Consider the following 144179-nt stretch of genomic DNA (forward strand, 5'->3'; position numbering starts at 1 on the left):
AGGGGCCCTTACATTTAGGTCCCCTCCTAACTTTTCGACTACCAGTCCGCCCCTGATACAAATTATAGGATGTATTGTAAAAAGATAGATCAGGAACTTATGCGTAAAGAGAAAAAACGTGAATAAATGTAAATTAAAACAAAAAGTTTTAAGAAAATACCTTCATTGAAAATAAACGAGAAAATATAAATGATAGTTGGATAGAATACACAACATACATAAAAATGTAGAAACGAAGGATGAACTGGGCGCGCTCTTCAACACTTCGATGTTGAAACATCTTGTTCTCCTTTGGTTTGCACCTCGGTTATCTTGTCGAAAAAGTTGACCTTATCCACTTTCTATATTTCGCCTTATGCCTACCACACACACTAGAAAAAAAAAAACACATTGGATCTAGAGTCCAGACTCTTAAAAACATCGACAAGAAAAAATACTCTTGATTCAATCAGATTTAAGCTTAAATCAAGAACCAAGCCTCTTAATTTGAGCGGATTTCCTTTTGATTCAAGCTTAAACCTGATTGAATCAAGAGTCCTTTTTCTTGTCAATGTTTTCAAGAGTCTGGACTCTAGATCCAATGTGTTTTTTTTTAAATTTGAGCGGATTTCCTTTTGATTTGAGCTTAAATCTGATTGAATCAAGAGTCCTTTTTCTTGTCAATGTTTTCAAGAGTCTGGACTCTAGATCCAATGTGTGTGTTTTTTTTTTTTTTTTTTTTTTTTTTTTTTTTTTTTTTCCAGTGCATATGCACAGACTTGACGTGAATGCAATAAAAACCATGATAAAGCGACAACATGCAAAAATTGATACTCTGATCTTTCTTATGAGCAGTTGCGTTGTGTACATGAGGGTTCCACTAAGTTTAGCTTTTTCCATAAACCATATTTGCTCAGAATCTACTGCACGCTGGGGGTGAATGGGAGGGGCCTCGCAGCAGGGGTAGGGGTTCTGGGTTCGCCGTACGGCCGCTTTAATGGCAAACCCCCAACGGCGATGTACAAGCTAAATTATTCACGTTCTCAAGAACCAGGAGAAAAACATGTCCAGGCCGCGCAGTGTTATACAGAGCGTGAATATTCGCGTGCTGAAATTTTGCATTTTGCATCGGTGCTTAGTGCGGAGGTTGCAGCACTCGGCGATGACAAACTATGTGACCTTTTCTCAAAACGTGGCAAACTTTACAACATTCGAATATCGGATGAGACAAAACAATTATATTAGTGCTCTTAGATACTGATTGAAAGTACTTCTCGGTTAATTGTGTTGGGAAATCTCGTTTAACATATTAGCTTTCTGGATTTGATTCATAGGCGAGAGAAATAAGATGCTGGTTGAATGTTTAATTAGCAGTTTTAACACATAAGTGTTGAGAAACTTGCTTATATCAAGGAGTATATGAACTGAGGGTACATTGATTTTTGGCATGAACAGAAACTAAATCCACACACCTTGATTTCAAGTTTAAATACTCTTGGAGAAGCCAGAACAGCATTTCAGGCCACTTTCGCTTTCTTGAATTTTGGAATTTTGAAAATTTTGACGAAAAAATTGATTACTCTGTTAATCAATACCCCCTGATAAATGAGGGGTGCGCCCACACACTATACAATTTTCAAGAACAGGTTTTCCTGCGACAAGTAAGATTTTTTCGTTGGCCCCGATAATAATGATAGTTCTTCCTGTTTGAAGCAATAGAGGCTTAAATATTTATCACTGCAATAATGGGCATAAATTATGCAAGGTAACTTAAAATATAGCAAATAGCTGCTTGGCATGCCTTCTTTGGTAGAGCATATTACTTAAGTTAGGTTCCAACCTAAGGATACAAATATTTCGACTCTGGTGTGTCGCACAGTATCACACGCAATTGAAGGCGTTTTATATTGCTCTGACCGCGACCTTTGGAGAATCGAGTCTTGGTGCGTTGACTTAGATTGCTGTTTGTGCTACATACGTTGAATGCAAAACAATGACTAATTTTCAAATATTAGTGTTAAGAGAAGTTTTAAAACGACATTTCAGGTTAAAATAAAGTATTCGATTTAGAGTAAATGTTTAAAATCTTAATTTAATTTAAGTTTATCAATATAATTGTTTCTTTTTCAATATTCCTCTGATGTATGCGCTTAGCTTGTACCAGAGATGTACGTTAAATTGAATTGAATTGAATTAATTCCTCTTAGCAGTTGCAGAGACTAACACTAAGTACCACAAAAGGTTGCGATCCAAGCCTCAAAGATTCGAGTATTTAACAATTTTGGATGTAGTGGCAACAAAGCAGGTGCTTAAGGCAGCTTAATTTATCATTTATTTCGTGAGTCAAGTCTCACTGTCCTCTACAGTATCTCTGACGGATTGGTCTCTTGAGTCTCCTTCATTATTGCATTTGTAATTAATTTATTATTCTCGACAAGGCAGTGCAGGTCGGAACTATCGTTGTCATCAGACCCGGACCGTAAAATTGGAGAGTTTTGAAGAAATGAGTTGAGCGGACACGAAATGCTTTGAGATAATCTCACATCCTTCATTTGTTCAATCATTTAAGTTGCTCTCTGGTTGGGTAAGGTCTTTCCTTTTTTAGTTATTTTTCTATGACACTGTGTTTAAACTGCAGTAGGTATAAGATTTTAAAGAGAAAGTACGGCCGTATTCAAGAATTTATTTCTGATTAATTTAGCCATATTAGATTTCATAGAGATTTCAAAAACAAAAGCAATTTGGCTGAATGACAAAAAATGAGGTTTTATTATCTTTCACCATTTTGAGTGTTAATCAAATTACACTATTAAGCATGAAAATTTCAGAGAATTTTCTGCATGTTGCAAGGCAGATCTCCTAAAATTTTCAAAAAAATTCGCACAAATGTTCTCTTGTAGAAAATTAAATACCTCAGTTAGATGCCGATGTTAAACAGCCGATGTGGCTTGGTTCCTTTCTGTTAAACGCGGTCTAATTAATAATGTTACGATGACCATAAAAGTGATAGGTTGGGTCGATTGTTGGCAAAACTCCTATCCTGACATTGCTATATATCGATCTAGGTCATTCGATATTGATTCAACAATCAAGCCACTAGAATCCACGGTAGGTATTGTAAGACAAGTGGCAGTTTCTCCGTAACTCAAAAGGCAGTCTCCTCTCTTTCAGTAAATAAATAAAAAGAAATCCAATTTGATGATTGCAGCGCCGCGCCGCTCTGCAACACCGTATGCTCGGCGAGACAAATTCTCCCGCCGAAAACGTGAACATCCAAGGAGACTGCATGAAGACCCCACATATTTCACGAATAAACAATGGTGTGTAAATAAACGAAGTTTATGGGTCTTAATAAATTACTCGTAACGAGACAAACTCGAGGCGAGCGGCGGGCGAAAACGAGTTGATCAAGAGGTGCTCCAGGTAGATTAAGAGATTTATGCGATCCGAAGAAAAATTTATCGACAAGGCACGGGATTGCTCCAACGTGTGCACGGCAAAAGTAATTTACTTTAATTTTTAGCCCCTTAAAATCTCTATTTCCTTTCCCTCTCTGGAAATTTGGAAGTCGTGGTGGTTTTTTGCTCAAGCCTCGATCAGATAAAGCAACCGCTCTGATATCTCGTCGGACTTTCATTAAAAGAAAAAGGTAGCTCTCAACGGAGAACGTCCCATTCTCTAGAGCAACTTCTAAATATATAGTTAAAATACAGTATTTAAACTACATTTCTTTGAAAAAGATGCATGATACAGATCAGACATTTTCTTTCATTCTTTCTTCTTCATTGTCTTTTACTTCTTTCCTTTCTTTTCTTTCTCCCTTTTCTTCTTCCAAAAGAGATACGTCTGTTGGTTTTTTTTCAATTTTATAATAATCGATATTTCATTAAATTATGCCGTGGTTTTTCCTAAACTTCTAGCGACAAATACGTGCACCTCGCCAAAATTGTGATTCCTTGTGATTACATTTCAACCGCATCGAGCTATAATAGCCTTTGCTGCATTTGGATCCGATGCACGAAACGCCAACAATGATTGAGGAGGGGGTGGGAGCCGGCTGACTTAGGAAGGAAGAGGCGATGGATAAAGATAAGAGGATCAAATTAGATACATTCGCCGGGTGACATACTGTGATAGCTTGCGACGTGCGACTTGGTTCCGCGCTCAAACAAATTTATTCGCCGATTCGAAAATGTTGCCGATGTGTCATTGGAAATTGCAAAGCTGCAAAAGAGCACTCACAAAAAAATTTAAACTCCCCCCCCCCCCTTAAAAAAAGTACTCTACTAGTCCAACGAACGTCAATGGTGAGGAATAAGGTGGAGTTATAAGTTAAATGGAACCAGAACGTTGTCACTGGTAAAAAAAACCTCTTGGTTCAAGAGTGCAGTTTCTTGTCGCCGAATTTAAGAGTCTGGACTCTTGTTTCAATGCAAAATCCGCTTGAATCAATGCAAAATCCGTTCAAGACTCTTAAATCCGGCGACAAGAAACTGCACTCTTAAGTCAATGCAATGCGGCATTGGTCCAAGAGGTTTTTTTTACCAGTGATTACATAAAAAAAATTAAATTCTTGCAAAAATGTTTAGGAACAATACAAATCGTAACCACTGAAAAAAATAATATGCTGTTTTGGCACCAAGGATGTCAAAAATGTATCTGGTGATCCAAAGATGCTCCCTTTACTGCCCTCGTAGTTGACTTTACATTCTATGAATCCAAAGTCAACAACATGGGCAAACAAGGTAGCATTTTAGGATCACCAGACACATTTTTGACATCCTAGGTGCTGAAACTGCATACAATTTTTTTAGTGGAGACTAGGGCTGAAACAAAGCGCACCAAAGCAATATTGCACTGTTGAGACGAAATCTCTATGAAAGATATCGGGTTTTACACTTTGGGATCGGCAGACTAGCTAGTCCATCAGGAATGCTTGTAGCGTGCAAGATGCTGGCAAGTGGACCAACGTGAGGAGAAGGATGCAGTCGGAGCACGTTGACCGAATGGATGAAGAGAGGCTACACGGAAAAGAAGAAGAGGAAGACGAAAAGGAGGGAAAAGAAGAATAAGAAAAAGAAGAATGAGAAGAAAAATAATGAGAAGAAAGATAATGAGAAGGAGAAGAAGAAAAAGAAGAATGAGGAGGAGGAGGAGAAGAAGAAGAAAAAGAAGAAGAAGAATGAGGAGGAGGAGAAGAAGAAGAAGAAAAAGAAGAAGAAGAATGAGGAGAAGAAGAAGAAAAAGAATAATAGAGGAAGAAGAAAAAGAAGAAGAGGAAGAAGAAGTAGAAGAAGAAGTAGAAGAGGAGGATACATTGTAACCATTGCATGGATTGGCTACTTTCGCAGAATTACTGAGCGTGTATGTAAAATCAGGAGAATTTGAATCGATCTGGCAAACGGGGTGGTTCCTCAGTTCAATGTCTAGAAGCGGGCGGAGCGCTCTTTGAGTTCTGCTGGGGAAAATCTCATTGAAACGGGGCCGTCGGGACGAGGAATCAGGGCGGATTTGGAGCCCGGAAACTTTAGTGTTGATAAATGCGTCAGTATTGAAATTGCTACGTTTCCGAAAAGCATGTGTGTCTGTCTCTACGCAAAAACTAAGACGCAAGTCTGTCCCTTCCTCGATCCTGCTCCGGAAACTCGCTTTGCATCACCCCATTCAATCCAATTTCCAAACTGTGCCAAAGTATAGAATCTACAACTTGATTTGCGACGAAACTCCGCGCCTGAAAATCAGAGTGAAATTTTCTTCGGTTTCTGACAACTGTTTTATTTCCATTGCCTGATTCCCCTTCATTTGCTGAGCAATACAATCTGCAATACGCCGAAATTAGGTCCTTCTATCTAGACTCATCCTCCGATGCTTAGTAAGTGCAACTTTCAGCACATGTTGCCTCTCCATGCCGTTTTATAAGTAACGTGGAATTCAAGCTATCCATACTATGTTACTTAGTTAGTACACAGTTAAAAACGTTTCGTGTTTGGTATTACTCTGTGTTACTTAGTATTAATTTTTTTGCGTGTCAGATCAACCGAAAGGACCTGGTTGCTCCACGAATTTTTGTGTGAAATTGACCCAAATCGGAGGTTACTCTGAAACAGCGGATCATGAAAAAGGCGTCTTGCCGAACATACGTGGTCTGTCCGGAAAGTATCAGGACTTTTTGATTATCTCGGAATGTAATGCATGTAATGAGCTGAAACTTGGGTTAGACTTTGCCCATGTCCTCTCCAATGCAGCCACACAATCGGGCATTCACACTTTTAATCAGTCGATTGCAATCAACTGATCAAAGTGTGTGTGTCAAGTGCTATCGTCGCGTTTTTTTTTCTTTCGTGAAATGACCGAGCGTGAAGATCAGAGAATTTGTATTAAATTTTACTTTAATCTAGAAAAAACTGCCAAGGAGACCATGAAAATGATTCGGAAAGCTTTTGGCACTGATTCTATGAGCAAGAGCAATATTTATGAGTGGTATAATCGCTTTAAATCGGGTCGTGAAACAGTCGCTAGTGATTCGCGGTCCGGGAGACCTTCATCGACGAATTCTCCCGATAATGTGGAAAAAGTTCGGGAAGCCATTGCCCAAGACAGTCGGTTAACCATGCGGGAACTGGAAAAGCAGCTAAATATCCCGAAGACCGTCGTTGCGGAAATTTTAACTGAAAAACTCGGGCTCCGTAGAGTGGCAGCGAAATTTGTGCCAACGCTCCGGCTCATTCCTCCTGTCTTGTGCAACAGTTTTTGGCAAAGCACGGTATTCCTCTGGTTCCACATCCTTCATACAGTCCAGACTTAGCTCCTTGCGATTTCTGGCTGTTCCCAAAGCTGAAATCTCCAATGAAAGGGACTCGATTTGACTCCATCAATGACACAAAAGAGAATACGACGAGAGCGCTGAAGGACATCCCAAAGGAGTGCTTTTTGGACTGATTTGAACAGCTCAAAAATCGCTGGAACAAGTGCATTGTGTCTTACGGAGAGTACTTCGAAGGAGATTAAAGCCACAATGTCATGGGTAAGCTCGATTTCTCAAAATCTAAAAAGTCCTGATACTTTCCGGACAGACCACGTATGTTAGCGTACCTTCATAGGGAGAGTATGGACACGTCGATTTATGTACCTCTTAGGGTGCAAAAGGGCGATAACGTGTAAACCAAAAATCACTAGAGAAATGCCGCTACCAACCTATACATTTGGAAGATTAATAAATGGCCAACATAGCGCTTGTAAATAAGCGTCTCTAAGGATTAAAACTTTGAAACTGAGAAAATGTATGCGAAATCAGAGTTTTATACGTGAGAGTCGCAGAGTAAGAATTGTGAAAATTAGTTCTTGAAAATTGATGAAAACCAATATCCAATACTCTCGTAAAAGTCACGTCTTAATTTCTATTTTTAAGAAAGTAACATGATCAGGAGCTGACTTCAGCGCGTTGGCTCCATCTGGAACTCTATGATTCTCAAAAACGCATTTTTTGACGTCTAATTCTGGAACACTTTGGCAAAGTCAATTTTTAGAGGTCTCTCTCCGGCAAATAGTAGGGATTAACCCCTCGGAGCGATGCACAGTGGATTGAGTCAATGGAGAGGTCGGACAAAATATGGAAACTTTAAACGCTTATAACTCCATGTATACACAACTTTAAGATTCTAAAAGTGTATCCATTGGTTTTCTCGTAAAATTCTCCACCGAAAGCACCCCCTTAAATGTAAAATATGACGAATTTAATGCCAAAATTTGCAGTTTCAGTAAAAAAATTTCATGTGCGACCTCTCTAATTGACTCGATCCACTGTGCGCCGGTAGGTGCGAGACGCATATCAGCGCCTACAAGACTACCGGAATACTTCACGCATTGCGCCAAACACAGTGCGGCCGCCGGTCGGCGCGAGGTGCATATTAGCGCCTACAAGACTGCCGGAATACTTCACGCATTGCGCCAAACACAGTGCGGTCGCCGGTCGGTGCGAAAACCATATTATACACCGGGAGGTAGCCGTCATTTAAGTGTCCCATTTGAAAAATGCACGAATTTTTCTGGATTGTTAGAGAAAAGAGAAATTGGTTTAATAAGACGAGAAAAACTATCCAAAACGATTCTGAAAATTCGCATCACGAAAGTAAGGCGGCGCGTTGTGAAATAATGTTTAATCTCATCTTTACATCTTGCGTTTACACGAAACTTTGATATTCTAACAGTGGATCCACTGGTTTTCTCGTAAAATTCTCCACTTAGAGCACCCCTCGAAATGTAAAATGCAACTATTAAACACCAATATTTGCAGTTTTGGTAAAAAATTTCACGTCCGACCTCTCTAATTGACTCGATCTACTGTGCGGCGGTCTGCGTACACTGGGAAAAAAAACATTGGATCTAGAGTCCAGACTCTTGAAAACATTGACAAGAAAAAATACTCTTTGATTCAATCAGATTTAAGCTTAAATCAAAAGGAAATCCGTTCAAATTAAGAGGCTGGGTTCTTGATTTAAGCTTAAATTCGATTGAATCAAGAGAATTTTTTCTTGTTGATGTTTTTAAGAGTCTCGACTCTAGATCCGAAGTGGTTTTTTTTTCCAGTGTACCTAAAATTTTACACATTTCACTTTCAGACCCTTTTTCCCATGCTCGGTCATAAACATTGTCTTTGCCGCTGAACCAAACAGTTTTCCCGCTTGTATTTAACGTGAAAACGAGGGGGCGACTTTTCCCGAAGAAAAATCGCCCCCTCTCCTCTCGAGCGCTTCGTGTTCGCAATCCGAGTAGTTTCATGACCTGTAAATCCGGTGGGGCAGAAAATCCGATCCGTGCTAAAAGCTCGCGTTTATCAAGGGTGCTTTGAATTAAAATTCTCAATCGGTTCGCGCGGGTGTAAGATGTAATCGCGGCCGCGGTGCGGATATGACACGAAGCCGAGTTGCCAAATCGTGCTGAAATCAGCACTTTTACCCCATTCGAACCCATGCTAATTATCCACATCTTATTTATTTATTTACTTTCATTTTAATACATGAGAGCCGCAAGGCTATGGTATACGTCAAGCTACGGAAAGGACAAAAAAGAAAACTTTACATTTCAGCTAAGCACTAAATATCACAGGTGAACACTAAATATTATAATTGCATGATCTGGCAACCTCGAGGCCGAAGCCGGCGCGGTTCATGATGCACGCATGAATGGGTGGACGGACAAGGAGGGGGCGCAGCGAGCCGGTGTCAATCGGATCAGCTCGGCGCCCGACAGCCGACGAATGAAATTGCAATCCTCGCCCGCGTTGCGGGTTGCGTTGCGGTCGCGACCAGGAGCCGATTCCATTGTCACCGTTGTCAGTTTTGAGCCTAAAACTCTCGAATATAAAAGTTTGAAAAATGAAATCCTAGAGGGCTTATTCACATTTCTGCTGCACTGAGGAAAAGCTATGGCTTATAAACCAATTAGTGGTTTATATGGAACACCACTAATAGTGGTAAAGGCAGCATATAATAATAGCATTTATACCTCAGTGATGGTATATACCTTAGTTTGGTACGAGATACCTCAATATGGTACAATATACCTTAGTATGGTTCACAGACCGAGAATCATTAGTTCATTTACGATTGACTATCGGTGGTGTTCTATATGAACCACTAACTGGGTTTATAAAGCCATAGGTTTTTTCCGTGTGTGCTAAGCAAAATAACGCCGTACGGCTATTAATTCGAATTGTACCAAATTTCCTCTATCAATATTTGTCCGTGGAATTTTCAGACTTCTTGGATTAAATCACGAACAAAATCCTCTAAAAAATTGAAAACGATTTAAATATTCACGAATTTTCATGAAAATTCGTGATTTTTTTAAGAGAAGTTGGCAACGCCTGGTGGCTCATTAGGCTTTCTTCATTATCACGGCAGATTTTTACGTAGGGTGGATCTCCAGCACTTTGTGGATTTGATGGTCAATCGATCAATTGAAAATAGGGCAGTGGCAAGGAACTTTTGCGGGGTGAAGGAATGGATATGCTCATATTTAGAATTTTTTTTGAAAACCCGGAGTTTCATTAAAAATGCCAGGAATCATTCTGAAATAACTCCGAAAGCACACCCCGATTGAATTTGTATATGTTTCTGCCTTCCGATTTGCAACGTTCACTTGAAAAGTGTTTCGGAAGTTATTTCAAAAGGTTTTTATCAAGTGTTTTGTGTACAAATATCTGACAGTCTACAGTGAAATTTAATGCCCAAAAATTCTGGAAAAATGCCATAAAACCTGGAAATTATCAATTGATCGATCGACAATGGAATCGCTCTCTGAAGATGTGAAGGCGGAACATTTTTTGTGAATCTTCAGCAACACGTGGTTAAACATTTTCCTTCACATGGATAATGTGTCACAATATTTGTGATACATAAATACAGTTCGCACAGCTTACCAAAAATTCTCGAGTTAGTGCGGAAATTAGGGGGCTTTCTCTCAAAATTTAAGGACCACATATAGAACACAGGTCTACAAGGGTCTTGCAGGTTGTTAGTGTCAATGCACTCAGTGGCGTTTTACAGCATTTTGGAGTAAAAAAATACCTACGGATGTCAAACTGAAGCAATTTTATGGCAGTTGCAAATTGTACAGCTCGTGAAAACGAGGATTAGGGAAATACGAGGTGAATATGTAAAGTTAATCGTAATTTTAATTAGCTGAGATCGTGACCCCAAACTGCCCGATTGAGAAGAAACTTAACAGTTTTTTTTGTATAACTATGATCTTGACCACTCGCAACTTATTCTTTGAACCGCTGGAAAGTGTCGCCCGTCGAAAACTCAACTTCTGATTTTTTTTAGGTGTCCTGACAAAAATGTTTTTAACCACAATGTTTGCCGTTGTGCGCTGTAATCTCTACCCGCGAGGACAGTTGAACATTCAAATGAGAAATTCACGCGACCCATACCATTATTAGGGAACTGCATTATGGAACGGACCTGACTGAAGGATGCGAATACCAAGAGGAATAGAGTACCTAACACGCGCTCGGGTGCTGACAAGGTCCACCCGAGCGCAATTTTGGCGAATTAGTTCCACGCACTGGAGGTTCTAGGAAAAAGTTATATCTATGAAATAATACATTCCTGGAACAAGTTATTACAATCATCCTTGCTACCTTTTTTAAAGGTGGCCTTGATCCATGTCTCGTTCCACTCCCCTGGTAACTCGTCACCCTTGATGTATTAGCTGCATCAGTTTCGTAAGGAAGGTACTCAAAAAGCTCGACAGTATCGCTCTTGACCAACTTGACAGGATTGTAAAATTCCTTGTCAAAATAAAAAAAATAGATTGAATTGTAAAGCATTGTAAAATTCCTTGCCAAAAAAACAAAATTATCAAATATAAGCGGAAATTAGAGAACGTGAACACATTTCGGATTTATATGAATTCGTCCCATTATAAAACCGCTTTTGTGTAGGTACCAGTAAAATTTTCCCCTATCCTCTCCTCCTCTCCGATTATTTCGGGATTTTTTAGAGAGTAAGAGAAAACCTGTAGCTTGCTAAAGCTATCTTCTGTACTAACGGCATGATTAGTATCCAGTTTTCAATTTTCAATTACTGCTCATTTCGAGGTTGTTGAAAAAGTTAAAAAGTTGGGAGCTTTAAATTTTTTGCCGCATACGCCCGACCTCAAAGCTCGAGAATTCTCAGAAAATCCGCCCTTTACGGGCAATCCCCCTTTTAATTAAACAGCAGAGGCTGTTAAAATTCAAATTCCGAGCCCAAATATCAGTGGAATAATCCCGCCAGGCAGAAAGGGCCACTTTGTTTCCCGATTATTGCAGTGAAGGGCTGTGTTGCATTTTCACTTTAAAAATGGAATTCTAACAAGGCTGGAATTTTCTCCTCTTGAAAGAATTTTGAACTTTATTTCGACATACCATATTAAGGCACATTTCTAAAAAAAGGCAGAGGGTGATTATGATTAACTCTGGGAGAATTTATGATCAGCATAAATATAATTCAAATTGAATCTGCTCCAATGGATGAATGAAAGAAGTTTTGCCGGGTCAATCAAAATTAAGGTCGGTCCATTCTGAGGGCCATTTGAGTTAACTAAAAATTTGCCTCGGGTAAAATGTCCACGTGATCATTTTTTCAAAACCTATGTGAACTTTTTCTAAAATAGTTTTTTTAAGTTCTTATAAAATTACCCGGGAAGTAGCTCTTCAAGAGCTGGAGGCGTCTTGTGGAGTTAGGGCTGCGGAGCATACAATGAGACGCACCTCTTGGTTATAATATAAAGTCTAAATCACGTCCCGCTAAAAGTCAAAATTACAGTTCCCTCTCCCTTTCTCGGCTCGCATAGTTCGTGCGTTGATTGGCACTGATCACATTTTTATTGAAGAGAGTAAAATTTTTAGCTTTTATTTTGACGAAAATTATCAAAACATCTCCAAAAACCTGGAATTTGTATCAAATCTTTGCTTGAAATAAAACAAAGCCAAACTTCATTCCTTCCCGTCACGAAACTCTTGTGTGGGACTCTCTTACCTTATTCCCTAGGCTTAAAGTCTATGAATAGACCCTCATTATTATTGACGGCTGATCATGCATAAAAAATGAAATATCGATTGACCAATAGAATGAAGAGTTGAATCAGTGAGAACTAAAACACATGAACTCGAAAGAATGAAAATAATCAAGATGCACACAAAACTGCACAGTTGGTGAAGAGGTTAGTCTAAGAAAAATATTTTTGGTGCCTAAAGGTAAGTGCTTAAGGACACTCCAAATGTCAGAGTTGGGACAGATGCGGTAACTTCAATGCCCTCCATGAAAATTGACTAATTATAGTGAAAAGTGAGCATTTTCGAGTTACCGAGTTGGTGTGTTTTCGTCCTCACTGATTGAGTTCTGCTTCAACCACCATGTGTTTTTTCAGTCTCACACAATGAAAATTTTTGATCGGCCTCTGTTTGACAACACTGCGATGCGAAGCTTCCTAACTCCAAGAGCTGTTAATGAAGAAGAAGAAACGTTAATACACTACAAACAATTACCGTTACAGCCACCGTCCTCAAAGCGCCGTATTTATGCGTGTAGTTGCGTGGCCGTAGTGTCAGGTTTCAAAGCGTTTCTTTTGGAGTTCATTAATGTACGAGGGAAATTCGGAGAGATCTGACAACGATCGCGGGGAAAGTAATTACGCGTGGCAGTGCGTACAGTTGGAAGGGGTGGAATGATTAAAGCCCCCCCCCTCCCACATCCCCTTCTCGTAGGCCTTGGTAGTGTTGTTTCTGTGAGTATAGATAAAGCTCGTCTCGCGGGCGATATTTGGGCGGTTTTAAACTTTTCAACTTTCTAACTCGCCGAAACTGTTCCAGGGTCAGTCTCTGATTATGTACATTGTTTGACAAAAATTATGTGTGTCTTATCAGAAAAAGGGTGATGAGGAAGATGGGAGGGATAAAGTGAGAGGGGGAGGGAGGGAGAGAGGGAGAGAGAGGGGGGAGAGGGTGAGAGGGGGGGAGGGAGAGGGAGAGAGAGAGAGACCCTACGAACTACAGGAAATTTCTATGGATACGCTGAGGTTTATGATTCCTGATTGCGACATGCGAATGTAGATCTTTTCCACGTACACATATCGTCGCTCCTCCCGTAAGGGCGTAGCTGCATGAGCCCCAAAAAGCATTAAGTTAACATGTACAATAAAGCTCACTTGGAAATCGAGATACGCCCATATGTCAGCGAAGCGACGATATACCACATTAAGGGAGTTGAAAATTATTGCCAACGTATCAAACTGAAAGTAGAAATTTGAACCCTGGTGTGTGCCAACAGGTGTCGCTAAGATTTTGCAATCGAATCTTCCTTTTAACAGGAACATAGTGGTCAAAGAACATCGAAACCTAACATAAATATTAGACAAAACTTTAGAGAAAAAATATCAAAATTAAAAGTCCATTTAAGGTTTAGGATCTTTTACAGTGAGTATAACACCAGTTACAATTTTAGTACATGATGGCGCTCACCAGGTTTTGAATTTGCACCCCACAAATAGTGACGCAGCAGGGCAAAATGTGCCTTGAAGCTGGACATTCAAGTCGTCCAGTACGGCGAGAAAACCGGTATACGTGAAAAAAACTCCGGCTTTCAGTTATCAATGCTGATGCTTTCGATGTATTGAAATACTCCCAGGAACATTGAGTCAAATTTTCAAGCCAAAATTTGCATCATTAAAGAAAAATATTCAAATAAATTAATCAGTGTTAATTAATTTTGTAACTGCCAAAAGAATGACCCAATAAACTACACATTTTATTACAAAATCTCAAGATATGTGCTAAGGGGCGTGATACCACTATTCGACCTCATGGGAGCTCGGTGTGCCTATCCAATTCGTTGAAGGCGTTTTTATTTTTGGACGCGCTTCAAGCTAAATTTCTGTGAACTACCATGGCAATGAGCAGATTCTCCCTTGAAACTGTTTCATCTTCTATTACCTTTCCGCATAAAATGTCTAAAATGATGACACTCCGTGTGCGTAGAACTGTCTCTACTTCTACACGTTGCCAATTTTCTAGGAGAAATTACGCATTTCTTGGAAACCGTATGTATTTGTAAGGTCAGCTAATAGCTCAACTTTTGTTTTAGTAAAAATTCAATATATTGTACCACGCAACACCGTGTTCTGCATTAAAACTGAAACTGCTTGCCAAGCGTAGCTGGCCCGTACTTCATCCCGTTGTACTCGTTTTAATTACAGCATCCGAGATATTAATTCGAATTATTTTCTCGCTGCAATGACTCGTTGTCGATGTTTTGTTCCCGGAAGGAAAGGCATCTGAAAGAAACCTGCAAAACTTGAAAAGTAATAAACAGGGTGCTCTGCTATACTCGTTCAAATAAATTAGGGATGAAAGACTGAGCAGGGACGCTCCAATGACGGCGCGGCGGCCTTCATAAGGGGAAGGGGGCGTGAAATGCGAAAGAAATAATTATTTACGGAGGAACAGCCTTAAAAGGTACGAAAGAAGTAAACCATTTTCTTCAATTTAAATATGGACAAATGCATTTCTCAAAGGCGTAATAATAAAGGAAGGTAGAGAACCGGAACTTTAAGGGGTGGAGAGAAGGGCTAAACAGAAAACTAACTGGAATAGCCTGCAATGTTGCGTGACTTACGCATTTTTATCACGACTTTTTATTACATGGAAGGTTTTAGACTTCTGCGGTACAGAAATGTGTGTAATCTGCCTACCCAATCAAGCGGGCCAGTGAACGGAATAGACTGATTTAGTGGCTACGTCATAGTTCAATAATTGTAAACAAACACATGACCTTGTCTCTGATTAACGTCCTTTGCGACATGGTGGTAAAATGCGCCCAAGTGTTTCTTTCAATCGCAACTTGTGTTGAATGTGTCCTTAATCGTTTTAAGACCTGCCAATGACTAAATTGTAATGAATTAACTCACAAATAATTTGTCCATGAGGTTATATTAGGTTATAGTATTTGTTTTAGTTTGAACTAAGAGTTCGATATTATATCGAATTAAGTAGTCGCCTAAATCAATCTAAATCGCATGTTGGTGAAGCTTTTTGTTTATTCTAAAATGGAAGGCAATTTCTGACCTTCGTTCTTGTGGTTTTCTATTGTTGTTGATCGTTGCCTTATCGAAACTTATCACCGCATTTTAATTTGTTTCCATGTTTACTTAACCTCATCTTTCACAAGACCATACAATATTTGCCATATTATGTTTGTGGAATTTTGATGGGATTGAAGATTGGAGTCTCCTTGCACGTATCGAGAAACAAACATGGGCTATTTAATTCGAATAGTTCATTAGACGCTCTCGGTTCGAGTCCACAGTCAAGTGAATCGGCCGCTTCAGTTGAGAAAACTGCACTCTAGTTTCGTTAACACAAATGGTTCAGTTCTACGATGCAAAGATTCAATTTTACGACGGAACCAAAAAAATTGGTATCACATAGTACATACTCTATATCTACCGCAATTTTTCAGTTCTCTAAACTGAAGTTCAGTGCTGTCATCTGGGGTGGTCCGTTTATTTGATCGAAAAGTACAAATCGACGGTGTAAGTCGGCAATCACGTAACTCGGTTTGCGACGTCGCAGACTTCCTGTCATACTTTATTCGTGTAAGATACAGTAGCGGCTCCCATTCTCTTTGTTGGAGATCTCTATAGGCTTGACGGGGTCGCTACCGCTGCCAGTAATCTTTTAAACGGAAAACTACTCAACGGCAATTCTACAAAACTATCGTGATTTTCTTCTCTGTGCGAAGAAAATTCTGCAAAAATTTCAAGGAATTGATATCAATTTTTTCTCCTTTAAAAAATAACATAGAGGCGGAGATTTTCAGACACTGCAAACGAGATACAGTAGACTCTGGATTATCCGGCTTCGTATTATCCGGACTCTGGATTATCCGGATCGATTTTGCAACCATGTAACTACGTACGCATTCCGATAAGTGAGCGGATCCGCGGAGAAGCGGTCGCAAGGCATATTGGCGCCTGCAAGGCTGAAGGAATACTTCACGCATTGCGCCAAACAGTGAGGTCGGCGTGGAACGCATTAGCGCCTACTAGATTGCATAAATACTTCTCGCATTACGCCAAACGCAGTGCAGTCGGTTAGTTAGCCTAAAACGCACATTAGCGGCTACAAGACTGCATGAATACTTCACGCATTGCGCGCTTTAATCGTTGTATTGTAATTTATCGTTGTCGGCTACCATTCACAATCACCATTGAGTCGTTCATTTGGCGTTAACCTTTTAAATTCGTGTTGGTATGTACATGATGTATACATAATAAGAATACTGTGGTGTTGGTTGGTGGTGTTTGTGTTTACTATTATTATCCGGATTTCTTTTTCATCCGGATCGGGCCCGGCACCAATTAATCCGGATAATCCAGAGTCTACTGTATGTGATTGCAGACTTACGCCGTCGATATGAAGAATTCGGTGTGTAGAACCGGAATTTCTCCGCATTGAAGAACAACGATTCAGAACCGTCTACCTTTTATGGCCAAGATTCTAGAAATTACTATTCCCTCCTTCTTTTGCCTTGCACAGCTTCTTAGAACAAACGCCGCTCTGTGTCTTTCATACAGCAGAATCGCAACTTTAAAAATAAGAATCTGAGACTTCCCCCGACGCCAATACATGATATTCGGGCATTCCGTTGTGTTCGAAGTTTCGACTCCAGTATTGCCAAAATCCGGCGGAAATCTCTACGCCCTCGCATGCCGCAACGAGACGAAAAAGTCGGTAAAATCTGGCAAAGACACCGCGCCGAACTTTCTCTATCGAAACCGGAGCAAATGATCGGGAAAGCCTCCCGCGGCAACTTCGGGGTCCCGGAAACTTTAGGGTCCAACTTTTTGACAACTTGGCCGAAGTGGACATACGGGACCCGGGACCCTTTATCAACCCCGCTTCCTTTGTCGGGGGGTGGGGGTGTGGGCGCCGAGGGGGGTTCTTGTCGCGGCCGCTAATCCTTTTTATCTGATTCAGTGAAGTTTTGTGGCCGAGTTAATAGAATCCGGAGTCGCCTCCCGGGAAACTCGGCAGTGTGAATCCGACTTGTGGAGCCCGTTTATTGTCCGACGGTTAAACTTCTAATGCGCTTATAATGACGTAATCACTTTTAATTTGACTCGGATTCCACTCCGTCCCGGGACGTGACCGTCAATTACTTCCGCCGACTCGTCAAAATTCATTTCGTCCTAATTGGCGCTGTGCAACCGCCCGAGTGGATTTCGCCTCGTACCGTCGATTGAGTCTCTCGGTTCGGAAACGACGCATCGCGGGGAAATGGAATTTTTAAGGAGACGATAAGACTGCGTGACAGATAGAAAAGGAGTGTTTTTACGCAAACAAATGAATATCGTAAAATCAGAGACAAGAGACCCTGCACTGGCCTCGTGGCGATAGGTAGAAGCTTTTACTTTCGGGGATTCAACAATTCCTTATGGACAATGGAGATGTTGCATGTGTGAGTTTGCGATTTGACCGTTGATTCTTTTGTAAAAGTTCGCGAGAAACACGGTGGTGCCACTAGTTTTCTCTGAAATCAACCTCCAAGCTCTAAAAAAGCTCTCAAGTTGAGGCCAAAATGGAAGGGTATCCCACGTTATCCTGAGAGTCCACATCCACATCAAGACAAACTCTCCATGCAAAGATAGGGAGCAAATACATTGACAGGGCTGCCACTTTATTTGGGACTCTAAAACTGAAAACATGGCATCACTGCTAATTTATTTGCTCCCTATCTTTGCATGGAGAGTTTGTCTTGATAGAGAGGTGGACTCTCAGGATAGCGTGGGATATCCCCTCCATTTCTGCTTTAACTCGAGAGCTTTTTTTGAGCTTGGGAGTTGATTTCAGAGAAAACCAGTGGCACCATCGTGTTTCTCGGGAACTTTTACGTAAGAATCAATAGTCAAATCGCAAATTCCTCACACATGCAACATCTCCATTATAAGGGAGCAACAGTCATCATCTTTATTTCGGCTGTTATCCTACCTACATGGTGGCTGATGAGCTTCGGGTGACGTCCTGAGCCAAACAAGTTTCCCAAACTTCGCCCATTTTAGGCTTGCTTGCAAAACAGAACAGCCAACACGTTGTTGAACATCAACCATGTAGGTAAGTCAATAGTAGAATGCTGAAGTCCCGAAAGTAAAAGCTCCCACCATGGCCAAAATACTAGTGGAAGGTCTCTTGTCTCTGCGTAAAACACCCGATTTGGGTATTTTTGAACTGAGAGATTGAATTCCTGTGAGCAAGCTTTTTGGACGCTTCTTAGTTGAGACAGACTTATTTAGGCAGTATCAAGTAAACTTTTCCCATGTAGTGCTCGATCCAAAACTTGTTTGAGCAACCTCTCTTCCCACGAAGGAATGATGGAAGGGCAATGACGAAGAGATGGTGCGTTGTCAGTTGTCTTATATCCTCTGGGATGATAGGCGCATGTGACGTTTGGATCACAGAAGGCCAGAGTGCATTGTTGGAGTAAATTTTATGTATGTATTTCGCTAACACGTGCGCAATTCAATGTTTATATTTGTTGGCTATAACATGTGTTGGTACTAAGTCAGCGCTAAAATGGTAACATGGAGTCATTGAAGTTCCTTTATACTCATAATAGCGCGATTCACTCACACGGGCAGTAAGATTACACTTCTACCGGTTGCAAAGATTATAAACTGTAATGGACCATGAAACTAAGGGCACTAGAGGGAACGAACGGAACGACAGAAGGAATATAACAAAGGAATTTAGGAATTACTATTGTGTAAAAAGTACACAAAACCTTACGAATAGTAAGATCTTCCTACTCGCTTAAGCCACCTACGATCCGAGGTGGCGACGGCGCAACTCTAGATTTTGAGGGACTTATGGATTTACTTGCGCTATTTAACAATATTTATTCAACATTTTTTCAGTGTATATGAATGTTTTGCCAGTTGTGTAATGGAATGTCTTGCGGCAATATTGATTTTGATTGATTTTTAACATGTTTCGTGGATTATGCTTTTAATATGTTTTACTTTAACTTTCATTAAAGATGGAACTAAACAGGTTTTTCAAGTATTGATCTTTAAATACTGACTTTTGAATATTCACCCAATAGTCAACAGAAAATACTTCCATAGCTTTCATAAAAGCGTTCATAAAATACACGTTTTCGAAATGTTATTCTTGAAAAGTTTGACAATATTGTGACATTATTAGCTCAATTCCCATTATTATCTAATTATCTGGATTATCAAAGACTAATCAAAACTAAAATGTGTTATAATCATGGGTTCAACCTGAAATTCGTCCTTCATTTGCGGTTATCGAAGGGCAAAACAACTCTAGTCACGAAGAGACTGCATCACGCGGACACTAAAATCAACATTTTGCATCGGTAAAATCTGATCTAGATTATAATGATTACATACCAACGGCTGGCAGTCCGCTCGTGAAAAAGTTCTCATCGAAGCTCGAGGTAGAAAAAATGTTTATGTTGCCTCTCCAATACGTAGGCGTGCTTAAAAGGAAAGTATAAACTTTTTAAGTTGAACTTTTTCGGGACAATGAGCACTTAGCGGGTGTAAAATCGTTGTTACTGCCGCGTAACAGACAACGTTTTCATAAACAACATTACTCATTAAACGCTGAGTGTTTCCAAAATATAATGGCGTATAATGGTAATATAACGTATAATGGTTATGTGCGCATCACCTTCCGCTTCACGCCCTGCAACTGCTACTTCATAATGTATCCTCCCACCGGAAGCAAAAATGCAATACCTAAGTTTTTAAATGCCATAAAACTCCTCTCGCACTTGTGGTGCCACTGTCTCCATGTTGTGAATTTTCGTCATAAATGTCCCTTTTTCAAGGATTTTGACATGGATTAAATTTCTGATATTATATATTGACGGTAAAACCATCAGACCACTTATTTCGGTTGCGGTGTTTAAGAATCTCCGCTCCTATTTTATTTTTATTTTTTGAAGGAGAAAGAATCGATTTGAAATTTGCGCAGAGGGGAAAACCGGGAAGTTTTCGAAAATTAATTTTGAGTGGTTTTTTATTTAAAAAATAAAAAAAAAACAGGAAGTGTGCAGCGTCGCATACCGAATCACGTGCTCTGGTACTTTCACCATCAATATGTATCATCAATAAATATAATTTTCCTTCTAAACTGAAATCATCGCTGTATGAGAGTCCTCTTGCTAATGCACAAGTGTTATTTTCAAAAAATTTAGAATTTTTTTTTAGGATCTTGTCTTAATATTTTTAAAGCTAGTAAATTGCTTTCTCCATGTATCTTTTTAACAATTTGACTGCGAATATCTAAGGTTAAATAAAAAAAAAAATCTGCGTCTTTTCACTGCACTATTTCAAACGTTCCGATAATCCTCTGTTCTTTCAAAGAAACTAACGCAAATGTATCATCGAGATATTCCGCGAATATCTCGGACGGGAGAGAAAATTTCACAGAAAATCTGATTTTTTATTCATATCGAATATGAATATAGATCATAAGCGGAGATTATCGATGCCACAACCGAGGAAATATATTTTTCAAAATTAGCCATCGATATATTTTTACAGAATTTTTACAATTATTTATGCATTTTATTTCAACAAAAAAAATTAAAATATACTTCAAAATAATTTTTGTAATACAATAGTAGAACAATATTTTGTAAAAAATGAAAGAATTTTTAAATAAATTACATTATTCTGCTAATATTTCAACGTTTGGGGGGGGGGGGTGGAGATACTTCAAAGATATTAACGCCTATCGTGGTTCTTATATTCTAAATCTTGACCTCTATTTTCAGGGCATGATGTGTAGCAAATAAATGTACAAACAGAATTGCATGCTTATTTATCGATTATTTTTTTTTCTTCTGCGCGTCTCTCCCACGTTACGGAGAAACCCGTATTTTCTTCCGAGAGTTTCAACCCCCCCCCCCTCCCTCCCTCAACCTCCCGATAAGGGCACGACGCACAGTGGATCGAGTCAATTAGAGAGGTCGGCCATGAACTTTTTGACTTTTGGTGTAATGCGTGAAGTATTCCGGCAGTATTGTAGGCGCTAATATGCAACTTCGCGCCAACTGGCGCACAGTGGATCGATTCAATTAGAAAGGTCGGACATGAACTTTTTGACTAAAACTACAAATTCTTATGTTCATTCCGGTCATATTTTAAACTTTTAGGGTTTCTTGAAAGAAATTTCACGAGAAAACCAATGATACCACTTTTGGAACTTCAAAGTCTTGTATGGACGGAGTTATGAGCGTTTAAAGTCTCCAAAGTTTGTCCGACCTCTCCTAAGAACTCGATCCAATGTGCGACGTCGTCTCAGGGACAGCTCGACGGCGGCGGCGGGAAAATTAGCCGGGCGAGAAGAAAAGGCAGCGCGGGGGAAAAACCAGCAACCCATTTATGTCAAAACACTTAAGGGAATGATTGATAACGCGAGGAATAAATCAAGTCTCCTTATCGTTCCGGCAATAAACGTCTTCTCATATTAATTTTCGGGGCCGGCTCGCTCGCTCAAAACTATCGTTTACATTATACACACGTTTTTCTCGCCGAGCCCCCCCCCCCCCTCCCCCCCGGAAGGGCGATGTGAAAATCGCTCCCGCGCACTCCTGCGCCTGGCGAAAACCGCGTATCCAACGCGGGGTTTTCATTGGAGCTGCGTTGTTCTTGTTTAGCGGAGCCGCCCAGCCGCCCGAATCGCCGTCACGGATGCCAGAGATCGGCAATAAGTTGCCTAATGCCCCGGGAAAAACAAAATGAACTAAGCTGCCATGCTGGAAAAAACGTCCCGAGGAAATTTGGATGTTGCCAGATGAGCCTGTTGCAAACTTCAGCTGAAGCGAAAAGAAGAGTTCTTTTTTATGTAAAATGGCTCAAAAATCTCGATGCGCACATCGAGACCATATAAAATACGCTCTAAACTTCCCAATCTGCGTAAGAAATATGCGTTATTTTAAGCTTCCCGCTTCAACCACCGAAACATAATGACGTACTAATGGGTCAGTTGCGCTGGTCACAGAATCGTGTTTTGATGCTCGATACTTGCAGATTAGTTAAAAATAATGAGATCCGTCCAAACCGCAACTTTCTACTTTGAATAACCGAGAAATCGCCCATTGAAAAGTTGGGGTTTTGATGTCATCCATCGCAGTAGGTCACTACGTGCGGGGACATCAGTGGTTTCTTCCAACTTGCTTTCATAGGTCAGTAACGATCTGGTTATTCAAGGAGAAACTAGAATGAAAACAGGGTGGAGGAAACCAAGGGTGTTACTACCGCGGTGGATGACGTCAAAAACCCGACTTTTCAATGAGTTCGGAACTTCCGATTCGATGACTAAAACGAATGGCAACGTTGGTGCGTGATTTTCGTACAACCTCGAGAAGTGGTTCTAAAAAAGGTGCACCCGCCGAAAACCTACAGATCTAATTGGTCTAAACTGATAGCAACGGTGTCCACTAGTATTGGTGATAGATAAGACAAACCGGGACGGAACTTCCGAAGGAGGTTCGGAGCTTTAAAGAAAATTTGCTCATTAGGTAGCTTCAAGATCGTTGTAGCGAAGATTAAGAGTATTTCTGCGTGTTTCACCTATGAGTTTAGCAAAACGCACTTCGAGTTTTTTCAATTAGCCAATCAAGCTTTATTTTCCAAAAAGTTCGAGGGTTATATGTTTTGAAAGATAATCTATTTATTAATGAGTTGATGAAATGTAATTTTTGAGTCGTATTAAGTGACTTGTTTAGAGACAGGTATCTAATTTCATGGCTTGGTACGTTCCAACTGTTTTGATTATGTATACTCCCTGGTAAAAATTGGCGATAGGAGCTGCGTTTCAAAATACCATAGGATTTCTTATAGCCGACTGAAGAGGGCGATAGAAAATCCTATAGCTGGTTGTAGAAAGTGGAAAAAATCGTACGGCCGGGCTACACGAAGCGATAAAAAATTAAACAGCCGGGTTATAGTTCCTGTCGCCGGGCTTTACACATCGCCTGGCTGTTGCTTTTTCGCCATCGGCTATAAAAGACTATAAGAAATTGTGTAGAAATTCGTGTGCTTTGTAAATCCTTAAGTTTGTACGGAATCACCATAATATTTACAAAACGCACATTATATTTTCCTTTACTACATAATTATTTGTTTTCATCAATTAAAATGAGAATAATCCATACTGAGTGTGCAAACATTTCAAAGTCATGAGTTGAAAAACGTTGACTCCGCGAGATTGAATATTAGAGCCTAACACAAAGCGGAGCGACTGCGCACTGGCGCCTACAAACCTAACAGGGATACTTCACGCATTGCGCAACGCGTGAAGTATCCCTGTTAGGTTTGTAGGCGCCAATGCGCGTTCAGCGCTGGCTGCCCGCCCGCCGCGCCGCGCCGCAGCGTACCGCGGCCCTTGAAGCAACTATTTCACACCATAGGTATTGCACAGTATCATACGAAATTGAAAGCGCTCCAATATATTAGGAATGACAGGCATCCTTCAAAAGTACGGAGCTTTCCTCGCAAATTAAATCAAGATACTGCGGCCCAAAAAGAGAGCGGTAGTCCAAAAACTCACTAAGTCCTAGCATCCATAATTAGTAACGTTTAGCATAAGCTTTATTCCCAGGCTGTTGCTTAATCGCCATCGGCTATAAAAGGTTATTAGAAATTGTGTTGCCGGCTATAGAAGCTATTGGAAATCTTACAGCCGGCTGCGGGTCTATGGTATTTTGGAACACAGATTCTACTGCCAATTTTTACCACGGCTATCTTGATGACCGATGATTCCATGTCGTTTCGAGATGACCATATAGTTTTGAGGCCATTTTTAGACCGACTTGGTTCGTTTAGTTTATTGTGTGCACTATTTGCGTATCCACATAAGGATTTATATAAATTATGATTAATTAATGGTTGTCACAGAGTGGAGTACTAAGATATGTTTAGAGTACTAGAGGGTTCCCACCCAGACTGCTTCGCGGTCCAATCACAACGTCTCGCGTCTGAGACATAGTATGGACGTATTTATGCTAAAAGGAACTATGTCCCACGCAAACCCTATACACATAGTTCCTTTTAGCATAAATACGTCCATATGCGTTATTACGCGTTACCTTCAAGATGTTTCACTAAAGAGTATTATAGGGGGGAAAAAATAAATTGCCACGACACTAAGTCAAGAGATCTATAGATGAGATACTGAGACACGAAAAAGTATGGACAATAAACACAAATTTTTCATGACTTACAAAAATACCATCATGTGTAAAAAAATATGTCGTCCAATATTGGCAGTGAAAATTTTCATCGAAAAAATGACTTAAAAAACACTTAGCAACATAAATTCTGAAATCACTGATAAAGTTTCCGATTCTAAGTGTCTGCCCATCCAATACTTTGAGACAAAAAAGTGTCGCTGCGCATTACACGTAGAAGCTGAGATTGCGCTGTTTTCGGCTGGAGGACAAGACTTATTATTGATGTTAACGCCTTGACGCAACTATTCGCACCTCTCGGATGTTAGTGTTGCATGCAAAGAAAATTGAAGGCGCTCGTGCCTCCTTGCTCTCTCCGAGATTGACAATTTTCTGCGAACGTCTTTCGATCAATTCGTCGTTTCTTACATAGAAAAACGTGAAAGCATTCCCAAGTTCGAAAGGTAATTTTTACAGGAATATGACTGTGCAATGTCTGTCTAAACTTTGCTGATTTTTATGCATATAGCCAGAGGAAAAATCGGTAGCACTTTTAGTTAGTTATCCTCAGAGGCAAGATAAGTGAAGCTAGTGTACGGGGTACGCTCTCTCTCTTTAAACCACACAAAATCTAAGAAATTCTCAGTGGCGTTGGCGCCGTTTCAGTCTGGACGGAAAGTTGGAAACAAGTTGCCAATCTTGTCATAGTTAATTCTTATTGGTCCACTCATCTCTTTGGGCATGAGCTGTTAGTCAATTTTAGATCCTTGAGTTAGTTGATGCTAGAGCATACGTTCGTTTTCTACACTTCAGGAGCAGAGCGACATGAAAAAAAAATAAGTAGGGGTTGTTGGAAGATATGGACATTTCCAAATATTTGTGGTTGTACCCCTAATAGATCAGGCAGCTGGCCCAAATATTGCGGTACTACCGCCATAACTTGAGTTACGATACTAACCTAATTCATTTGAGATGCCCATATAATCCAACAAATTGAGGCAGTACCACAATTTTAGGGGATATTCCCGAGAGTCCCTTCATACTTAGAGTAAAAACAATGCAAATTCATTTCTGATTGGTTCCCGTATTATAGGCCTTCACACTGTCACAAACGGGAATAAGGATTACAGTTTCACCAATTGCAAAGCTTATAAACTGTAATGGACCGAAGAATAGGGGTTACGACAAGGGACAAAGGAATGAGAGAGGGAACAGAGACAGAAAATTCAGGAAAAACAGAGAAAACAGAGAATTCGGGAATGGGCTGATCAAAGATTACAGTAAACGTCTGATTTGTGTAATCTTTATTCCCGTTTGTGACATCCACAAGCCGCACTATCTCAGCTCTCAGTATGAAGGAACTCTAATAACCCCTAACACTTTTTTTCTTCTCCTTGGAGGTTACCGTCCGAAATCTAATGCTCTGAAAAAGAAAGATTGGTAGAATTTACCATTCCTACACGCTGTATTTCACACGGCGTTAATTCAGAGTCAATTCGGCCAGAGGACAGGTAAGCGTTACTATATACTGGTACAGGTAACCGTTCCTCTTGCAGAATTGACTTGAGGATTGGTACAATTTACCATTCCTTCACGTTGCGTGAAATACCGCGTGAAGGAATGGTAAATTCTACCAATCTTTTTTTAGTGTGCTTATCAGGAAGGGGCACACTTTCTGCAGTGGAATGATTAAAAGGGCAGTAGTCTCACTGTGTAAGCACCTCAGTGAATTTTTGTTGCCCCCGCCTGATGACCGCACAAACTGGCAACGCAGCACAGCGCGGACAGTGGGCCGATGCGCGGGGAAAAAAAGGAAGAGCATGTGATTTATCTCTTTCCATGGGTGAAATGAGCGTGAAAAATGTTCCGCTCAACGATTCCGTTTGAAGCTTCCAGCCTCGGCCGCGCCCGCGCTAGTGAGGCCATAAACCGATTGACAAGTGTTGTGCAGTTTAAGCTCTTTGCCGAGCGCCCCCTCCCTCTATCCGTCCCCCGCCCCGCCCCTTATTCCCTCGTGCGACCACTCCAAGATCAATTAATCAACTACTCGTGACTGTCAATTTACTGTTAACTGACAAAAATTACTGGCTTCTTTGCGCTGATGTTATCGATTAATTAAGTCGCGCTGATATAGCGGCCGGCTCTCCGCCGCTCTCCTGCCGTTTCCCCTAGTTATTCGTGATTCCAGTTTGCCTCACTCTGGGCCTCATCTGGTCCGGTGAAATTTAGTCCGAGCAGCGTTGACGATCGCCAGAAATAGCATCCTTCCCACACACCAAAAAAAAGGTGAGATTGCGAACAATCACCGTTCCTGACTCTGCGGTTTCATTTTTCCTACTCGATACACATGAAAACACCTCATCCGTAAAATGGACGTATTTTTACCAAACAAACCTATGTGCAGGTGAGAAATATGGGGTGTGCTCTAGAAAGCTGCACAGGAAGCAATGTAAAAGTGTGCGTGATTCCTTTTGAAGAATTGGAAAAGCGGGATATTACATTCTATCAAACAGACCTATGTGCCAACTGAATGCGGGATTCATGAGCCGCCAGGATGGGACGAGAGCGTTGTGGACAGGGCTCATCAGTTAAAGCCGACCACGAGCCGCAACGGCGTCGGTTTCTTGTCGATGACGTCACTGGCGCTTCATTATTCTCATTCACTCTTACGGCTAGAGAACTAACGAGCATACCCCATATTTCTCACTTGCACATAGGTCTGTTTGATAGAAATACGTCCCTATCACCTTGAGTTTCCTCTTGTTCGGATCTCCATCGCTAAAAAAAAGGTTACGGGCTATATAGACATACCGTCCATTCCAGGCTCAAAGGCCAAAAGTTCCGGGTGCTGGAGCCGTAGCTTCGACTACTCTGGATGCTACGCCCGGAACTTTCGGCATCTGAGCCTGGAACGCGGACGTTACGTCTATATAGCCCGTTAGTACGGCTTCCATAGGCGGAGTTGTTTTCAGTGTTTGCTGATGTTCATCATCATTTAGTTCTTAAACGAAAAACAAAACCCAAGAAAATTGGTTAACAAGGCAGAAATACACTAAAAATGCCTGAGAAGCAGGCCCGCCACATCTCATCTCGGGCCCTGGTACCAGTTTTCTGGCCCGGACCCCTAGCACAGAGGGGGGTCCGGGGGGCCTTCCCCGGGAAATTTTTGAAATTTTAAATCAAACAATTACGCTTTTTTTTACTTTCAGCACCAAATACTTTCGAATTGTTGCATTCAAAACATCTATAAATTTTTTTTTTGAGGGGGGCAGATGAGACTTTTCAATTCTAGAGGGAACCAGGCCCCCCTGGACTCCCCTTTTGTACGTCTATGGCAAGGGAGTTAAGCCATTGAAGTCGAGGATGCCCAGACAGGAGGCTCCTAGCATCCGACAACGGAAGAAAATGAAACGCAGTTACTAAAAATATCATTCTACTTATACCTACTCAAAATCTTGAAAATAGATAAAAATCCCTAAAAAAGTAAGAAAAATTTTATAGTGCCCTAGTGTGTTTTTGAAACTTTATTCACCTTTTGCGGAATTTTTAGGGTAATTTTTTCACTTTTCCCTACGAGACAAGGGTTACACATGAATTCGTATTGGTTTGTCACCTGCGTCACGGGCCCCGGTACCAAGGACCCAGTATCCCCCCCCCCCCTTGTGGCGGGCCTGCCACAAATAGAATATAATTTGCCAGCGCCTCATCAAAAGTTCACATGGAAAACCTTCTATCAGTTAAAAAATATCCTGGCTCAAAATTTCTTCACTTTACTTGTGAGTGTGAATTAAGAAGCTATCTATGAAGAAGCGGGTTACTTTGTTCCTGCCAAAAATAGTTTTCCATTACCCGCCATACAATGCTCTGGTTTCTAGCCATCATCATTTTCAAATTTTGAAGATTTGACTGGAATGATTTCCCCTTTTTCTAAGTTTCACAATAACCGACAGGAGCCGAGATAGCATTTTAGGCCACGGCCGCCATCTTGGGTTTACGAATTTTGGAAATTTGACTAGAAATTTGAGTTTTCCGTCGAAAAATACCCCGTGATACCGAGTTTCACCGAACTCGAACTAACAGAAACTGAGATAGCATATTAGGCCACTTCCGCCATCTTGGAATTGAATATTTTCAAAAATTGACTAAAAATTCGAGTTTCCCGTCAAAAAATACCCTTAGACACCGAGTTTCAGAAAAATCCATCGAACAGGAGCCGAGCCGACATGGCATTTTAGGCTACGTCCGCCATCTTGGATTTGAGAATTTTAAAAAATTGACTAAAAATTCGAGTTTCCCGTCGAAAAGTACCTTCTGACACCGAATTTCAGAAAAATCCATCGGACAGGAGCCGAGATAGCATTTTAAGCCACTTTAGTCATTTCGGATTTTCGAATTTTGAATTTTTTGAATTTTGATTTAAAACGCGTGATACCCAAAATCGAAGCTCAGATTCGGATTTCTCGTAAAAAATCGATGCGATTTCATTTATCATACCCTGACACCGAATTTCAGAAAAATCCATCGAACAGGAGCCGCAATGGCATTTTAGGCTACGTCCGTCATTTCTGATTTTTGAATTTAAAAAATTTGACTTAAAAGGCGTGACACCAAAAATCGAAGCTCAGATTCGGATTCCTCGTTAAAAATTGATGCAATTTCATGTATCATACCCGAGCATAGCGTGAAGGAAAGAGACGTAACGTAGACATACTGATTCGAGCATATGAATGCAACGTGGCAACATGGGTAGTGCTCAGTGGGTCAGCGGAGGAGGAAGAATAAGAATTTATCGTGAGGACGAAACGGAATGCTTAGCGCCACTAGGCGCCGCGCCGCGCCGCCCCGTTCGGTTGCATCTCGGGCGACCGGCGCAGCGCGGCGGCGTAGTTCAAACGGGCGGTATGACAGAATTCATACGCGTTGTTTAACCTCTTTCCTCAACGCTATGATAACATATGATGCATGAAATCTCATCAATTTTTCACGAGGAATCCGAATCTGAGCTTAGATTTTGGATATTTTGCGTTTTAATTTATTTAAAATCGTAGGAAAAATTACAGAATTGTCCTTGAAAATTGATCACACATTAGTGTTTTTTTACGTCATTAAACCTCTTTCCTTCACGCTATTCTAACATATGATACATGAAATCGCATCAGTTTTTCACGGGAAATCCGAATCTGAGCTTAGATTTTGGATATTACGCGTTTTAATCTATTTAAAATCGTAGAAGAAATTACAGAATTGTCCTTGAAAATTGATCACACATTAGTGTTTTTTTACCCCGTTTTTCTTCTGCGTTCAATGCGTGTTGTATATCTACCCAGATGAAGGTGAGCACGCCCTGATCGTGCTCCAGATTTCCTTGAAGACATACAAAATGCAGCAATTCAGAACGGAACCTTTTATTGATTGGTTTGAACAAAATAGCTTACCATTGGTGTGGATTTTTTTTAATGATTGTAATTCTCCATCTCCATGCATGGTATCAAAAGAAAAAAAGTAATGCTACAATAATAATTTACGGAGCCGCAAATTGCGTGGTTTTTTGACAGAATTACGAAAAGGTTTTAAACCCAGGACCACGGAATATTGTTCATGTGGAATATGATTTTTTGCGGATGCATTTTGAACGCTGATGAAAAAGTGAAAGCTCCGAAATACATCCGAAAATTAGTATTCCAGACTGAGAAGTTTCGGGGTGATCTGAAACCCTTCATCTACTAGGAAACAAAAATATAAAACTTATAAAATCAAAATCGTCGGACCCCAATCTACTTACAAGTAATAAAAAATAAAAGGAGAGGTTCGAGCTATTTTTGTGTATTTTTTTTATCTTCCACGCAGGGTTACTCGTGTCTTTTATTATATGCACATGCAAAACACATGCACAACACATGCAAAACACATGACAAAACACGCATAATGTCAAAAGAGAGAAAAACAGGTAGAACACTCGGAAATGTTCCTTGCCGGGACTGAGCAAAAGTGGCAAAACCTCTGCACGCAACTGTTCGTACTCCAAAGCTGCTCATGTTGTCATCCCGTTTTTGAAAGCGAAATCGATAGAATGAGAAGTGTGTAAAAAAGAGAGACTTTATACGTAAGTTTCCTGCCGGAACTGCAGTGCTATCCTTTCATGTCCGTCAAAAGTTCCGAGATTCGGAACTTTTTTGTTCCAAATTCTCCCATTCTATGACCGTCAAAAATTTCGGGATTTTTTTTTTATTTTTTCAAAAGTTCCGGGAGAGTTTCGGAAAATGCAAAAGCTCCGGTACATTTCGGGAATTTCAAAAGTTCCGGGGAAAATTCAGGAAAATCTCAAAAGTTCTGGAATTCGGAACTAGTTCCGGGAAATGGGAACTCTGCGGGACTGATCGTGAGCAAAAGATGCAAAACCACTGCGCGCAACTATTTCAAAGGCGTAATTCATGGTCGATTATCGATATCTCGCCATTTGAAGCTATGGTAAAGAATCGATTATTAGGGTGTTCGCTGCGAACACCCTAATAATCGATCTTTTTTCATAGGTTTGAGTGGCGTATCAATCGATACATCGCAAAGCACGCCACGCCACTGAACTATTTGTGGTCCTCGGCTACTCATCCACGCCTTCAAGCTATAACTAGAGTCCCTTATCCAGAGTTAAGACATCTCGATTATCAGCTGTCCTGGGCTGGCCATGGCGTCACAAAAGTGTGCACCCAAACGAACGATATTGAGGGATAACGATAAGAAATATTGCGATGTCTGTCATCCAAAAGCAACAACATCAACAAAACTGATCGAAACCTAACCAAAGAAATTGCAATAAAATAAAATGAGATCGATTTGTGAATAATTTTTCAATCTAGTTTCATTTCGGTACGATGAAAATAACAATTTACTCTTAAAAAATCAAAAATAGGCTATTTTTCTATTATTTTATTTGTTTACATTTGAGTCATCATCTTGGTGGACTCTTTTGTGACTGAATGAGTGAGAGCCAATCAGAAACGGATTTTTTTAGGCCTCACTGAAAAAAAAAAGTTAATTTAAAATTCTGGATGTAAAAGTAGTGTGCGAGAACTTACTAAATGCTAAATTAACCGCTAAAGCAGTTACTTTAGCAATGTCAAGATGTAAAACTAACTGCCATAGCGGGTAATTTAGCATTTTGTGAGTTCTCGCACACTTTTTTTACATCCAGAATGTTAAATCAACCTCACTATTTTTTCGGTGCACTTTCAGCCCAACCAAGCCTTGACCAAGCCCGACCGAATTGAGATGTCGTAACTCTGGGTATAAAGGAACTCTAGTTATGGCGAACTACACTCGCTTACCTTTCTCCCCGAAAATAATAAGGAGAAAAAAACAAATAAAACAAGAGACCCCGCACTCAGATCCTCATCCTTGCTCCGAGGTGGCACCAGGGGAGCAGTGCTCGCGAACCCGGGCGAAGTGAGAAGAAGTTGTTTGCAGCGGAATTTGGACTCGGCGCGATCGTCGACACTCTTTGAGTGAACTATCGCCTCCCCAGTCGCGACGTAATCAAACAGTTGACGCCGAAAACGAGCTCCCGGCGAGCGGGGGCGGCCGGGAGGGTGGTTCCGGAATGCGGAATCAAAGACTCCCGTTTGTCGTTTGAGCAATCGAAAACGCCATCCGCGCGGAACGAGCCGAATTCAAAGCTACCGGGCTTCCGATCGCTAACCGGCTCCGATACCCACCCACCCCCCTCCTCCCCCTTCGACACCTGCCGAAGGTGGAAATTTGACGTTCGCGTGTGTTTGTGGCTCTCGGGAGCGGACCGATTTGGCCGTCAGCGAAAACGAGAGGGTGGTTCTTTAAACATAGATCGAACTCGATGGACTACGACCTATACTTACAGTTTTGAGAAGAAAATCAATGCTAAAATCAACTTTGGATCGCCTGACCCCAAGGCAGATCAGCAATGCAAAGACTGAAGTCCCTTCATACTGTCATTATAGGCAATACGAATCCATATCGACGGCGTAAGTCCGCAGTCACATATCTCGTTTGCGGTGTCTGAAAATCTCCGCATCTATGTTATTTTTCTAAAGGAGAACACATTGACATCATTCCATGAAGTTTTTGCAGAATTTTCTCCGCACGGAGAAGAAAAATCACGACAGTTTTAAAGAATCCCCGTCGAGTAGTTTGCCGTTAAAAAAATAAAGTATGACAGGAAGTCTGCACACCGAGTTATGTGATTGCCGACTTACATCGTCGATATCTGATTGGTTCCTGTATTGTGCTGCCGTGCTAAGGAAGAACGTCGTACGTGCCTTCAGATGTTGCCAAGTTTCCTCCGATAAAAACGGAATCGATCGGGAAAATTGCGAATATTATTTTCCAAAATTTTCAGACAATTTTGTACGCAACTTAATCTAAAATATCTGAGAATGTCAAGGAAAAATATGCAGGAATGTAGTCAACAATAATTGTTTTATCAAGGGAATTTTGGCAACTCCCGAATATTCATACGGCGTTCTTCCTTAGCACGGCAGTATGGACCTCCACAGCGTCACAAACGGGAACTTAACGGACTTAACTAGAATCAACCTAACTAACTGCGACACCTAATTTTCTCCCGCGTTTTTGCATTTATTTTTATTTATTTATTTTCCCCCTTTTTTCAATTTACCAAGAAACTACGTGACATTCTAACTTGAAATTGCATGAGTCTATCCTTGAAAATAGAGGAAATGTTCACATTTTAAGCTCAAGGCGTTATGGTTTTCAGCTTTCTGTTAACGAAATGAAATATGAAAGAGGATTATTCAACTTGAAATGTAGATGGCCTAATAACTGTTATATCTAACCAGAGCGCATTGGTGATTCTTGAAAGTTAGCAACACTGTTTTTTCTCCACTTGAATGTATGTAACACAATCGATTCTGAGGTCGTATCGTAATGAGGCGACTCGTCTCACCTGAAATCGATTTTTTTAATGGATTTAAATTGAGGAAAAACGGTGATGCCAAATTTCCAGAATCACCACTGCGCACTGGATAGATATGACAGTAGTTAGGCTGACTACATTTCAAGTTGCATAATTCCTCTTCATAGTTTAATTTTGTCGAAAGAAGTTTGAATACCATAACGCCTTAAACTAGAAATATGAATTTGCGTCTTGCAAGTGTTCAAAAATATACGTGAAAAAATCCCAGTTACCATTTTCAATTCCAGCCCTTCTTTCCTCTAGGACCAGAATTCATACTCGCAACACTCGACGAGTCTGAGTACAACAAGTCGCCCGACCGGGGATCAGTTTGAGTCTACTGCGGACAAGACAAACTTGGGACCGGGAAAGTTGTTTCGCCTCGGGCAAGGGAGGAGAGATTTCGAGGTGGACCGTTTGCACAGTGAAACTAGCGCTCCCTCGGGGATGCCCGGTAATTTCTTCTCTCCTCGATGTAAGTGGTCCTCTTTATCAGTAGCGCTCGAATAGTCCTTACTCTTCTCCCTCGTATGCATGATCATTCCAGGCAGTGTTGCCAGCGCTCGGAAATGACCTCTTCATTTCCTCATGAAACTTTATGTGTGCGGCCGCCGGTCGACGCGAGAGGCGTATTAGCGCCTACGAGACTACATGAATACTACACTCATTGCGCCGAAGATATTGCGGCCGCCGCACAATGGATCGAGACAGTAGGAGAGGTCGGACACAATTTGGAAACTGTCAACGCTGTTAACTCCGTCTATATAAAACTTTGAGATTCCAAAAGTGGTTTCATTAGTTTCCTCGTTAAATTTTCTTCCTTAAGCACTCCTTGAAATGTAAAATGTGACGAAATAAACACCAACATTTAAAGTTTTGGTTAACAATTTCACGTCCGACCTCTCTAATTGACTCGGCCCACTGTGCGTTGGTTGGCGCGAGACGCATATTAGCGCCTACAAGACTGCCGGAATACTTCACGCATTGCGCCAAACATAGTGCGGCCGCCGATCGGCGCGAGACGCATGCATATTGACACCTACAAGATTGCCGGAATACTTCATAATACACCATAATACACCATAGTAACTGTCATTTTAGTGTCTCACTTGGAAATGCACGAGTTTTTGTGGATTGTTAGAGAAAAGAGAAATTGGTTTAATAAGACGAGAAAAACTCTCCAAAAAGATGTTGAAAATTCGCATCGCAAAAGTAAGGCGGTGCGTTGTGAAATAATGTTTTATCTATCTTTACTTCTTGCGTTTCTTTGCATTCTAAGAAATGCGAAAATACTACCTGATTCTTTGGATGATGATTTCGTCAGTTTTTCCTCAAGAGACTTTCATCCTTTCGAGTCGGAAAAATAGGCCAAGTGCAAACCTCAGCTAGAGCCAAGAGAAGTGTTGTTTCGTAAATGAAATGGCTCAAAAATCACGATGAAGGCATCGGGAGAGTCTGAAATAACCCACTCCTAACTTCACAATTTGCGTAAGAGATATGCGTTGTTTTAAGCTTCCCATTTCAAAAACGATAAGATGGACAGGTGAACATTTCGCAAGAGGAGTTGTTCCATCTTGCGTACTAGAATGCGTTATAGCGTAACTGTAGAAGGAAATATGTGACATATTTTTGCAATGAAATGTGTTCTGCCATACCTTGCACGACGTCTGACCATCTTTTGGTCACATATTTTTGATAATAAGTGTGTATATGCAGCAGCTTAAATGCTATTGGCGCTGTAAGAGGTGGTTTCAAAAATTCTACTTTTTCTGGGTTTTACTGGACCAAATTCCAAGTTTTATTACACTTTAAACAGGTATAAGTAGTGGTTGTACGATTTTTTTTTACGGATTGTCACTGTCAATATTAAATTCGGCTAACTTTCCATCTGCACGACTCTGGTACAATATCAGATGTGTATCAGTATGTGTAGAATTTGAAATTTGTTTACATGAAAGTTGTGAGCAAAATATGAAAGTAAGGCAAAATGTGATCACTCATATACGATTTTACAGTAGTAGGAGAATTTTCCAGTGCCATCAGAGTGAATAGGAGTTCCAACGGGTCCAAGGTAAAAGTCGAGCCGCCAATATTTTCCCGGTATTAATGGAGGTAAGTATTTATCCTCGATGATCCAATTCCGAAGTGAGTAGTTTCCCTAAACAGATGTAAAGTGTAATCAGTGTCGTTTAATTTTTGGAGGTACGGCGCAATAGCACAGACTAAAGAGCCGGTAAACCAGGATTGTGCGAAAGGTCTAAGAAAATATATGAGGATTGCGAAGATAGAAACCTTAACATCTGCTAAAGGAATATGCAAATTCAAAATGAAGTTAATTTTCGTTTGGAAAAACAGGAAACAGTTGGAAAATAAATGCATTTTTATGATGACGCTGGTTTAAGTTCGTTTGTTGACAAGTCATCGATGTTTTACCCTCTGATGATAAATGAAGTGAAACAATCGAATAATGGTCGTGCGTATAAAGAACTTTCCCAACTTTTCTCGGGAGAAATATTTAATCGGAAAAAAGGAGGCATCGTTGGAATGCTCATACGGCGTCGAAACACAGCATGGGCCTTTTAGGCTCCATTATTCGATACCGCGATTATTCTAGCGCGAGTTCGAGTAATCGCGCCAAACGGTGCGGCCAGCGGTAAACGTACCTATAGTAGCGCCTGCAAGTCACCCGTTGCGCCAAACAGTGCCGTCGGCGGCCAGCCCATATTAGCGCCTACAAGACTGCATGAATACTTCTCGCATTGCGCCAAACGCAGTGCAGTCGATCAGTTGGCGAAGACTACAGGACTGTCAGAATGCTGTGGGACTGCCTGTCACTATTTTGACTTTCAGCTCTAGTTTCTACCATAATTAAAGGGAAAATATGTATCCCCATCGTAACGATTCCGAAACTCGGATGATATTTAATTGTTTTCTTGGTTACAGTAAAATAAAATAAAACGAACAAAACTATCGTTTTTTTCGATATTTTTATTTGAGATAATTTAGGCAAATTCGTCGAATCTTTTTAAAAAAAACTGTGTGTAGCTTTTTAAAACATTATTAAAAATGAAACATAAAAGTTGTGCATATCGTTGCAGTCAGGACGATGCAAAATATACTTTTCTTGTTCTCTTGGGAAAATGTATTGTTTTCAATCAAATTTCCTCCACAAATGAGGAGAATGGTTGGAGACTGATCTTACCGGTTTGAAAGGACACGAAGTTGGGAGTGTGCCGAAATCTTTAAAACCTCGGTTGAAAATAAATTTTCCCGCGAGAAAATCGCAGAAAGGGAAGGCCAAGCTAACCGCACTTTTGGTGTAGACATGATCCATACCTAGCCGCTCAAATCCCTCTACCCACATCTGAAATCAAAACGACGGAAAGATCCATTTTGAAATGTTCTGAGAACATACGCAAAAGGTTAGAGATTATACAAATATTTAACATTTTATTTCTAAAAATAATCGTTTTTATTCATTTTAAATCAAGGGGTTGCTTCCTCTAGCTTTCAAAGCAGAGGTTTGGAACGAGGTTTGCATTTTCCAAATAAAATTATTCGCGAAATTTTCCGGGTTTTTGTTACCGCACCAGTTTTGAGATGCGTGCTTTTCTAATGTCCATTTCAGACCTCGACAATAAGATCTAATGAGGTATCTTATACTTGTAGAATTCAACTTCGGCTCTCAGTGGCGAGACGTGTATGATCGAATTTCAATAATTCCATATTCGAAGCTATTGTAAAGAATCGATTATTAAGGTGCTCGTTTCCGACACCCTGTTTATCGATCCTTTTCCATAGGTTTTAATGGCACACTGAAAGAAAATCTCGGTGTATTTACTATGAAAAGGGTAAAATTACCAAGAATTCAGGGTTCTACTTGATCCCAGTTTTTTCTTGGTAAAATTATCATTTATGGAATTTGTAATTTTACCGTGAAATCTCGGTAAAATTATTGACTTTCTCGGTTATTTTACTTGCCCCCGGTAAAAACGCCGATATTTTTTATCGACTGTGGTAGAATTGCCGAGATAAAATGGCAAGGTTACCGGGAATTGATAACCAATAAGAGTGGTATCTTTACCCGAGAAAAACAGTAAAAATACCGGTTTTTAGGTAAGTTTACCAGTCTGTCTTGGTAAAATTACCAATAGTTGGTAAAAAAGTGAGATGGTAAAGGTACCAACGGAACTTGGTAAAAACGCCGAGAATTTTTTTTCAGTGCAGATCAATCGATGCATCGCAAAGCACGCCACGCCACTGTTTGCTCTGTGTAACATCGGAGCTGAAACAAAAAAGGAAATTGTTCCTTCAGTTCCATTTAATAAATTCGCAAGAAGTCATTTGACTCGGCATGCTAAATTGAGAAAAACGTTTGAAGCTTCTGAAGTAAGATCGTGATTAGGATCAAAATCCATTATTCACCTGATAGCTGTTGACTTTAGGAGAGAGGATCCAAAAATCCGCGTCCATGACAGGCATCGTTTTGTTGAACTTCCGAATAGCCATCCGGTAAGGAAACTCCGGCCGATTCCTGATAACCTCCACAGCCTCGTGGACCACATGATACTTTTTCACCTATCAGACCGATCAAATTAAATAACGTCTTATTTATGACGCGAGGAAAAGGAAAAGGTACACTGAAAAAAAAGTTCGGTAAATCCGAATTAGTTAGGATCATATGGAACCAGGTTTTGTTCGGTAGCTGTTGCACAACCGAATTGTTCGGTTTGTGCGACCAAACCATAATAAATTCTTACAGTTTGGTTCATTGGACCGAACAGTTCGGCTGAGCAGACCGAATAATTCGGTCGTGTGTACCGAACAAAATCGTGGTTCTATATGATTCTAACTAGTTCGGATGTACCGAACTTCTTTTTCAGTGTAAGAATGTCTCTGGCAAGGCCGCTGTCAGAGGCGGTTGGGTGTCGCAGAGCGCACAGAAGCGCTATAAGAGCGACTTAATAGTAGTAGTATAAGAATAAAGAAGAAATTACTCCCTAAATAAGAATGCTCATAACGCGAAGACTAAGAAAACTAAAGACAACCAACTGCGCAACCTTAATTTTTCTGACAAAGATGCCTGGCCTCACATTACCATTCTTCTTGTGAGGGTCAAGTTTGGATAACATGCCACAAAAAGTTACTGAGTTTGATGTATCAGTATGAGTTTGGTTACATCAACAATGGACTGTAATGCACAGTGTAGGAGGGCATTTTTTTTCAAATAAGAAACTATTTTGTCTTTAGCTAAGTTATCTTTTTAAACTTACTTCTTGTCTTTTCCAAGTATAAAAAATTAAGAAAACAAAAGCTAGTTAAAAAATATCTTTTTATTGAAGATACTGTAAGGTAAGTGAAGTATGCAACGAGGTTATCTTCACTCAGCGGTATCAATGTGTCATAAAATAGACTTATGGTAGAAAACGCTACACTTTTTTCAGCGTATTGTAGCTTCTCTTGAAAACACATAGCATTTCGTTTTCGAGTAGTAAAATTCCAATATCGTGCAGTTTGAAAAACTTACTGTCTTACTCGTACTTGTCGAGGCAGCTACGGTACAGCACACGAGAGAGATAAAAACGGCGCAATGCAGCATGGCCGACGGGTCCTGTGGATTAAAATGAGGTATAAACATCGATCCTCTGGGATCAGCGGATTTCCAAAGATAACAAGAGGAGGATATACAACGTTGTAGTCAAAAGTATATTATCATACGGATGTGAAGTTTGGCAGCTGAAGAAACGGACACAGGATATGCTAAGAGCAACGGAGATGGATTTCTGGAGAAGGTCAGCAGGAATTTCTAGGAGAGATCGGGTCCGTAATGATCGAGTGCGTCAGATAATGGAAGTCGAAAATGACATCGTGTTCGACGTCATGACCAAACAACTTGTTTGGTATGGTCATGTCAATAGGATGACGGAAGAGAGGCTGCCAAAAAAGATGCTTGATTGGGTTCCTCCTGGGAGGAGACGTAGGGGACGCCCAGTGAGAGGTTGGCGACAGGGGGTGTTAAATGAGATAAGAGATTGTCAACTCCCTGATGACCTGTGGGAAGACCGAGCTTTGTGGCGATTAGGCGTCGCACAGCGCCAAAGAGCGCTATAAAAGCGACTCATATATATATAAACATCGAACTCATCATTGTGACATGCGATGGATAGAGACTCAACTCATAATCGACCTATAAAATTGCATTGCTAGTTCATACTTTAAGCTCCGCTGATCTGATGCAAAACCGCATGTGGGTCAGTACAAATTTCCTCATTATTTCACCGCATGTCGGCAGCTTCGGCCAGCTCTTTGATGCTCATTATCGGATAACTGGGATGCAATGGGATGAGCGCATACGCGTAAAACAGTGATTACTTCTAATTTCCGGCGAATCGCATTGCAGATTGCAGTTTATCAGTGGCCATGCATTGGATATTAAATCACTATTAAACCCGACAACTTACTCAATAAATGTGTTTGTCGCGGGAAGGTGCGGTTTACACTGGGGGCGCGATACGATGATGTCTGGACCTAAGGTTTTTCTAGCACAAGCTGACACTAGAGCAACCCTTTCTCGGCCGATGCCGGTCTCCTTAAACACTTACAAAATACTTAAAACACACACTCTACGGCATCAATGGATCTCAATTCGTCACCCTTCCTTCTGCCCCACTGCTGCAAAAAAATGTGATGACATTTTTATGATGTGCTTCAATTCATTAGCTTATGCTGAAAAAAAAGAGAAACGAATTAATTCTTTATGATATGCTGATATACAACGGAGATGGCTTTCAGCAAGTTGGAAATTCAGCAGTAGGAGTGTTGATCTTCCTACACAGCAGAATCGTGTTTTTTCCTTAGTTTGACCACCAATTTGCTTGAAATTTCATCGTGAATCTAAGTAAATATTTAAGCTGGAAAAACTTATTTTTAAAAAATAAACTAAAAATCCACTCTAAATGCCTAGTCCTAGGTTGAAATTTGAAAGGTCAGATTGAGGTAGGCGCGGAACAATCAGGCAGCAATTTCGAGAGTGCCATGCCGAGGCGCAGTTTCGAGGGTTGCTGTGTTGCCATTTACGAGATTATGGTGTGTATCCGTCTGATTGTCTGAAGGCTCATACGGCGTTTTTTTCGTGTAAGGGTGTGTAGCCTTGTGTATAGATTACGACCCCTATCCTGGGGACCCCCTCAATTTTAAGTACTATTGTAAATACTATCATAATGTGTTAGATTTCAATTATTTATGAAATAAGTATGATAAATGTGAATTTAAAATGTTTCGGAATCGGTTACTTGCCAACTCGGCATTGAGGTTTTTTTTTATTATTATTAAGAAACTATATACCGGCAAGGAGAAAAATGTGTTACGGTGGTAATATTACGACGTTACAATTGGAATAATCGCGGTGATCAGGAAACAGAGCCTGCGTCAGTAAATGAGTCTCACCCGGGTGTCATCTGCACTTCCTGGTCCACAAGAAGCAGCGGGACACTAATGGGTTCCTTTCAGATTACTTTTGTGAAGTTTGATAACACCCGAACAGGATGCCGAGCGTTAATTTCCTCAATCCAGAAACTTTTTTGGCAACACTCGACAATACCCTGAATGAGCCCTCTGCCTTTCTTCATAGGTGAAACAATATCGAGGAAGGGTGGTTCAGTAAGGCCAGATTTCTTTGATGTTTATGGTTGATCTTAACCCCCGCAGAAATGGAAAAACCATTTTATAACGGCTCGAAGAATTCTGTTGAATTTTAAAATTGTCATTTTCACTAGCACATTGTCACCAAATTGACACGGGTGCATTAGATAAGATAGATAGATAAGATAAAACTTTATTATGCTCCTTTTTACAGTATAACAAGATTATTTAAATAAGTGCGAACAAAAGAAAAGTAACATAATAAAACCACCCACTAAGGTTGGACCTTGTGTCGGGTGGTCATTCAGTCCGCATACCAATTTCTCCCGATTAAGTTTCTACATAATTTCCGGTTATGTTTGTTCCGGAAACTTTTGCCATTATTTTTTCCAAATATTTCTTAATTTGCTCATAGTGATCAAGCCCTGTGAAATTAACATACATCATACAATGACGAACGATCGATCTCTGGAGGGAAAGTAAAATTGCCGATAGAATTCCAGCAGTCACAGGCAATTAGCGATTGCCGGTAACTTGCAACTGAGTTTTCACGGATTTTCAACTTATTTAAGTTTTAGCATGCGTCGAATTCATAAGCACCCGTGACCTCCTCCCGTTGTGCTTCGACTCCTTCTGATACACCCCCATACTTCTAACCCCATAACCATAATGACTTCCTAATTTTTTTACTTTTTTTATGCACTGCCGCGAAAATAACGACTCTGGTGTGTAATTAATTATGCTCTCTCCCGTCGCGTTCGCCGTTTACGCGTTAAGCTTCGTTTATGCTTAACCCTTAGATGCCCAAGACTTCTTTTACACGCAAAGCTTCGAGTCGGGTCAAATTGACCCGTGCTTAAATACACCGGTTTTGATTGTTTTCGAAGTGTTACCTATATTGCTTTCTATGTTTTTGAAGGTAAGAAATATTTGTATTACATTTTCAACTTTTTCATAACATACTGGCACTTTCTTACCCTCTCTTCCACATTTTCCATATCGACAATGAAACTACCAGACCACGTATCTCGGTTTGCGATGTCGCTAACTTCCTGTCATACTTGATTTTTTGGCTGGAAAACTACGCAACGTCACTTCTTGAGAACTTCCACGATTTTTCTTCTTTGAGTGACGACAAATCTGTGAAAACTTCAAGGAAAGGTATCGGTTCGTTTTCTCTTACAAAAATAAAATGGGAGCAGAGATTTTTAAACACCGCAAATGAGATATTTGGTTCGATAGTTTCACCGTTGATATGTAAACCTCCTAGAGAAAATGGGGTCAATTTCACCGAAATTGGACCTCGCTCTATGTTGAAGTGAAGTGTCGCTCGGATTCCGGAGAAAAGTTTAAGAAAACGAGGCCTGATTACGTCCCTTCGATCCTCGGCTGGGTTGCGCAAGTAACCCCTGAAGCACCACTACAAATAAAACAAACAGGGCATGTACAACATGGAAGTAGAGCAAAGGAAAGGGCGCGCGTGGATGACGGCGCAGAGATACAACTATTCGTGCTTGATGGATGTCCGTGTTGCGTCTACAAAATTGAAGGCGCGATGGTGTGAGGAGTGAACTCGCAACACTCCGCTCCGTGCTGCCAATGAGATTGTCACTCAGATTTGGGAGAAAAGTTAAAAATACAAGCCTGATTACGTCTCTTCTATCTTCCACTAGGTTGCTCACGTAGCTCTTAAAATATCACATCAAATAAGACAAACGGAACAAACACAACATAGAAATAGAGCTAGGGAAAGGGCTCGCGTAGATGACGGCGCAGAGATACAACTATTCGTGCTTGATGGATGTCCGTGTTGCGTCTACATAATTGAAGGTGCGATGGCGCTATACATAGGCGTGATGAGTGAATTCGCATTTTATCCGCTGTATGCTGTCAATGACGTGTCGCTCCGATTTGGGAGAAAAGTTAAAAAACTAAGCTCAATTACGTTTCTCAAAAATTTGGCACCTGCTTGTTTCTTTTATTTTCAATTTGATGTCTGATTCTTATCTTGTAATGTAGTGTAATTGTATCGTGTAAACTTATCGTGTAATTTGTAGGCACATATCTAAAACCTGCGTTTACCAACCTTACAACTCCCCCAGAGCTGAAAATTGGGTTAATTGTGGGATCTCTGTTGTTTGGAAAATACATATAAACCCAATGCAACCAATTGGATCGGTATAGTATTTCACACAGCGTGAAGGAATGGTAAATTCTACCAATCTTTTTGTTTCAGTGTAAGATCAGATTTCCTTGTGATAGAAAATTAAAGTGGGAGAGTACAATGCAATATTCTCAATGGATTTACAACGTTTGTGCTGTAGACGGCAGAGTGGCCGTTTTGAGGGTCTTAATCCATCTTGCCCTGTCCGATCCCCGAAACAAAATTCTCGATGTGGGAAAAAAATAAAGAAGAAGAAGAAGAAAAAACAAGCAGTGAACTCCAACACAATGTGTTGATAAGGCGCGTCATTAACTCGCACATATCAACCCCTTTAGTTTTCATTTACAGAGATTTCAAAACAGGCAAACAGCACAACAAGAGAATTCACGATCCAACACTGCGAGGTCAAAGACGCACCTTGACGAGACCGTGTATTGTGAATGTAGAAAGCTATTCGATCGAATTTAAGTTTTTTGATCTGCCTCAAGCAAAATCTTATCAGATTCTTGAAGAAAAGTGCTACGGAATAATTTAAGCGAAGAAAGGAAAAATTCTGTCGAACTCCTAGAAGATAAAGTCGATTTAAAGGTATTCTGGGGCTAAAATACTCAAATCACCGGTAGTAAAAATCCCGTTATATTATTGAAAAGAAATTGACTCGATATAAATGCAATTGCATTAAAGACGTCTTGATTTTGTTATTTTAAACGTCTTTCCATGCAAAGAAGTTCAACCATGTCGTTGCTTTATTCATTCATGAATTGAAAGTAAGCAATCTAATTCGTGATATTATCGGCTCTCAGGAAATCACCCCATGTCTAAAATTGGTGGTATAAATGTTTAAGTTCTTAAAATAATCGTATTCAAGAAACTAAGGAATTAAACTATGGAGTCAATTTCTTTTTAATAATATAACGGGATTTACTACCGGTGATTTAGCTATTATAGCCCCAGAATACTTTTAAAGCGGCTTTGCGTTCCAGAATCTCGACGGAATTTTTTTTTTTTTTTTTTTTTTTTTTTTTTTTTTTTTTTTTTTTTTGGCTTAAACGATTCAAGAGACATTGTAGTTAAAAATATAACGATTTTTCGATTTGGACGTATAAAAAATGTTTAACTCGTTCAGGCACACCGTGTATTGTATGGAGTACTGCTGTTATTCGACCGTTGTCTTCAGGTCAAAATTCTTACAAAGAAGCCCCTTGCAAGAGGCGAATTTTTTGTAATTTCTCCCAGTTTTTTCAGCGTTAGGTATATAAATGAATTGCTTGTCAAATTCTGAGGTCAATTATATTTAATTGTAATTTATACTTTCTTTTTTTCCCTTTCATTTTATTTTTCGTATCGAGAAGTCGAGGTTTTGTTGATTTCTTCGGATTTCGATTACTGTAACTTCTCTTCTATTCGGCCGATTTTTATGAATGAGGTCTCTTTTTATTTGTGTTTTAACGGAGAGTAAGGAAAAAATTGCTAAATACACGCGAAACAATTTTTTTTGAAAATTGGATGAATCCTAGCGTGACGGTGAAATGGTTAATGAAGCGTGAGTAATTGGGGTACGGGTATCGGCCGCGTTGGGACCCAAGGCGGCCCAAGGCCTATTGTTCTTCGTGACGCCGACGCAGTGATCAGGAGCGTGGGGAAGAGAGGGCTGAGTGGACTCCTGTATGAGCCACGTTTAGCAAATGGTCTAATGAGTCTCGAGGCTCATCACAGATTGCACTTACCACTATCCTGCTGGCCCCGGCTATCAGAGCAAGGAGTACCAACTTTTGAAAAGCATAACAGTGGTGTGGAGATATGTGAAAGCAACGTTTTGAACAAAACGGAGTGAGTGATATTCTCATTCATGGAGTGCCGAACTGGTCAGCCATCCTCGAATCAGTTCGCTTGCTTCCGCTTATATATGCATATTTTAAATCAGCGCGTCGTACTCTTAGGCTTTTTTTAAAAAAACCAAGTAACGTAGACTCTTGGTATTCACTGCACATAAACTAGCGAGCCCCAGAATGAGAAACAACTTTAAATCATAATTATTGACGGATAAATAAACTTTTTACACGCTTTGGAAAATCTCAGAAGTTCGCGGTAGTCACTTTTCGGTAAGGAACTAAGGGACTCGGTTATTGTATCGAGCAGGGTTCGAAACGATCGCAAAGGCGGTATACTACGTATACGCGCCAAAAACAAGGAGGAAGAATGAGCGAAAGCGCGGTGTGAGAGGGGAGGGATTATGAGATTATTTAGGGATATGCCCAATGCAACCGATTGGATCGGTATTGTATTTCACACAGCGTGAAGGAATGGTAAATTCTACCAATCTTTTTTTTTTTTTTTTTTTTTTTTTTTTTTTTTTTTTTTTTTTTTTTTCAGTGTACGATCAGTTTTCCTCGTGATGGAAAATGAAAGTGGGAAAGAATAATGCAATATTTTCAATTGATTCACAACGTTCGTGCTGTAGACGGCAGAGTGGCCGTTTTGAGGGTCTTAATCCATCTTGCCCTGTCCGATCCCCGAAACAAAATTCTCGAGTGGGGGGGGGGGGGAATAAAAAAGAAGAAGAAGAAAAACAAGGCGGAAGAAGGAGCGAAAGCGCGGTGGGAAAGGGGAGGGCTCCGACAATAAAAAGCAGAAATGAAATCAGTGTCGTCGTTAACGGGACAAATTCGTGTCGGAGCGGGGCCGATTTTTATGAGATTCGGCGCGTCGCAGCGAAACAGTGCTAAATTGAGCGCGGGTCTCCTTCATTTTTCACGAGAGTTTTCTTTCTCTCCCTTCGCGCCGCGGCCCCCTCCCCCCCCCCCCCCCGCGTCCCCCGCGAGGCCCCCCGATTCGCCGTGGCTCCGATTTATCCCGTAATGGAGACAAAGTGAAGCTGTTAGTTCGGCGCTAATGTGCCATTTTTCCCGGGCGCCCGGCCCTGGCCGCCTCGGCCCCGGTCTATTCAAAATAATTGATCGCAAATCAAGCCCCGAATTCCCTGACCCATAACCGCGTATCTGCATATCAATCCCGATCGCTGTCGCGTGGTTCTTGCCTGGCAAAGTAGAATTGGATTGCGTTAAACAGAAAGGAACCAAGCCACATCAGCCATTGCCAAATTTAATAGAGCAATTTAATTTTTTACAAGAGAACGATTTTGCAGATTCTTTTGACATTTTTGAGGAATTTGCTTCGTACTACTTAGAAAATTCACTAAAATTTGCAGAAAAATCCGCACAACCGTTTTTAGGTAAAAAATTAAATTGCCCAATTCAATTTGGCAATAGCTGATGTGGCTCGGTTCCTTTCTGTTAAACTCGGTCCAATTCCCCCGCCTAGAGGTGCAACGTCGTAAGAGCAATCGAATAGTGCCAAAATTTCCTTGTATAAAATAAGAATGATCCGGAAGGCTTGTGAATGTCCTCGTTTGAATTCCTCTGAAAATTTTCCGCGAGATTTTATATGGAATTTTGTGGAAATATCAATGAAAATGCTTGATAATTCTTTTTCAAAATTAAACGTTTTATTGGGAGAAATTTGGTTGCAATCGAATGCTCATACGGCGTTCTTACTCAGAGTTAGCCGCGGGGTTCTTTATCTTACCAGCCTCATGCTGGGTCTTGCTCTTGTCTCCGCTAAAAAGTAATTCACTTAATAACCTAGGGGGCTGCGTCCTGCCGAAACGACTATTATTAAAGGACAATAACTGTGTGGAATTACCTGAGAGGTAAGCGAATGTTCTGGAGAGGTGCCGTAGGGGCCTTGAGTTAGGAGGAAATAACAATTTAGTGCTCAGAACTCAATGCTATGACAAAACCTCAAATATTTCATTATTACAACATCATAGGGTACATGGGAGTCGCTATGTACTAGACCACGCGGACCGCCGCACAGTGGATCGAGTCAATAGGAGAAGTCGGGCAAAATTTGGAAACTTTAAACGCTCATAACTCCATTTATACAAAATTTAAGGTTCTAAAAGTGGTTTCAATGGTTTTCTCGTAAAATTTACTTCAAGAGGCACTACTTGAATTTTAAAATGTGACGAAATGAACATCAAAATTTGCAGTTTTAGTCAAAAATTTCATGTCCAACCTCTCTAATTGACTCGATCCACTGTGCGCTGTTCGAGTCTATGATTAAACGGTGCGTTTCTAGCCTCCTGTTCGCCAAAAACTGTGAACCATGCGGCATGCCCCCCCCCCGGACTCCCGTACGCCCCCAACACTGTTCGACGTGTCTGAATTTGCCTTCATTTCAATTTTGGGAGAAAATGGATAATTGCTAGTATGAAAATCATACATTATGCGAAATTTGGCTTTCACTGAGAAAAACCTATAGCATATAAACCGATTAGTGGTTCATACAAATCACCACTAATAGTAGTGAAGGCAACATATAATAACAGCACATGTACCTTAGTGATGGTATGAGATACCTTAGTATGGTTCAGAGACCGAGAATCATTAGTTCATTTACAACTATTAGTGATGTTTCATGAACCACTAAATGTTAAATAAAGCCATAAAGATTTTTCTCCGTGTTATATTCATGAAATCACGCATGCACTGAAACCTCAAATTCCCAGCGCGTTTTGTGAGAGTGAGACGAAAGAAACGTTAACTTTTTCCTCTCCACGTGCAACATGTGACAGTGAAGTTCGTTAATATTTACAGCCTCAGCTCGCACCTGCTTTTACGCTATCTTCGGCTTTTCTCACGCGGCGGCGCTAATGTGCTCACGCCCCGTGATGAGTTCTCGGGAAATGTGAGCGGGCGGTATGATGTCACATCTAACGATCCCTCTAAAATTCCTCAACCTCAGCGTTTAATCTAACCACAATCGCCGAGTTTTACGGCGAAACTTGGCAAGCTCGGCTGGAAAATGTGAGAGTCGCCGTCAAACATGATTAGGCTAAATGTCACTCGACGTCGGAACGGGCGGTATCGTGATCGGATCTTCCTCGCGGGGAGGCATCAGTTGCGCCATCGAAAGCTCCATTAGGAGCGCCCGATTAATTGACAGGATTTCGATTATTTGCCTGTTTCCAAAGAAAGCCATCAATCGACTTATCGATTCAATCTTAATCACATGAGAATACCTGGCGGTGTGGTACCGCACTGACAGGGATATGCCGTTTAGTCGGATTTGAATTCGCAGTTAAAAAGGCAATACTGCCGCACACAGAGAAAAAAACTTCGTGCGTGGGAGCCGAAGTTTAGGTCATATGGATCTCTGAAGTTTTCGGATTGAGCACCCGAACACTTAAGGTCCAGCTGCTGAGGTTTGGATCACACATCTGAATTCAGTTCTTACATCTAAAGTACTTCGGTTTTCACATCCGAAAAACTTCGGTTCTCTTATCCGAAAAACTTCGGTTTTCACAGCTGAAGTACTTCAGATGTAAGAACTGAAGTTTCAGATGTGTGATCCGAACCTCGACAGCTACACGTAAAGTGTTCAGATGCTCAATCTGAAAACTTCAGAGATCCTTATGACCTAAACTTTGGGTCCCACCCACAACGTTTTTTTCTCCGTGCACTAAGGAAAAATGCCGTAAGAGCCTTCACGCGTTGCCAAATCTTATTTGATAAAACACGAATTTTCTGGTAGCTCATACAAATTTTTCTATTAATTTTGCAGATAATTTTGTTCGCAATTTCACCTATAAAGATTCTGAAAATTCAAAGGAAAAATATTCATAATTTTTCTCGAAAATAAACATTTTATCGAGGGAAATTTGGCAATTCTTGTGTGTTCATGCGATGTTAATCCTTAGCACGGCAGAACAGTGCAAACGACCAGGAGCCGGAGTGAATGACTTCAGCCAATAGTGAAATTCACCACACTCGAGGGAACTAAAAACGAAAGAGAAGAGTGCCGGTGGATGATAGGACCTCCTAGCCGCAAAGGGTGAATTGGATTGCATTTTGCAAAAAGGAACCACTAGCATTGCAATGATGCTAAGATTGTGCATCTTCATCTTTTGCAATAAAATTGCGGAAATCGTGAAAAACTATGAAATTTAGATGGTAATTTTTGTCTTAAATTTACAGTTTTTAGCAAGTAAAATAGAAACTATTAATGGATAATCGGGTTTTTCCTCCAAGACAAAAGAAGTTGCACAATCTTAGCAACATTGCAATGCTAGTGGTTCCTTTTTGCAAACTGCAATCCAAATATGTGTACGAGTTCATTTAACTCCGACTCGATGCACTGAATTTTACATATATGAACTAGCGGTAGTAGTGAAAGCCCAGATTTTTAACAATGTGGGCTATTTGAAAATTGGATTGCATTGCATTGCAAAAGGAATAGTAAATTCTGCCAATCTTCAAGTCAATTCTGCTGGAAGAATGGTTACCTGTACCAGTTTATAGTAATTGACTTTCTTCTGGCAGAGTTGACTCTGAATTGACGCTGTGTGAAGTACAGCGTGAAGGAATGGTAAATTCTACCAATCTTTTTTTCAGTGTAAATACCAGAAATGGTTGCTCCTCATTGCAAAATGTAGTGACATATTGCAATGAGGAGCTACCATTTCCGGCTCATTTTTAAAAACAGTGTGGAGGTTTTATAGATATACTTAAAATGGTAGTTTCTAATTATTAAAAAAAACAATGAAATATTTAATCATCCTTGGGAAGAGATCATCAGCTTTGTGCTCATCGCTTAGGGGGTCGTCCGAGTAAAATTTCAAGTATCACTGTTTCAAGCAAGAGCGTTGAACGCCCCTTTTCCAATGATGGTATTAACGACGTAAACCAACAGCCACGTATCTTGCTTGCGGTGTTTGAAAATCTCCGCCTCTATAGTATTTTTTTAAAGGAGAACAAAGTGACATCATGCCCTGAAGTTTTTGCAGAATTTTCTTCGCACAGGGAAGAAAAATTACGGCAGTATTAAGGAATTGCCGTTGAGTGGTTTTCCGTTTCAAAAATGAAAAATGACAGGAAGTCTGCGACGTCGCAAACCGAGATACGTGGTTGCGAACTTACACAGTGGCGTGGCGTGCTTTGCGATAGATCGATTGGTCGACCATTTAAACCAATGGAAAAGGATCGATAAACTGGGTGTTCGCAGCGAACACCTTAATAATCGATTCTTTACCATGGGTTAAATTGGCGTGACAATCGATATATCGCAAAGCACGCCACACCACCGGACTTAGACCGTCGACATGCTTCGTACCTGCGTCGTATTTATTTTCTAATTTTTCCCTCTGGCAACAAGTATTGGTCGAAGTGGTCGACCTACACTGCAGAGGAGAAAAAAAATGTTCATCCACCGCGCGGTTGAAAAATCCAGAAGGGAAGTTTCGGCGATGGAAACTCCGTCGGCGAAATAAGCACCGTCATCGCATTGTTCGCGGAGCCACGGCGAGATAATGATTGCCGGAAGGACGAAAGAATAAGAATTTCAAAGTATTATGCACTTCCAACCCGACTCTCCTTGGCAGCATTATGTATAACACTGATTGTCGCCGTGATTCATAGCGAGACGGCTTGTCACGGTGGCGTGGCGTGCTTTGCGATAGATCGATTGATCTGCCATTCAAACACGTGGAAAAAGATCGATGAACAGGGTGTTCGCAGCGAACACTTTAAGAATCGATTCTTTGTCATATCTTCAAATGGGAAAATATCGAGAATCGATCATTCACGTCTCGCCGCTGGCTTGTCGGGGGCCTCGTTAAAAAAATCTGGCAGGTGATGAAATCGAAGCGGCAAGTTTTGCATGAGCTCAGCGACTCGGCGATTGTTATTGCACCGGGACCGGATTAAGCACATCAAACTTTTATCATCACTCAATCTCAACTTCCGCCACCGTTGTGGTTGCCGCCTGATACGGAAATTCCATCCGCGGAAAAATATGAAGCTTTCGTATACGCTCGTGCTTCCGAACAGTGCATCGAGAACCTTTTTGAAATCGTACGTCCATTGAAATGAACCACACTGAAAAAAAAATCTCGTTGTATTTTCTAAGAAAATGGTAAAATTACCAAGAATTCAGGGTTCTATTTGATCCCAGTTTTTTCTTGGTAAAATTACCATTTATGGAATTGGTAATTTTACCGAGAAATCTTGGTAAAATCATTGCACTTTCTCTGTAATTGTACTGGACCTTGGTAAAAACGCCAATATTTTTTATCGACTGTGGTAGAATTACCGAGATAAAATGGCGAAGTTACCGGGAATCGATTACCAATAAAAGTGGTATTCTTACCTGGAAAAACAGTAGAAATACCGGTTTTTAGGTAAACTTACCACCTGTCTTGGTATAATTACCTATAATTGGTAAAAAAAAAGTGAGATGGCAAAGGTACCAACGGACCTTGGTAAAAACGCCGAGAATTTTTTTTCAGTGCAATAGGCAAAGTAAGAATGGGTCAGTTGCGCTGGTCACAGAATCGTGTATTGATGCTTGATTCTTGTAGATTAGCTAAAAATAATGAGATCCGTTCAAATAGCAACTGTCCACGTCCATTATTAAACTAGATATCGTCACCTTCCGCGGCCAAAGTATCACAAGCGCCATACGACGTTTAAAAATATCCGCTGTCATTTGTCCCTCGCCTCCCCCCCAACTCCTTCTTCAACAACGATTTCAAGTGTAAAGTTGGTAATCACCCCCGAATTTAACCGAAAAAGAGGCTGCTAAAATATGATAGGATATTTTGCAATGGATCGCTCACTCAAAGTAACCAGTGCAATAATTGTAATCTTCCGTCACATTCTTACGGCGCAATGATACAACTATTTGAACTCTCCGGAATGCGTGAGGTATCACGCCGCATTTGAAGGCGTTTTCAAAACAGCCAAGTTCCGATACCCGGATTATCCGGATATTTATTATTATTGAATAGTTCATATTCTTTTGTTTTGTTCCGTGCCACTTGTTTATATTTAATCCTCGTATAAAAACTATCCATTTGCTAAATACAATTTTAGCTGGAGCACACTTCAGCTATGCATTCACCACTGCAAAAATGTCAAAGGAAATTGACAAGCCCAGCGTGTATGGAGGCTATTTCAATTGTGATCTTCCGTCACATTTCTAAGGCGCAATGATACAACTATTTGAACTCTCCGGAATGCGTGAGGTATCACGCCGCATTTGAAGGCATTTTCAAGACAGCCAAGTTCCAATACCCGGATTATCGTTTTGCAAAGTTCTTATTATTATGTTTTATTTCCTATCATTTGTTTGTTTTCAATCCTCCTATGAAAACTACTCATTTGCTGAATACACTTCCAGCTGGAGCGCATTTTAGCTACACATTTACGACTACTAAAATGTCAAAGGAAATCGACAAGACTAGCATGTATGAAGGCTATTTCGATTGTAATCTGCCGTCGCATTTCTAAGGTGCAATGATACAACTATTTGAACTCTCCGGAATGCGTGAGTTTTCACGCCGCATTTGAAGGCGTTTTCAAAACATCCAAGTTTTGATATCAGGTTTGTAGTTTCGCAAGAAATTGGAGCACACAACCAATAGAATGACTGATTTTACGACCTAATGCAACTCAATAAATTTGTGTTTTATTTGATTGAAGCGTCAGAAAACAGTTCGGTCAGAAATTTAAATCAACCCACGGTCCATTATATAATTCATATTCTTTTGTTTTGTTCCGTACCACTTGTTTATTTTAAATCCTCGTATAGAAACCACCCATTTACTAAATACAATTTTAGCTGGAGCGCACTTCAGCTATGCATTCACCACTGCAAAAATGTCAAAGGAAATCGACAAGCCCAGCGTGTATGGAGGCTATTTCAATTGAGGACACCGCACCAAGAACCGCGTTTTGAGTAAAACGCATTTAAAGTTTTGTTTTTGATGTACTGCGCAGACTTTTCTATGCAGGTACCCTGTTTTGTGTTTTTGGGTGATCTAACCCTTCTATTGAAGGATGCCGGGTAGATTTTGCGATACATTTTGGGTTTATACTCTCATATATTTAATTTAAAAAAGCGGTTTATAGGCCATTATTACGCCCAATAGTCATTTTGGTGGCAATATGAAGTATAAATCATTTTAATCACGCATGATTAACGCAAAATGAAAGAATATCGAGAGTGAGCAAAGGAAGGGGTAACTAGCACCTAATAGGCCCGTTTATAGGTCGTTCTTGCACCCATCGATCCAGAGGCCTGACTTAACTCGAAAAAAAAAGGTTTTTCGACCTCGAGCCGTTACCTACCTATATTCTTTCGCTACCACAGCATAGTCCAGGGTACGTAGAATCCGAAAAGCATATGTGCGTAATAACGACCTATACGCCTATAGTTTGTTCTTGGAGCGGTGTCCTCAATTGTAGGCATTTTTGCTGTGGGATGCGCGTATGTACAATGTGTGAGTCCAATTAGTGAATTAGTGGTTAGAGATATAGGTACTACACATTGTTGCTGACAATATATCATCAAAGTTTAGGGAAAATAACTCCACTAATATTGGATTAAGGATATCGGCATGTAGACAGATTATATTGTATTGGCATCGAAAAATCACTAAAATTAAGACATGCATGACTACTGCAAGTAACTGAATAGTTACAGTCTTTCTCCCCAAATTTAATTGAGTTTGACTGACAAATAAGTTTAAGAGCGTTACCTGTACCAGTCTCTCAAATGGCTTCAAGCAAAGCACATTCTTTTGCCTGAACTGAACAATTCTTTCCTCTGTCTTGCCCTGAAACCCATTATAGTTTATACTAACTCTGATTCTAGTTTTTGGTTATTTCTGGCTTTGATTTCCTCTTAGAACGACAGTGTGAAACCAGCACAATTTTATCACCATGATACCTATACAATCAAAGTCTAACAGATTCAAAATAAAAATATACTTTTTAAACTATTTAAAAATAAAACGATCTATGCAAGCTAGTCGTTAAATTTACGGTTTAGTAAGACATTCCAAAATCCCACTTAGAATTTCTATGATCGTCCTTTGAAAAATTATCTCTAAAATCGATTTTTGAATTTGATTGAATTTTAGTCAAGTTAGGTTAGGTTACATACGCACATACATACACCCTTACACCCTTACATACATACATACATACATACATACAGTATTTTCATGAAATTCCTCTCTTTTTCAAACAAATTAATCTCCAAATTGTATGTATTATTTCCTTGTCCTAACTTTTAATTTTGTACCACCTTTCTGTGACCCCTACTTTTTAAATTTGTAAATTCTGCACCATATTTTGATCTCTCCTCTAAGGTGTTAATGGCTAAATTGTTAAAAGCACCAAATAAACGTATCTACCAACCATCCATACATACATACATACATAAGAGTCGCTCTCACAGCACTCTCTGACGCTCTGCGACGCCTAACCGCCACAAAACTCGGTCCTGCTACCACAGGTCATCAGGGATTTGGCACTCCCTCATCTCATCCATAACCCCCTGTCGCCAACCTTTCACCGACCGGGCGTCCCTTAGTCTCCTCCCAGGAGGAACCCAATCAAGCATATTTTTCTTGGATGATTCTTAAATTTTAGTTTAAGAGCAAAATAATCCGGATAAACTTTGCAACACCGCCGTGAGCGTCTTCTTTGTTACTCGCGGTTTCATTCGGTGTTTTTATTTAGATAAGTTTCCGAAATAACTTTTCTTTCGCGCAACTTTTGGGGTTTCTTCGTTTCCGCTTTTTTTCAACTTCCGTCACCGCTTTAGAGCTTTCGGAATATACTCGGGATTAATGTAACTTTAATATTGTGCGAAGACATGCTCGGAATCATATTCCTTTCGTCCTTACCTCGGTTTTTGACATCACCTCCTCCCTCCCCTTGCCCCCTCCCTTCGCCACCACCCCCGGCTCCCACAAGTTCTCTCCTCCAACTTCATTCCCCGGTATCTAACGCTTCCTGCCTTGGATGTGTCGGTTTAGAGGGCGCAAATTTTACATCATTCTTTATCTTTCCTGTGTGTCTTCTATAAACGTCCCTCTGTTTTATTCTCCCATTTTTCATCGGAACTGAAGGCTTCGCAGCTCGGTCTTCTAAACAGCGTTATACGGTAGAGCTATTTCTATGCTTTGACATAACACGGTAATGATGCACTTAAAGGTGATCGCTGGTCCATACCAAACTTCAGATAGGTAAAGCACAAAAACATAGCCCGAATATACGAATATAGAGGGAGAGAATTAAAACATGGGTAAACAAGGCTAAAACATTAAAAACACTAAAAGGCAGGACGTTTCGGGCTGTTACCAGCTCATTTTCAGCTGCAAAAAAACACACAAAAAAAACAACAAAACAACACAAAAAACTCAATGAAACAACAACTCAATTTTTATTTGTTTTTTTGCAGCATGAAAATGAGCTGGTAACAGCTCGAAACTTCCTGCCTTTTAGTGTTTTCAATGTTTTAGCCTTGTTTACCCATGTTTTAATTATCTCCTTCTGTATCGAAACTTTAGATATGTCTCTTTTGCTCGACTCTATTTACTTTAATTTACTGAAGATTTCAGTCGAGATAAGGGATTTCAACAAGATCTACTTAAACACAGCAAAACATATACTTCAAAGGAAATTTCAAGCAGAATGAAGAGACTGCAAATCCGAAAAACCAAACAGTTTCCGAAACCAAAAGGAGGTGAGGATACTTTGTCAGTTGCGCTAGTCATAAAATCGTGGTTTGATGATACTAGATTATATCGATGGCCAAAGTGCGAAACCACATAACTCCTTTTGCAACGTTTCAGACTTCTTGTCATACTTTATTATTTCATTGGAAAACTAGTCTTGCCATTGTTTCGTCGATTTTCTCACATGCCACATCTGAAACTATGAGGTTTTTAAAAAACGATATCAGAATCAAAGGAACTAATCGTAATCGCGTAACTGTCAAACCAACAGCAAACTTTGATTGAATAATTTGTTTTCAACAAGGTGTAAATTATGAGCTGCAAATACTCCTCGTGTGAAAACACTATCGGCTCGGATGCTTGTTTTGAAGATTGATGTCGGGACAAAAAACCGTTGACTAGGATCCGCACTCATGTTAATTATGCAAAAAACACGGACTCGCCGTCTACCGCACCGGTTTCACTTGCCGTGTGAATGTCGCATGGTATCGTTACCTTGCGACAAAAGGACGTAACTACACTAGGAAAAAAAATTCGGTCATGTGAATGGAACATCCGGTGTTCCATATCGTCCCGAATATTCGGTTTGTCAAACTGATCTTTCGGTTTGTTAAACTGAACTTTTGATTTGTCAAACTAAACTTATTGTTTGTCAAACTGAACTGGATCCGCACTCATGTCAAAAATACAAAAAACACAGACTCGCCATCCACCGCACCGGTTTCACTTGCCGTGTGAATGTCGCATCGTATCGTTACCCTGCGACAAAAGGACGTAACTACACTCGGAAAAAAATTCGGTCATGTGAATGGAACGTCCGGTGTTCCATATCGTCCCGAATATTCGGTTTGTCAAACTGATCTTTCGGTTTGTCAAACTGATCTTTCGGTTTGTCAAACTGAACTTTCTGTTTGTCAAACTCGTTTGTCAAACTGAACTTTCTGTTTTTGCTCCCTTATCATACCTCCCATACCTTTCTGTTCGGCGCTCCCTTACCATAGAAGTTTCTTGGAAAAGCACGAGTTATTATAGGTACAAAGTCAAAAACCATTATAAAAGTGGACAAGATTGGGGATTGAAATCAACCTACATTCTAGGTGAAGAACATGAGCTAGTTTTCACACACATTTTCTGAACTGAACTTTCTGTTTGTCAAACTGCTTTGTCAAACTGAACTTTCTGTATGTCAAACCAGTTTGTCAAACTGGTTTTTAAAACTGAACTTTCGGTTCGTCAAACTGAACTTTCGGTTTGTCGAACTGAACTTTTGGTTTTTAAAACTGAACTTTCGGTTGGTGTGACCGAACTTTCGGCAAATATTACCAAACTTATTTTAAAGGAGCACGGGCCTCACAAAACGTTATCTTGATGAAAAATTTCCTATCATGGTGAAACTGAAAAAATGTCCGCTGCATTACCAGACCACAAATCATCTTTTCAGATTCGGTGCGTAGTAAGAAGCTGCCACGCACCGTGCAACAACCCCTTTGAAGAGTTTTCCTCGTTTAGGAACGGGGCGAGGGTTGTGGTGGGAGGGTGGCTAATTGACTCGACACAAATCACCTTCCCCATGACTCGAAAATTAATTGATAAATCATCGGCTGAGTGGGCAAAATTCTATCATCCATCATCATAAAACGCCTGTTTTTGCCGCTCAGCGCCTCACATCTGTCCTGCGGCATCCGGGCAGATACCATCTGGACCGATTGACCCTTCAACGGGGCTCCCTTACCATAGAAGTTTCTTGGAAGCGCACGAGTTATTATAGGTACCAAGTCAAAAACCATTATAAAAGTGGACAAAATTGGGCATTGAAATCAACCTACATTCTAGGTAAAGAACATGAGCTCGTTCTCACACACATTTTCTGGAGAGAAACTCATTGTCAGTTGGAGGCCGTTTAAACATTCATAATACGCCATTTTGCCATCTTTTTTTTTCTATTTTCTTGCTCCCTTCGGGGGTAGAGGAAGAATCGTTATCGTCAAAAGAAAAAGAGAATATAGAAATAAATAATTAAAATTTCATCATTTTTGAGGCGCCTGAAGTCAAAATAACGATACTTGAAAAAATATCCAAGATGTGTTAAAATCTGGAAAAAAAAAATTATTATACTCTATGCTGCTCTGAATTCTTACATTTTACAAGTCGACTGTAATTTTGAACTCTATATCAGTTATGAAACCTCGAGCTTTTACTGGACACTTCTTTGACCAACAAAAAATTTAATCAATTCTTTCCCCTCTCTTTCTCATTCAATTGTCTGGAGAAAATATATAGATTTCTATTTTGAAGCTGAATCTCATCCGTATTGGCAAAATTTTCCAAGACACTGATGTTAGCCCCATACGGAACTTCTTTCCAATTATCCTTGGTGTACCGTGGCCTTACAAAATTAGTCGAAATTCCTTCCACATTCAAACGTTCTTGCCCGAAGCGCTAACTTTTACGCTCATTTACCCTTCCGTGCCTCTTTGAAGTGCTCATCGCACACATAAGTAAATCAGACGGAAAGTGCGTTCCACCACTTGTCTGGCGCTGACACGAAGAGAGGCTTGTAAGCGAGGGGTCGCGCCTCCCTCTTCAGCACATTTTTCTCGCATTTTTTTTACGTCGGCTGGTAAAACGCAAGGCAGCAGGTGCAACGTTATGATGATTCACCCCTCATTAATCCAATTTGAGCCCGGATTTCCGCTTTTACAAATCATTACGATGCGCCTCCCAGTAACAAGCTCGTTGAGATGTCTTCTCCCATCCTTTCAACGTCTTCTCTTATTTTTTATTTGCTTTCCACCCTTTTTTACAAGAGGAAACTTGCAGTCGGATTGCCGGCAGCTTTTTTTGAACTTTCTGAAAACAAGATTTATTGGACAGCGTTTATCAAAACAGAGTTCGATGAAAGACCACAATATTCCGGAATCCTCCGTTTGTATAGGACAATCAGCAACGGACATTTCGTCTTCAAAATAAGCTCGAAAACAACAAAACATTCTCTTTGAAACCAATTCAATGTGACTCAAATTTTTCTAGAAACAATTAATATTTTTTCTCAACTTTAGATGAGGGGTATTGATTATGAAAATTTGCGAAAAGTAAGTGAGAGTTTCTTGTTATCGCTGAGTATGTGATGTAAATAAAAAATTACATTGTGACACTTTTATCTGCAAGTATATTGAAATTTGATGTTTTTTACATATTTATGCATTTTCCTTGAAGCTAATTCCCTCCCTCCCACTAAATGAAGAAAAATCCTTGCGCGAGCTTTTTACTTAAAATGTGTTATATTTATTTCAAGATAAATTATTAAACAACCTCCTTGCGAAAACTATTGTATGACCTTGCAAAATTCATAAATTGTTTAGGTTTCACATAGAGTACCGAAAGAAACTACCAAAAAATGAATAAAATAGTCGTAGACTTTGAAAATTAAAACTAGGACCTATCATCGTGAACATAACGTTCTTAGTAGCAAACAAGTTGAAAATAAAAAACGGATTTTACACAATTTTTTATATCAAAGAGGTAGATTACAATACATGGGGATCAGATAGGAGCAAAATAGGCAGAGTATGTCCAGTTTATTCTTTGCCGGACTGAATGAAAATGGCAAAACTACTGCACGCAACTATTCGTGCTCTCAAGCCGATCAAATTGCCTTCACGCTCATTGAAGGCGATCTTGATAGAACGAGAGACAAAAATTTAGGAGAGAAAGCAACGCATGCTCCTTCCGGGTCTAATTGAAAGTGATAACACCAACTACATCATACCATACAATGAATTTGTACTGATTTTTACATCTTTAAATTGCTTTTTACATATTGTTAGGGGGGGGGGGTTAACTTTTAGTTTTAGTTTCCAGTTCAGGATGGGCATATTATCGGACCGGAATGCCTTGGCTGGTTTCATCATAATTAAGTACTGTTATATTAATTTTTCTAGCGATTTCGTTCTTGATTTTACTCACTGATTACTTGCATGGCCCAACTGCCTTCCGCTGCACTCATGCTATCATCCACCAAACTTTTATTAATTCCTCGTAGCTCAAGGAGGCCTCAAAAATAAAGGAAAGACGATGAATATAGATCTGCGTGGTGCGACGGTTAAAGGTAGGAAGAATAACATTTCCGCGTATTTTCTCAGAGCCCGCGCTAACCCTTCCGCAAGCAGCAAGAAAACGTCGCTCCTCCGACGTAAGAACGCAAAACAACTTTTACGAGAACTTCGAACAGTATGGAGTCTTACGGATAATACGGTTCATCTCATAAAACATATACGTAAGAGGAGTGGCGAAAAGAGCACAGAGCTGAAATCAGCGCCACTCGAAAGTGTTAAGGAAGCGAGCCCCATCACAGAGCTGGAACTGCCGCGGAAGGCAATTCGTTAAGTGTTGCGAGCAATGCGTGCTCGGCTGGGCTACCCCTCTCCAAGGTAAATAAAAAGGAAATCTGTTTTCCTTTTGCCCCCGCGCGGGTTGAGTTACGATTTTTATTCGGAGGGAGCGCGGATGCTTCAATTTACTCAAGGGCCGTAAAGCAAAAACGAAAGCAGCGCTCCGGCTAATACTGTGTGCCGAGTGTAAAACGCGCCTTCACATTTTGTCCCGATGATTCCGGCCAGGTCGGTAATATTATCATTTCAGATTAGCGGCGGAGTTGTCTTCTAGTGCAGTTAAGTCTGCCGCGCTAAGGAAGAACGCCGCATGAACATTCGAGAGTTGCCAGACTTCCTTCGATAAAATTTGTATTCTTGCGAAACGTCATGAATATTTTTCCTTGAAATTTTCAGGAACTTCAGGTTTTGCGAACATAATTATCTGAAAAATTCGAAGGGAAATATTCGTAAGTTTACCAGGGATTTTGAGTTATCAAAGGAAATTTGGCAACGCCTGAAGGTTCATACGGCGTTCTTCCTTAGCACGGCGGAAGTGTACTGCTGTGCAAGGGTTTCCTGGAAATAGTACCAAATTTCGGAACTTTTGAGATTTTCCTGAATTTTTCCCAAAACTTTTGAAATTTCCAAAATGTTCCGGATCTTATGCATTTTCCGGATCTTTCTCGGAACTTTTCACGGCCATGAGCCTGTGTCACACTATCAAAATACTCCAGCATAATGTCAAGGGCAAGTGCTGTGATTGGTCCAAGTCATCGAATAAGCCAATCACAACACCTGACCTTGATATTTTGATGGCTGGCTTTGAAAGTATGACACAGGCAGTGGAGTGGAAGAAATTGGAATAAAGAAGTTCCAAATCCCAGAACTTTTGACGGGCATGAAATGGGAGCACTAACTTAATTTCCTTCAATAAAATACGCATTTATTGGGAACATTTTAATATTTTTTCTTCAAATTTTTCGGACAGTTTTGTTCGCAATGTAATCAAAAATATTTTGAAATTTTGAAAAAAAAATATGCGAAACAATCCTCAAGAATAAATGTTTTATTCGAGAAATTTGGCAATTATCGAATGTTTATACGGCATTTTTCCCTAGCACGGTAGTATAGGTATATTGAAGTAAATGTGAAAAAAACAGGATATAATGGGCCTGTTGCAAACTTTTGCTAGAGCAAAACTAAGAGTTGTTTCTTACAGATAATGCCCTAAAAATCACGATGAGCGCATCGGCAAAGTCTGAAATTCACTCATAACTTCACAATCTGCGTAAGAAATTTGCGGTTTTTTGAGCTTCCCGCTTCGAAAACGATACTACGGTACAGGTGAACATTTTGTTAGAGGAGTCGTTCCATTGGCGGCAATACTCATCATGGCCGACGCCAGTCCGCCAAAACATGTGTGATGGGACGAGATAACACCTGAACAGGATTAAACCACATAACAATCGGCGTGTTTACGTTCATATTTTCCTCGCCCGCCTTAATTGACCTTGAACTCTCCTTGAATTACGCGAGGAACTGCGCAAGCGTCGGCCATGATGAATATTGCCGGCGATGGAGCGACTCCTCTAACAAAATGTTCACCTGTGCAGTGGTATCGTTTTTGAAGCGGGAAGCTCAAAATAACGCAATTTTCTTACGCAGATTGTGAATTTATGAGTGCATTTCAGACGTTGCCGATGCGCTCATCGTGATTTTTGAGGCATTATCTATAAGAAACAACTCTTCATTCTGCTCTAGCAAAAGTTTGCAACAGGCCCATTGCAGAATTTTCTCTCTGGACACAATAATTTATCTTGCCGACACAGTTGGTCTTAGTTTATCTCAGAATATTGTCATGCCTTTTGTCTATACCGCTCTTTGATAGGCTCATCATATATCCAGGCTTCTCGTGTGGCTCTTGTGGACTAATTATGTAAACAAACCAGATTGAGAGAGATTTGGACGCATTTCTGCTAAACGTAATTAGAGACGCATGGGAAAGACGAGGTGTGCTCGTGGTGAGCTGCATAAGAAATAATGTAAAAGTGGGCGTGATTCCTTTTGGGGAAATGGAAAAGCAGGATTTTAAACTCTGCTAAACGCAACTAAGCTAGCTTGTGAGCTACCTTATGCTAGCTTATGAGCCGTGGATATGTGCCACAGCGTTATTGACAGGGCTCATGAGTTAAAGAGCCCGTCTCTGATCTCGATCCCGAATCCTAGTCCAGTACCACATGTGCATCCGTGTGCAGTTTCGTGGGTAAAATTGTTGTGATATGTCATTCTCTTCTTTAGGATGTCTAGAATCAGAATTTCGATGGTGTCAAGTTCAAAAATTGAACCGACGCCCAGAATTCAAGATGGCGTCCAAGATGGCCGCCGCCATGGTGAAAGTTTTAAATTTTGCGGATAGCGTCGAGTCAGATGTCGATTCCTATGTAAAATGACACGAGGAATCCGAATATCACATTTAAAAACACCCCCGACCCAAAGGAGGGCTCCAAATCCAAGATGGCGGCCAAAAATACCACTCAGGGGTACTAGTTTGCCTATACGGGTCCAAGTGCATAGTGAGGTATCAATTATTAGGTTTTCGGGGTCGTAGAGTCCGAAAATGAGGTCCATTTTTCGCTGCGGCCCTCCAGAGACCCTAAAATCAAATATGGCGCCCAAAATGGCCACCGGTTTTACGGCTAAAACACCAATTTAGCGCAGCTATGATAAGCAATACGTTCAAAATTTAGTTTTGTGGGGCAAAGAGTTCGAATAGGAGATCAAATGTTTATTCCTACAAAAAATTAAGCCTCCGAATCGAAAATGGCTACCGACATGGTTGCCAGTTAGAGGCGCAGGCCGGTAAATGACTATTGATATTAAGGGGATTTGCCAAAGGAGCTAGGGGTTTCGATAAGGGCCGTTTTTCGGCCCATACCCTGAAATTCTTCAATTTTACGATTTTTTTTGCTTCTTGGGAGTCTAAATTTTACGGAATGTGTCATGCTTTTGTCATTTTCGGCCTATTTAGGGGTCTAATGCTGGCCTAAACATGAGTCTGAAGGCTAATTTTTGCGGAAAATTCGGGTCTCTTGGCATTCGACGCGCTGCGCCCGCTGTTTCATAACGATCAAATATCATCGGAGGAGCAAATTTTCCTTCAAGTATGTTCATTGAGGGTGTAAGATATAGTCACTCTGGCCAACTTTCGTCGATGGCAACCCTTGCGCTCAGTGTTCGAAACTCACAGGCGCCAACGCGCCAAATGCGCCTAAAACATCGGTCATTGCTCCTAAAAAAGAAGGCTCTGCGCCAACGTGGCCCTTAAAAATTGCCCCTTTAAAATCTGAATTTTCATATTAGGTGATCATTCGAAATTTTCAGCATTACAGTTAGTGAGAGCTTTTTCTATTCTTCACGATTTCATCCTTAGTGCTTTTGTCTTCTCCAAGTCACAGCTACCTACTAGTTCTGTTACGAAAACATCTAAATTTGCGTCTAATTTTTCACTAAATATGCCGTAATATATAGGCAAAAAGTCAATCTGGCCCCTAAAAAATCTTAAATGGCGCCTAACATTCAGGCTTGATGCGCCCCATGGCTTTTAAAACTCAAAGGTGAGTTTGGAACACTGCTTGCGCTCATAGTGAAAACGAAATTTTTAGACTTTACTTGTTTTTCATCATTATTTAGATGGCGTCTGATTAGATCACAAATCTTAAAAATGTGTAATCTTATTAGGCGCAGTTCGAGGCTTTCATAGCGCAAATTTATCATAAAATGCAGAAAAATGACGCATTCGTACCTTTAACACAACATACTTTCGAATTGTTGCATTTAACAAATCTGAAATTTGTTTGAAATTTTAACTCTGTTTGGACGCATTTCGAGGCTACCGTAACACAGATCTTCATGAATTTCCGCAGAAAAACTTTTTTTTTACCTGAACACGAAATACTTTCGAATTGTTGCAATCAACAAATCTGGAAATTGTTTGAAATTTAAACTCTATTTAGACGCATTTTTTGACGAAAATTTTATAAAATACTAATCAAATGAACACTGTGGTTTCATTTAAGACTCTACATCAAAAGAGATAAATATCTTCGAAGGCCTCAAACTTTTTCTTTTCTCGTCTTTCCTCATCATCTTCTGTCTCCTCTTTCCTTCACTCTTTCCCCCTGTTTTTTGCTTTCGGCGGGGGGGGGGGGGGGCTTGAGCCCCGTACCTGAAAGTGACATAGATTCCTGTGGGCATGTCCGGGTGGTATTACCAACGGCGGGTGGACGGTAGAGTCGTGGACTGCCCAGCGCATATTGCATCTGTCATCTAGTACCTCGCTCATTGCAGATATGAGGCTGAACTAGAAAAACTAAGCGTTTGCTAGATGAATACGCGTCATTTCTCCAAAATTCTACAATGGTAGCTCCAAATGAGTTGTCTGATGGGAGGAACCTGATGAGGAGGCAACAGATGAGGAAGCGGTAAGGAGGCTAGGCAGGAGTGAACCGGGAAAACCAGAGTTTCCAATTATTTTTGGAAAGTAGAATTCTGATCGATCGCAGGCAATAAAAGTGACGGAGGGCAGGGCATGTCAGGGTGGGTAAAAAATCAGCATTGAGAACTCGTGATTCTGACACATGGCTTACTTTTTATTCGGATCCCAGATCACGGTCAATGTTTCAAAGTTGCATCTTCGTGCGTAAATATCACGTCAAAAATTCGTAAGATAATGGGTCGCCTGCAAGCCCAAGATCATAAAAAAAACTTTACCTGCAAAAAATATGATCTATTTGCATCCCTGAATACAGTAATTTGAGTTCTACGTATTTATTTAATGCGCATAATGCGAAATAATGGCTCAAATCTTGGGCCAACTCGGAATAATTTTCTCGATTTTTACCGATGATATGTGGCAATGCCGCGCCGCGATGGGAGTCTCTTTAGATAAATACATGTAATGAACAAAATAATAATACATAAATGCATGTGCATATTCACTAGTCATGTGATCGTTACGTATGAAAAATCAAGGGTTTTGAACTTTGCTGAATGAGCTCGACGAAGAACAGCCTCCAAATACTGAAATAATCACAAATAGTTTTCTGTGATTTTAGGCAACAAAATATGGCAACACCGGCTTTTTCTTTGGAGGAGGGGGGGGGCTTTTAATTCTATAAAGTTTTTTGGAGGGCTACGTACAATTTCCGCCAAGGAATCTATTTCTGGTTTAAGATGAGTAGCCCTTTTTTATGCCATTTTAATAATAATGATGAAAAACAGGAAAATTCTAAAAAGTTCGTTTGAACACTGAGCGCAAGGGTTGCCATCGACGAAAGTTGGCCAGAGTGACTATATCTTACACCCTCAATGAACATACTTGAAGGAAAATTTGCTCCTCCGATGATATTTGATCGTTATGAAACAGCGGGCGCAGCGCGTCGAATGCCAAGAGACCCGAATTTTCCGCAAAAATTAGCCTTCAGACTCATGTTTAGGCCAGCATTAGACCCCTAAATAGGCCGAAAATGACAAAAGCATGACACATTCCGTAAAATTTAGACTCCCAAGAAGCAAAAAAAAATCGTAAAATTGAAGAATTTCAGGGTATGGGCCGAAAAACGGCCCTTATCGAAACCCCTAGCTCCTTTGGCAAATCCCCTTAATATCAATAGTCATTTACCGGCCTGCGCCTCTAACTGGCAACCATGTCGGTAGCCATTTTCGATTCGGAGGCTTAATTTTTTGTAGGAATAAACATTTGATCTCCTATTCGAACTCTTTGCCCCACAAAACTAAATTTTGAACGTATTGCTTATCATAGCTGCGCTAAATTGGTGTTTCAGCCGTAAAACCGGTGGCCATTTTGGGCGCCATATTTGATTTTAGGGTCTCTGGAGGGCCGCAGCGAAAAATGGACCTCATTTTCGGACTCTACGACCCCGAAAACCTAATAATTGATACCTCACTATGCACTTGGACCCGTATAGGCAAACTAGTACCCCTGAGTGGTATTTTTGGCCGCCATCTTGGATTTGGAGCCCTCCTTTGGGTCGGGGGTGTTTTTAAATGTGATATTCGGATTCCTCGTGTCATTTTACATAGGAATCGACATCTGACTCGACGCTATCCGCAAAATTTAAAACTTTCACCATGGCGGCGGCCATCTTGGACGCCATCTTGAATTCTGGGCGTCGGTTCAATTTTTGAACTTGACACCATCGAAATTCTGATTCTAGACATCCTAAAGAAGAGAATGACATATCACAACAATTTTACCCACGAAGCTGCACACGGGACCTCTTATTTGTACATGTGGTACTGGACTATCCGTCGCCTCTGACGTCACTGGCGCTTTCTAATTCCCATCCATACTTACGGCCCTCAACTGACGAGCATACCCCTTTTCTTCCACCTACCACTGGTTCTGTATCACAGACATGCGTCCATTTGTACTGCTGAGGGAGAAATTAATAAAACTTAAAAATATTCATCAAAGTTTGCTCTCAACTTATATCGAATTGTCTAAGTTCCATGCAAATATAGCATGTCACCACTTTTTAGCCAAAGTATCAAAAGTTCCATGCTACCTTTAAAAATTTCTGCCACCATTTTATTTTTTTACGGAAAAATTTTTCGGAGTAACAGTCTGAAAATTTTACTGAATTTTTTTTAGGCTGCCGATAAAATTCAGTGAAATTTTCAAACAGATTCAAACAACAATGGGGATGTTGCATATATGAGGGATTTGCGATTTAACTATTGATTTTTATGTAAAAGTTTGCGAGAAACACGATGGTGCCACTAGAATTCTCTGAAATCAACTCCCAAACTCAAAAAAAGCTCTCAAGTTGAGGCCAAAATGGAGGGGATATCCCACGCTATCCTGAGAGTCCACCTCTACATCAAGACAAACTCTCCATGCAAAGACAGGGAGCAAAACATTAGCAGGGTTGCTGTGTGTTCAGTTTTAGAGTCCCCAAATAAAGTGGCAGCCCTGTCAATGTATTTGCTCCCTATCTTTGCATGGAGAGATTGTCTTGATGTAGAGTTGGACTCTCAGGATAGCGTGGGATACCCTAGTGGAAGTGAACCTCATGCGGCGGGAGGTCTGCAGGTGGTTAACCACCCGCGGCGGGGACTAACCTCCTGCAACCTCGTGCGAACCTCAAGCAACCCCTTGTCGCATGGGGTAGACACCCGGTTCCAGAAAAAAACCGAGTAACCTCCCGCGAACCTTCTGCGAACCTCCTGTAGACCTCTCGCAAGCCTTAGTGAGCTGCATGGGGTTGCAGGCCCTTGCTTGAGGTGATTAAGGCTTGCGAGAGGTCTGCAGGAGGTTCGCAGGAGGTTCGCGGGAGGTTACCCGATTTTTTCCTGGAACCGGGTGTCTACCCCATGCGACGGGGGGTTGCTTGAGGTTCGCACGAGGTTGCAGGAGGGTAGTCCCCATCGCGGGTGGTTAACCTCCTGCAGACCTCCCGCCGCATGAGGTTCACTTCCACTAGGGTATCCCCTCCATTTTGGCCTCAACTTGAGAGCTTTTTTTGAGCTTGGGAGTTAATGTCAGAGAAAACCAGTGGCCACATCGTGTTTCTCGCGAACTTATACAGAAGAATCAACAGTCAAATCGCAAATTCCTCACACATGCAACATCTCCATTTCTCTGTAAAAAAAATAAAAAATAGCGGCGGAAATGTTTTATCTTCGAATGGCGCTTGTGCTACTTTGGCCGGAAGGTGACGATGTCTTGGCTCTAAAGTCTTGAATCGAGCGGACTAGGTTTAAGTTGGAGGTCTGTCCTACCTCTATTATAGCCTCGTCTGCGCTTTCAGGCCGTCAATGTCCTGCGTGTTCCAACCGTAAGCCTCGAGGCTCTGTAAGTCAACGCCAATGATTCTAGAGTGGTGAACCCTTAACAGCGGCTGTCAGAACCAATGTCTCGTGTATTGTCCCCCCTCCGGCAATGCCTATCGGCACCTTCACTCCGAGTTACAGCCATGTTAAGCTGTGTCATAAAACACTCCTGAGATGGATTGAAAAAAATACTTTCCATCGTTCAATGGAGCTCAGAATACATGGCGTCTTTAGGTTAAACCACCAACGCCTGGATTATTAAGACGTTATCGAAAGATCATGATCAATATGTCATTGATAAGGTAGGGATATATCAACACCCCCGACAGCAGGACTGCATTTTGCAAAAAGGAACCAAGAGCATTCCAACATTGCTAGGATTGTACAATAATTGACATTCTTTGCGATGCAATGACTGAGATCACGCAAAAAATTGAATTTACTAAGGTAATTTTCGTCATGAATTTATATAGTTCATTGGCAGTAAAAATGAATATTGTTTGCATGATCAGTTTATATTTGCTTGGTGAACCAAGTTGCACAATCTTAGCGACATTGGAATGCTCTTGGTTCCTCTTTACAGAACGCAATCCAGTTTATCCGCAGACTGCAATAGCGTGCTCTATTGTTAAAAATAAGAAACTTCCCTTCAAAAATTCCCCCCCCCCCAAACTACCTCCGCAGTCCACACGCATCTATGAACCCCTTGGATTTGTGAAAAAAATCAGTTTTTCTTAATTTTGGCGCCGGTTATTGACCAAAATCAATGACAAACGGTTCATTTCTTGATAATTTTTAGCGCTACATTTATGTATGGCTTCAAAAATACCGAAAGCTCAGGTTGAAAGGGGACCTGAAGGAGCCCAAGGGCGGAAGGAATCATGTGTTTTACTGTAAAAGATCCGAGACACCTTGAAATCCCTGTTTCTCTTGAGACTTTGATAGTTTTGGAGCCATGGATAAATTCAGTGATAAAAATGTTGAATTTTGATGTGGAGACATGATTTGTAGTGCTTCATTTCTTCTCGTGTATGTTGGCCCATTTGAGATCCGGCCGATAAATTATGAAGGATTTTTGTGTCATCAGAGCTGGCAACACTATCAACGCGCATGGTTGATAATCATGTCTCGGAATATGGATTAATTAGATAAAAGACGGCGAGAGATATGATTGATGAGACGAGGGTAAGCGCGTTAACCCTTTTCAAGATTACTGCAAGGCGCTCGCCTCAGAAGTTCAGATGGACAGATCTAGTGTGGGAGGGGATACAAATAAGAAGCATGTGTAGGAGGTTGCGATTTTGAGGAGCAAAACGCAGGTAACATACGCTAATAGAGTGAGTTAATTGAGAGAATTTGAGATAGCGTGTTACACAGACGTTGAAATTGTGTGAAGAACGCGTGTTGAAATTTTGACACAAAAGATTGGTTAATACAGGAAGTAAAACACAAATTAACCCTGAAGCCTCCGATTGACAATTTGAGAAAATGCCAGCTAGTTTTCTTGAAGTTTAATAGAAAACGAGTGGTGAATAGCAACGTCGCAATCAAAAGAATGCTTTTTCCCAGTCTCTTCATTGTTTTCTATGCTAAATTCACCGCAAACTGTACTAAAATCAACACACAATTTTTGTTGATTTGTATTTCACTTTCTATATTAACCAAGTATAACGCAAACACACATTTATCGGTGTGCAAACTACGCAAATTGCGAAATGAGGAGTGGATTTCAAGCTTTTTTGACGCACGCATGGATTTCTGTGCGACTTTACCCATATAAATTATGTTCATTAAGCTGCCTCTAATGCGTACAACTAACAGACCGGCTGCGATAGGATTGCGCGAATGCCCCCTTTTTTACCTTTTTGGAGATGAATAGGATTGCCCTTCGAAGGATAGCCCTCGCAGCACGAATGGCCCAGATAGCTTTCATAGACATTTAAAAAGTGAACTAGGAGCCTTTGGCCGCTACGCGGCCTAAATGATATTAAGTTAAAGTATCGAAAATTTCGACGCGATATTTTCGTTTGTTCTATTTTATTTTAATGTAACACAGACAAAATTAAATATAATCCGAGTTTCTGAATTGTTACAACGAGGATACATATATATTTCCTTTAATTATGGTAAAAACTGGACCAGAAAGTCATGAATGATGACACGCAGTCCTACAGTGCTTCTACAGGCTTGTAGGCGCTAATATGCGTTCATCGCCAACTGACCGACTGCACTGCGTTTGGCGCGATGCGAAAAGTATTCATGTAGTCTTGTAGGCGCTAATATGGGCTGTGCGTCGACCGCACTGTTTGGCGCAATGCGTGAAGTAATTCTAAAGTCTTGCAGGCGCTAATATACGTTTAAAGCCGGCCGCACTGTGTTTGGCGCGATTATTCGATCGCACGTTAGAATAATCGCGGCATCGAATAATAGAAGCCTATGTTGGCCATAAAGCCTATGTTGTGTTTCGACGCCGTATGAGCATTCCAATTTTGCCTCGTTTCCCCCAATTAAATATTTTTCCCGAGAAAACTTAGGAAAGTTCTTTATAGCCACGACCATTATTTATATTAATCTTTTCACTTCATTTATCATCAGAAGGTAAGACATCGATGACTTGTCAATAAACTAGCCTAAAAAACTAGTGTTAACATAAAATTGCGTTTATTTTACAACTGTTTCCTGTTTTGCCGTACTTCTATCTTAAATTAACTTCAATTTTTTTTTTCATTTTTTTCGCAATCCTCATATATATTCTTAGACGTTTCGCGCAATTCTGGATTACCGAACAGGCCCATTATTGCGGCAAAGTTGACCCCAAAAACATAAAATGAATGTCTGAACAGTTCATTTATTATTCTTTCTATATACATTTGTTTTTAAGCGTGCCAGTAGGGCTCGCTTTTTGAAATCACTCGGATGTACCGTAGTACAGCTCACCGATCAACCAATGCTATTCAACGGGCCGTCCAAATATTTTTTTCCTCGGACCCGTTTTCTTGTCTTTGAACCATTATACTGTCAAGCCCTGATGATCTCTTACCAAAAAACCGACTGAACTGCTAATGGGCCTGTTGCACCGATTTTTTTTATTGCTTAAATCGAAAGAGCTAAGGCTCCTGATGTCACAGGAATTTTCCTGGAGTTTTTTGATCACCGGAAACCCCCAAAAAATCAACTTAAAAACGCCTCAGAATTTGGATTTTCAAAACGGTCGTTTCGGGTCCGCCATACTTGTGACGTGAAATGATATGACAGACCTGGTTTCTTCATCACTTACAATGTATTTTCCCGTAAGGAAATGGCAGCCGCTTTTCAAATGCAAATATCGAGTCAATCGATAATTTTTTGATCAAAATGGAAAGCAGGAATGGATTCCTCGTACGTTTAAATGGTTAAAACCTTCATTAGATAAATAAGAACCGACGGGATAAACCCTATTTTGAAGGAAGACTGTAGTCAATGGGCGATTGTTTACATCTGCTTAGTGATAACAGACATGGACATTAGCTCAATATTTGGCCATTTTCATGAGTTTTTACTTTTTCGTCACTATTTGAAGGTAAGTTTATTTTGTAAATCAATTGTTTAGTGCCTTAGGATCATGTTAAAAGCTGTAAAGGTATACTTTGTTACTTATTAATTCAGATCACACTCCGGCAGTCCAGCGCTCAAACCATGGATGTTCTCTTAATGCGTGTAAATCATTCTTAACTCTTCAACAAACATCTCAATATCATTCAGAACGTTCCCACGTTTTATTAACTTATGTTATTTTAAAATCCTGTGTGTTTTAAATGTAACACTATACAGAAAAATTTATCGATAAAGTCTGGTAACCGAAGAAGGATCCTACGTCTACTTTCCTTGCCTCCAGCTTAAACATACCGGTCTCCTCATCTCATCAGTATTGTCAAAGGTAAGTTTTTTTAATCATCAATGATTGATACTATCATTTTGGTGTCTTCAGTGAAGCATTAAAGGGTGAAATAGTAAGCAGTAACAACTGACTCGCTACATCCAGGTTTGAGCGTTGGACTGCCGGAGTGTGATCTGAATTAATAAGTAACAAAGTATACCTTTACAGCTTTTAACATGATCCTAAGGCACTAAACAATTGATTTACAAAATAAACTTACCTTCAAATAGTGACGAAAAAGTAAAAACTCATGAAAATGGCCAAATATTGAGCTAATGTCCATGTCTGTTATCACTAAGCAGATGTAAACAATCGCCCATTGACTACAGTCTTCCTTCAAAATAGGGTTTATCCCGTCGGTTCTTATTTATCTAATGAAGGTTTCAACCATTTAAACGTACGAGGAATCCATTCCTGCTTTCCATTTTGATCAAAAAATTATCGATTGACTCGATATTTGCATTTGAAAAGCGGCTGCCATTTCCTTGCGGGAAAATACATTGTAAGTGATGAAGAAACCAGGTCTGTCATATCATTTCACGTCACAAGCACAGAATACATAGGGCTCCACCAATCACAAGTGTGGCGGTTGAAAAACAACCGTTTTGAATGGGTCGGTTCCAAAAACAGCTTTTTTTGAGTTTGAGAGGTCATTTCAAGGTTTTTTAGTAGCGCCATCGTTCTTTTCGTAAAATTTGCCATAAGAATCAGCCATCAATTTGCAAATCCCCGCACCTTGGAACAGGCCCATTGGGAACCCTTGAGAACATTTTCCTGTCAAAACCGTATTATTTCATTTGACAAAAACCTCATAGAAGCTTTCTTACGCTCGGAGGACTCAACTCTAGAACCTTCTTTCCCGCCAAAACTGTTTAGCCAATGAGCGTCTTGCACTGCAAGTGCAATCTGTGATGAGCCTCGTGACTCTTTATACCATGTACTAACCGTGGCCCCTGCAGAAATCCACTCAAACCACTGCAGTTATCTCCCGATATAGCTTTGGGTGTCAGGTTTCGAGCAAGGCAATAAAAGACGGCGAGGAGAGGGTCGCCTCGTCGAACCTATTATCTTCCACGCCCGATTAACCATTCACCGTGACGCCAGGATCCACCAAATTTTCACAAAAATTGTTTTCCGTCTATTTAGCGAGTTTTTCCTTACTTTCCGTTGAAGTACAAATAAAAAGAGACCTCATTTGTAAAAATCGGCCAAATAGGAGAGAAGTTACAGTTCGAAATCCAAAGAGATTAACTCAACGCGATTTCGATGCACGGCAGTTCGCCCAAATCACGGTCGTGCGAAATGCCGCATATCAGCTTAAAATCAAGATAATTGGACGGAATCTTTAAAATCAATTTACATTCAACGTTCATGAATCAATATTTTCTCCCAAATTTAGCAAAAAGTACCAATTGATGCAAATAACAAAGACGTGAAAATAGTAAGTATGTGTCCAACATTTTAGTTATTCGGCACGCTTTTCCAACATATTCATGTTGGATTTTTCTGCTTGTTTTTTATTCTAGACTCTTTTCCTTAAATTATTGATTTTTTCACCAGTTTCAGTTTCAATCATGACGATTACAGTGAACAACTTGTGTCGGAACTGGTGAATGAACTAGTATCTTCATGGCTTTAGCAACAATTCCCCTTAACATCCATCCCCAGTAGAATTGATGGTACCTAATGAAAGGACTTTTGACTGCAACTGCACTCAGGGCCGTGTACCGGAGGGTTTGGGGACAGTGGCGTGGCGTGCTTTGCGATATATCGATTGTTATTCCATTTAAACCTATGGAAAAGGATCGATTATTAGGGTGTTCGCAGCGAACACCTTAATAATCGATTTTTTACCATAGGTTTAAATGTCAGAACAATCAATACATTGCAATTCACGCCACGCCACTGTTGGGGGAGATATATTTTCCGTTGTGAATATCTGCGATTGAGCGCAAAGACGGCGGAGAACTAAGAGAAGCCTCCTGCCCCTTCCTCGCGACTCTGCTGGTTGGGAAAGTGCAAGGCCAGAGAAGACGCTAATTCGATAACTCGCCAGAGTTTACGGACGAAAACAGTAATGCGATTGCAATCAATTGTTTTGATTAGGTCTTTTGTTCCAGTGCAATAATTTCATCTCCTTTTCCGCCCTTTTGAGCCTCTCCGCGTTGCCTGTTGTAGCCTGTATATTTTTTTATAGATACTGCTGTAATGTCCTTCACGGTTAGAAATTATTTTTGATGTTATAATGTTTACTGAGAAAATTTGCGAACACCAAGCAACGGAGTATGAAAGAAATTTTGTCCGAATTTTAAAGTAAACCATGAGGTACACTCCCTGACCACTTCCCGGCCCTAACCAGCTAAGTGCTTCGCACCCCAGGCGTTACAAGTAACGTGTCACTCGCACGATTTTACGTTAAAGTGTAAGATTGAGTCTTTGTAGAATATTACATATTTACATGACCGATTTGACCTTTGTTGTTTTCGGTTTTTCTGCGAGCGGAAAATTTGAATTTACTGACCTTAAACACTTCATTATTTGATGACAAAGGGAGAATTTACAACGCTGTAGTGAAAAGTATCTCAACATTTAGATATGAAGTTCGGGAGCTAAAAGAAGGGACCCAGAATATGCTGCGGACAAAGGAGATGAATTTCTGGAGGAGGTCAGCGATAAAATATTGGGGGGAGGGGGTCGAAATCGGGTCCATACAGTGGCGATTTTTTAAAATTTGGTAACACTTTTTTCTCTACATACAAATACAAGCTCTATGTATTTACTGTATATCTAGCTACATCTCTTGTTTGCAGTAATGCATTGCTTCAAAAATCTCAACGTTTTAACCGTCAGGTATTTTCCGAAGTATAAAAATAACATGTTTAAACCGAAAAGAAATATTCCTGAGCGTATAAGAGACATGATTACGCCATCTAACCTCGCTGTTGATAGATGATATTGTGCTATCATATTGAAGAAAAGATCGAGTTGACTTAGACTCGATATTTGAGGAAAATTTGACTATGTTTCGATTAATTTGACCCTAAATTATTCTTAATGGCTATATCTGACTCTAACAGAATCTAATTGTGACCCTAAATCACTTATTCTGCCTTGAGTCAGGGTTACAACTTATCTTCAATGAGTCTTGGATTTTGCGGCTTGTTAAGTTGGGTTCACTGACGAATGTGATCTGCTGAATTTTCCATTGCAAACTGCCTGAGTTGAACACTCTCCTCCTTATTCAGTTTTGTACTAGTACTAATTAGAGTTAAACAATTTAATTTTTTGACTCTAATTTTAATTTTGAACTTCTTGGCTTTGTTTTCCCCGTGAAATGGTGTGGACCCAGCACCATGTCTCCAACTTCTTATCTTCAATATGGTCTCAAAATATTATTCTTTCTGCACTGAAAAAAAATTCTCGGCGTTTGTACCAAGGTCCGTTGGTACCTTTACCATCTCACTTTTTTTTACCAATTATTGGTAATTTCACCAAGACAGACTGGTAAGCTTACCTAAAAACCGGTATTTCTACTGTTTTTCTCAGGTAAGAATACCACTTTATTGGTAATCAATACCCGGTAACTTTGCCATTTTATCTCGGTAATTTTACCACAGTCGATAAAAAATATTGGTGTTTTTACCGAGGTCCAGTAAAATTACCGAGAAAGTCAATAATTTTACCGAGATTTCTCGGTGAAATTTCCAATTCCATAAATGGTAATTTTACCAAGAAAAAACCGGGATCAAATAGAACCCTGAATTTTTGGTAATTTTACCCTTTTCTTAGTAAATACACCGAGATGTGTTTTTCAGTGTGTAAATATACGCTCACTGTCAGGTTCAGAAATCAGTTATATTTTCCGTGTGTGCAAGTGACTTCTCGCGGCATAAATCCACGCGCTCTCTCTGATTCCCCAACTCGGCGGCGCGGACTTGAGGTGATTTTGGCGCACAAACACCGGAGCACCCAACGAGAAGATTAAAACCGAGACGGCGGGAAAGCGAGCGGAACGCCGGCAAGAAACCTGCGTAATGAGTTTAAATGGGATGATGTAAAATTCCAACGACGCTCCTCTGGAACCCCATAATTTTCCATAAAGATATCCCTGTCGCGGCGCAAGTGCTATTACGCTCCCGAAAACAAGTTGTTGAACCGCGGGAAACCCCCGCGCCGCGGAATAGTTTGTCAGTTCTAATGGGGAGCCGGGAAATTCAAATGATCCAATTTTTCCACGTCCCCCGTAATTTCGCGTTAACCCCGGTTCGGCCCGTTAACAGACCGTGATACGGGACCGACAACTTGATATACCGTCGGAGGTGCGTGAACTTTCCGGGAAATAATAAACAAAATCCTTGGCTGCAGCTTTTCCGGAGCTTTCTGAGCTTTGCAAGTCGCGGCTTCTTCCTATATCGTGAGACGCGTTGTCATATTAATCTATAATTCAGGTATTTCTAATGGGCATTGGCAAGTTATTTTGAAAAATTTACAAAAAAATGTGCCGATCAAAGTAGAAGAATTTTTGTGGAATTCAGCATAATTTAAAATAAAAATTTGTAATTATCAAATTTAAAACGTGTTGTTACAATAATCTATGATTCAGTTATTTCCTACGGACTTTGGCAAGTTATTTTGAAAAAATTACCAAAAAAAAAGTTCCGATCAAAGTAGAAGAATTTTTGTGGAATTCAGCATAATTTAAAACAAAAATTTGTAATTATTAAATTTAAAACGTGTTGTTAAAGTAATGTATAATTCAGTTATTTCCTACGGACTTTGGCAAGTTATTTTGAAAAATTTACAAACAATATGCTGATCAACGTAGAAGAATTTTTGTGGAATCCAGCAAAATTTATTTGCGGAATAATGGAAACTTACTTTAAATGGAAGACTTGATGTACGTGATTTAGGATTATATGAACCGCGTTAAGCAGAAGAGAGCCAAGCTACATCAGCTATTGCCTAATTTAGTTGGGCAATGTAATATTTTATATGAGATTATATACGGTTGTGCGGATTTTTGTGCGAACTTCAATGAAATTTCTGCATAGTCCGAAGCAAGTTCCTCAAAATTTTCCGCACAAACGTTCTCCTGTGAAAAATTAAATTGCTCGGTTGGATTTGGTAATAGTTGATGTGGCTTGGTTCCTTCCTGCTAAACGCGGTCCAGTTGTGAGACAGGGTGTCAACATTAAACACTGAATAATTTTTTATCAGTAGATTTTCGAGTTTTCCTACGTGTTTAACGAGTTTTGCGTGAAATTAACAGAAGAAGTAAGTGTATCTTGTGTTTTCTACATTCTTACTATGTCTGTTGTCTGGTAGCCCATTATCTGAATGAAATGCATGAGATGTAGGTGAGGTGACATTTAAAGTTATGAAGATAGACTAGAAATAGTTGGCACAAAACTTTAAATCTTGTAGAAGTGTTCCCAGTAAGAAAACTCCCTGATAGTAGAAATCATGAAAGAGTGCGTTTTTTTTACTCCAGTTGTGTCGAGGGAAAAAATCATCATTTAGCAAAAGAAGGCAACAGGACGCTCATAGTAATTGAAAACCAGACTACCAATGTTTCTGCCAAGAGCTCGCTCCAGAAGAGTAAGAATTAACATTATTTTAAATAAATTTACATGCGCAGCAGCGGGTGTAATGATGTACTGAGTGTTGCCTACTTTAGAAACGCAAGGCGCACCGGTCGAGTGAGGCCACGGCCGGTCTGTAGGCGAATTACTGGGGCAATGCACTTAAGGTCAGAGCGAGTTTACTCTCAAGGTGTACCGTTGTAAAACGATTACCCCGCATCTTCAATTAATTCCGGTTGTTCCTTACCGCAAAACGTTTGAGGATGGTAATTTCACCGGTGCGGTGCGCAAAATCTTGCCGCCTCTAATATTACGGAGTTGTTTACTCAATGATTTCTTACACATACCTTGTAAAATCGCTTAATTTTCACGATGAAGACATTGATATACATCGTATCTGGTCGTAATACTTATATAACATACAACATAAAGCGATAGTGTATTAACTGTCACTATAAAAAATAAAATATCATGTTTCCATATTGAAAAGATGAGATCAATTCAACTTGGAGTCTATTTTCAGATCAAATTTGACTTCATTTCAAGTCATCTGATTCTAATTGGACGTATTTGTGCTGAAAGAAACTATTTGCAAATAAATAAAATCAAAAGGAACTGTGTTGTTGCTCTCAAATCCTGATCACATATCTCCTTTCAGCAATACGTCCACTTGACTCCCCAAGACTCTGGTGGACTATAGAATGACTGTAATGCTTAATAGCATCCAAGTTGAAGTCGCATTTGACTCGGTTTGTATCACCTTCAATCTGAGACTATTTTAATAGTGTGAAGATGTTTTCTTGTTCATTAATTGTCAATAGACTTTCTGCCTTTCTTTCGCAAAAAGCATTTTGATGGCCTGAGGAGATAATATATTCTAATCTTTTCTGTTTTGAGAATAATATTTAGTTTTAATGCCAGCGTGAGCCAAGGGGGTAAAGCCCCTTCCTCCACCAAATTTACATTTTCTAAACAAATCGACATTTTTTAATACCTACCAACTAATACAGTTAGAAGCGTCCCCGTCCATGGAGAAGAGTGCATATGGAAGAGGAAAAAATAAAATAAAAAAGTGAATAGACGAGCACAAACAATCACGCATTCCTCGGAGTTTGTTCGTATTAAAATACTTCACCAGAAAGCATATCACACTTACAAGAGGAGTGTGGTACTAAATGAGTGGTATTTACTTGATGTGACGACACCTCGAAACAGCACGCGCGAGGAGATTCAAAACGCCTTCAAATAAGTCCTTATGCAACACGGTCATCCATCGAGTATGAATAGTTGTATCCAAGCGCCGTGTAAAAGGTGCTCATACTGGATAACTCTTCACCAACTAGAAAAGGGTCTTTGCGATGAGAGAAAGTGGCTGACGGTTGAATTTTGAGTTAGTTATCATGGCCTAGTGGTATTGCGAGCAGTCGGAACATCATCGTCTCATAGCTGACTGGTGAAAAAATTCCAAAAACAATTTTGTGAACTCGCTTATCTGCGTCAAACGTAAGGTTCTTAACTCCTAAGTAAAATTGTTCCTATTCCCGGAGAGAGTTCCTTCAATTGCCTGGCCGGAATCTATTTCCTCGGGAAACTTGAACAAAAAAAAACATACACACACGCACATATTATCGCACACTTTAAAAAGCTACGGGAAGAATAATCACGTTAAATTGGCATTATTTTTTTGCAACCTACTAGACTGTCGACCCTCGAAATATCCGGGACAATTTAAAGGTTATACCGCGGATGAAGTAGTCAACGGGAGGAGAAGTGAGGGAAGCTATAAAAGTGGTAAAGTTGTGAAAGTAGGGTGAGGTAACGGTTGAAAGCAGGAAAGTCGGAATTCACGACAGCAGGAAAGTAGTAAGGGCTCGAACTTACTTATTACATGTGAATTACTTCATTCAATTAAATCGCTTTAACTTTTGGACTGTAACAATTGAAAGTATATCGCTCAGAACGCAACCAACCCGACGATTAATTTTAAAGTTAATTCCGGTAAAACTGACGGCTCAGCATCACTAGCTGCGTCGCCAAATTGTTACGAGATTATGTGCAGCGCCGAGGTTCTGATGGTGAAAGTCGTAAGGAGCAACAGTTTGAGAATCTAAGAAAGAACAAAATTTCAATCATACAATGCTGTTCGGAGAGTGATTTGATAGTTGATCGATCAATTAATGATTTCTAATCTTATGACACTTGGACAGCGTTAAGCAGACGGAAATCAAATCCATGACAGTGTTTTCAAAATGGTGAAACTTTTCCTGTTTCTGGGAAACGCCTTGAAGTTGGGATGGATTTTATTTTCCCATAAAAAATTGTTGGGGCTAAGTTTAATAAGTCCTGAAAGTTTCATAATTATATCATTAGTTTTCTTCGCGGTAAAATAGAAGGTCGCGATTTTGAAAACATTCAGAAGAAAACTGGTCCTAGACCCATTTTTTGCTAGACTGAGCGATGTTAGTGTCCGTGTCCTGTTTAAGCCTGACTCTGTGAGTGTTTAAAATAAGTAACTAGCCTGAGATGAAATAATCAACAAGATAAATTTTTGATTCAGACATTAGAGAGTAATGTGTTAACATCTTACTATCATATGTGAAAAAAATTAGAAGCACGAATGTTCTCTTATTGTTAGTATGGGAGGAATACTTACTCAGATAAAAAAAAAAAACCCTTAGACATGACTAACCGAAAAGCTCCAAAATCCTTTAGATTTCAAAGTCTGAACGCCCCAAAATTATTTAACATTAATGCAATTCAAATTATCGGATCCACGCAATAAATGAAAATTTTAATAAGGATGAGAGGGTGCTCATTGAAAGGAGCGCCAGCCACGTTGGGTTGAAATTTCGAACGACTCCTCAAAGCAACCCACCTCAAGTTTGCAAAGCCACTTCAAGTGCGGGCGATATGTGGGTCGGCGAGACGGGCGCTATAGCCGCCAAATCAATTGTAAAATTAGCACATTTCATCCTTCCCCACGCAAAAACCCGTAACTCCATTCCAAGGTTGCCAAATTGACCACGATAAGCCAATATTTTTAAAGAATAAGACTTTAAAATTTTGGAGCAAAGTTCTACTGATTTTTGCTCGTGTAATCTCTAGAAAAATCAGTGAAATTGCTCCTTAAGAACGCCCAACAATTCTCCAGTGAAAGTAAGATTTAAACGAGTAGAAATTTCTCAACCTTGGGATATTGCTGCGTCTTTTTGTCTGAAAGCCAAACATTTTCACTTATGCTGCCGTGCTAAGGAAAAACGCCGTATGAGCCATCAGGCGTTGCCAAATTTTCTTCGATAAAATACGAATTTCCTGGTAAACTTATGAATATTTTTCTTCCAAATTTTCAGGGAATATTCTTTGAATTTTGTTCTACAGTTCCTGAAAATTTCAAGGAAAAATATTCATAACTTTCCTCATATATAAATATTTTATCAAAGGAAATTTGGCAACTCTCGAATGTTCATACGGCGTTCTTTCTTAGCACGGCAGTACATATCTACCAGAGCATGCAGAGCGGCAACTATGGTTCAGGGTTCGAGTGTTTCTTCGGAGATTTTGCTTTGTTCAATCGTACTCACCACTCACTGTCCACCACCAACCCTGGGTTGGAGGGGGGGGGGGGGGTGGCCGCCTCTAAATGAATTAGTCATCGGCCACTAAACGGAGGAAACTTATTTAATCTTATTATTTAATATGATTTGCGCTCTCCAGACTGAGCGTTCCATTCAAAGAACGTTCGTTGTCCGGGGGAGCCCGGCACAGTCCCCCTCCCCCCCCCCCCCCCCCGCCCTTTTGGTCGTCCGCAACCCATTCCGAGTGGCACGCCGACGTTTGTGCTTCCGTTAATCGGATTCTATGCATTGCGTGCCGTGTTGTCTGATGCCTTCGATGGTTTCCTCGTTTACACTTTGGACTTCGCACTGATATCCGAGGTTTTTGAAAAAATCTAACGTTAAAACGGATGTTCCGTCCTTTTTCCCAGTGCTCCCATTCCATGTCCGTAAAAAGTTCCGGGAATCGGAGCTTTTTGTTCCAATTTCTCCCGCTCCACGACCGTCGAAGGTTTCGGGAATCTTTTTAGATTTTTTCAAAAGTTCCAAGAAAGTTCCGGAAAATGAAAACAAATCCGGAACATTTTGGGAGTTTCCAAAGTTCCGAGAAAAATTTAGGAAAATCTCAAAAGTTCCGGAATTCTGTATTGGGTCCTTGAAATAGGAGCACTGCTTTTTCCAGTATATTTACCTTCTAATTGGATCAATGTATCTCAGAGGGGAGCAGAAAAAATGTGATAAACAAAAAAATGTTCAACAGATAGGGGTACGCGGTACGGGTGTCTGATAAAGCTGCAGGGCTTGGAACCTGGACCGCCAGTCAGTGGCGTGGCGTGCTTTGCGATATGTCAATTGATCTGCCATTTATATCTATGGAAAACTTCCAAAACTTCGTTTTTTCGTTCGGTAGGTTGGAACTGGCAGTGGCATGGCGTGAATGGTCGATTATCGATATTTCTCCATTTGAAGCTGTAGTAAATAATCGATTATAAAAGTATTCGCAGCGAACACCTTGATAAACGATTATTTACTACAGCTTCAAATGGAGAAATATCGATAATCGACCATTCACGCCATGCCACTGCCAGTTCCAACCTACCGAACGAAAAAACGAAGTTTCGGATAAATTCCGGAAATAAAAAGACAGGGAATAAAACTAAGTATAGATCTAGTTGTGGTTGAATCAAAACTTTTTGTAATCAAATCCCAATAAATTGAGGTTCAGTGACTATCGATGGGGAGAATCAATCTCATACAACAACGAAGTACGAACCACTCTTATTTATTATTTTTTTCGTAATTTTTTAAAATTTTATAAGATTTCAGATAATGACTATGAGTCAAGAATTTAAGGCAAAAGTAATTTTGATTTTCAATTTTAGTGAATCAAAAAAGAGAAACACAGGATGAGTAACTTAAATCTGAAAATTAATTTGGAAACTAATTTGAGAGACTTAATCACTTAATGACTTAATGACTTCAATGAGTCAAAACTTAAGGTACAGGTCCTTGAAATGTTTAACTTTAAAAACCGAAAATCGAGCGAATCGCTATTAACGGCAACAGGAGCTGAATTTGAAAAATTCATCCGTCAGATTCGATCCATCAACTGCATTGATGTTTTGCTTATAAATCAACGAAACGTACAGTGTTAAAGCGCTTGCTCCCAAAGCGAATAAGTCACCTTTTCATTCCTTGGATACATCTCGGGCCCGGTATTGAGGAGACTCCGGGTGCATGTCTTCAGAAGATAAAAATTCTAGGATTGGAGGAGATCTATTCTCAAAGTAAGAGGCGAAAATTTGGAGAATGGGTTGCGGAGGAAATCCTTGCGTCTTAACGGTTCTCTCGGACATATCTTCTACTATCCGGCACGTCATATTTCCCGTTTGCATACACGATGCAGCTCAAAACTAGATAAGAGCCGTCTGCAGTGGATTCCGAGAGGAGGTAAAATTTTTTATGACTGTTTTCATTCCTCTAGATAATGCTCGCCGCAAGTTGCCAACTTTCCCCCGAAACCCGCTCGCTTTACATTTTTAATGGCCTGATTCGATTCCTGACTTAAAAAATGGCAACTTCCCTGCCTTCCACTCTGCATAGCGAACGGGAGCAACATCGGCGTTGTCAGATATTCAAAAAAATCGATCTTTGCCTGAGCTTCGCTAAGGGGTTGGTTTGATTTAGCCAGCAGTTGCGACAGCAGCGTAAAGCGTCCTTGCACGGTACGAAGGCTTTGTGATTGCTTCTACGTTTTCCTTACTTTTTACCCCTCTCCCTGTGGTGTTTTTGCTCCACCCCCGGATTCATTATTTTTCGCTAACATTTTTCATTTTTCAAGACCGCCTCCCTTTGTGTTGATGTCTGCCCAGCATCGCCGCCGTTTTTGCCACCCCCTGGAGTCCCCCGCCCACCCACTTCCTTGATTATTTTCACAGAAAAGCTCTTAAATTTTGCACTCGCAACCTTTCTATACAGTGCAATTTGTCCTCGTGTTACGCATGATGCGAAAAGCGGATAAAGAATATCGATCGAATTTTTCATCTGTTTCTCTCTCTCCCTCCCTCGTCACCCCTCTGCCCTATCTTCCACACTCCAATCATGAGAGTCTAAAATATTATTTAAATTATACTCATGTGACAGAATATTGACAATTAACATATAAAAGTAATCGGAGTTAACAAATAATATTTCAAAGAGGAACGGAAATCCTTGATTAACAGCTTAAAAATTACGCACATTGATTCAACTTAATTTTTAAGCGCTCAGCCGATAGGCAGCGCTTTTGATTTCGATTTGCCTCTAGAGTACTAGTATACTAGTGCTAATTCGTTTAAATGGCGCACCAGCTCATCGATGTGTAGGCTTTTTGGGGGGTCCAGTTTTAAAATAAATAAAGCTGTGAAAACTGTATTTTATGCTTTTAACGTAAGCGCAGGTAGTTTCGATCGTTTGTCTGTAAGAAAATTCCTTAGCGGTAAAGTAATTCTTATCGAAATTGATCGTTGAACCTAAATGAAGCCTAAAAAAAACGCGCCTGATGAGCTCAACGGTGGTTATCATTTTCGGGAAACGAAAAAACGCGTTTACGGTTTCCTTGGTAACCTTTGTTTGCTATCAGCTGATGCTTTATTTCCATTTCCCAGCCAAGTCGACGGAGTTTATACTTCCTTTCTCCACTAAATACATTTACTAACACCTGAGCGCTTTTCTAATACGACAGTATTAGAACTTTCCCGCTTGTTATCATAATTTCAATAGTTTATGTAAAAAATATTGATTTTGCAACGAAATGAAACCCTCTTGGGTTTAAAATATCAGTAAAAATATAATTATTCATGATTTCCAAAATTAGTATTTTATTTCTGTTTCAATCTCTAGGACATCGAAGAGAGTTTTCCGCAGAAATTTCAAAATCCGATTCCACTAAGATTCTCAACTAAAAATTTGCAGAAAAAAAGATGAAAATGAAAAAATGAAGACAAAAAATAGGGGGGAAATGAAACCTGGAAAAATCTGCAGTTGCCAAAATCAACTGACGTTAGGTATTTACCCCCACGGATCACAATAACCGACGCAGGGATAAAGAGTCGAGGAGCGCTCAACGCCAAGAGAGAAGCGTCGGTCAGGATCATCAGGTTCTGAATGGCAGCCAGGGATCGGACTCCTCTCTTGACCAAAAGCTCGGGGAAATTCCATTTGAATTTAACGAGTAAAAGAAATAGCCCGGCAGAGAATAGAGAGCGCAAGGTAAGCGAGCGATATGCAGGAGACTAAGTTGAGTTCGGGCTCATTTCAAGAAGGACGCAATTGCCGCGAGAAATCCATGGCATTTACGCCCTCCTTCAAACAAACCGTTCGCGCGGAGGTGGGGGCGGGACAAAGGAAATCTCCGAGAATCTCAGAAAATGCGAGCTTAAAGGATGGAGAGCTCAGCATAATCAAGGGGGGGACGCTGGCGAGGGGTTCGCGGCTCCTACCGTCCTAGCTTGATTCCAATTGAAAGAAGAAAACGAAGAAGAAAAAAACCAGCTGAATATTAAAGGTAAGCTATGAACGCGGAAGCCCTTCACATCGGCCGCGGCAGACGTCATATCAGGGACTTTATAAGCGACTAAGAAAGATTTGTTTTAAATGAAATATCGGGTTCTCTGCTGTCGGTAAGAAAGCACCGAGGTGTTAAAGGTGATTATTAGCATGGCAGGTGTCAAATTTAAGGTCTCTAGCATTGTTGTGAAATTGTTTAGAGTATTTGTAATGGAACAAGAACTGCAAAAAAAAAAAAACTGTTTAACAAAACTAGAACTTCAAATGGACCGCGTTAAACAGAAAGGAACCAAGCCACAGCAGCTACTGCCAAATTTAATTTGGCAATTCAATATCTTACATGGAAACGGTTGTGCGGATTTTCGTGCAAATTTCAGCGAATTTTCTCCACAGTACGAAGCAAATTTCTTAAAATTTTCAGAGGAATCCATAGAAACGTTCTCTTGTAAAAAACTAAATTGCCCTGTAAAATTTGGCAATAGCTGATGTGGCTTGGTTCCTTTCTGTTAAACGCGGTCCAAATAGTCTATAAAAGCATCCATGTTTATAGTGGTGGTGAGCACGTCATTCATGTTCTAATATCCTGCAGTCCAAATTACCAAGAACTATTAAGATTCAAAATTTGTCCACCTCTATTTCTCTCTCTGATCTCAATACCACACTATCAAAATAATTTAACTTCTCGAGTGATAAATGCAGGAAGTCGTTTGGGTAATCGGATGACCCTGATATTAGAGAAAAGGAAACAAGAAAAATGATATCTATCTTTGAAATCTGGTCACAATGTAACAATATTTTTACTTATGAGCGATTTAATAGTCTCTGTTCAAACGACAAATGAGCACCACAGCTACAAAACATGCTCAGGTATCTAAGTTTTTTACGATTTCGCGGATCGGTGACGTTGTAATACGTTCTAAACAATCAATGAATTTTTCGGAAAATTGACAATGTCACGATAAAAAGCAGTAAAATTTTACCTCATCAGCATAATAGGCAATGCTGGAATTTAAGTTGAAGTATGAGAGAAACAAGCGAATTGCCTCCATTTGTGCCGCATTCGACGATCACTAGACGAGTTTCACTACAACGCCTGGATCGGATACAACTATTCGAGCTCTATGGATGTCCATGTTGCATACGCACGTAAAAGAAGGCGTTTTGACATTCCGATCACTCGTCACTTTATCCGCTGGCCCGCGGCGCGGCGTGGTGGCAAGCTGCACGCTGCACTATGAGAAACCGAAATTATGGAACTCCTCCCACTCTTCGTTTTTTCTGTAGAGACATCTCTCAGTTAGGTTTTGAACGAGCGTATATTGCATCTATTAAACTTGATAAGGGAGAGATTAAGTTACGCCAAGTAGATGCATAGTAGATGGATCCGCGTATGGGTTGACAGCAGGAAGTGAAGGAAGAGATCAACTGGTTGATTCTTGGAATTGGTAGACCTAGCTATAGACAAAGAAGACATAGGGAGTATGGAGCTATCCTATTTGTTGAAATGGTTGGTTTCTACAGACTAAAGGAGAAAATGATGGACTAACTATAAGGTCTCTCATGGGCTGCGGTTAGCTAGTCTATCATGTATCTTCCTTGTCCATTGCAACCATCCACCTCCACCAATAGGATCCCTCCATATTCCTTTTGTCTTCTTTGTCTCTGGCTTTTTCCATCAATTTCAACAATCAGACGGCAGGGGGTGACATTTGCCCGATGATCTGTGGAATGATAGGTTTCGATAACGATTGGGAGTCGCAAAGGCTTCTAGATTGCTGAGTTAGTGGCTTAAATAAAGAAAAAATATCACCCTTTTCTTGCTGATAAATGATCAAACCAAGATTCTATTCGTTTCCAACATCCCGCATCGTGCGCATTCGAAGCGTTTGAATCGAAAACACCGGAATGTCAACTAACCCCTAACGTCCCGAACACCAGGCAGTAATTATTCTACGACAGCGAAGTCACGCTCAATCAAGTTTCTCCGCAGGATATGTGCTTGAGACACATAAAGCCACGCTTCCACAGGCACCGCGCTACGCGAGTCAAACTGCGCAAAACGGACACAATTGATGTTAAATCTATTCGCTGCCACAGATGTTAGCGTCTAGACTCGTCAAATCAGCAGTAACGGACCGATTTAAACGAGCTTTTTTGTTTGAGCAAAGAAAACAGTAACGATCAAATTTTAAAAATTGAGTTTCCTTCAAAATTCAACGTAACTAATTTAAATGAACTTAATGAGACGATGAGGACAGCAAAATTCGACCTACTTGCATGAGGGTTTTTGTAGTGCAGAAGCAAGTGCAGAGAAATTGATTTTGTTTTGGACAAAATAGCCATCAGTCCTCACTATTTCGCGGGAGAGCCGAGTAAAATTGTATCCTTTTTCACGTTATCTGACCTTATAGAGTGTGTTTCTTTTTTGTTGAAAATTTAACCTAGAAAACCTTGAAAATATTGCACGTGCGCCTGTTGTAAACTTCAGCAAGAGCAAAGAGAGGAGTTACCGCTGACAGAAAATGGCTCAAAAATCTTGATGAGGGCACGAAGTGGCCATACTCTCTTTATTAAGGTATACTCTAAGCCCATTGCACCCGGTGCAGTGCTCTGCCTTCCCTGAGCGCCATGCACCAAATGCGCCTAAAAATCGGGCCTTGGTGCCTAACAATCGGAGGGACTGGGCCATCGTGGCCCCTAATGGCGCCTAAAAAATTTGAAAGATTGAACTTGCAATCGGGAAGCATCGGTAGCGATGAAGTGCTCTCACCGCGCGTTCGCAGCATCATCATGGCCCGTATGCAAAAATTTAATTTCGCTCCTAAAGAATAATATATGGCTCCTAAAAATTGGGCTTTCCGGCCAAGGTAGCTCCTAAAATTTTAGTGAGAAGGCAGAACACTGACCCGGTGGCGCGGGTGAGTTGGGATCGCGCTCTGCTTGTGTGAGCGTGGCTTCAGACTTCAGCGGAGGGCCGGATCCGGCGGAAGGCCGAAATTAAGGGAGCGTCAGCACTGGGATAACGCGATTATGCGCGGCATAAAGAAGCGACCGACCATATCTCCCGATTATTCCGGGGCGCACTCGTACGCACCAGAACGTCCGGCCCCGGCCCCCGGAAAAGGCGGGGAAATATCGAGGACGTAAGCACCCTGCAATTAAAGGGTAAATACCCGACCCGAAGATTAAATTCCCGCTGCTCCAAGCATCAATCTCCCGATCCCCGCTAACGTATCGTTATTTCGGGATTTACTGCCCGTATTTATAATAAAACCGGACTCGCACAAGTTTCCTCTCCGCTCATGTTTCTGGCGCTTATTTCTTTTAATTTTTCCCTCGCCATTATTCCTCTCCTCATTGTGCCCGGCTCCGGATTCGCGTTAATTGCTTTTTAAACTCGCCTCACTTTTTTAATGCAATTAGCCGCGGATTATGAGTTAATAGCTCGCAAGACGCAGTCATATCGACCGAAAAAAAGGACGTTGGTGCTTGAAGCCGAGCGCAAGGTCGTTTCTTAAGCACATTGAGTACATGGACACTAAAAAGAAATCTGTCAAGACGCCTCAATAATCCTGCTAATAAGCAAGAACGCCGTGAATCCATCAAGATTTTCCCTGTTTTTTGGAACTAACACTTTATAAAATAAAAACTGTTTGCCCATGCACCTTAAATTTTCAGGTTAAGTACCTGATAGTATTTGCGAAGAATTCTGTAAAAACATTGTCCCAAATTTTCTGCTATGAAACATTTTTTCCAAAAATTGTAAAATGGCGTTTACGGCGTTTTTGCGTTGCACGGCAGAAATGTTCTTGGCTCAAGCATGATGATTCTCGAATATGCCCCCAAGAATTTTGGCGCGTATACGTAGTATACCGCCTTTGCGATCGTTTCGACCCCCCACTCGATACAATAACCGAGTCCCTTAGTTCCTTACCGAAAAGTGACTACCGCGAACTTCTGAGATTTTCCAAAGCGTGTAAAAAGTTTATTTTTCCGTCAATAATTATGATTTAAAGTTGTTTCTCATTCTGGGGCTCCCTAGTTTATGTGCAGTGAATACCAAGAGTCTACGTTACTTGGTTTTTTTAAAAAAAGCCTAAGAGTGGGGCGCGCTGATTTAAAATATGCATATATAAGCAGAATCAAGCGAACTGATTCGAGGATGGCTGACCAGGCCGGCACTCTAAGAATGAGAAAATTACTCCTCCGTTTCGTTCATAACGTTGCTTTGACAAATCTCCACACCACTGTTAGGCTTTTCAAAAGTTGGTACCTTTCCTCTGATAGCGAAGGCCAGGCCAGACAACCGTAAGTGCAATCTGTGATGAGCCTCAAAACTCATTAGACCATGTGCTAACCATAACACATACAGAAATCAGTTTGCTTTTACAGAAAACCACTTACCCTTCTCCTCCCCGCACACCGGACCTCTGTCCCGACACAGAGGCATTTTCTTTTGTCCTCCCGAGCGACCCGACCCGGACCCTCACCCTTGATTTTACGCTTGATTAACCATTTCACCGTCACGCTAGGATTCGTCCAATTTTCAAAAAAAATTGTTTCGCGTGTACTTTGCAATTTTTTCCTCACTCTCCGTTAAAACACGAATTAAAAGAGGTCTCATTCATAAAAATCGGCCGAATAGAAGAGAAGTTACAGTATTCGAAATCCGAAGTAATCAACGAAACTTCTCCAGACAAAAAATAAAATGAAGGGAAAAAAAGAAATGTATAAATTACAATTAAATATAATTGACCTCAGAATTTGACAAGCAATTCAATTATGTAACGGAGAAAAAATTGGGAGAAATTCCAAAAAATTCGCCTCTTGCAAGGGGCTTCCTTGTAAGAATTTTGACCTGAAGATAAGGTTTGAATAGCAGCAGTACTCCATACAATACACGGTGTGCCTGAACGAACATTTTTTTTTTTTTTGTCAAACTCGAAAATTCTTTATATTTTTTAACTACAGTGTCTCTTAAGTCGTTTAAGCTAAAAAATAATTCCGTCAAGATTCTGGAAAGTAAAGGCGCTTTAAAAGTATTCTGGGGCTATAATAGCTAAATCACGGGGAGTAAATCCCGTTATTTTATTAAAAAGAAACTGACTCCATAGTTTAGTGCCTTAGTTTTTTGAATAATACGATTATTTTAGGCACTCAAACATTTATACCACCAATTATAGCCATGGGGTGATTTCCTGAGAGCCGATAATATCACGAATTTCTCATAGAACCTTTCAAAAATGGCTTGCTTTTTGGGCAGCCAATTCGGTCATCGAACCGGGATTTAAATGGAAGCTGATAATAACACAAAGCTCTGAGAAAAATTTTGAGATGAGTATAGGAGCGGTTTGTAAATAACGAGGAGAGGCGGGCAAAGCGGCTAAAATTCTATCTAATTTTTACCATTATTCAGTTGAATGGATGTTGCCGCGGACTGCTAACTGTGTCCACACATGGTTTCCGTTCTGGTTCTGGTTTTCTGATATGCATATCGATACGTGAGTATTTTTACACGTAGAATCCAATGTTCACGTCAGAGAGTCGACACATTTCGATTTTTTCGATTTTATACGGAAAATTGATGGTTTTTCGGGATTGAAATTATTATTGTTTCATGAAAAGTAAATGCACCCAAAATGACTATAGCATATTGATTTTTACATATTTGCACTCACAAAATTGGTTGGTAAATTCAACGAGTGGGTGCATCGACTTGGTATATCAAGTTTCTACAATTTAATACGGCAAATCGGTAGATTTTCGGGATGTAGATTGCTTACTTTCAATTCATGAATGAATAAAGCATGGACATGGTTGAACTTCTTTGCATGGAAATACGTTTAAAATAACAAAATCAAGACATATCTAATGCATTGAATTTATGTCGAGTCAATTTCTTTTCAATAATATAACGGGATTTATAATGCTGGTGATTTGGGTATTTTAGCCCCAAAATACCTTTAAATCGACTTTATCTTTCAGGAGTTCGACAAAATTTTTTCTTTCTTCGCTTAAATTATTGCGTAGCACTTTTCTTTAAGAATCTGATAAGGTTTTGCTTGGGGCAGATCAAAAAACTTAAACTCGTTCGAATGGCTTTTTACATTCACAATACACGGTCTCGTCAAAGTGCATCGTTGATCTTTCAGTTTTGGATCGTATGAATTCTCTTGTTGTGCTACTTACCTATTTTGAAATCTCTATAAATGAAAACTAAAGGGGTTGATTTGTGCGAGTTAATGACGCGCCTTATCAACACATTGTGTTGGAGTTCACTGCTTGTTTTTTTTTTTTTTTTCTATTGATTTAAGCTGAATTTTTCTTGATACAAAGAAAAAATGCTCAGATTCAGCATAATAAAAGTTTATATTAAGCAGTAAAATTCTTGATTCAAGAAAAAACACCTCTTGGTGGCATAAATATTTCTTTTTTTTTTTTTAATGAAGAATATACCTCCTGAAAACATCGAGGGATACACCATAAACATCAGACGAAGAGGAAAAATATAACAGGTAGGAGGAGGCAAATGATCAAAATTAGATAAGAGAGAGAGGAGGAAGAAAGACAAGAGAACAAACAAAGAAGATGAAAGGAATGAGGGGGAAAAGAAGAGGAAGAAAGAGGAACCCTGGTAAAAATTGGCGGTAGAATCTGTGTTCCAAAATACCATAGACCTATAGCCGACTGTAAGATTTCCAACTGCTTCTTTAGCCGGCTACACAATTTCTTATAGCCTTTTATAACCGATGGCGACTAAGCAATAGCCAGGCGATAATCACGGATGCTAGGATTTGCTAGGTTTTTGGACCACTGCTCTCTTTTTGGGCCGCAGTATCTTGATTTATTTTGCGAGGAAAGCTCCGTACTTTTGAAGGATGCCTGCCATTCATAATATGTTGGAGCACCTTCAATTTTGTATGATACTGTGCAATACCTCTCGTGTGAAATAGCTGCTTCAAGCGCCGTGGTACGCTGCGGCGCGGCGCGGCGGGCGGACAACCAGCGCGAAACGCGCATTGGCGCCTACAAACCTAACAGGGATACTTCACGCATTGCGCAATGCGTGAAGTATCCCTGTTAGGTTTGTAGGCGCCATGCGCCAGTGCGTCGCCGCTCCGGTTTGTGTTAGGCTCTAATATTTAATCTGACGGAGTCAGCGTTATTCAACTCATGATTTTGAAATGTTTGCACATCCTGTATGGATTATTCTCATTTTAATTGATGAAAAAAAAATATGTATTAAAGGAAATTATAATGTGTGTTTTGTAAATATTAAGGTGGTTCCGTATCAAACTTAATGATTTCCAAAGCACACGCATTTCTACACACTTTCTTATAGCCTTTTATAATTGATGGCGAAAAAGCAACAACCAGGCGATAAAGTGTAAAGCCCGGCGATAGGAACTACAGCCCGGCTGCATAATTTTTTATCGCTTCGTATAGCCCGGCCGTATGATTTTCTCCGCATTCTACAGCCAGCTATATGATTTTCTGTAGCCTTCTTTAGTCAGCTATGAGAATTCCTATGGTATTTTGAAACGCAGCTCTTAAAGCCAATTTTTACCAGGGAAGACAGAGGAAGGAAGAGGAAGGAAGAGGAGAGGGAGAAAGAGGAAGAAAGAGGAAGAAGGAGCAAGAAGGAGCAAGAAGAAGGAAGATTGGGGAAGAAAGAGGTTGAAAGAGGATGAAAGAGGAAGGAAGAGGAAGAAAAGGGAAGAAAGAGGAAGAAGGAGGAAGAAAGAGGAAGAAAGAGGAAGAAAGAGGAAGATAGAGGAAGAAAGAGGAAGAAAGAGGAAGAAGAGGAGGAAAGAGGAAGAAAGAGGAAGTAAGAGGAAGAAAGAGGAGGATGAAGGGAAAAAACAAAGAGGATCAAATTATTGTTGCTTCTCTTCTTTCTGTTCTTTTCTCCATATCCCTCTTCTTCTACCTCCTCTTCCATTTCCTCTTTTCTGTCTTTATCGTCTTTTGACCTCCATAATGCGTCCTCATCTGAACTAGCTTAAAAGTCTTAAAAATGCCAAAGTAAGCTGGCTTAAGACTATTATGAGTACTGAATAAGTAACTCCATCCGAGCAGAAAAGTCACCGATCCCGAACGGACTCTCCCAAAACCGAACGTCGAGATTTTAATTTCGCCAACCTCTCCGCTCAGTTTAGCCACAGATTCCTCCTATTTTTGTCTGAGGGGAAGATTGGATAACCGCTGATATTAGCCCAAAGACGAAACTCACGACTGAAGTTGTACGCTATCATCTTAATCCCGCCCGCCGTTGGGCGACCTCGAACCTTATTCAGAACTTATGACCGGGGATTCGGATCCAGGGACGACCCACCTGACAACCCCGGCCGCCCCGTTCGGAAGTTATTAAAACTTAAATCCACCCAATCCTGCTCTCGACGCGAGCGGACCCCCTCAAAGGCCCCGCAAGAGCCGGGCCAAAGGCGCACGAATCAAAGGAAAGAAACTCGAAGAGTGCTAATTTCCAAGGTCGCGCTCATCCGGCGTCAAAATGCAAATCAAGCGTGGGATTTCAGAGCCCTCCACCAGCACCCCCTCCCCCGCGCGGGCGGGGGCGAAGTTGGAAACGGAGAGTAATAAAAGTCGAACGCACAAAGAGAGAGTAACAACACAATCAAAATGTCTTCAAGACTCCTCTGGTAATTACCAAACTTGCCTCGGCGTGTGACTCGAAACTTCCCCGAAGCCCCCTCCCCCTTTCACCCCCCCCCCTCCGAGGATCGGGGCTCCGCGCCGGTCGCAGTATATTACTTTTATTCATAGCGATTTCGCGCGCAGAACTTGGCTCTTCCATATTTGATTGCGCAATTAAAACTTGCACAAATAGAATATTAAACCTTCCCATCTATAACTTATAATTAAGCTATAGCTGAATACTTACAAGTCTCTCGCTTTCTTACCCGGCTGCAGTCTTTCCCGCCGCCGCCCGCCCCCGCCTGGCCACTGCTCATCACTTTAGCGGCCCCCCTCTCTCCGGAGCATCCCCGCGGGCGGCGCGAAGACGTTTATTCTCGGCAGTCTTGCGGTTAGTGCCGAAGACTTGGTGCTCCGTCAAAAGCCCGCCCGCCATTTCTCACCTCCCTCGCGGCCCGCCGCCGCCGCCAGGGGGAGCCACTTTCGGTATTCTTTGAGATCACTCGAGTATGCTCCGCTCAAACTTTCGACTATCAAACTTCACGCTCAGGGGCCTTTGCGGTCGGTCGGAACGGTTCGTCAAACGATCTTCCGCCGGATTCCCGAGCTCCGACACCGCTTGACCTGCCTCCGTCGATGGAGGTCGATCATAACGGAACAATGAACTAGCTTCTACAACTTTCTTTCGTGTAAACTTCATCTTGTGATGGTATTTTTCATCGGGCTGCCCTAAAATGCGCCGTAATGATGGAAACGCAACTATTCGATGAACTACATTCTGCAATAAGGAACTACTATTTCTGACTTCATCAGCATGACGCAAATTTTCGCGAGTGGGTTCGGTTCAAGTTTAAAACTTTCTGCCGACCTCCCTTACAACGAAACGAAATTCCCTCCGGGCGACGGTGCGCCTAGGATCGTATTTGATAATGGTTCGATGTATCGTTTCGTTGAAAACAATAAAAAATGACTTCAAACAAACATTTTAGGATTTTAGTTGAAAAAGCTGAAAATGAGAAAATTTCTAACAATTTCACTTATCATAGCCATTTGGTACTCATAAGAATAAAACATCTATCACAAGAGACCCGTTCCCTTAAATTTCTAAACTGACTATTGAAGCTATGTTTACATGTCGAACCAATCGATATCGATAAAATCTCACCTGTTCGATGTATCAAATACGATTCATTCTTGACCCATCTTCCGAGGTGGGTTGAAAATAACGTACCTTTCGTTGAAAATTGAATGGTTGTAAACGTTCGCCAAAATTCATCAAGCAACTGGGATTAGTTCGTTTGACCTTTGCAGAGGGTTTTCACCTTTTGGCTTGCAACCCTGCCGATCTGGTTGAAAAAGTCGAACAAATCCACTCGCGAAAAGTTGCCTATATTTGCGATTATTTTTCCTCTGCACGGTGCTTGTACAGGTAAACCAGATGAAATAGTTCTTAATATCAAAATTGCATCCAACCAATGTCCGTATGGGTCAGTTGTTGCGCTGGTCACCGAATCGTGTTTTGATGCCTGATTCTTGTAGATTAGCTAAAGATAATAAGATCTGTCCAAACAGCAACCCTCTACGTTCAATACTAACCGAGTTATCACGCTTTGAAAAATTCGGTTTTATAACGTCATATCCATCGCGGTAGTAACATCCTTGTTTTCTTACATCTTGCTCTCATCCGTGCTTTACGTTGAGTAACCAGTGCAAATGTGCACCACACCAACTGATGAAAGCAAGGTGGAAGATACCAAGGATGTCGCTACCGCGGTGGATGACGTCAAAACCCCGACTTTTCAAAAGGCGATATCTCGATTAATATTGAACGTAGGGAATTCTGTTAGGACAGATCTTATTATTTTTAGCTGATCTACAAGAACAAAGCATCAAAACACGATTCTGTGACCGGCGCAACTGACCCATTGCATGTAAGAAAATATGATGGCTCTATAGATTTTCTTATCAGTCATAATTTTAAAGCTTTACTCCCCCACTTCCAAAACAGATATACAGTTAGACTGGATCCCTAGTTCACTTTTGGTTAAATTCATCATAATGGAATACATATCTTAATCCAAAATCACTATTTCTGGCTCATTTCAGAAACAACGCAAGTGCCACCAGTTTCCAGATGCAGATAGGCGCTGTAATGGATGGACAAGATACAATGGTCCTAATGCAAAATGTGGTCCAATTTACGATGACACATTGCAACCGCGGGCCGTTCGCGACTCCCGGTGATGAGGGGGCAGCAGAAGGCTGGGGTACCTTGGGGGGGGGGGGGAGGGGCGGAGGCAGGGAGGTGGTATCGGCATCGTTTCTGGGAATCAAATCACGTTTCCACTTTTTCTTGAGTTCGGTTGTTAGTGGTTTTTCCCAAGTTTTCAGGAACTTGAGCAGTTGAGCGGGCAGAGATTTATCGTCCCTTGTTTCGCTCGCGCTGACGTGTTTTGCGAATGCCAGCACGTGTGTTTTCCTTCCCTGCCCCCTCTACCCCCCCTTACCTGCTCCTCCTACGCCGAATAAATATAAATAAAAAATCAAATCAATCTCTCACTCTCTTCCCGGCCTCCCTTGCGCAGCCAGCCTTGACGCCGTTCATCCTCGTGCCCCAATTATGCTCGTTTTCATGCGGCTCATGTCAAACATCCGGAAAATAAGGCTCCTGGTGGATGAAAATGTGACTCGCCAATATACAAATCAGAGATTTATGTAGGTATATCTTGAGATTTTACGAAGTTTAATGGATTACAACCGAAGAGTCCTTGACATTTTAATCCATTGAGCAGACGTGTGCGTATAAATATGAATTTGTTTATTTGTAATTTACTATCAAACAAGTTCTTCTGATTTTTAGCCTCCTGAATTTTAAATACTCAATATTTGGATCGCATCCCAGCTACATACGAGCTAGCGGGCCGGATCGAATTGGAGAGCAAAAGTAAGGAACTTAAAGCTTCACTAACCTCCGCGGTCTCTTACATGTTCGCAGATTTTCCTGTTTACATAACATATATAATCAGTGAAATGGAGATGTTGCAAGTGTGAAGAATTTGCAATTTGACTGTTGATTCTTATGTAAAAGTTCGCGACAAACACGATGGGGCTACTGGTTTTCTCTGAAACCATCTTCCAAGCTCAATAACAGCTCTCAAATTGAGGCCAAATTGGAAGGGATATCTCTAGTGGTCCATTGTCTTGCGTTCGGAGAGATCAAATGGAGATGTTGCATGTGTGAGGAATTTGCGATTTGATTAATGATTCTTAAGTAAAAGTTCGCGAGAAACACGATGGTGCCACTGGTTTTCTCTGAAATCAACTCCAAAGCTCAAAAAAAGCTCTCAAGTTGAGGCCAAAATGGAGGGGGTATCCCACGCTATCCTGAGAGTCCACTTCTACATCAAAATAAACTATCCATGCAAAGATAGGGAGGAAATACATTAGCAATGATGCCTTGTTTTCAGTTTTAGAGTCCCCAAATAAAATGGCAGCTCTGTCAATGTATTCGCTCCCTATCTTTACATGGAGAGTTTGTTTCGATCTAGAGGTGGACTTTCAGAATAGCGTGGGATATCCCCTCCATTTTGGCCTCAACTTGAGAGCTTTTTTTGAGCTTTGGAGGTGAATTCAGAGAAAACCAGTGGCCACATCGTGTTTCTCGCGAACTTTATACATAAGAATCAACAGCCAAATCGCAAATTCCTCACACATGCAACATCTCCATTCCCACTTGAACAAAGTTAAACAATGGTCATATCTGCACAAATGTAGAAGTGAAAACTATTTATCTGCTCAAAGCGACCCAAGTGGCTATTTCAATTTTAATTTACTACTTTGCAGGGCTTTTTTGTAATATGATCTTGGTATACAAGCGACTATGAAACTTAATTTAACCCAAATTTCCCGCCAAACAGATAGATTGATTATAGACAATAGCTCAATTTAGATGTGACTGGTTTGCTCAGTGCCGTATATTTTGAATAATTTGCAGATTTAACGAAGATTGCATACACAAAATTAACTGTATCATTCGCAGGAGAAAAAATCCGACAAGAAGAAGGAGAGGCGGAATGTCACTCGGCGTTCTTAGCTCTGCGTCAAAGCTACTCCAGAGACAAACTTTCATAAATTAAAAGTTGAAAGTAGAGCAAGCTCCCGCTTGTCCCGGACCCATAATCAGCTTGGCTATTGCCGTTTTTAAAAATGGAGAACATTAAAGTTTCAAAAGTATCAGAATCGCCTTTGCCGAGATTAGGTGCCGCCGGAAAGTCAAGCTTCGAGGGTTTTTTCTTTCTTCTTCTTCATCTCCTAGTTTTACACATCTTCTTCTCGTCTTTTTATCAATATTCTCGTCTCGGAAGCAAGCGCTATCCTTACTGCAGGGAACTTTTTATTTGCACTGTGAAAAATAAACCTTAAAACTATTTTTCTTTGCACGAATCTGTGACGGTAGTTTCCATTTCATTGTTGCTGCAGAGATGAGAGGAAATAAGTAAAAGAAGTATCCTTAACTTGGACGCAGAGAATCCATGGCATTTCCACCAATGACAAAATGTGTTCGGTTGATAGTTTGTCCGTATTACGTTTTTATGATTTATTCCTTAGTATTTAAAGAAGGTGTGGATGTTTCCGGCTAAAAGTGTAATCGAATTGAACGTTCGGCTTTGGAGAAATCTGTGCCTCCCGGACTCTACCATTTTAAAAGTTTCCATGTTAAATCAAAAGGTCCAATTTGTTATTTTTTTTTGTCATCGTCTCTGAACCAAAACTCTGGAAAACATGTTTATTGGATATAATTTGACCTCGAATGAAATTGATTAAGAAATTTGCTCATTGAAGTAAATGAATCCGAAATCTGATCGAACCAACCATACTCTCTCCGCCATTATCTGTAAAGCAATTTTATTGTCATGTCGTGACCTTTTTTTTCATAAGATCCTCGATGAATTCAAATCTACCTTTTATCAGTAAAGTTGAGGATCTGAGCTTGGTAATCGTTAATTATATGGATGAAGTAACATAAGTTCTGAAATTTTTCATATCATTTGCAATTATCACTACCGGTAAAATTTTCGATTCAAACTCCCTCTACCCTGGTAAAAATTGGCAGTAGAATCTGTGTTCCAAAATACCATAGACCTGCAGCCGGCTATGAGATGTCCAATAGCTTCTATAGCCGGCAACACAATTTCTTATAGCCTTTTATAGCCGATGGCGATTCAGCAACAGCCTGGCGATAAAGTGTATACTAAACGTTACTAATTACGAATGCTAGGACGCTGCGGCGCGGGGCGGTGGGCGGGCAGCCAGCGCGAAACGCGCATTGGCGCCTACAAACCTAACAGGGATACTTCACGCATTGCGCAATGCGTGAAGTATCCATGTTAGGTTTGTAGGCGCCAGTGCGCCGCCGCTCCGCTTTGTGTGAGGCTCTAATTTTTAATCTCGTGGAGTCAGCGTTTTTCAACTCATGGCTTTGAAATTTTTGCACACTCTGTATGGATGATTCTCATTTCAATTGATGAAAAAAAATATGTAGTAAAGGAAAATGTAATGTGCGTTTCGTAAATATTAAGGCGATTCCGTACCAACTAAAGGATTTGCAAAACACACGAATTTCTACACAATTTCCTGTAGCCTTTAATAGCCGATGGCGAAAAAGCAACAACCAGGCGATAGTAAAGTCCGGCGATAGAAACTGTAGCCCGGCTGTATCTGGTAGAAAATATCCAACATTAATGTCAACGCTTTGATACAACTATTCGTACCTTCCGGAGGCCAAGGTTGCATCCAGAGGAAGTGTAGGCTCTTTTGATTTCAAGCGCCGTCTGAGATGAACAATATTTCCCGATTTTCAATCATCATTTTGTCGTTTTCCAGACGCGAAATACAATTTCATTCCCGGTTGTAAAATTGACTCTGACGTGCATCAGCATCCTAGTATAACCCATTGTGCGGAGGGAGGACACTCCGAACCGTGTTTTTACCTATATTAAAATTCCTTTTTTAGGGGGGTGCCTTACATAATATGATATAAAAATTGTTTAACATGTTGTTAACATGTTTAAAAGCTATAAAAAAGATGATATATCGATCCATTGATTACATTGAATTGCCGTACCTCCAATTCCCCGGTCCATTCCAGTTTATAATCTTCGCAGTTGGTAAAAATGTAATCTTTATTCTCGTTTGTGACACTGTGAAGGCCTAAAATACGGGAACCAATCAGAAGTGGATTCGCTTTGTCTTTACTCTCAGTTAGAGTCCCTTTATACTGAGAGTCAAGACAATGTGAATCCATGTCTGATTGGTTACCGTATTTGAGGCCTCCACAGTGTCACAAATGGGAATAAAGATTACATTTTTACCGATTGCAAAGATTATAATTTGGAATGGACCGAGTAATTACGGGTTCGACAAGGAACAAACGGAATGAGAGAAGGAACGGAGAAAGGAATTTCAGAATGGGCCGATCAAAGATTACGAAAAACGCTCAATTTGTGTAATCTTTATTCCCGTTTGTGACTCCATGAAGGGGTGTTGTCTAGGACTCTCATAAAGGGGCTCTATACTGTATTACCTGTTATACTCATCCGTGGAAGCTTGACGGAAATTCGAGGAAATTCGTATGAGGAGACGAGACGGCCCAGCCCACGTAAGGAAGAAGACAGCCCATTTTTCTCGTGATCTAAAGCGGGGCGTGATCGTTGATCCAACAGTGTAGGTAAGTAGGCCTTGACGTTCGACTAAAACACCGTTTGAAGTTGCCCGACGACGAAGTTGGGACGTTTAACGACTCTTCTTCTTCTTTTTATATCTCGCCGCCAACTTTTCCGCACCTCTTTAATATAAGTTGGCGATAACTTATGCGATCCTGGAACCGAACAACGTAGCGGCACGCACCCCAATAACGTTGCCGCCGTGTTGAAAGGAAAGAGGAAATATCTCGAGGAAAACCCCTCGAAAACACAACCGCCGTTTTGAAAGTTCGTGTCGAAAATGTAGGGACTGGAATTGAAAAATATATTTTTCTCATTTTCGCGTCTTCCTCTATTTTCTTTCTCATCTTCTATCCCTTCTCTTCCTTCTCCTCCTTGTTTTTTTCTCTTGAACATTCTTCCTCTTTCTATTTTTTCCTCTTTCTATTTTTTCCAACCTTCGGAGACTTTGACTTAATCAGGATTCATGTTATTGATTGGACAGACTTTTTCCTTATACTCCTAATTTGAAGTTTTTGTTATGGTGATTATACCATGATGATATACACTTGAAGATGGCTACTTAAATGCTGAAATGATCATTATATAATCAACACGAAAAATTCACAACAGGAGTACAAGGTAAAAAGTCTATCCTATCAATCTTTCTATCTGTTTATCCTTCTCATTTTTCATCCTCCTCTTCCTGAATAGGTATATTAGTTTTAAAGAATATAATCTCCTGGAACTATCACACGACAAGTTTGACTCCGTTCGTAGACACTATACAATTTTTGGCTCGTTTTTTTTTAAAAAAAAATTAAATGTCATTATTTTTCCCATGCAGATATGTTATTTTATAGATGGGCCAAATGTACTAATTCCTCATTGCAAAATGGAATTCAATTAAAGATGCATTATAGATCACAAACTGGAATGGACGTAACGAGTGTTGCTCCAAACGGCCTATCTCTTTGAGGGAAAATTATGCTTATATGTGAGCTTTTTCCCTCTTTAATGATAAATCAGCTTTAAGCTGAACTTTTTAAACACGTTGGCTAAACAACATTATAGATCGGTCTGAAACGATTGTTTTACCTATGACTGTGTCATAGTAAAAGATCATAATGTAAGCTTATGGTATCGATTTGTCTCTCAGGTAGAAAATGACGAGGTAATTTCCCCTGATACACTTACCCGCCACAAAGTTCTGATCTTGCTCGCGGAAAAAAAACCTGATAGGAGCACGTGCCACTGTCTCAAATCTAGCAACAGTGATTCCATCGAAGCAAAGCTGTGTAGCGTGCTGTGAAGCGCGTGCTTTTCGGCGTGTTGGCAGCTTTTCTTGAAGTTCGCAGGGTCGTCAACCAGAAACTTTTCACGGTGTTTAGCCCGCATCCGCTCGAGGCCGGAAGAAGGCTCGAACATGCTCTGCTGTTCTACGAACAAAACGTCGTATAAAAATTTGGACGTTTCCCAAATTCCTCGTTGAAAACATGAAATTCATGACAAATTTGCGAATATTTTTATCTGTAATCTTCGGAGAGTTTTATCCGCAATATATCCTGGTGTGACTGGAACTTTGGAAGCATGATGGTCACAATATCTCTTAAATAAACATTTTTCATCGAGAGAAATTAGGCGACATTCGAATTTTCACACGACATTTTTCCTTAGAACGTCGGCGCTATTACACCTCCATCTCCAGCGATACAGCAATTGGCCTGATAACATCTTTCTCGCCGCGTAGGCAATGATATGTTGTCCAGAAGTTTACCTACAGTTTTTCAAAAATCTATCTAAAATGAAGTCATTTCGGCAGGGTGAAAATCATTAGACTTGTCCGAACACGTTTCCTAACTGAGAATTTTGAGGAAACGGTAGCATGTTTAAGGAGTTCACTCACACTGGTATTTCGCCTTCAATTTTCTAGGTAGGCAAGAAAGCGTTACTGGCCGCAGTACTTATCTATTCGAGGATTTTTGTCTCGCGATTTCTACTAATTTTGCCTGGCAATAAATTTGTTAAGACTCCACGGGACAGTTTCATGCATGTTTGCTCCGTTTTCTTGAGGGCGTGAAATATTTTGCGTAGGGTCCGAATTATTCCAAGGAGTCTTTTTAAAAATCGTTGACAATTTTGCGAAGGGTAAAGGATTCATCGGAATGAATTCCTTGCACGCATGCTATCAGGTCCATTCTCTCAAATTTTTATTTTTGACCTTATAAATCTCTTCGATGACATTGCAAGATTATTTAGACAACATTTTGCAATTAGGAACTACAATTACTGGCTGATCAGTAAAAACACGTATGTTTATATGGAAAATAATGGTGCATACGTTGTCTCTAAACCCAGCCAGAAATTTTAGTTCCTAATTGCAAAATGAAGTCTATTTAACTTACTAGGTAAAACGGTGCTGCCAAACTGTGCGGATCTCCATGCACTGGACCCAACAATCCACGAAATAAGATTGTCGTCGTCTCATCGAGCCTCATTAGAGACTCATTAAAGACGCATTAGAGACTCATTAGAGACTCATTCAGGACAATCAGAGACTCATTAGAGACTAATCTGAGACTCATTAGATACTCATTGCAGACTCATTAGAGACTCATTAGAGACTCATTAGAGACTCATTAGAGACTCATTAGAGACTCATTAGAGACTCATTAGAGACTCATTAGAGATTCATTAGAGACTCATTAGAGACTCATTAGAGACTCATTAGAGACTCATTAAAGACCCAGTAGAGTTAAAAACATTTATTTTTGACTCTATTTATACTTTTTGGAACTTGCTGGCTTTGATATCCCTCCAAAATGGTGTGGACCCGGCACCATTTCTCCACCTTGTTATATCCAGTATTCGATCCACTTCTTAGTGATTTTTTCACTCATTTATGAAGAAAGTTTAGCATGGTTTTCCTTCAAATTTTAAGATATTTTAGATAAGATTACAAACAAATTTGTCCGCAAATTTGACTTTTATTGAAGGAAATATGGCAACATCCGACGGTTCATACAGTGTTTTTCCTTAGCCCGGCAGTATTGTGAGCATAGAACGGAACGTGCTCCGCGATCCACAGCACCCGCCGATCCAGCCCCCCTCTCTCTTCTAGCCCATATGGTGCTTAGTCCCGTTTAGCAGGAATACGGCCATTTGATCTATGAAGTCTGAAAATTTCAAGGAAATGTAACTTCAAAAATGAATGTTTTCTGAGAAGTACTTTAGCAACATTCAATTGCTCGACGGCAGTACTGCCGTGCTGAGGAAAAACGACGTATACTCCTTCGGACGTCACCAAATTTCCTTTGATAAAATACTGATTTACTGGGAAAATCGTGAGTATTTTTCTTCTAATTTTTCTGACAATAGTGTTTGCACTTCGATCTAAAATATCTGACAATATCGAGGCAAAATATGCATAACTTCCTCCTAAATAAACGTTTTATCAGAGGAAATTTGGCAACCGACAAAGGCTCGTACGACGTTTTTCCTTAGCACAGCAGTAAGCTACCGTGCTAAGGAAGAACGCCGTATGAACATTCGAGAGTTGTCAAATTTTCCTTGATAAAACATGTATTCTTGACATCATACATGCATGTTTTTACCTGATATTTTTAGATTAAATTGCGTACAAAATTGTCTGAAAATTTTGGATAACAATATTCACAATTTTCTTAGTAAATTCGGCTTCTATTCGAGGAAACTTGGCAACGTCTGAAGGTTTATACGGCGTTCTTCCTTAGCACGACAGTATAGAGGAAGATCGTGGAGCAGAAGCCTAACCGCGGTGTTACAAAGCGGCGAAATTAGAGGCGAAACTGGGTGTGACAGGCCGCCACCCCCTTAATCCGGCCCTGTGCAGTGTTTTGAATCAAAACACTGCAAAACCCCTCTTTTGTGGACACGAATTAGAAGATGGGGTTTCGTTTTCTTTTTCACTTTGAGAAGAGAGTAAAACCTGGGAGAAAGTAAATTAACCTAATGGTATGAGGATAGAGTAAATTTATGCTCGAAGGGCGTTTAACATGCTGCCACTGAGCTTATCTAAGAACTGTTATTTACTTACCAAGGTTCTCGTAAGATCACTCTCAAAATAATTTAAAGTACGGGAACCACGCCCCCTTACCGCGTCGCAGTCCAACCCCTCGAGGCGTTTCATGCCTCAAGCGTTACGCGCTACTCTTATGATTTTATATTATAAATTTTAAAAAAAATTGAGTTTATGTGATCCTTACGACTGTCAAATATTCTTTATTTACGTTTTGCATTTCGCAGGGTAGAGACAGTGTAGCGTGCGTGCCTTAAGCCATGGATAGACGATCAAATTCCGAACCGATTCCGATCAAAGTAGACATGCTGATGACTGATGGTCACCATCTACCATCAAATTTTGACGGGCCGCACTGTTTTGTTCAAAGTAAGATCAGAATGGAGTGCCACCATTCATCATTTCCTGCCACAGGAAACATTTCTGCCAAGTTTTCATTTTAAAATTAAGCAAATTAATGAGTTTAGGACTGATGATTCCCGACACTTTGATGCTACTTTGATCGGAATTGGTTCGAGAATTTGATTGTCTATCCAGGGCTTCAACTTCAATCCAGTGAGACTTTTTTCTTTTTTTCGGGGATTCAACGGGAACGACAGGCATCGGAAGCCATTCCGAACGCCGGTCAAGAATTTTGAAACACCGTAAAATGCGAGATTTTGCTCTTTAGCCATCGAAACTTTTCCTCACTCAGGAAAATTAGTTTGCGTGGTGTCACCTCCATCTGATAAATCGATATTACGATTTCTGATTACGGAAGATTCTTCTCATCGTTTAGCAGAATATCGAACCCCCAAAACCACGTATCTTTAGGTTCGAAACGTAGCGGACCTCCGTTCAAACTACTAACTTATCGTCAATTCTCAAAAACATTCGTGATTTTTCTTTTCTGTACGTGTGTTTTTTTAACGAAAACTCGAAGGATTGATGTTGATTTGTTTTTCTTTGACAAAAGTAAATAGGATCAGAGATTTTTGAACAGCGCAAACGAGATAGGTGGTTTGGGATTTCACCGTCGATGCATTCCTCTAATAAATGTACCTAGTATTTTAAAAAAAAGCTCTATTTTGATAAGTGTTTTTCCTCAATACTATAAAAATAGTGATGTCGACAAACTTTGAATTACCTAGTTACGCTGGTTATGATTGATTTTTTTAGAGTTCGGTATTTTATTTTATAATTCATAGTCGTTCCTTCAACATCATCATTTTTAGGAGGCCTCTTTTGGTTTACATTGTGATTGAGAGAGCTTCAAGAAATCTCTCAAAATAGCATCATAAAACGGAAAATGTTTGCCAATCTTGAGTAAAACTCAGCTGTATAACTTTGGAAATGGATCCTTGAAGCAAAGGATCTCAACAATTGCCACTGCAAACAGTGAAAGACACGGATAAAAAACACTATAATTGTGACAAACTTTAAGGTTGGTGCGAACGTACCTTAAAATTGAAAAAACTCGCACGATATTTTCTTACGTATTTTGTCTTTTTGTGGTGGTAAATCGCTATAATCCTTCGCAAGGAACTATTTTTAAAGTTATACTGCTGAATTATAATCGCGAGATTTGCCAAAATTGTTTTATGACGCTGTTTCTGGTAAAAATTGGCGATAGGAGCTGCGTTTCAAAATACCATATAGGAGTTCTTATAGCCGACTAAAGAAGGGTATTGAAAATCATATAGCTGGCCGTAGAAAGCGGAGCAAATCATATAGCCGGGCTATATAAAGCTATAAAAAAGTATAAAGTCGGGCTATAGTTCCTATCGCCGGGCGGGCTTTACATTTTATCGCCATTGGCTATAGCCAATAAAAAAAAAAGCCTTTATAAAAGGCTATAAGAAATTGTGTAGAAATTCGTGTGCTTTGGAAATCATTTAGTTTGATACGGAACTACCTTAATATTTACAAAACACACATTATATTTTCCTTTAAAACATTATTTTTTTTCATTAATTAAAATGAGAATAATCCATACAGAGCGTGCAAACATTTCAAAATCATTAGTTGAAAAACGCTGACTCCGCGAGATTAAATATTAGAGCCTAACACAAAGCGGAGCGGCGTGCTGCCAGCGATAAGCGCGCACCAGCGCCTACAAACCTAACAGGGATACTTCACGCATGGCGCAATGCGTGAAGTATCCATGTTAGGTTTGTAGGCGCCAATGCGCGTTTCGCGCTCTCTGTCTGCCCGCCGCGTCGCAGCGTACCGTGGCGTCTGAAGCAACTATTTCACACCAGAGGTATTGCACAGTATCATAAGAGATTGAAGGAGCTCCAATATATTAAGAATGACAGGCATCCTTCAAAAGTACGGAGCTTTCCTCGCAAAATGAATCAAGATACTACGGCACAAAGAGAAAGCGGTAGTTCAAAAACTAACTAAGTCCTAGTATCCGTATTTAGTAACGTTTTGCATGAACTTTATCGTCTGGCTGTTGCTTAATCGCCATCGGCTATAAAAGGCTATAAGAAATTGTACAGCCGGCTACAGGAGCTATTGGAAATCTTACAGCCGGCTTTAGGTCTATAGTATTTTGGAACACACATTCTACTGCCAATTTTTACCAGGGGTGTCAAGGATCTTCTTGAACCTTCCTCAATTACAATGTAAACCACCAGTGGCGTGGCGTGAATTGCGATTTATCGATTGTTATGCCATTTAAACCTACGGTAAAGAATCGATTATTAAAGTGTTCGCCGTGAACACTCTGTCAATCGATCCTTTTCCATGGGTTTAAATGAAATACCAATCGATATATCGCAAAGCAAGCCACGTCACTGTAAACCACACGGGACTTCTTAAGGAATGGAGCTGTTTACGGCGTGACATTCAATACGACCCTCGCATTTTTCGCATATTGACGGGAGAACAGCTTCCTTTCCTAATGGTGATCTTCAAGAGATCAAATAACGTCACTCGTAAGGGAGGTTTACAGATTCCTCGCTTTCTTCGGTCCAGTTAGGAAGTTACGAGGTTGATGAGTTTTCCGGGGAGGATCAACGGAGAACTGAAGGACGCTTTTTTCATGCAGATTTTTATCAGTCATTGTTGCCTATAAAAAGGGTTATAAAAGGTTAATGGGACGCAAACGAGGTTTTATCATCACTTGAGGCCTCTACAAGCGGAGTATTAAGTGCATAGTTATATTCGCTTTACGGAGTGCAAATGAAGGGAGCAGGGATCGTATTTTATCCCGCATCGAACGACCCGCTTCGATGTTCCCAAAACAGGGATGCCAACTTGGGATTCGAGTGCGTTTTGCCAGTGCCTTTCTGTGCCGATAACGTCTCCCCAAACTCATAATGGACCACTAGACAAGGCACGGATTCAAGCATTCTGATACATGTTTTTTAACCAGAATTTCACTTAAAACACGAATCACACAACGAAAATTACTGAAACCAACTCTTAACCAAGATATTATCATTTTTATTACACATTGGTCACGAGGAATTTGAACTGCCCGCTCACAAAAAACTCAAAGCTCTATGCTACGTGAGTCAAATTGCAAACTACAACGGTTTCAGCAAGCTTCTCAATCGAGCAATGTTCGTTTCCCACCATGTGTTGTTCAAACTATAAGCAATTTGCTATGGCTGAGCCAAAGCGTCAAGATCGAGGTTGCCAGATTTTCATATCACACAGACTGTCATGATAACGTTTAGCGCGCGATGTGAATCACGTAGAGCATTGAGTTTTCATGAGCGGATGGCTTCAATTCACGCATCCAGAATCATTGAATATCTTCGTAAGGAGTTGATTGCGGTAATTTTCGTTGTACGCATCGTGTTCTACGTGAAATTTTGGTTAAGTATCATGTATCAGACTGCTGAAATTCGTACCTTGTCTAGTAGTCCATTTGATCTAAAATATCTGAAAACAAGGGAAAAGGTGCATGAATGTCGTCAAAAATACATATTTTATCGAGGGAAATTTGGCAACTCTCGAATGTTCATACGGTTTTCTTCCTTAGCACGGCAGTTTACCGATGGTATTTTCCGAAGGAAGGCTCGGCAAGAGTGCGTTTCAGATGTCGATTGTTTCGACTGTTAGTTTATTCGTCCACTCGGAAGAGCGGAAAGCAAAGGGATGAAAATTCACCCGCTTTATGTCTTTTTAACTGCTCCCGTTTAACATTCAGTCCTGGCTATTTTTTTAGTGACTAGTTTCTATCCTCGGCCCTCTTTTCTGCTTTCTCGCTGGCAATCCTGCAAAAAGCCCTGGCCACATTGCAAGCTCATACTTCGAAATCTCCTGAAATTTTCTGCATCCGAGTAATACAAAATTATTATTTAAGATTTAATGAGGGTCTTGGAGGACAAAGCGCATAAGCATTGGCGGATCCAGCAATTTGGCAACACCGCGTTTCCTCCGTTTAAACCTATGAAAATGTATCGATTCTTGGTGGGGCCAGGTGCTCCGGTAAGAATCGATTATTCAGCATAGGTTTAAATGGAGGAAATCTGGTGTTGCCAAATTGCTGGATCCGCCTCTGCGCATAAGTGCAGTTTTTTTTATTTCGAGATTTACGTGTTTGAAGTTTCAAAATTACATGGATCCTTACGGCGGAAATAAAGTTCAAAATCCCTTTTTGAGGCTTAATAATTCAAATTTGGATGCTAATTTTTCTCAGAAAATGCATTGAGACTAGTTTCGTTTGAACTCATGCGTCTTGTCCTCCAAGCTCCTCGTGTGATTTGCTCATTTTTCCGGATTGATTGCGCGGTGCGCGTCAAGTAAGTTACCAGAAAAAATACTAAAATATCGGACCCACATATACTTGTGAATTAAAATCATAAAGATCAATAAAATATAAAATGAATTTTGAAACTTTTAAACCCGCACTTGGCCGCGTTCGTACTGTGACTGTTTACCGTTTGCGATTGCGCCATCCTGGGCTTATGTTTTCGTCCACACGGGGCAAGGGAAGAAGACTTCGTTAGAGATGTTACTTGTGCTTCTATTTGAGTGTTATGATGCTGCCAGATATTTGGGCGAGTTCGATTTCCATCTACTTTAACACGTTCATCTTCTCACCCTTTTTGGACTTATGAGGACTTAAATCATGTATCTTTTTGGTTCTTGATGTTGTTCGATGAGGTGGTCAGTTGACCACCTTTTAGCCTCTTCTCTATAGCGCAACCACGCTTTTCTTAGCATCGACGCGGTGAGATAATAGACATTAATACCTCTATTTCTGATGTTGCAAGTTTTTCACTGTCTAATTTGTGCGAGTAGACGCATATAAACACTTTAAAAATCGCCGAGATTTTTCCAGATATGACGAGAAATATTATTTTAATGTTTCATTCAAGTCCGTTTGTCCCTCAATTAGTCTTTCTTTAAAAAAACAATTCATGAACGGAGATTTTAAAATTCTGTTATTGAATTCCGTGTTTTCATAATTTAGCCATCGTTGTGCAAATCCCTCATTCATATTTTTCCTTTCATGCCACCCTGTTTTGAACTTATCATTGCTCAGAGCTTTGAAGTTGATGGTCATATAAGAAATTCAAGTAAATGAAATATTTCTTCTCGTGTTGTGTCATTACATGCTTATAGCGCTCGATTAAGCCAGTGAATTCTCTTTCAAAAATGAGAGGAAACTCTCACCTCTCTTCAAAATAATCACTCTGTTAAAACATATTTCTATCGACAATTTCCTAAGGTTTAGAAACATTTTCTTAACAGAGAAAATAAAGTTTTCAGCATGGTTTCTTTCAAGGAAAAAATGCATGCGTGTACGTATATATTTATGGCAACTCAGGCAAAATCCGCCGTTTGATGGAAACGTAAATTGTTCAGGTTGGCGAGAAATCCGAGTTGGGATCGAAAGAATCAATTTTTTGTTTTCGATGCTAAGCCCTTCCGGTTACTTTAAAAAATTTCGAGTCAAAGTTTGAAACAATGATTTGTATCCTCAAGGATTCCGCTCAAACTGAATCGTTTTAAAGGACGACGGCAGTAACGGCAAACTTTAACAGCGGGTTTTCCCGAATATCCAATTTTCCCCCCTTCAAATTTATGATTATTGGCAAAGTGTTATTTCCGGACTTTTTGAGTTTTCTTTGCGCTGATTGATGCAGGATTGATCCCTCAAAACTACGATGCAGTTATCACATTATCGGACCGAGTTCATCAGAAAGGAACCAACCCACATTAAGTTGAAATTGAGAAAAAGAGGTTTGAAGTTGCATTCCTGCATAGGGCTCAATGCAGAAAATGAACTTGAACCCCTCTCTTCAAAAACTAATTCATTTTTTTCGACTTCCAGTTTTTGACAGGAGAAAAAATACGGCTAGTGGAACTCAAAAACATTCTTAACTCAATTTTTTTGAAAATGTGAGTTGGTTCCTTTCTGATAAACTCGGTCCTATCATTCTTCCCATTTTAAGACACATACCTTTTGACTCCGTCACATTTTATTTGACTTCAGATGTGAAGTATCAGTTTCCAACTTGTTCCGGACACGTACGTCTTGCGTCGAATCTTTCAATGCGTCCAAACACCTCTCGAGGGTTGAAAAATCCCAGAGAACGGAGGGGGGGGGGGGAGGATCTGCAAGACGCGGCCGCTTTGATTGCACTGGAGCCTTGTGTGAGGCAAAGTAAACAATGAAGATAAATAGTAGGTGAGAGTGTGGTGTGAGAATGATCTGCTTCATTACGTATTTCGGAGGGAGCTTCCGAACCCCCCCCCCTTCTCTCATTTCCCTTTCTCCGCATTTCGCCAATTCGAAGGAATACCTTTGATGTTGATGAAGAGCTTAGCTCCACCCCGACGTAGACCGAGTGTGGAGCAGAGATGCGCGGAGTACTGCATGGATCCAAAATTGGTAGTTTATACCTCTGGGACTTCTGAATTTTGAAAAAAATTCCACGAGCTGTGCCTTTTAGGAAGTATCTTGGGTAAGAGAAAGTAGGAGGAAGGCCATATCGACGGCGTAAGTCGGCAATCACATAACTCGTTTGCGGTGCGTCTGAAAATCACCGCCTCTATGTTATTTTTTTAAAGGAGAACAAATTGACACCATTCCTTGAAGTTTTTGCAGAATTTTCCTCGCACAGAGAAGAAAAATCACGGCAGTTTTAAAGAATTACCGGTGAGTAGTTTTCCGTTTAAAAAATGAAGTATGACAGGAAGTCTGCGACGTCGCAAACCGAGTTATGTGATTGCCGACTTACACCGTCGATATGTGGCGCAGTCAGGCAAAATATGCTGTAAGGTGGAAACTCAAACTCTCCCGAGCAGGTCGGGTTGCAAAAATATCGATATCAGTTCTCGATGCTAAAGACTTGCTACATATAAACTATCAAGAAAATTGCATCAAAGTTCCAAGCCAAAATTTGCATCGTCAATCATGTTAAAAAGTTTGAAATGAAGTGTTTCTATAAAGTATCTTATAGAACTGGCCAATTTTGGCGGAATTTTGCTCATAATGGCGTTTCTTCCACGAAACAACGAAATGTTGTCAAATTTTTCCTCGCAAATTATATTTTTACCAGGAGAATCTTGGGTATTTCTGACTGAGAATTTCTCTGATTCTTTCTCTAACCTCATGCTGGAATCACACGCTGAATGTGGCTTGAATGTGGAGGTCACCCGTCCGATGCCTGAATTTTACGCGTGTCACGCAAAATTCAGCAACGAGGCTCAGCGACCATCGGATAAGGTCGGATTTGTCTGAACTATTGGAACAGATTTGATATAAATCTGGATGAAAATAACTCGAATTTGCGAAATTTCAACCGTTGAGCAATGACTGTTGCCTCCTATATTCAGCTGCCAAATTTAGCGTGTGAAATTTTTCCGACATCGTGCAAAAATCAGAATAATTATGGACGAAAATAACACAGGTACATTCTCGTAAAAGAATGATTTTTTAAAGTAAATTTTGCAACCTTTGAATTGAGTTACGTTCCTTCGTCCGATAAACAACGTCATCTCTGGTAAAAATTGGCAGTAGAATCTGTGTTCTAGAATATCACATACCTAAAGCCGGCTGTAAGATTTCCAATAGCTCCTGTAGCCGGCTGTACAATTTCTTATAGCCTTTTATAGCCGATGGCGATTGAGCACCAGCCAGGCGATAAAGTGTATGCTAAATGTTACTAATTACGGATGCTAGGACTGTTTTTGGATTACCGCTCTATTTTTGTGCCGTAGTGTCTTGATTCATTTTGCGAGGAAAGCTCCGTACTTTTGAAGGATGCCTGCCATTCCTAATATGTTGGAGCGCCTTCAATTTCGTATGATACTGTGCACTACCTCTGGTGTGAAATATTTGCTTCAAGCGCCGTGGCACCCTGTGGCGTGGCGGCGGGCAGCCAGCGCGAAAAGCGCCTTAACGACTACAAACCTAACAGGGATACTTCACGCATTGCGCCATGCGTGAGTAGTAGGGAAATAGGGATTTGAACTCAAAAATTACATGGGCCTTATGGGAGATAAAATAACACGGGTTCTTACGGGGACTTCCTTCTACACGGTGCGTATGCTAGCGAGCCTCTGGACCGCGGTCCACCCCCCCGCCCGCCAGGACGGGTTTAGCGTTGAATCTTCGGCTGACTCCTCGCTGCCCGGCTTCCTGGGCCCGGGACGCATGCCCAGGTCCACGCCTGGCCCACGCCCGCGCCTGGCCCAGGCGCAGGTGTGGACCTGGGCATGCGTCCCGGGCCCAGGAAGCCGGGCAGCGAGGAGCCAGCCGAAGATTCAACCCGTCCAGGCGGGCGGGGGGGTGGACCGCGGTCCAGAGGCTCGCTCGCATACGCACCGTGTAGAAGGAAGTCCCCGTAAGAACCCGTGTTATTTTATCTCCCATAAGGCCCATGTAATTTTTGAGTTCAAATCCCTATTTCCCTACTACTTGCGTGAAGTATCCCTGTTAGGTTTGTAGGCGCTGGTGCGCGCTTATCGCTGGCAGCATGCCGCTCCGCTCTGTGTTAGGCTCCAATATAATCTTGCGGAGTCAGCGTTTTTCAACTCATGATTTTAAAATGTTTGCACATGTACGAATGATTCTCATTTTAATTAATGAAAAAAAAAATATGTATTAAAGGAAAATATAATGTGTGTTTTGTGAATATTATGGTGGTTCCGTATCAAACTTAATGATTTCCAAAGCACACGCATTTCTACACAATTTCTTATAGCCTTTTATAGCCGATGGCGATAAAGTGTAAAGCCCGGCGATAGGAACTATAGCCCGGCTGCATACTTTTTTATCGCTTCGTATAGCCCGGCGGCTATATGATTTGCTTCGCTTTCTACAGCCAGCTATATGATTTTCTATTGCCTTCTTTAGCCGGCTATAAGAATTCCTACGGTATTTTGAAACGCAGCCCCTATCGCTAATTTTTACCCGGGATGTTCCCCGTTTTCAGTCATCAAGTTTTGCGCCGTTGGAACTGTGACAATAATCAGTGAAAGACCTTTCCAAATCTGAGAAGCACTGGTGATGATTAGAGTACGTTTATAGGGAAAGTATGGACAACTCGATTTATGTAGCTCTTAGGACCTAAAAGGGTGACAACGTGAAAAACAAAAATCACCAGAAAGTGCCAACCTATACATTTGAAGTATTAATCAATAGGACCGACAGCGCATTGTGAACAAGCGTTTTTAAGGATTAAGACTATGAAACTGAGAAAATTCGTGCGAAATCGAAGTTTTCGTGCTTTACACGTGCTTTTATTCTTTTTAATCAGTGTACCTACTCTCGCAGTTTAAATTAGTACCACTGGATAATTCGAGTTCATAGGTTGGCTACCCTTTTGGGCCTCAAGAGCTACATGACCTGATCAAACCTATAACCTCCAACTTTTCGAGTTGTCCATACTCTCCCTATAAAGGCACTCTAGAATAAATATGGACGAAAATAACACAAGTACATTCTCGTAGAAGAATGAATTTTTCAAGTCAATTTTGCAACCTTTGACTTGAGTTCCGTTCCCTTGTCCGAGAAACAACGTCATATTCCCCGTTTAGAGTCATTAAGTTTGTTGCCGTTGTAACTGTGATGATCACGAGGAAAAAAAAAATTGCTGATTCAACAATTCAATTGCTAAAAACAGTGAGTGCAATGTTTCAACGCATATTTTACAACAAAAAAATGCTACTTTAACCACCCTTGTGGTTAAATTAGTTTACAACGTGGTTAAAGTAGCATTTTTTTGTTGTAAAATCTGCGTTGAAACATCGCACTCACTGTTTTTAGCAATTGAATTGTTGAAGCGGCAATTTTTTTTTCCGTGCAGTGAAAGACCTTTCCAAATCAGGATCACTGGTGATGATGTTACATTTCTCCCGGGTTTTATTTAAAATTTTTCATTCTGGACGTGGCAACATGGTCCTAAACCGCGGCCAAATTGCCGGTTATCGGGACGTGCTTCAAATTCGAACCAGGAGCCGGAGTCAAGCCGCCGCGATCCCCGAAATCCATCTCAAGTCAAAGCAATAAACGCTAGCGTTCTTAGTTTCAATTTGCTCAGGGGAGAAGACTAATGAGGCGGGGATACGGATTAGGGTGTAGCGAAAAAAACTTTTTTTCGCGCATGACATTCGCTACCCCTGGAAAGTATGTGGTTGGTGCATAAAAGAGCCCACAAAAAATTTCAGCCACCTACGATGACCGGAACCACTGCCACTTTTGTGTCAAAGTTTCGGATTTTAGGCGAAAAATCGCTAAAAACGCAACCCGCAACACATTTCTCGGGGGTTGTTCCGGGGGGCTTGGGGGGTAAATTTAAACATTTTCAGGTAGATTCGACACTATATGACAAGTAATTTCAGCATTAAAATGTCCTCTCGCTGATTAAAATAAGGGAACTTATCTTAAAATACCGTAGTAAAATCCTATTATTTTCAGCAAATCGGTGTTCTCGAACTATTCGTTTATTTCATTCAAAGTAGTGATGTTTCTGATTTTGATCACTCTTCTACATGAAATAACCCTTAGAGTATACCACGGGGAGGTATCGGCTTAGCAAAATGACCCCCCCCCCCCCCCCGCCTCACACACACCCAACTTTAGGTGGGGGCAGTCTTAAGTCATATCAACAACATTGAAATCTACTACCTCACGCTGAGGCATTATTCAGGCTCTGCTCAACGTAGTTGCTCTAATAATTAATCCATGTCTATTCTTTACGCCAATTACTGATGCTGATGCTTCTGTTACTAATTTAACACAACTTTCAACCAATTGTTGGTGCCATGGTAACCCAAAAATTTTTCATCTTCCAATACGCTCACGAATTTCTCGATATTGGCCATTGAGGTTCGGACACATCGGTGAGTATGCGGAGTATCAGGTATTGGAAGGGTTCCATCGACGAATTACCATCTCAACGTCATCTTTCAGCCTCAAAACTGATTTTTTAATCTGCAAATCGTCTCACACCATTGTGATCGCTGTAAGAGCTATTCTGTTTTTCAACCATAGGAACTAATCTCAAAGCAAGTAATTGAATCCTTGTATTAACATTGCTAATCATTATACCTACAGCATATTTGCGAAATTTGCAAAGAAACCATTGGTTTGAATGACATTTTTAACCGCAAATGACATCTTGGGTGATAAATAGTTTGCCGTAAATGCTTAAATGCACCGCGATTTCTACCATGCATGGAGTGGCGGGGCGTGAATGATCGATTTTCGATATTTCCCCATTAAAAGCTGAGGTAAAGAATCGATTATAAAGGTGTTCGTTGCACACCCTGCTATCGATCCTTTTCCATAGGTTTAATGCCAGATCAATTGATACATCGCAAAACACGTCACGCCACTGCATGAATGGACTTTAATGCAGACCCAGCATGCTGATTCATAATCTCATATTATGAATGTTACTCAAATTAGTAATTTTCCGACGTTCATATTTTCAAGTCAATTGATCGGAACATTTAATATCATTTTTTATGGCGAGCCATATTTTCAACATTTACTGCTAATTTCCGTTCAAAATTTTGATTCAGATTTCCGGTAGATCCAGTTCAATGCTTTAAAATTGTGCAGCAGCCGACCAAGTTGGCCGAGTGGTCAGCGCGTCTGAATCTATGTAAGAAGACCTTCGGTTCGAATCACGTGATTAATAAGGGTGCCAAATAGCCACGTTTTAATAGAACTGGCGAGTGAACTTGCTGAAACAGATTCCCTTCAGTCATAATGCATGGAGATTTAAAAAGCCGGAGAGCAATTTTGAGGATACTGTGGCCGTTTTGGAAGATGAAAAATTTTTGGGTTACCATGGCACCAACAATTGGTTGAAAGTTGTGTTAAATTAGTAACAGAAGCATCAGCATCAGTAATTGGCGTAAAGAATAGACATGGATTAATTATTAGAGCAACTACGTTGAGCAGAGCCTGAATAATGCCTCAGCGTGAGGTAGTAGATTTCAATGTTGTTGATATGACTTAAGACTGCCCCCACCTAAAGTTGGGTGTGTGTGAGGCGGGGGGGGGGGGGTCATTTTGCTAAGCCGATACCTCCCCGTGGTATACTCTAAGGGTTATTTCATGTAGAAGAGTGATCAAAATCAGAAACATCACTACTTTGAATGAAATAAACGAATAGTTCGAGAACACCGATTTGCTGAAAATAATAGGATTTTACTACGGTATTTTAAGATAAGTTCCCTTATTTTAATCAGCGAGAGGACATTTTAATGCTGAAATTACTTGTCATATAGTGTCGAATCTACCTGAAAATGTTTAAATTTACCCCCCAAGCCCCCCGGAACAACCCCCGAGAAATGTGTTGCGGGTTGCGTTTTTAGCGATTTTTCGCCTAAAATCCGAAACTTTGACACAAAAGTGGCAGTGGTTCCGGTCATCGTAGGTGGCTGAAATTTTTTGTGGGCTCTTTTATGCACCAACCACATACTTTCCAGGGGTAGCGAATGTCATGCGCGAAAAAAAGTTTTTTTCGCTACACCCTAATACGGATGCGGAAGGGCGCGCAGACAAGAGGGACGTGTGATAAAGAAGGAATGAGCATGCTGCTTCACCTTATTGCTCGCTATCTCCTTCCTACGTCTCGTCACCGAAAACAGCATGAACTGTACGAAGAATGGGTCACTATACCATGAACGAATTTTTACTTGCCCATACATTCACTGGAAAAAAAGTCGGTTGGATCTAGAGTCCAGACTCTTAAAAACATTGACAAGAAAAATTACTCTTGATTCAATCGGACTTTTTGCTTGGATTAAGAGGAAACTCGCCTAAATCAAGAGACTCGGCTCTTCGATTCAAGGAAAAATCGGTTTGAATCAAGAGTATTTTTTCTTGTCAATGTCATTAAGAGTCTGGACTGTAGATCCAAGTGACTTTTTTTTCAGTGCAAAGGGGAATGACTTGTGGAAACGATGTCATTAAAAACGGTAAGCCAGGATTGCGCGCCAGGTCTAAGAAAATATACGAGGATGGCGCGAAGGAGGCACAATGATAGCGCAAAAAAGGCACAAGGATTGCGCAAATAGAAACCTTAACATCTGGAACAGGAATGCGCGAATTACAAAATGTAGTTAATGGAGAATTTGCATGCAAATTTTTTTATTACGTCATCTGAAAGTGCTTAAAGAGCATTTCACAGTATTTTTTATAATTTTTTTCTGATATGGGAAATAGTATACAAATAGATTTAAAAGTGAAAAAATGCACGTTATCTGGCGACATTTCCCATTTAAACAGATGTATTTTAGCAGATTAGATCATTTTGTCATATCCTCTCCAATAATTGTTCAATTTCACTCAGTAGTTTCCTTTTAAACACGAAATTCGTCAAATTTTACACTTCTGCAAATTCTCTATTTAATGTAGAAGTTTGGTAAAACAGGAAACAGTTGGAAAATAAACGCATTTTTATGTTAATGCTAATCTAGGTCAATTCGTTGAGTGTTGACTCGTCATCGATGTCTAACCTTCTGATGATAAATGAAGTGAAAAGATTGAATAATTGACGTGGGTATAAAAAACTTTCCTAACTTTTCCCGGTAAAAATATTTAATCGAGAGACACGAGTCAACGTTGGAATACTCATACGGCGTAGGAACACAACATGGGCCTTTCAAGCTATATTATTTGATCCCACGATACTTCTAACGTGAGATCAATTAATCGCGCCGAACACAGTGCGGCCGCCGTTAAACGTATATTAGCGCCTGCAAGACTGCAGGAATACTTCACGCATTGCGCTAAACAGTGCGGTCCGCGTACAGCCCATATTAGCGCATACAAGACTGCATGAATACTTCTCGCATTGCGCCAAACGCAGTGCAATCGGTCAGTTGGTGAGGAACGCATATTAGCGCCTACAAGACCGCCGAAATGAAATTAATGCTGTTAACACTACTCTCACGGAGAACTCTGCTGTTGAAAGTCAACACGACCAAACTTAGCGCTTTTGACTTTTCTTGGAACTGGTCCTCAATCGGTTCATTTAAGACTGCAAGAATGCTGTAGGACTGCCTGTCATTATTTTGACTTTCAGCTCCAGTTTTTACCATAATTCAAGGGAAAATATGTATCCTCATTGTAACGATTCAGAAACTCGGATGATACATAATTGTTTTTTTTTTGGGTTACAATCGATAGATAATTCACAAACGAAAAACTAAGAAATAGTCGGCAATTTTTTAAGGTAGAAATTTAATTAACGCGATGAACACGTTTCAAGTTTCTCTTCGGCAGTTCTTAAGCGGTTGCGAGCAACTGTTTTAACTCCCCGCTGATTGAATTGCATACCCAAAGAAATTAAGGAAATTCTAGTGGAGCAGGTGATTCGTGAATAAGTGGTCTGACTAAGGGTGCCGCGCCACGCAATCTGTGAAATTAGCTTTTACTCCGAGGAACTATTTTACTTCCCAGATAGTTAATTTAATTTAATTTATATGATCAGAAGGAGCTTATACTGCATTCAATTTTTCCTGGCTCATTTGATAGAATTTCTTCAACAAAGAAGCCTAAAAACCCGGAGATTTTCCAAGGCAAAGAAGTTAAATTAATACGGTTAACACTAATCTTACGGAGAACTCTGCTGTTGAAAGTCAACGCGACCAAACTTAGCGCTTTTGACTTTTCATGGAGCTGGTCCTCAATCGGTCAGTCATAAGCCCGTTCGATGAGGTGTTTCGCGCGCACACTTTTAATCTCAGTCACCCCCGATTCTAATTATCCATTCCCTTTACGCCACTTTGTTGCAGTATTCTCTCCACGACCTGTGAGCTTATTCTGAGAACTGAGCCCATAGCACAGACCGCGGTAAAGGAAAGCGTGTTTTGATGTAGACCTAAACTGAACTGAATCTCACGACTTGAGTTGAATTGATGTCAAGTTGCGCACGACAAAGGAGCGAGGCAGGTCGGATGAGGATGGCGCAACATTATTTTCCTGATCCTCTTGAGATCCTTTGACAGAGATCCATCAAGATCGATTTTCCAGGAGCCGACCTAAAGTCGGGTGAATCAACTTATTACTCGCACAATGTGGCGTGCGGTTGTCATACAGACTGCGTTGAGAATGCATGCTTAGATCTCTGTATAGTGCGGAAGAGACTCCCGTCAAACGAAAATGCGTTGTCAGGTTTCTGTTAAATTTGTTTTAAAATTAATTTTATATCCTGTAAGCTGATGATGCGCAGAGACATATGGACCGCGTTTAGCAGAAAGCAACCAAGCTACATTAGCTATTGCCAAATTTAGTCGGACAATTTAAGTTTTTACATGAGAATTGAGCAAATTTCAGTGAATTTTCTGCACTGTGCGAAGGAAATTTCTTAAAATTTTCAAAGCAGTCCGCACAAATGTTCTCCTGTAAAATATTAAATGCCCGGTTGAATTTGGCAGTAGCTGATGTGACTTGGTTCCTTTCTGCCAAACGCGGTCCAAATAGAGACGTTCCTCTGATATCTCAGAGATGGTGGAAGCTTTTCAGTGGCGTGGCGTGCTTTGCGATCTATCGATATTTCAGGTGATCGCTGCAAACACCCTTTTTATCGATACTTTTTCAAATGTTTAAATGGCTGATCAATCGATAAATCGCAAAGCACACCACCTCACGGAAGCTTTTTCTCTCTAAATTAAAGGGAGCAAAGTAACACCGCTACGGAGGTACACATTTTTGTGTTACTGTCAATATACTAGATGCTTTATACTACTTCCAAGTATGCCGAGTTCACGCGGTAAAAATAAGGGCCATCAGTCACATAGACGGATCTCGACACTTCGAAGGGGGGGGGGGGGGGAGGAGCAGAAAGGGGGTCCGAAGGGCTTCCCTCGAAAATTTTTGTAATCTTAAAGCATCTGATATGAAGTTTGAGTCACTTTCGTCATGAATAAATGAACGTATTTCTGCCAAACGGAACTATGTGCATCAAGACATGAACCCTGAGATCCATGAGAATAGATGCATAACAGGGCTCACGTCATAATGCACATAGTTCCGTTTGGTAGAAATACGTCCAAATATGAGCGTTCTTCCCTCCATTTTCCTAGCTTCCTTCCTTCACTGAAAAAATAGTTCTGTTCATGGGGCTCTTGCACTTCCTTCATTACAGCTACAGAGGTTCCCGCCATGAGGGTGGAGTACTCTACATTCACGACCGAAGTTCTGTTCTCACAACAAAAAAGTTTTGTAAGTATAACTAAGGAGGTGCAGGAGATCTGTGAACAGAAGGTCCTGTCATCTGCACCGACTATTCTTTTGCATGTTCTTTCGTCCCCTTTTCTCCCTTCTTTTTTCGGGCAAACGGAAAAATGAACGCACGTCCCCCCGCCCCCTCCCCCCAGAATCACATATGACCAGTTGTTGCTCAACAGTAGTTCTCTCGTAAATTCTAGTTTTACATGCATAAGGGTCGCTCTCACAGCGCTCTCTGGCGCTCTGCGACGCCTAATCGCCGCAAAACTCGGTCCTCCCACAAGTCATCAGGGAGTTGGCAATCCCTCATCTCGTCCAAAACCCCCTGTCGCCACTCCTTCACCGGGCGTCCCCTTCGTCTCCTCCCAGGAGGAACCCAATCAAGCATCTCACTGGTAAAAAAATCTCTTGGTTCAAGAGTGCAGTTTCTTGTCGCCGGATTTAAGAGTCTGGACTCTTGTTTCAAGCGGATTTTGAATTGAATCAATGCAAAGTCCGCTTGAACCAAGAGTTCAAGACTCTTAAATCCGGCGACAAGAAACTGCACTCTTGAGTCAATGCACCGCGGCATTGGTCCAAGAGGTTTTTTTTTACCAGTGCTTTTTAGGCAGCCTCTCTTCCGTCATCCTATTGCCACGACCGTGCCAGACAAGCTGTTTGTCGAACATGACGTCTAGTTCAGTTTTACGTTCATCAAACTTTGTACAAGTTATTCAAATTTTTACACGGTACTCAATATTCGGCTTCTGAGTGGGGTTTGCGGAGGAATCCGTCCCCACATCGACAACCTACCGCTCCGTCGGAAATTCCGTAGTTGGAGGTTCAAGGCGACGGTGGCGCGCTCTGGGTAAGTAGCGGCAAAGTCGGCTTAGGTGCGGCGGCGGCGGCGGTGGCGGACGGATCAAAAGCGAGCCGAACTCGGGGGGAATCATTATCGGTGATAAAGTATGTTACACGTGAGTTTCCTTCCGCATTCCAAGTTTCCCGCCGGATCCGGATCCCGATGCGCAGACCACGTTTCCGCCCCCGCCTCCCGGGGCACCGCGATGCGTCGGTGTTGGTCGCCTCCTCCGCGCGGGTCCTCGTTAACAACTTCCGAATTTCCGCCGTCAAAGTAGCGAATTTCACTTGTTTACAAAATTAACTCTCTTGCAGGCTCCATCCCGGGATGCCGGGTCGAGCAAACATCATGAAAAATCCCCGGGGAGAGCCCTCATGGCATAGAGAAAAAAAAGGAGGTGTTTGCATCTTGAGGTTTGTTTACCCTGTGACGTAGGTCGTCACAACCTAGCCGGCGAAATCCGGAATTCGAAGTATGAAAAACGGACCGTAATGTCCCATTTTTTTTGCTTAAATCAACTCATGATATAATTTCAAGCACTTTTTATAGAATGGCTTTTTTCCCATAAATTACACCATTTCCAAGAAAGTCGATGATAAAAGTCGCTGTACCGACCTACGTCATCAAAAAAATCCAAGATGCCCGAAATGCAAACACCTCCTTTTTTTTCTCTATGCTCTCATGGAGAGACAATCGACAGTGGTTACTTTATACTAGAAGGTCCCCCGTGGCCACTACGCGGCCCAACTCTGGGAGGGGGGGGGGGGGGGGGGCTGCGCGCTCCCAAAGGTTCGCTTCGCGGGCCTAGCGAAATCTCAAACGAAAAAACCACAGCATTATTAAGAATTAAAAAAAGAGAGATGCCTCAATCAACTCACCTCTGGACGGGACTCCACTATGGGAGCTACGGACTTTGAACCCCTTTTCCTCATTCCAGCCCATCGAGCGTCTTGAAAATGATTTTATTAAAATAGAGAGGATAACGTATCTACACGGAAAAAAATTGAAAGTTGATTTAGCATTTACACTGTTAAAAAAATGTGCGACACGTATCCAATGCTGGTTTTACATTTAAATAAATGCAACTCAACATCGAATTTGTCCCTTTAACCGCGGACGTAGTTAACGTAGCATTTTAAAAATGTTAAAATCAGCATTTATACTTGCCGCGCATTTTTTTAACATTATAAATGCTAAAACAACAATTAATTTTTCTCCGTGTATATGGAGAGATTGCGGACCAGAAATAAGAGGCCCTTCGTTGGTATATCTTATTGGCAATGGTGGAAGTTTTTACCGTCCTGCGCAGTTTACGCAGTTTTTGCCTGAAACTACAGTGGAAATCGGATACAACGACCCTCTAGGGACCGGCCTGATTTGGTCGTTATACCTGATTGTCGTTATAACCGATCCACAAATACACTGAGTCAATGGGAAGTCAATCACGGGTACGACCAGATCGCACGTCGTTATGACCGATACGTCGCGTTATAACCGATGTCGTAATATCCGATTTCCGCTGTATGTCACTTTTTGCGCACTTACGGCTTTCTCATATGTCTCGTCTTCATGAAACTAAGATGAATTTTGCGGTTTTAGCAATTTCAGTGATTTCATCCAAAAGAGATTATACGAATTTTGAAGGAAACTCGATTTCGAAAATTTGCCCCTTGCTGCTCTCTTTGCTATCACGGCAGAATTGTTGGAATTCATGTCGGAAAATGAGATACTCCTTTCTTGTTTGTTGTATCATAATCCTCGCTATTGGCGTTACTGTCCGGCTTCGAAAATCGCCGTAGATGTAGGCAACCAGGCAACGCAACGATGCGATTGAACGGTTGATACTTTGAAGCCTCCCACAGCCCTGTTTAAAAGCATCTATTCCCAAGGAGTGTAGTCAGCGTTGAAGTTCCTGAGCAATAATCTATGCAGTTACGAGGGATTAATTTGAAAACTGAGGAAAATTCCATTAAGTTGTCAACGTCGTGTGTGCGAGGACGTCGAATAATATTCGCCGCCGATCGGCAGAGTATTGAAGCATGGTCTCTTGCACGTGAATGGTTCAACTTCACGTCGCTGTAATTGACATGCAGGCATCGGATTTATCTGTGAGTATATAGGCACCGACGTGAGTTTTGAAAGTTTCTAAGGAGTAGAGTCTCGTCCCATCTTCATATCAAAGATGTTGAATCATGAGTTTTGCAGTAAGAGGACAAAATGGACCTAGGTTTGGGGTATTCTTCAAGTGAGCTTACGATTAAAATTTCAACGCTAAATCGTTTGTTGTAAAAACTCCCGTAAGACCCCATGTTCTTGAGGTTATGACGAAGATAGCAATTACCCAATCTCACTCCCTGCTCGCCTAGAGTCCCTTTATACTGAGAGTTAAGACAATGTGACTCCATTTCTGATTGGTTCCCTTATTTTAGGCCTCCACAGTGTCAAAAACGGGAATGAAGATTACATTTTCACCAATTGCAAAGATTATAATCTGGAATGGACCGGGAAATTGCGAGTTCGGCAAGGAACAAATGGAATGAAAGGAGGAACGGAGAAAGGAATTTGAGAATGAGCTGATCAAAGATTACGAGATACTTTCAATTTGTGTAATCATTATTCCCGTTTGTGACTCCATGAGGAGAGTTGTCTTTCCTCTCAGTATAAAGGGACTCCTATGCTCGCCTAGAGTCCCTTTATACTGTGAGTCAAGACAACACCCCCTCATGGAGTAACAAGCGGGAATAAAGATTACAGAAATTGAAGGTTTTTTGTAATCTTTGATCGGCCCATTCTCAAATTCCTTTCTCCGTTCCTTCTCTCATTCCGTTTGTTCCTTGCCGATCCCGTAATTCCCTGGTCCATTCCAGATTATAATCTTTGCAATCGGCGAAAATCTTTAATCCCGTTTGTGACACTGTGAAGGCCTAAAATACGGGAACCAATCAGAAATGGATTCACATTGTCTTGACTCTCAGTATGAAGGGACTCTATGCTCGCCTATCGAACGACCGCTCCATATGTTCGCTACATTTTTTCGTAGGCCACCACCAATCTACAGTTTCTAGATCGTTGGTTTTCAAGCTATGTTGACCTCGAAGGAGAGAACATCACAACGAACGAGGAGAAAACGACGCGACGCTCCAGTAAAACTCTCAATATTCAGGACCAATCAATGGAGCTTCGATTTCACCTTCATCTCTTAACGATAAAACGACTCGGCGCAGAGGTATTTGAAAACAATTTGTCAGAGTAAGCCCACGGGACCCGCGTAATTGGCTCCCTCTATATAAGTCCATCAAAGTTTCATTTAAGCAGAACGGCACGCCTGTTGGAAGAGTCCTACCCTGGCGTTGCCGCAAAGGATGCAATTGGCCCGTAAAATTAACAGTCGCTTTCAAACTTTTTTCAAAGTTAGTAGAATAATAATAAACTTTGAACATAAATTTTATTTTAGTTTAAGAGTTAGAAATTGTATTAAATGTATATAAGTCTAAAATTCCAGCGGGCCGATTATTGAAATTGACGAACAATTCTATTGACAAAAAAGATATAGGGAGTATGGAACGATCTTATTGGTTGAAATGGGTGGCTCTTATAAACAAATGGAGAAAATGATAGTCTAACTGTCGGAGCTCTCGTGGGTTGCTGTTAGTTAGTCTATTTTCTACCTCCTTTGTCCATTAAAACCACCCGCTTCCACCAACAGGATCTCTCAATATCTCTTTTGTCTCCTCCTTTGTCTATAGCTTTGTCTATCGATTTCAATAATCGGCCCGTAAGGTGAAAATAAGAGTTGTTTTTTAAGTTTTGTCTCCACAAGACTTCCACCCGCGATTCGTCGCCGCAAGAAGTCACCCTTCCGCAGCAACAAAAAATATTGACGAACTCAATATTCAAATTCACTTTATTTCCGTTTTAGTACAAATACATAAAAAACCTTCAATACACAAAAAAACGAAAATAAAACACCCACTAATGACACCTTGCCATTGTGTCGGATAGAGCCTCTTTGTTTTATTTTTTCCAGATTTTATTTTATTTTGTTTCATTTTTTTCCAGATTTTATTTTGCTTTGTTTTCTTTTTTCCAGATTTTATTTTATTTTTCGATTTATTTCCCCCCTTTTTTATGTCCCCTTCTTTTCTCCTTCTTCTACATTGCTTCTATATTAATCGCCGTTCCAAAAAACTTTGAACTCATGATCCAACAACACAGTTGGATCACGAAGCAACAAACTCAGAGAAGAGAAGGCAAATGCAAATTGTGTGACATTTTATTGCTTTTTTGATAGTTAGATTTCATCTACATTCGATCGGTTTTACTAATCCTTTAATTTTATCCCGTCTCCCACCTTGTTCAATTGGTATAATCGTATTTTGTAAGAGCCCCGTCCCGTTAAGACGGCAACGGAGAACAATCAGCGAAGTTCTTAATACGCGATTCGACACTGCGTACGACTTATCCACCGAAAATCTCCCGTGGGGACAGGGCCTTATGGAAAGTGGATTAATCCTTAATCTACGGTTCCTAAACGGGGTCAAATTGAACAAGGCTTACTGAAAAAACGGGCCTCGCGGGTTGTACGGGGTCAATACAAACGATCTTTAGATATAAGTCTGCAAATGTATCCTATGAGAAGAATCAGACGTCAAATTAGAAAAAAGAAAGAAAATCGAGTGTTAACACAGCTAAAGATAGGAGACGCGTATTTGGGCCTCATTAATTTTTCTCCAGAATTAGAGCGCCATCTCATCGACAGTAAAGAGCGGAGTGTTGAGGATTCACGCCTTGCGCTATAGCGCCTTCAATTTTGCAGATGCAGCACGGACATCCATCAAGTACGAATAGTTGTATCTCCGCGCCGTTATGAACGCGCTTCCTTTCTCTGGCTTTATTACACGTTGTGTTAGTAGTGGTGCGTCGAGAGCTATGTGAGCATTGCAACTGAAGATAGGAGAGACGAAATCCGGCCTCGTTTTTTAACTTTTCTCCTAAATCTGAGTGACACTCTATTAGTAGCATAGAGCGAATGATTGTAAGTTCACGCCTTGCGGAATCGCGCCTTCAATCTTGCTTATTTCAATGAGGTATTTCTGTTATTTCAAAGATGCACCTTGTCACTCCTTACGATTTCTGGTTAACCGAACGAAAATTCTCGTCTATGATGAAAATTGTTCTCCGTGTGTCTCATCTGAATCAAATATGTTTTTGCTGTGGTGCACGACTTAAAGCGATAAGCTCAAAAAAGCTCAAAATTCGCAAATTGTGAAGTTAAGAGAAAAATTTTGTATTTGCCGTGGTAAATATTTCGAAAAGCTCAAAAAAGCTCAAATTTTCCACGTAGATTGTGAAATGATGAGGGGATTTCAAACCTTTTTGATGCGCTTATGGGGAGTTTAGAGCCATTTTTGCGAGAAACAATTTTTTATCATGCCTCAGCTAAAGTTTGCAACAGACGCTGAAAAAAAAACACATTGAATCTAGAGTCCAGACTCTAGAAAACATTGACAAGAAAAACGACTCTTGATTCAATCAGATTTAAGCTTAAATCAAAAGGAAATCCGCTCAAATTAAGAGGCTTGGTTCTTGATTTAAGCTTAAATCTGATTGAATCAAGAGTATTTTTTCTTGTCGATGTTTTTAAGAGTCTGGACTCTAGATCCAATGTGTTTTTTTCCAGTGGACCCATTATGAGAGTATACAGTCGAAGTAGAGATATGGCGACACTGTTTAAGTGCTATTTATTGCGACAAAGCGTACACTGGGAACTTTTTTTTTTATGAACGCCGCAACCACTGCGCAAAAAAGGGACGGAAGAAATGTTGATCCCGGCGGCCCAATGATCAAAAACTAGTTATAAAGTCGGAGGAAGGCGTCGAATAACTTAATTTAAATTAAATGGGGACCGCTGTTAGATCCCCCTGTAGAATTGCCAAAGCCACTTGCTTTCCTTGAGTCACTCTCCGTCCTAAGCTCTTCTGCTTCTGATAGTCTCGAACTCCGTCTTGTTTCGTCAGCCCTTTACCGCTGCGTCTTCATTCTTTTCGAGAATAAACATTTTGTGACGCGAAGACGAGTATCGACAAACTTTATACAGCTCGGAATCATTTCGATTGCGAGTAACTTTTATTCGAGGCTCCTCCGAAGGACGTTGAGAGGACCTCGATGGTAAAATGCAAAATCGCGTATCTCAGTTTTGGTTTTATAAAATTTCCGCTCCTTTTTATTTAATGAAAGGAAGACGAACCAACAATTTTTGGTTCGGGTCGTATACATTTTGACATGCTGAAAAACAGGAAACGTGGACCTGGAGTAGATCGCGGTCGTGCATGCCTCCTCGCGAGACTGAACAAGACGGAATTGATATTGCACAGCAGCTGAAAATGGTATAGTAGGAATATGACCTTTACGGATGGTGTTAAGTTCTTCTCGGATCATACTTACATTGGGAATTTCGAAATAATACATAAGGGCGATAGCGTAGGACTACCAATATATGTCTGATTACACGGAAAAAAAAAGATTGGTAGAATTCATTCCTTCACGTTGTATTTCACACAGCGTCCAGCGTCGACTGAATTGACTCTGGCTCAATTCTACTAAAAGAAAGGTAAACGTTATTATATATTGGTACAGGTAACCATCCCTCTGGCAGAATCAACTTGAAGATTGGTAGAATTTACTATTCCTTCACGCTGAGTAAAATACAGCGTGACGGAATGGCAAATTCTACCAATCTTTTTTTTCAGTGTAGGAGGCATCAGAAATCGGAGGACGGAGTGGAGTAGGAAGATGGGGGAGAGAAAGAAAAATAAGAAGAAGAAAATTAAGAAAAAGAAGAGAATCGGAAAGAAGATGAAGAAAGAATAAAAGAGAAAGGTGGAAGAGAAGGAGAAAAAGAAAAGGAGGTAGAAGAGTAAGGAGAATAGGGAGAACAATACGGAAAAAAAAATTCCTCAGTTCCTCTTCTTCCTCTCCTCCACGCTATGCTTCTTCGAGTCATTTGACTTGCACCAGGAATCCTACGATCTGATTCCATTATGTTAGTGTTAACTCATGGATTCAAAATATATTTAACAAAGCTGTAATGGTAACGGCGAAAATATTCTTAGGCCCTAAAGCTGCAGCGTTATTTTCGACTGTTGCAGAAGCGCTTCATGATAATTGTTTTTCAAAGGTGGTATACGGTTTTTAGTTTCTGTTTCTCGAGATCGTAAAATAGATGTGCAGAGAAGGAAGAGAAAGGAAGCTCCATCCAATCGAGTAATAACGTATCGAATCGGGAGAAATCAAGGATGCGAAAAGGAAGTGAGGAACCAACGGTTGAGAGCATAGATTTTCAAACCTCATTACCCGAATCATGTGTGTTGTGACTTATGAAACGCGAAGGATAAAATTGAATCAAGGATTTCATTAGTGACGAGAGGCTTGAGGCTTCTCTAGACTCTGAATTACTTTCCCGAATCGTCTCTTTGTGAGCGAAGACTATGAGATTTGTAGCTCAGAATGGCGCATTTAAAGCGTGTCACAATTTTCGTCGGGAAAGTCGAAAGTAAAGTTAAGATGTTTCTGAGGTGCGATACACGAAATACCGCTGTTTGAGACTAATTCCGCGCCGTTTATCGCAGTAAAACTTCAAAATCTAGGAAAAAAATTCGTTTAATTTTAAGTGCTCTTTGAGGCAAAAAATTCTGAATAGATTTCATTGCCGTGCTACGAGTTTTTCTTCACTGGAAAAAAAACACATTGGATCTAAAGTCCAGACTCTTAAAAACATCGACAAGAAAAAATACTCTTGATTCAATCAGATTTAAGCTCAAATCAAGAACCAAGCCTCTGAATTTGAGCGGATTTCCTTTTGATTTAAGCAAAAATCCGATCGAATCAAGAGTATTTTTTCTTGTCGATGTTTTTAAGAGTCTGGACTCTAGATCCAATGTGGTTTTTTTCCAGTGTTATTGATTATTTTACCCCAATTCCTTTTCTCACCAAATGTAAATGCATAAGAACGATGGAAACCCTAAATAGAGAAAATAATTTCGTTCGGATCTTGTTTCGTGGTCGAATTGGACATATTCATGATGAAAGGAATCAGAGACTGTTGGGAAAGAAGGAGTGCGCTTGTTAGTCGGGCCGTAAGAATTCGGTGGCGTGGCGTGCTTTGCGATAAATCGATTGATACGCCACTCAAACCTATGAAAAAAGATCGATTATTAGAGTGTTCGCAGCTAACACCTTAGTAATCGATTCTTTACCATAGCTTCAATGTAAAATCCCATTTTTCCATTTTTCCAAGAGGAATCACGTCCACTTTTACATTGTTTCCTATCCAGCACAAATGAGCACACCCCACCTTCCCCACACGTCTCTAGTTCCTTTTGGCATGAGTACGTCCAAATGTAGATGTCCAACTGATATGGACTTTTGGCGAGGGTCTACTGGGATATCGAGAAGAGAGCGTATCCGCAATGAAAAGGTACGCGAGATAATGGTTGTGGAAAAGGACATCGTGCACGATATCAGGTCCAAAGAGTTAGTTGGTCTGGTATGGACATGTGCGAAGGATGGCAGACGATCGGTTGCCCAAGCAGGTCTTCGATTGGGTTCCTCCCGGAAGGCGACGGCGTGGACGTCCTGTGAAAGGTTGGCGACAAGAGGTGGAGGGGGAGATCAGAAGGTGCCAATTGCCTGATGATCTTTGGGAGGATAGGGGGCAATGGCGATTGGGCGTCGCAGAGCGCGAGGCGGCGCTATGAAAGCGGCTTTGTGTATGTACTTACGTCCAAATGTTAGATTTTCTTTCAGCGCGCCACATTCTTATGAGTCGAGTCGGTAGCTTCAGACAAGGGGAAGAATGTCACGGAATCCACCTCAACATTTGAACAATGTACGCATGTATTTTCAGGCGATTCCGGCGACAGTGGCTGATCGTTAGAGGGATGGAGGTGTGCTACCGTTGCGGTATCGGCGCTCGAATAAAATTCATTTCGGATTTATTGTGCAAAAACTCATAACGGGCGCAGCATTCATCGGTGCTGCTTCCACACATCAAAGGCAGTTTAGTTCACTTTTCATAGCCGTTTTTGTCGGAATTTCTTTGACGACGCAATCATAATTCTTGCGAGAACCGCAGCTCAGAACGATGCAAAGCGAAGTTGGACGATGTCGAGAGGAAACGCGCATAATCGGCTCTCTTTCCAAGGACATACGTTCTTTTTGTTTTCCGGCGTCCGGGTATCGTCGGAATGTATTAATGAGTAGATAAATGAAATGCGTTGCAAACGGGATGCAAATTACACTTTTGAGCAATCGGATTAAACCTGGCTGTTTCGTGTTGCAGATATTAAAAGCTCAATTCAAAAAGACCCTCATTTTGGTAACCTTGTTATAATAAGGGTGTATGCCATGTATAGTTGTCCCAATTAATGCACCAAAAATTACCTACACCCGCTTGGAATGTTTTTCTTCTTCTTCTTCTTCTTCCTCTTCTCCTCCTTCTCCTCCTTCTCCTCCTTCTCCTCCTTCTCCTCCTTCCCCTCCTTCTCCTCCTTCTTTTCCTTCTCCTCCTTCTCCTCCTTCTCCTCCTTCTCCTCCTTCTCCTCCTTCTCCTCCTTCTCCTCCTTCTCCTCCTTCTCCTCCTTCTCCTCCTTCTCCTCTTTCTCCTCATTCTCCTCCTTCTCCTCCTTCTCCTCATTTTCCTCTTCTTCTTCTACCTCGTCTTCTTCTTCTTCTTCTTCAAAAATCAATCAAAGATAGTACCCTGCAGTTTCTGTCTCTCTCTGAGCTACACAATTTCAATACTACGTTGCTTCTAATGCCTTGATACAACTATTCGTGATCTGATGTTACGCGTATTGCATACTTAAAAATAGGAAGGCATTTTGACTTATTTTATGAGTAGAGTGACATCGGGCATTAAAAAATTATTGTCACGTTTGCATTCAGTTCTGACCTAGCAGTTTTTTTTTGCATTTAAAAAAGTATTTCAATGGATTGTCCGCATCATTTATATTAGAATTTTATCGTTTTGTCATGTCATACTACTAAATTTGATGAAAAAGCGTGATAGTAATTACAAGACTCAGGAATACTTGGTTCCTAGATACGCATGAATGAAGTAGACAGTATTTGAAGAGCATTCATTTTTTTTTTACTATTCTTCCAAAACTATGGGAAAGCCATTTTTAACTTCTTAGGCAATATTTTTAGGATGAAAAAAACCCAAGAGAGTCGTATAAAAACTATCCAAAAATTGAGAAAAATGTCATCGAGCATTTGAGTATCGTGTATTCTAGGATGCCTAATTTTGAGCCGACTAGGATGAAACAGAGTCAATTTTTTTTTCTAACGAGTGCTTACATTTGTCATAGATGACTCAAAAAAAGAACGCCGTATGACCATTCGGACGTCGCGTCGTCAACTTTCCTCTGAAAAAATATTAACTTCAGACAAAATTTATGAATATTTTTCTTTGAAATTCTCAGAGACTCTAGGTAAAATCTTGAATTAAATTTGTGTGAGAGAATTGAAGAATAATGTTCATTTCCGCTCAGGAAAATTCGATTTTTATCGGAAACGACTTCGCAACGTCTGAATGTACATACGGCATTCTTCCCCGGCCCGGCAGAAAGATATAATAGGCGGAACCGATCCATATCGCTCTCTTCTAAAGCATTCCTGTATTTTTTATTTTGATTTCGTCACTGAGTAAAAATTTCAAAACTGACGAGCGCATTTTTCTGCGAGCGAGTGCAAGCGTGGAAATACTGCCGTGCTAAGTAAGAACGCCGTACAAGCCATTAGGCGTCGCCAAATTCCCCTCGACAAATCACGAATTTTCAGGAAAATTCTTGAAAACCCCCTCTCCGATTTTTCAGAGGATATCGCTCGTAATCCGACTCAAAAAGTCTGAAAGTTCCAAGGAAAAATATTCATAACTTTCCTCAAAAATAAATATTTCATGAGAGGAAATTAGGCAACATTCGAATGCTGATACGGCATTTTTACTCAAACAGAGTGGTCGTCGAACGAATATGCGGGACTTTGATCGCAATCATACGCGATCGGGGGACGAGGGGGTGGGAGAGGAGGAGGGGTGCGCGGGGGAGTTTTCACGGGCAGAAAAATTGCCTTGCCGGTTCATCAAAGAGGCAAGTGGACTAAATGGACGTATTTATGCTAAAAGGACCTACGTGCAAGGGCTTAACGTGCAACATAGTTCCTTTTAGCACGACGTATTTATGCTAAAAGGACCTATGTGCAAGGGCTTAACGTGCAACATAGTTCCTTTTAGCACGACGTATTTATGCTAAAAGGACCTATGTGCGAGGGCTTAACGTGCAACATAGGTCTTTTTAGCACGAATGCGTCCAAATGAGGCCGGGATGAATCAAACTCCAGAGTTGGAGCGGGATCGAGTTGATTACCGGCATAACGCTCTCCTTGTTGCGTAATAAATTTCGGAGCCTGAAAAACTTTCCTCATTCATCCGTCAGCTTTTGTTCGTCCGCGCGGGGTGGAGTGGCGCGGCGGCAGGAGTTAGTCAAGCCTGTGTTCCCAGACCAAGTTTTGTTATCAATAAATTTCGCTGCGTGTTGGCTGTTAACGCGTGCGTCCCGCCCGTTGTCAAATTGTCATTTTTCAAAATTCATCCGAGTCCCCCGGCGCTCACGAGGTCAGCAGCAGGGCCGGATTTAGGGGGTGGCCATGGCCACATGGGCCGCGGCCCATGGCGGCAAATTTCGTCGTCTCCTGGACGAAAGAGCGTAACTCCATTGCATTGATGCCAATTTTCCTTCACAAATTGCCTATTAATCGAGAGAATCTTGGGCATTTCTGACTGAAAATTTTCCTGATTTTTCTCTAGATTCCAAGCAAAAAACAAACAAATTTCGGATAAAAATTGCTTACGTACATTTTTGTAAAATAAATTGATTGTTTGAGTCAATTTGGCAGCTTTGGTATGGGGTTACGTTCCTTCGTGCAGGAGACGACGATTTAAGGGGCGGCAAATGTTGCATTTTTTTTAAATGTAGGCATTAAAGAAAATTACAAATGAGAAAAGGAGACAAAATCTCTCATTTCCTGAGAGTAGAGTCATTTCTATTTTTGCAGTGATACAAGACAAAGCACCTTTCATTAGTCGAGTTATGAGAGAAGCCAAACACGCACTTCGGCCTGGAGCGGCGCAGCGTAGAGAGCAATGATGACGAGGACTTGAGATGAAAAGGAGAAGCCCTAGGTGCGGCGGTCGGCATGTAACACATATTAGCGCCTACAAGACTGTAGGAATACTTCACGCATAGCGTCAAACACAGTGCGGTCAGCAGCGGTCGACGTGTAACGCATTGCGCCAAACATAGTGCGATCAGCGTGGCGGTGGAAGTTAATATTATTATACCACATTTATGTTTGTTCTCTCATGATTGTTTCGTTCATTTCTTATAGATAGAGTGCGTTGTCTACACAGAGAAAGGTTTACGGAACTCAACTTTCGCGCAATGTTCACTGAATTTTTACTAGTGGTGTTGCCAAGGCTTTCGCAAAAAATGTGTCCAACACAAGTTATAACGCGTCTTATGCACCCCTCTCCCTCCGGTCCGTTCACTTGATGGTTTTTATTGATGTTCCAAAACGAATAAGAAAAGGCGGAAAAATACAGGCGATCCATGGGCGGCAAGTAGGTAAAACCGACCCTGGTCAGCAGAGCATTATAACTAAAAAAAGCCGGAGCCAAATCCAGTTCACTCTATACTGCCGTGCTGAGAAAAAACGCCGTATGAAAATTCGATAGTTGCCAAATTTTCTTCGATTAACTTGTCATTTTCTATCAAAGTTATGAATATTTTCTCTTGAAATTGTTAGGAATTTTCAGTGGAATTGCAAGCGAAGGTATCTGAAAAATTGGAAGAAAAATATTCATCAGTTTTCCTGAAAATTTGCGTTTATCAAAGGCAATTTGGCAATTCCTGAAGGTTCATACGGCGTTCTTCCTTAGCACGGCAGTATAAAGCATAGTCCTTGGAAATGCGTTTGCGATGGGAAGAGATTTGAAAGGAAATCAAATGCACATGCGCTAGGTTACTTTGGCTAGTTATGCATCCAGTAGAGGGAAGCCAAGTTCTTGAAAATCCCCCAAAAAATCATAATTTTTGCAGTCTATTTAACATTTTTGGTCAGAAATAAACAGTCAAGAGTTCTGCAATGGTCCTATTGCAAGCAAGAGATACAAACAACTGAATAATCTTTTTAAGGGAAAATTCGCTCGAACATCACATTGGGCACATAAAAAAATTCTGAAATCTACTCCTTAGCGCTCTATCTGCTTAGTTCGCAACACGCTTTTTCAAGTTGCCCGCATGCCGCATATACGGGCAGTTTTCCTTGGTGGTCGGCAGTCAAGTTTGCCCGGAGAGATATATCTAACCTAAATAAATAAACAAACAATCTTGCAAACTGATGTTAAAAACAATCCTTGCGGAAGATTTTAATTGATTCAAAGCTTTTGTTACCAAGAAAAACTGCCCGCAGACGCGAGAAACTTGAAAAAACGTGTTACAAACTATGCTGATTGCGCGCTAAGGAGCGGATTTCAGACTTTATTGATGAGCCCAACGTGATTTCCGAGTAAAGTTACCGTTATACATATCTTTTGCGTCTGAGAGACCCATTCATTTAAATTCAAATATTGGAACGGAAACTTCTTTTTATGAGAAATTAAATAGAAAGCCTACAACATGCACACCCTATGTTTTCCGAAAAACTTGGCTCCTTCCACCTTCAACTAAAGTCGATCCATTTGCCCCAAAACAGACTCACCCTTTTTGATGCATATGCATTAGCCCATACATCAAGGAAGGCGGACGAAAGGTTAACGCAACTTTCTCGTGACAGGTGATGGACAACAAAACTTTCCTGAGAAAAAGGGAAAGCGCGGAAGGGGGAGAGGGCAGCAAAGGAGAATAAAAAAGAAAAATCCAAACAAAGCCTCATCGAGAGTGTTAGGCTCTCCAGACGGTCTTGGCACGCTTCGAAAGAACGTCGTAAGACCCGCCGGACTTAGCCAAATCGTCTTCCAGAAAATGCAAGATTTATGCAACCTTGCAAACAACCCTCCGTCCAATTTTTCTAGATTTTTATTCGCAAATCGATCTAAAGCATCTGAAAATCGGAAGGAAAAAAAAGGGTATAACTTTCCTTTAAAAAATACATATGCTCTCGGGAAAAATTAGGCAACACCGTAATGTTCATACGGTGTTTTTCCCTGTTGCCCGTGTCCTTCTGCCCCTCGAAGTCATGCAATATCAATGTTACGACGCGCGATTTTTCAGTTTGGCCAAGTGGAAGTTGTCACATCGATCGTTGGGAGGACTGAACGGCTTGCGTGAGAATGTTTATTTCCGGCCGGTGCGGCAACGTTCTTCCGGTGCGTCGCCTTACAATATGTTTCCGGCTTTTATTCATCGGCGGTCCCTTTATTCTCCTTTGACAGGTTTGGACGCTCGTAAAATACCAATATTTCACCCGGACTCAGTCGCCGGGACTTTCAACGACGACAGGGAAATATTTGAAGAATCGGGCGAGTACAGAGACCATATTTTTTTGATAACGGCGGGAGTCAGTTTCCTTTATTTATTTCCGCATTTATGAATTCGATCTCAAAACGGTCAAGAATGTGTGAGAGAGCACTAAAAAAAAAAAAAATTCTCGGCGTTTTTACCACGGTCCGTTGGTACCTTTACCATTTCACTTTTTTACCAATCATTGGTAATTTTACCAAGACAGACTGGTAAGCTTACCTAGAAACCGGTATTTTTACTGTTTTTTTCAGGTAAGAATACCACTTTTATTGGTAATCAATTCCCGGTAACTTTGCCATTTTATCTCGGTAATTCTACCATAGTTGATAAAAAATATTGGCGTTTTTACCGAGGTCCAGTAAAATTATTGAGAAAATTCAATAATTTTACCGAGATTTCTCGGTGAAATTACCAATTCCATAAATGGTAATTTTACCAAGAAAAAACCAGGATCAATTAAAACCCTGAATTCTTGGTAATATTACCCTTTTCTTAGTAAATAAACCGAGATTTTTTTTTTCAGTGCAGAGACCATATTTTTTTGATAACGGCGGGAGTCAGTTTCCTTTATTTATTTTCGCATTTATGAATTCAATCTCAAGACCGTCAAGAATGTGTGAGAGAGTGGAAACGAAAAGCAAGGATGCGAAAGAATGCGTGAGGAACAAGAAGCTACATAGTTTATTCGTAAATATTTATTTCAAAAAAATTAATCCGTTGGGTTTTGTTCGTAAGATTGTTGAATGATGAACTCTAATGACTACTTTTCACTAAGTCTGGATCTAGGCATGCTTACATCTACTGTTACTTTGTGCCTGAGCTCTTGTAGTTAATTTTATAGCATTCAGATACACATATATGTACAAGTGTATCCAGGGCCGGATTTAGGGGGTAGCCACATGGGTCGCGGCCCATGGCGGCAACTTTAGGGGGCGGCAAATTTAGCAATTTTTTTAAATGTAGGTGTAAAAAAATACCGGATTCAGATAAAAAAATTACAAACGAGCCAAAGCGACAATATCTCCACTTGCTGAGAGTAAAGTAATTTCTATTTTTGTCGTCTTTCGGTGATATAACAGACAGCACCTTTAATTAGTCGAGTAAAGAGTGGACCCAAACACGCAATTTGGCCTGGAACGGCGCGGCGCAGAGAGCAATGATGACGAGGACTGAAAAGGAGAAGCCCTTGGCGCGGCGGACGGCATGTAACACATATTAGCGCCTACAAGATTGCATGAATACTTCACGCATTGCGTCAAACACAGTGCGGTCAGCAGCGGCCGGCGTGAAACGCATAGCGCCTACGAGGCTGCATGAATACTTCGCACATTGCGTCAACTACATTGCGTTCTCAGCAGCGGTTGGTGTGAAACGTATAGTGCCTACAAGATTGTAGGAATTCTTTACGCATTGCGTCAAACACAGTGCGGTCAGTTTGTTCTTTCATAATTTTTCCGTTCATTTCTTATAAATGGAAGGCCTTGTCCATACAGAGATAGGCTGAAGGAACTTAACTTTCGCGAAATTTCCTTTAATGAAATACGAATTTTCAAGGGAATCGTAAACATTTTTCTGCCAGCTTTTTAGAGTATTTTATTCGCAATCAGATCTAAATTATCTTAAAATTTCAAATAAAATGTTAATAATCCTCCTTACTCCTAACTTTTATCCGGAGGAAATTCGGCAACTCTTGAATGTTCATACGATGTTTTTCCTTAGGAAGGTTATATATACTTTCTGTGTGCTTTCAACGCATATTCCAAGCAAATGTTCTACGCGAATACCTGAAGCACAGCAGCATAATTTAAATCTTTGTGATTTTTAAGACTTTTAAAATTCAGAAAGTATGAATGTTTCGATCGACTATCGAATTCATTCGATTCCTGTGGAGTAGACCCAACATTTGAGCACGCAAGAACACGAGAAACGTCTTTCGTCGCGTGCGCCATGGCTCGGGGCTTTCTCTGGCGAGCAAATATTTAACAACCTTCTCCCCTTCCCGAACCCCTGGATTCAAACAAAAACGACCGAAGCCGTCGTCAAAGTCAGTAATTGAGCCGTTAATGACCGTCGCAAAATTTTCTGCAAGAATACACGCTGGACAAAAAGGACCGTCTTTTTGCAGGGTTCTATTCTGCCGTGCTAAGGAAGAACACCGTATGAACCTTCAGACGTTGCCAAATTTCTCTTCTCTCCAAAAATCTCCTTCAATAATTGGATTGCGTTTTGCAAAAAGGAACCACTAGCATTGCAATGTTGCTAAGATTGTGCACTTCTTTTGTCTTGGAGGAAAAACCCGATTATCCCTTAATAGTTTCTATTTTACTCGCTAAAAACTGTAAATTTAAGACAAAAATTACCATCTAAATTTCATAGTTTTTCACGATTTCCGCAATTTTATTGCAAAGGATGGAGTTGCACAATCTTAGCATCACTGCAATGCTAGTGGTTCCTTTTTGCAAAATGCAATCCAATTGTTCAATATAGGGTATCCTCGTGTTCAGTTCACTCAGGAGTTTCCATTGAGAATTCTTCTTCCAGACACCTGCATATTCTCCGTTATATCATCTGATAGATGTAAATTAGGCAAGGGTCCTTAAAATTGTAACGCACTCTTTCAGATTTAAAATATTTATACATAGTTTTTGTGCCTCTTTCAAATGCCCCATTTTGCTTATCAATCGAATATTTACAAATTCCAGGGCATCAAAACTCGAAGCGATCCATTAAGTCACTTGCGTACCGCACCGAGAGGCGCCCACCTCCCAACCACCGAAAATTCCTTCTTCGTAGTCAGGAAATTCTTTCCAAGTTAATGGCCTGATTCCGTGCCTACGTTCTGCCCTCCACGGCTTACTGCCTCGCCAAGTTGTCGTTAAACATCGACGCCAAACGTTCATGCAATCATGCGATTGCATTGAATAACCGCAAACAGGACTATCCTCACAAACTTGGCAACTATGTCGGTAAAAGTTGGCGGTATGCACACACACGGGTACCTCATGACCTAAACAAATTGGATTCGACGTAAAACTAGGCGCTGCGAGAGTAAAGCTGGCAATGAATCGACGTATAGAAACTTTTAGATGCGTGAATTGATGGAAATTCAACTTTAATGCGTCGTAGACTCAAAACTCACTCGCCTCTGAACCACGGCGATGAATAAATCGATGTATCGAACAGATAAATCGAGGTATACTTTCAGGAGCGGGAAGAGTATACATCTTGTGGGAGAGTGGGTCTGTTTTAATCATCCAGGGATGTTTGTTATATGCTAAAGCTAAAAACAAGAGCCGCAATTTGTTTCCTAGACATGGCTCATTAATATCCTCCCAAGAGTCGTTTAAGAGTCGACTTGAGTCAATATTTTGATGAACTCCCCATGTAGGGCGGTTTTGAAAGAGAGAAGGTGATAGATCCACGGTTACTTTTAATTTTAAACTTAGATTGCGCCGAGTGAATTTAGTAGGGATTTTATTCCTAACTAAAAGTATATTAAGTATCGCCCATGGCAAAGCTTCTACGTTGAAACTTGCGGGTCGATTTTTGAGTCTTTATCGAATGATCTCGATCGACAAATCTCTATCCTAGCAATTTTTTTATCGATCAAGAGCATTCGACAGTGATTCAAAAATTGGACTACATTTTGAAATTAAGAACCACAATATCTGGCTCATCTGTGAAAACACTTATGCGCATAGGGATATTAAGAGAAAACACGATGCTTCTAAACTGCGAGTCGGAAACTTTACTGCCGCGATAAGGAAAAACGCCGTATGAACATTTGAGAGTTGCCAAATTTCTTTCGACAAAATGTTTATTTTTGAGGAAAATTATGGATGTTTTTCCTTGACATTTTCAGGAAATTTAGGTGACATTGCGAACAAAATTATTTGAACAATTGGAAGGAAATTATTCATAATTTTACCAGGAAATTTGTGTTTTATCATAGGAAATTTGACAAGAGCTAAAGGTTCATATGACGTTTTTCCTTAGCACGGCAGAGAAGTTCCTAATTGCAAAACGTAGTCCAATTTAGGCACTGATTGGTGTATAAAGATAAAGGACGGGTTTCGGGAGTTGAGAGGTCGTTGTTTGCCCACAAAGTTTGGAAAAACGGCTCAACTGAAATTGAATGGGAAAACCTCAGACGGGCAATGAAGTTGAAGTATGTAAATTGCAGAATTAGAGGTATACCAAAGAGTGGTGGACTCAGAGTGTACCGACCCAAATTCCCCTGCCCCCTCGATGAAGGATATGCTCAATGAACAATGTTGATGAACAATGAGCAGTCTGAAAAATGTCCTAAAACTCCTTCTCATTCATTTCTCAAAAAATGCCTTAATTTGGCAACCATCCCATGTAGCCCATTCTTTTATCTCAGTTTCAATTATACTTAAGTTCGGCTAAAAGGGCGGAAAACCGCTGGGGCAGGGAACTCAACTTGACTGATTTATCGAGATTTGCACGTGGCACCTGGCGCCCCTCTTATCCCCACCCCCATCTTAAATCAATTTTTAAAGAGTAGATGTTCGATGCATAAAGGCGGTTTGTCCTTCAGAAACTCCTTTGTTTCTGGAATTATTATTCCTCGTCGTCTCAAATCCAATAAAAAGTGGGTCACGGTTGTTCTACGACTGGAGTATACGATCGAAAGAATAAACATTCAACACTCAGTCACCAAGTATGATTGTGTCTATCATAATATTGACCGCAATAATAGTGTTCTGGCAGGGACTAATTTATTTCAAGAATTAAATCTCGTGGATCAACCAGGTTTCTTTTTAAGGGAGTGGGTGGGAGGGGATCGTGAGCCCGGGTAGTTTTCAGCTCAACCAGTTAGATAATGTATCCTGTCCAGAATTCGGAAAATATTTTGACAATAAAAATAGAGGCCCAGTTTTCTTGTATCTCGGTTATATTTTCAGTGGGTTGCTCCATCCCAGGATATGCACAGAAATCTTAAATATATTTAAAATTCCAACCTATAAATATATACGGTCAATGGAGCTTATAGGATCCAAAAAAAAGGGCGGCGACTCCAGGTGGGAGCGGGTGAGAAAGGTTGTTGCCAACCTTTTACATTTATTTCCTACTCCACCTGTTCTTGAATTTCTTCGGATTTAAAACTGAGTAAATAAGTCTACCTTCGGAATTTGAGTATATTTTTCGGTGATACATGCATGCGAATGAAACCTCATTATCTACACTTGGGAACGGACTGCATGTGACGTCCGCCATTTATTGGATCCTAAAGCTAAGAGAGCTGAGCCAATCGCAAATGGAGTCTTCAGTGGCCGTACTCTATCGGTACAGGTAAGCTAGAACATTGGCGGATCTAGCAAATTGTGTTTATCCAGCACATGGTTTACATTATGATGAAGGTAGTTACTGAGACCCTCAACGCTGCACCGCAATAGGAGCAATTTCTACTAATGCAGTAAATATTAAACAGTAAAACTTCAAAAATAAAGTGGATGGGATTGAAAAGAAAAAACACATCTGCGTGTAAATGCGAGGCTACGTGCTCAATTTGAACCTCGTCAAACTCATAACATTTTTTCTCTCTTGCTTTGTACTGTCTGCAGTTATAAATCATTGTGACTTCATGCAGTAATCTATTTTTATAATTTTAAATTATTATGAAAGTTCTTGAGAATTGTCATTTTTTAAAACGAACAACGTGTGCGAGTACTCCCTTCTACTTTTGCAAAAAAAAAATTGAAAGTGAGTACGCGATTTCATTTTAATATTTAACTTTTGTAGCGTTTTTCGGATTATTCTTTCTATCACGCTATATGTAAAGTTCCCTTAAGATTTCTTTAGTTGCGTAAGACGCTCTCGCGAAGAAAATGCGCTAGTTAAGGAGGGACCACAAACACGGCTCTAAGACATACACAAAAAACGGAGAATAAAGGAATGATTTTGGCAATCTGGTTGCACAGAAACTCGAGAGTTGCAACATGGAAGCGCTGCAAGTCTCAAGACACAAGCGAGAGGCGAGTAATAGAAAATAATTTGATTTCGCACTGTTTATATTATTTCTCTCTTCAAGTTCTCGCCCTGAGCCGGCAGATGGGACGGGAAAACCGTCCATGTTGCTTTTAATTAATGGAAATACAAGCGATTCTTGGCAACGGCGCCCACTGCCAAAGAGCACAGCACACTCGGCTCACCGCAGCTGCCACCTTGGCGCCCCGCGCGAAGAGAGAAATTTATTACGTTCATAATTCTTACAATTTCATAAGCAATTAATTTATTGGCGTTAAGTGAATTGCAGTTACTTAAACTGTAGGCACTCTCGCTACTGCTCCTCTTGTTTCGTACTCCCCGCCTCTATTCTCTTGCTAAACCTTTTCTTCCGCAGGTTCTCTGCAGTGCATCAAAGTCCGCCTCTGAAAGGGCGTTAATGATGTCGGTTCTTGGCGTGAAAAAATTTACGGCAGGAAACGTAGACAAAACGCACGGTTTTCAGTATACACAGAAAGTTGTGGGAAAATATTTGTCTGGATGCTCGGAGAGTTTTGCAGTGTAGTTGACTTCTTTCTGCGAAAAGGAACCGAGAAAATACATCGTTTTCGATACATTAAAGAGGTGAGATCGTATCGATAGGTTCAACATGTCGTCACCTTTCGGCCAAAGTATCACAAGCGTCGTGCGACGTTTAAAAACGTCCGCCACCATTTTGTTTTTTACAGAGAAATTGTTGGTTGAATCCGTTTGGAAATTTCATTGAATTTTATCGGCAGCCCAAAGAAAATTCAGTACAATATTCGGACAGCCTCGTTGAAAGATTTCTCCGTAAAATAATAAAATTGCGGCGGGAATTTTTAAACGTCGCATGGCACTTGTGATACTTTGGCCGGAAAGTGACGATGTGCACACTGGACATAGCCTCACAAGTCAATTGAGGATTCTGAGGGAACGGGTTTTCTGTGATAGAATTTTGATTCTTTTGAGTACAAAATGATACCTAATGTAAAGTGAAATTGTTAGGGTTTCTCTCATTTCCAGTTTTTCTAATTGAAATCCTAAAATTTTTGTTTGAGGCTAAGTTCCATTGTTTTGAACCAAACGATACATCGAACCGCTACCGAATACGATCCATTTCGATGTTACTGAGAATGTGCATGTCGAAATAAAACTTCAAAACTCTGCATCTCAATCAGCATTTCTCACATAATGATCACGTATTAGTTAATTTTTTAGGCAACAAGCAAAATAATGTTAATGGCAATTTTTTGTGTCTTTGTCAAGACACCGTGAAATTGCCATAGAAAAGTAGAGAAAATTTCCAGCCATAACGTTAACC

The 144179-nt window shown here is 40.6% G+C and overlaps 1 protein-coding gene and 1 long non-coding RNA gene across 2 annotated transcripts; one reads left to right on the forward strand and one right to left on the reverse strand.

The window, feature by feature from the left end:
• The first annotated feature begins 26792 nt into the window (after window positions 1–26792).
• Window positions 26793–96333, forward strand: LOC140225027 (uncharacterized). The gene is made up of 3 exons (XR_011900222.1): window positions 26793–27014; window positions 33937–34147; window positions 96154–96333. It is a non-coding gene; the product is annotated as an uncharacterized lncRNA (long non-coding RNA).
• Window positions 35448–39926, reverse strand: LOC109031401 (uncharacterized). The gene is made up of 5 exons (XM_072302381.1): window positions 39814–39926; window positions 39200–39315; window positions 38098–38250; window positions 36875–37036; window positions 35448–35830 (listed from the first exon to the last, which is right to left on the reverse strand). Exons 1-5 carry the CDS (start codon window positions 39818–39820, stop codon window positions 35666–35668), a joined length of 603 nt encoding a protein of 200 aa, XP_072158482.1. The 5' UTR covers window positions 39821–39926; the 3' UTR covers window positions 35448–35665.
• Window positions 96334–144179: the final 47846 nt, after the last annotated feature.

Source organism: Bemisia tabaci, chromosome 7 (assembly GCF_918797505.1).
Source record: "Bemisia tabaci chromosome 7, PGI_BMITA_v3".
In the NCBI taxonomy this organism is placed as follows: Eukaryota; Metazoa; Arthropoda; class Insecta; order Hemiptera; family Aleyrodidae; genus Bemisia; species Bemisia tabaci.

Excerpts from the sequence above, each read along its gene's own strand:
- LOC109031401 (XM_072302381.1), bottom strand. Across the intron at positions 38,251-39,199 it reads CGACAAGTACGAGTAAGACA|GTGAAAAAGTATCATGTGGT; the intron begins GTAAGTTTTTCA and ends TCGGTCTGATAG. Across the intron at positions 35,831-36,874 it reads CTTCGTGTCCTTTCAAACCG|GGAAACTACTCACTTCGGAA; the intron begins GTAAGATCAGTC and ends ACATCTGTTTAG.